At 46.2% G+C, this 144,179-nt stretch overlaps 1 protein-coding gene across 1 annotated transcript; it reads left to right on the top strand.

The window, feature by feature from the left end:
• Window positions 1-31,747: 31,747 nt before the first annotated feature.
• Window positions 31,748-92,773, top strand: TMEM260 (transmembrane protein 260). Its single transcript, XM_081911419.1, has 16 exons — window positions 31,748-31,878; window positions 41,190-41,221; window positions 42,040-42,191; window positions 66,456-66,633; window positions 69,410-69,523; window positions 72,081-72,260; window positions 73,757-73,797; window positions 77,403-77,486; window positions 78,003-78,120; window positions 79,934-80,106; window positions 82,423-82,594; window positions 83,795-83,943; window positions 86,896-87,072; window positions 88,694-88,747; window positions 90,652-90,742; window positions 92,426-92,773. The coding sequence occupies exons 1-16, from the start codon at window positions 31,785-31,787 to the stop codon at window positions 92,726-92,728; spliced, it is 2,112 nt and encodes a 703-aa protein (XP_081767545.1). The 5' UTR covers window positions 31,748-31,784; the 3' UTR covers window positions 92,729-92,773.
• Window positions 92,774-144,179: the final 51,406 nt, after the last annotated feature.

Here is a 144,179-nt window from a genome sequence, read left to right as displayed (position 1 = left end):
ATTTAAAAGAAGTATGATATCTCGCAAAGGACGAATGAGAAGGGGGAGGAAAAAAAAGACAATGTCACAGCCTGGGGGGCAGAGGAGGGCCACTTTGACGTTCTCCGTGGTTTATTAAGATCTTACACTATCTGTAAAGAGTAAATAACAATAGAAGGACAGGGGCGGAATTATAAAGAAAAGCAGAAAGAGGAGGTTGGTCCGATGTGTAGTGCAAAAATACCAGCAAGAAAAAGAGGCTTCTAATTATGGATTGATGTCCCTGTTGTTATTCTCTGGGACCTCTCAGGAATTATCGAAGATTCAACCATCAACATTTGCAACAAATATTGATATTGATGTGCAGTGGCGTAGCGTGGGGGTTGCAGGGGGGGGGGTCGGCTGCACCGGGCGCAACATCTGGGGGTTAGGGTTAGGGGGCGCAAATCCACGGGTTAGGGGGTGCAAATTACTTGCCTTGCCCCGGGTGCTGACAACCCACGCTACACCACTGTTGATGTGTGTGTGTACAGCTAGATAGAGAAAACAGGGAGGATGCTTGTATCATTATAAAACCGTAACACTCATTCCACGTTTTTAAGAAACCAATCTTTTAGTGTGGCAGCTCCCACACTATTGCCTATTGTCATGAGGCTGGCACCTTTACTGTACATTTTTTCGGTGCCTGATTAAGGCATTTTTGTGTCGACGAACCTATCCTGATGTTGTAGAATGTTGTCATGCGTTTTAATCTGTTTTTAGCTTAAAGGTGATTTAATGTTTTCTTGGAATGTTTTAAACTATTATCATTTTTATGCCTTATGCAGAGTCTTATTACAGTGGTACCTCGGGTTACAGACGCTTCAGGTTACAGACTCCGCTAACCCAGAAATAGTACCTCGGGTTAAGAACTTTGCTTCAGGATGAGAACAGAAGTCGTGTGGCGGCGGGAGGCCCCATTATCTAAAGTGGTACCTCAGATTAAGAACAGTTTCAGGTTAAGAACGGACCTCCAGAACGAATTAAGTTCTTAACCCAAGGTACCACTATATTATTATTATTATTATTATTATTATTATTATTATTATTCGCTGCCTTTTCCCCTGATGGGACTCAAGGCGGCTTATAAGCAAAAATAAGAACCACTAAAAACATAGGGGGAAAAACAATAATTACAAATCAATTGAACTATTTAAATATATAAAATCTATTTAAAACATACAAAACGTAATTATAGTAAAAACAGCACGGCACCAGCCCTTTCATTAAAAGCAGTCAGTTCCGAAAAGCCTGTTGGAACAAGAAGGTATTCACCAGCTGGCAGAAGGACAGCAAGGAGGGAGCGAGTCTGGCTTCTCCAGGGATGGCATTCCAGTGTCTGGGAACAGCCACCAAGAAGACCCCGGCACTCAGCTGCACACAGAAGCTGTGTATTAATCTTCCTATATACATAGAAATGTAAGGCTGTCGTCACGCAGCCCCCACTGGAGGATCTGTAGTGCCTCATCACAATCCTGTATTTGCATGAAATCAGAGCGCAGTCCTAATTGAATATATTGAACCTGGGACCTTCTGCTTGCTGAGTGCATGCTCTTCCACAGAGCTACAGCCCTTCCCAACATATCCTCCTAGGTGGGGCAGGTTGTTCCGTGAACCCCCAGAGGATTCAGAAAGTCCATGTTAAATAGAGGAGCATGAGTTACAGATAGGTAGCCGTGTTGGTCTGCCATAGTCAAAACAAAAAAACTTCCTTCCAGTAGCACCTTAAAGACCAACTAAGTTAGTTCTTGGTATGAGCTTTCGTGTGCATGCACACTTCTTCAGATACTTCTTCAGAGGAGCATGAGATATCCCCCACTCAACTTGGCTTTCCCCATTGAGTTCTGGAATGTGCATTAGGAACAACAGAGACTCCATTTCCTCAGGGTCTTGCAAAAGAATAATGTGGTGTAGTGGTTAAGAGCGGTGGACTCATAATCTGGTGAACCGGGTTCGCTTCCCCGCTCCTCCACATGCAGCTGCTGGGTGACCTTGGGCCAGTCACACTTCTCTGAAGTCCCTCAGCCCCACTCACCTCACAGAGTGTTCGTTGTGAGGGAGGAAGGAAAAGGAGAATGTTAGCCACTTTGAGACTCCTTAGAGTAGTGATAAAGCAGGGTATCAAATCCAAACTCCTCCTCCTCCTCCTCCTCCTCCTCCTCCTCTTCTTCTTCTTCTTCTTAAACAACAACTGATGAACTCCTTTTACTGATCCACAATAGAAAGTGTACTTTCATATTGTGTCACAGTGTGGTATGCTGGCCTGACAGTCACGGACAGAAAGTCTCTACAGAGGGTGGTGAATACAGCACATGATATCATGGGCTGTCCCTTGAGTCCGCTAGATGACACCGCAATGGATCGTTGCCTTAGGAGAGAGAGAAAAATTATCAGGGATGACTCACACCCTGGCCAGCACCTCTTTAATCTTCTGCCCTCAGTATAATTGGCCGTACCAACAGGCTAAAAAATAGCTTCTATCCATGGGCTGTTAGGCTGTTGAACGAAAAATAACATAGCGAAATTGACTTGCGAGGTGGTGTGTTGTTTGATAAGAGATCGAGTGTTTTGGGGGGGAGGCTCATTTAATTTCATTGTACACAGGTTGTACAATGACAATAAAGGTATTATTATTATAATTAGGAACGTGGGAACCTAGGAAACTGCCTTATACTGTAGCCATCTCAAGGGCTGTCCTGTGGAAGAAGGAGCAAGCTTGTTTTCTCCTGTCCTGGAGGGTAGGACTCGAACCCATGGCTTCAAGTTGCAAGAAAGGAGATTCCAGCAAAACTTCAGGAAGAACTTTCTGGTGGTGAGAGCTGTTTGACAGTGGAACTGCCTGCATTTTAATGTTTCATTGCCGGCCTCGAGGCAGAAGTGATTGGCATCTGACAACCCCTGGAGGGCCGCAGGCTGCCCATTTCTGTTCTAGAGCCTCCGTCTCTCCTCGCACCTGGACCCCATTAACCCCAAATACAGCCCTCAGCAAAAAACAAAAAGGTGTTTTGCTGGAGCATCTCGGGAAAAGCTCCCTCTTCCAAGTTAGCAGTGCCGAATATAGGATTTATAAAAGGGATGGCAAAGGCGACAAGCTCACATCTCAGAAAAGCAGTGCAGGAGATAGTCACGCTGCGGTCTGACCAGCAGAGGTCGCTGCCGTGCAGCAGGAGGTCCCTGCTGCTCCACCTACCCAATATAGCCCCCAAAGCTCTTAATCAGACTCTCAAGGGAGGCATTCCATTAGGATTACCGCACTGGAAGTTAAGCACACGTTCTGGGGCTTTGCTGAATCAAGGCCTAAGTGCACTCAGTCTTCGCCGCACGCCGGCAATCTGGGAAAACGGCAGCATCTGGAAAACAGACCCTATTTTTAACCACAAGTCTTTCTGGTATCAATATTCCAGATTATATATGGCAGAAATATATACCTTTCTTTCTGTTCCAGTAGGCAGCCAACCTGCGTCACAAGCGCCGGAAGCGGCCGAGGCGACTGGAAGTCCCATGGACTGTCCCCCTTGGCCAGGGCACAGATGATGGAATTTACCTTCTGCAAACTGTTGTTCTACCTAGCTCAGTATGTCCTACAGTGTTGCATGTGTGGTGTAGTGGTTAGAGTGTTGGACTAGGACCGGGGAGACCGGAGGTTCGAATCCCCACGTGGCCATGAAGCTCAACTGGGTGACCCTGGGCCTGTCCTTGCCTCTCCGGCTAACTTGTCTCACAGGGTTCTTGTGAGGATAAGACAGTGGCGTATCATGGGTTGCCAGTTCCCGGGGCCACTCAGAGCAGGGCGGGGAAGGGAACGGATGGAGTACGCATGCGCATTCAATTGCCTAAATGCATCAGCTTCACCCAGGAGGTTGCAGCCACAGAGATAAGGAAATTTCGTTGTCTGGAGAAGTCACTTCCTGGTTCACCATGGAGAAGCCATTTTCAGTGGAGCCCAGAGACAGAAATGTGCCGCTATTTCGAGGCAGTACTGGGTGTATTGCGCCCGGGTCAACCCCCACCCCATGCTATGCCACTGGGATAAAAGGAGGCGTTGGAGAACCATGTGCACCACCTTGAACTCCCTTAGAGGAAGAAGTGGTATATAAATGTAATAACCATATTTTTTGCTCTATAAGACTCACTTTTTCCCTCCTAAAAAGTAAGGGGAAATGTGTGTGCATCTTATGGAGCGAATGCAGGCTGCGCAGCTATCCCAGAAGCCAGAACAGCAAGAGGGATCGCTGCTTTCACTGCACAGCGATCCCTTTTGCTGTTCTGGCTTCTGAGATTCAGAATATTATTTTTCTTGTTTTCCTCCTCCAAAAACTAGGTGTGTCTTGTGGTCTGGTGCGTCTTATAGAGCAAAAAATACAGTAAATACACTGACTGGCAGGAGCATTCCAGGGTTTCAGGCAAGGGAGTCTTTTCCCAGCCCTACTGGGAGATTGTGCTATAGGGTGAACCTGGGAGTGACTGCAGGCAAATCAGGTGTCCACTGCGGAGCTGAAGCCCCTTCCCCACGATTGCAACCCCCTGCCCACTCCCAAAGCTCAGTACAATGAAATCAGTGTTGGAAGTGCTGGGATGCAACTCGGCTTATATTAGGGCTAGTAGATTTGCATGGGGGAAAAGCAGATAGAAGAACTGCCGACCTTCCTAAACTGTCTCACTGCCCCTTGATCTCTGTGCAGACCTCTCAGCAATTGCTAGACGGATATTCTTAATAATAATAATAATAATAATAATAATAATAATAATAATAATAATAATTTATATCCCGCCCATCTGGCTGAGTTTCCCCAGCCACTCTGGGCGGCTTCCAATCGAGTGTTAAAAACAATACAGCATTAAATATTAAAAACTTCCCTAAACAGGGCTGCCTTCAGATGTCTTTTAAAAAGAAGATAGCTGCTTATTTCCTTCACATCTGAAGGGAGGGTGTTCCACAGGGCGGGCGCCACTACCGAGAAGGCCCTCTGCCTGGTTCCCTGTAACCCTGGAACCGCATCTTAGAGATGAGGACCTTACTTCCTGTTCCTTTCCCCAGAGGAGACATCTTCCCCTTGTCTCCTTCTCCTGCAGAAATCAAACAGCAAGCAGGGCCCCCAACTTAGGTTAGTTAGAATAGGAATTCTTTACTACCCAATTTGTATTTCCTGGGGTAAACAGCAGCTTTCTCGTTTTCTTACCTGAAGTCTCAACGTGATCAATTTCAGGTAGAAAGCACGATGATGCAATCAAGGATTCATAGCTCGACTCAAGTTCTGATGTTGCATACAGACTCCATATGCCAACAATTAAAACCACGCCAAGCCCCAAGTAGGAACTTGAAATCACCACTATCTTTAATTTTCAGGCTGGAAATCTAGGAAGCTAACTGATAACCAAGGCAGAAAATTCCCACAGGAACATAGGGAGCTCTTTATATAGAGTTAGACCATGGGTAGGCAAACTAAGGCTCGGGGGCCAAATCCAGCCCAATAGTCTTCTAAATCTGGCCAGTGGACAGTCTGGGAATCAGCATGTTTTTACATGAGTAGAATGTGTCCTTTTATTTAAAGTGCATCTCTGGGTTATTTGTGGGGCACAGGAATTCGTCTATTTTTTGTTTCAAAATATAGTCCGGCCCCCTGCAAGGTCTGTGGGACAGTGGACCGGCACCCTGCTTAAAAAGTTTGCTGACCCCTGAGTTAGACCATTGGTCCATCTATCTCACTATGCCCCACACTGACTGGCAGCAGCACTCCTAGGGCCATTCCCAGCGCTTCTTGGAGATAAACCTGAGATTGAACCTGGGTTCTTCTGCATACAATGCATGTGCTCTGCTCCTGAGCTGCACTCCTTTCCCTGCTTTTCCAGGAAAGGGGTTTGCAAGAAGCTCGATTTGGCAGAGGACTTTCTATCCATCTCTTCCCGGTAGTGAGGCTACAAGTTTTTTAGGGATGCTTCATGCAATGCCTAACCTTCTCCACTAGATGGAACCAGATTGTGACATTTGGCTCAGCAGCAAGCACAGAGTCACAGCGCCAAAAGGAAAAAGAGATTTCTGGGACAAACTGTCTGTCTGTCTGTTTGTTCAACTTGTATACAGCTTTGCATTTCAACATAAATCTCTAAGCCGTTTACATATATCAACAAAAATTGTTGTTGTTTAGTTGTGTCCGACTCTTCGTGACCGCATGGAGCAGAGCACGCCAGGCACTCCTGTCTTCCACTGCCTCCCACAGTTTGGTCAAACTCATGCTGGTAGCTTCGAGAACACTGTCCAACCATCTTGTCCTCTGTCGTCCCCTTCTCCTTGTGCCCTCCATTTTCCCCAACATCAGGGTCTTTTCCAGGGAGTCTTCTCTTCTCACGAGGTGGCCAAAGTCTTGGAGCCTCAGCTTCACGATCTGTCCTTCCAGGGAGCACTCAGGGCTGATTTCCTTCAGAATGGAGAGGTTTGATCTTCTTGCAGTCCATGGGACTCTCAAGAGTCTCCTCCAGCACCATAATTCAAAAGCATCAATTCTTCGGCGATCAGCCTTCTTGATGGTCCAGCTCTCACTTCCATACATCACTACTGGGAAAATCGACAAAAATAAAACAATACAAATTCCGCATTCAGTGTTACTACTAACAATGATGATTCTAAATCATGGAAGGGATCTCAACGGTTATCTAGTCCAAACCTTTGCAATGCAGGAATCTCAACACACGGTCCCCCATCTCATTTGAAACCATACCAGACACTACTTAGCTTTGCAACTGTGCTGTTGGTTTTATTGCTGCACCATTTGGGGGGATAATTATTCCCACATTTTAAGTAACATAATTGCACAACAATAAATCTCGAAACAATGTACAGAAGGACATAAATAAACAAAAGGCACGGAGGCAAATAATACACCAAACATCAAAACACAGCAGCATCAAAATGCAAGGTAATTACAGCATAATCTCATAAATGATGCACCCCCCCATAGGATAGCATGTAATACAGCCAGGAATTCAGAAGCTGTGCTGACACCCACAACTGCTCAACAACCACATTCTCATTGCACCCACCATGTCACTCCCCTCAATTCTCAGTTCTGCAAAACACACAACCAATAATCATGTACAGAAAGATTGGCATCTACAGAAACAGTAACTCCAATAACTGTTAGAGGTTTCGGGACAGATAAAAGAAAGAACTTCTTTAACCATGGCATGGGCAAACTTTATAACTCGCTCCGTGTGTGTCATGATTGTCACACCCAAAACCAGAGCTTTTCCAAACTTTTCACGATGGTGACACACTTTTTAGCCGTGCATCGTTTCGTGACACAGTAATTCAGTTTTACTAGCAAAACAGAGGTTAAACTCTTTTTCTGGAAGATAATCTTTATTGATTTTATGATTACATACTATACATATAGACATTACATTTACATTTACTCCTAAGAGTTGACTTCCCTCCTTCCTCCTTCTGGCTTTTTAATGTCGTCTCTAAGTTTTTCGCATTGTCTTTATCGATTTTGTATATTGTTGTTCTTCTTTCAACTTTATCCGCACCTTAACCTTTGTATAACATAAGGTTTCCCCATTCTTTTTGAAATGTTTCATCGCCCTGTTGTCGAATTTTCCCCATTAATTTGGCTATTTCCGCATATCCCATGACCTTGTACTGCCACTCTTCTGTGTTGGCAATTGTTGTTTCCACACCTGAGCCAGCAGTAATCTCGCCGCTGTCCTTGTGTATAGGAACAATTTCTGACCCTTCTTATCAATATCCTCTCCCATCATTCCCAACAAGAATGCCTCTGGTTTTTTTCAGAAATGTGTACCTAAAGCTCTTGTTTAATTCATTGTATATACTCTCCCTGATGTTGGGAAAGATGGAGGGCACAAGGAGAAGGGGAGGACAGAGGATGAGATGGCTGGACAGTGTTCTCGAAGCAACCAGCATAAGTTTGACCAAACTGCGGTCAGTGGAAGACAGGAGTGCCTGGCGTGCTCTGGTCCATGGGGTCACGAAGAATCAGACACAACTAAATGACTAAACAACAAACAACATATACTTTCCCAAAAAGGTTTTACCTTATCGCATGACCACCACATGTGGAAAAAAACACCTTCTTTCACCCCACACTTGCTTCCTGCAAAACAGAGGTTAAACTAGCCCCTTTCCAGGAAGAGAGTGGGGAACATTTGCACGACACACTGCTGAAGAGATTTCCCCACCCCGGTCCAAAGTTGGAATCTGGCATGCGCATTAGGAATGTGCACAGAGACATAGGATGCTGTCATATACTGTACTAGGGCTGGGTGATAACTGGTTTTCAAAATAGCGATAAATCACCAGCTAAAGGAAGGAACTACATAGAGGTGAACAGGACAATGTCCTGGCAACTGCTACTACTTGAAGATCTAAAACTGAAAAATGATATTATCAATTACCTCATGGTTACTTTCAGCAGCAGGCAAGCCAAAATACATCCCAACAGGACTGTGGGTTAAACCACAGAGCCTAGGGCTTGCCAATCAGAAGGTTGGCGGTTCGAATCCCCGCAACAGGGTGAGCTCCCGTTGCTCGGTCCCTGCTCCTGCCAACCCAGCAGTTCAAAAGCACCTCAAAGTGCAAGTAGATAAATAGGTACTGCTCTGGCGGGAAGGTAAACAGCGTTTTCGTGCGCTGTTCTGGTTCACCAGAAGCAGCTTAGTCATGCTGGCCACATGACCCGGAAGCTGTACGCCAACTCCCTCTGCCAATAAAGCGAGATGAGCACCGCAACCCCAGTGTTGGTCACAACTGGACCTAATGGTCAGGGGTCCCTTTACCTTTACCTTACGTGTATCTCTTTAAAGGCCAGAGCAAATAACTTGACCTAGTTTTACAGCTGTGAAGCAGTACAGCAGGTGCTGTTGTGTTAATTAAGCTGTGTCAGCAAATGGGTATAGTATATAAAGAGCAGCGTGTACCTCTCTCAGTACTCTGGTGAATGGATGGGTCATACTTATAGATTTACAGTGGTACCTCGGGTTAAGTACTTAATTCATTCCGGAGGTCTGTACTTAACCTGAAACTGTTCTTAACCTGAAGCACCACTTTAACTAATGGGGCCTCCTGCTGCCGCTGCGCTGCCGGAGAACGATTTCTGTTCTTATCCTGAAGCAAAGTTCTTAACCTGAAGCACTATTTCTGGGTTAGCGGAGTCTGTAACCTGAACCATATGTAACCCGAGGTACCACTGTAATGTAAGAGGAGTTTTTGGTTTTGTAATTCAAGCCAAGCAAAAGATATTTTTGCGTTTCTTCATTGTTTCCTGAACGTGTGGTCTCCCCGGCAGGCTTTCTGCAGTTCAATTAATCTGCTAAATACGCAACAATATCGCCCAGCCCTAGCATATACTGAGTCAGACATCTTACTCAGTATTGTCTACACTGACTGGCAGCAGCCCTGCCTGGAAATCCCGGGGATTGAACCCGCGACTTTCTGCATGCAAGGCAGACGCTCTCTACCACTGCCCCACAGCCCTTCCCCAGCTTCCTGCCCCCGCCGGCGCAGCTTGAAAAGGCTGCTGTTTCCAGATCAATCTCACAAGCTCCCGTTTCCACAAGTCCAGCCTCAGAGAGAATCCATCTAAATGTAACTGAGCAAATCCTCAAATCTCCAAATAACGAAAACAAGGCGATGCAAGTAATGCAATCTGCCGGAAGTTGGCTGCAAAGTGACTTGGATCTCCGCTGGCTTAGGAGAAAGTGTCCATTAACGAGGGATTAACATGAGTGCGAGGGGAGCACATGGCCAGGCCACTCCAAGTAGGGAAAGAGCTGTTCCGTTTGCCTTTGGGGAGGGTGTAGGGAGGCAATGCTTTAGACGTGTCCCCCCCCCCCCAGGACAGAGAACCATTTCCTGAATTTTGATGGGAGGAGCAGGGAGGTCCAAACTGATCTCTGCCTCTCCCACTGCCATGAAACCATTTGGAAAAGTTGCCAAAGTTCTGCAGTCAAACAGCAGGCCTCTGTAGACGCCCTTCTTAATGTGCATTCATGGTGATTTGTGCTCCTGAAGAAGAGTTTGGATTTGATACGGATCTGATGGTGTTTCCTGCTTGGCAGAGGGTTGGACTCGATGGCCCTTGTGGTCTCTTCCAACTCTATGATTCTATGATATCCTGCCTTTCACCCCCTCAAAGCAGCTAACATTCTCCTTTCCCTTCCTCTCCCACAACAAACACTCTGTGAGGTGAGAGGGGCTGAGAGACTTCAGAGAAGTGTGACTGGCCCAAGGTCACCCAGCAGCTGCATGTGGAGGAGCGGAGACGCGAACCCGGTTCCCTAGATTATGAGACTACTGCAGATGCTCTCCCTCTGAGCTGCGGCCCTTCCACAAATCACAGAAAACTAGTAGAAAGCACCTCGCTGAGATGGAAGGATATTTTGAAAAGGAGGATCCTTTCATTCTGTGTGCCTCCAGGTGCAGTTCAAAGTGCTGCATCACAGACACAGGTTTCCCCACCTCAATGGGAATGAGGCCCTACAGAGAGTTGCTGACATCATCTCTCTCCCCCCCCCCCCGCCATTGCCCCTGGCTTTGCGGTGCCAAAGACGACTTTTGAAAGAGCCTTGAGTTACAGAGAGAGAAAGAAAATATCTGTGGAAGAAAACTGCCTTGAGCTGTTCTTTAAGTTAATTATCACTTCTTTGGGTACCCTGAATGGCTGTTCAATGACAGTGTCAGCGAGTGGAAAGAAGCAAATTACTTTAATTATGGAGTAATTGCACAGAGTGATGGTAATTAAATCTTGATCAGTTTAAGTGAGCGAATTAATTGCTCCAACTTGGAATGCAAATCACAGCGAGAGGAGTTGTTTTGTAGTTTAATTAACACCAGCCACTAAATTCTTATCATATCTAAAATGCAGCCCATTAATGAGTTTGAATCTGGGCTCACCTTAATAGGAACTAGGACAGAATCCCTGCTGTGGAAGGTAAGGCAGGCTGGGTGAAAAGGGATGGGGAACTTAATATTCTTGTCAGTTGTGCAGATATTAGTTGCCCACTCCACTCTGCCTTCCAGTGCAATGTGCAAATAGAAATATTTCCATATAATTAGCTTTTGGACCCCTTTCTTTTCAAAATTCCCTGATCTGCTAAAGAGTATCCGCTTTCAAATATGACGGGGGCCCCCTCCCACCAAGTTTGCAGCAAGATCCCTTCCGTCTTCTATCACTCTTCTGTAACCAAACCCACCCACCCATTTCCTGATACCTGTCTCTCCACTTCTGGAACTTCATGCCGTTGCAGTAAACCTAACAAATTTGATGTTGGCACTGGAAACTCCTGAGACTGAGGGTCTGGTAAGATTGAGGGTCAAGAGACATAGGGTTGTGGGAAGCTGCCCTATAGTGGGACAGACCTGGGGAAGTTGGCAGGAAGAAGATTGGCAAAAGCTGGCAGAGGTCTTTGGGTGATGCTGCCAAGTGTTCCTTGTCTCTGGCTCCCCATACTCTGGATTTCTGAAGTCGGTGAGGTTTTCTGGAGACCATCACTGAACACAATGAAGAGAACTGCCGTGCTTCAGCAATTCAGCTTATATTTCTAAATACAGTGGTACCTCAGGTTACAAACACTTCGGGTTACAAGCACTTCAGGTTACAGTCCTCTAACCTGGAAGTAGTAAGAACTTAAGAACTTTGCTTCAGGATGAGAACAGAAATTGCCCGTTGGCGGCAGCGGGAGGCCCCATTAGCTAAAGTGGTACCTCAGTTAAGAACAGTTTCAGGTTAAGAATGGACCTCCGGAACGAATTAAGTTCTTAACTAGAGGTACCACTGTAAATGGCTTTCTAAATATGTTTAGATAGATAGATAGATTCTTTATTGTCATTACACAAGTGCAACATTGCACAAGTGCAACGAAATTGGATGCCATCCCTTAAAAACAACAAAAGCAAAACAACAACAACAACCAAACAAACCACATTCCAGCCACACCCACACCCACACCCATCAAACTCCCAGGTCACACTATCGAGTTACAGCATTCAAAAAGGCCACAGCTCTTGGATAGAAACTATTTTTCAGTCTAGCTGTAGTGACCATTCTAACTTTTTCTTCAAAGGCAGACCACAGAAGATCAGATACCTGAGTGTTACACTAACACTACTTCTTCTTTGGCAACCACTCATAGCTGAGTAAGATTGTCTTCCATGAACACAGTCTTAACAGTGAGTCTGTAAGTGACTGTGGAGGCCAGTTCTGGATCCACACATCCTTTCACAGTGGGGACATTGGTTTCCAGGCGGGAGTTGATCATAGTGTGGATTTGCCAAACATGCTTTCCTTTTAACACCTTTCGTCCTGAGATCGTGCTTCTTCAAAGTCCATGGTAGAGACTATTTTCCCATTGGAGCTCTCGCATGCCAGTGTTTCCCAATTGCCAGAGTTTATACTACATTCCTTTAAGATTTGCCTGGAGAGAGTCTTTAAACCTCTTTTGTTGACGACCAGCATTACAGTTTCCATTCTTAAGTTTGGAATAGAGTAGTTGCTTTGGAAGACGATCATCAGCTTTGGGTGTACATCTGTTCCACCCCCCAACAAAAAAACAATTATTTAATTTTAAAAAGGTAAGGGAACGTAGTTCCCTCAAGTTCCTGCTCAAAACCCCTCACAGGTATATAGATTTATTATGATTATTATATTTAGGCACTCCTCCATTGACTCCTGAGACAGACAGATGCCGCTAACAACGATTTATATTCCACCTTTTCCCCAGACCGGGACTCAAAGCTGCTTGCAAAAATTAAAGCAACACCGGTAAAATGCAAAAAGCAAAACACTTATAAAAGAGACTCATCAAAAAGTAATTAAACTCTAATAGAATCAAAACAATATAAAAACATATGTATTGAAATACAGATCAAAAGAAAAGCATGGCACTATCAAAGCAAATTTCTTAAGAAAACAGTCAGTTCCCAAAGGGCCTGGCAGAATAAAACAGTCTTCACTTCCTGGCGGGAGGACAATAAGGAACCAGTCTAGCTGTAGATTATGCCAGCGGTTCTTCAAGGTTTTTTTTCCTCTGGGCCACACTTTCAGAATAAAAATTTGCTCATGCCACACCAAATTTTTTATTGATAATAAATACATTGGGAAACAAGAAGAAACAACACCTAGCAGTGCTTGATTTATAACACAGAACACAATTACTTATAGAATCATGGAATCATAGAGTTGGAAGAGACCACAAGGGCCATCGAGTCCAACCCCCTGCCAAGCAGGAAACACCATCAGAGCACTCCTGACATATGGTTGTCAAGCCTCTGCTTAAAGACCTCCAAAGAAAGAGACTCCACCACACTCCTTTGCAGCAAATTCCACTGTCGAACAGCTCTTGCTGTCAGGAAGTTCTTCCTAATGTTTAGGTGGAATTCTCTTGCTCCTTCAACACCCCAAGTAGCATCAGAAATATGCATGTAGTTCCTAAACAGCAACAGCACATGGCAGAATGCAATGCCCACTTTTCTAGGATCAGTAATGGAATAGGATGCCCATCTGTTGTGGATGCTCTAGTTGAAATTCCTGCATTGCATGGAATTGGACTAGATTACTGTCCCATCACCTCCTGGCAAATAGAAGGGGAAGAAATGGAGGCAGTGAGAGATTTTACTTGCTTGGGCTCCATGATCACTGCAGATGGTGACAGCAGTCACGAAATTAAAAGACGCCTGCTTCTTGGGAGAAAAGCAATGACAAACCTAGACAGCATCTTAAAAAGCAGAAACATCACCTTGCCAACAAAGGTCCATATGGTTAAAGCTATGGTTTTCCCAGTAGTGATGTATGGAAGTGAGAGCTGGACCATCAAGAAGGCTGATCGCCGAAGAATGGATGCTTTTGAATTATGGTGCTTTATAATACGATCACAGGATATCCAGAAAGTATAAAGCAGCTACAAGAGAACACCAATCATTTCCAAAATATAATTATAAACGGACCTCTTACATGTGTACTTTAAGTGTGTACACAAACTCAATGAAAGGTGTGAACTTGCTTTTGCCGGGCAATCTCATATCAGATCTAATTTGGGACAAATAAAACTCTCATTTCCTCATCAACACAAAGAAGCCTTTCTCTCTCCTGATCTTTCATATTTGTCAGACTCGAAAAGCGATGCTCACAACAATATGTTGTGGAGAACTGCAGAAGAATAGCCAGCGCTCTCGAAGGGAGGCAGGGATCATGGTTTTGGTGGTACATCCCCCAAAATTATTTTGATGTTATACTACAGTGAGTATAGGGGACGCGGGTGGCGCTGTGGGTTAAACCACAAAGCCTAGGACTTGCTGATCAGAAGGTCGGCGGTTCGAATCCCCGCAACGGGGTGAACTTCCATTGCTCGATCCCAGCTCCTGCCAACCTAGCAGTTCAAAAGCACATCAAAGTTCAAGTAGATAAATAGGTACCACTCCAGTGGGAAGGTAAACGGCATTTCCATGTGCTGCTCTGGTTCTCCAGAAGTGGTTTAGTTATGCTGGAGACATGACCCAGAAGCTGTACGCCGGCTCCCTCGGCCAATAAAGCGAGATGAGAGCCGCAACCCCAGAGTCGGTCACGACTGGACCTAATGGTCAGGGGTCCCTTTACCTTTACCTTTACAGTGAGTATAGAGTATAGAGCCAGTGTGGTGTAGTGGTTAAGAGTGGTAGACTCGTAATCTGGTGAACTGGGTTCGCTTCCCCGCTCCTCCACATGCAGCCGCTGGGTGACCTTGGGCCAGTCACACTTCTCTGAAGTCTCTCAGCCTCACACACCTCACAGAGTGTTTGTTGTGGGGGAGGAAGGGAAAGGAGAATGTTAGCCGCTTTGGGACTCCTTAAAGGGAGTGAAAGGCGGGATATCAAATCCAAACTCCTCCTCCTCCTCTTCTTCTTCTACACTACACTGAAATAATAGAATCATGGAATTGTAGAGTTGGAAGGGACCACGGGGTCATGTAGTCCAACCCACTGCAATGCAGGAATCTTTTGCCCAACGTGGGGCTTGAACCCTGAGATTAAGAGTCTCCTGCCTTGTTTAAACGTTTCCTTGATTGTCCACGAATCTTGCCGCCACACCCTTTCAGAACCAGTGGACAATGCCTACCCCTACGGACCCAGCTCTGGAGTCCAGGTACCCAGCTAGTCTGGGTCTCCTGGCCCTGCCTCTCACCCCCCCCCAGCTCCTGCTGGTCCAGCCTTCCACTCCGCCTGGGCTGTGGCCTCTGGTCATTCTCCCCTCAGGGCTGGCAGAAGAAAACTACAGATGGATGGAAGCCCAGTGCTCTCCCCTCTGCTTTTCATGCATTAGGTGCTGGGTTCAGTCCCCAGTGGCAATGTCTCCTGCATGAAACCCCAGAGAGCTGCTGGCAGTCCGTGTAGGCAATATTGAGCTAGATGGAGAAATGTTGTGATTCACTATAAAGCAGTGTCTGATGTTCAGAGACGATGCAAAGGTTCAGGGACGACGCGCCTGCTCCTGTTCAGAAGTGCTCCAAACACTCAGGACAAAGGGAGCAAGACGTCATCTTGCTCTGGAACCGATCTCATCCTTGGGAAAGTGCCCGTGTTTTGGGGGGGAGGCGGGGGGAGGTGAGTAGGGGGCAGAACATCTGGATCCCCCTCTTCCTTTTATCTGCCCATCTTTGAGAGATTTGGTAGCTTACTTTTTATTTTAGTCTCTTCCAACACATTTCTGCAAAGCTGCTTTGGGCTGAGTGCGTCTTAGTCTCCTTTTCTGTTTCTATTTAAACATATAAAAATGTTTTTAAAAGCACATTTGGGGGGGTGGAGGAGGGGGGGTGGACTGCCTAAGAGTGAACTGGAGACGTGCCCCATTTGAGTCTTGTTTACAACGCAGCTCAGCGGCACAATAAATTGCAATAGATTAAGATTTCCACTAAACTGCATATGTGTGCGTCTATGTGTTGGGGTTATGTTTTTGTTTTTTTGCTTTAACTCTTCTCAAAGTGCAGAATCTATTAGTTCACAACCTTATGTTTCAGTCGGAAGAAAGTAGCTTTGCACTCCATGAAATGTGTTAATGCACGGATAGAACCCCTCTTATCCTTTCGCTTTCGCCAGTTCCAATCAGCAGAATGGATTATGTTTTTAATAATCTGACATTAGTATTAAAAGTGATATTTAAGGCATTAGTCCCTGTAACTGGCACAGAGCGTGAGAGGGCCGCAGCGTCCCCCTTTTCTCTTTGGTGACAAAACATATGTTTACGAAACAATGCATTAGTGAAAGGGGACCAGCCAAATACGTGGAGATCAACGGAGGAGACTAGATTATGCTCCGAACATCACTTCCCTTCTGCTTCCCCCCCTCCTCCAATTAGTGGAGAAAGAAAGATTTGAGAGCCATTATGAAACTGATTGTGGAGAAACGGATTACAGAGACAGTTCATGACTGGTGGGCAGGGAGGCCGTGGCTACGACTGGAGGACCAGAATTTGGCTCGGGGTGGGGAAACCCAAGCGCAGCCCTTTGGGGATCTCCGTTTGGCCCTTGACCAAACCACATCTCCCCTACAGCCAGTTCCCCCCCACTTACCTGTCCTGCTCCTCACCCTCCTTAAGTACCAGGCTAGAATGTATCCTTGAACTCTGATCATACCTCTTGCCTTCCTTGGTAGAGGATAGGGAGGTAGAAGGAGAGTTTGGATTTGATATCCCGCTTTATCACTACCTGAAGGAGTCTCAAAGCGGCTAACATTCTCCTTTCCCTTCCTCCCCCACAACAAACACTCTGTGAGGTGAGTGGGGCTGAGAGACTTCAGAGAAGTGTGACTGGCCCGAGGTCACCCAGCAGCTGCATGTGGAGAAGCGGAGACGCGAACCTGGTTCACCAGATTACGAGTCTACTGCTCTTAACCACTACACCACATTGGCTACATACACACTGGTGTATATGTAGAAACGAACCTGCTTTAGAAAGGTAAAATTAGCACCCGTGGTTTGGCCACCTTTGCCTCTAGCCATGTCCATCACTGGCACGTGGTCCCCAAAATGTTGCCCAAAAAGGAATGGTCAGGTGCAGGTGCCCGGAGAGGATCAGTAATAACTCACATGGCGTCCATGAAGTTAACTCGTTAGTCAAAGAAACAAGACAGCTCAGGAGTTCAGGCCTAGTGAGCACAGCAACTCTTCCCAGATCTTGCCCCAATGAGGCAGTTTCCCACAGCTCCCTATGTCTCCTCCTCTCCCAGGTGCTTTCTAAGCAATCTGAGATTCTGTCTCCCTATCTGTCTCTGCTTTGCCCTCTTCATACCTCTTCTGGTCCTGGGAGACCAGTGGGGAAGGGAACTGGTCACAGCAGGAAGGGAAGAGAACCTGGCTTCCTCACCAGTCTGCTTCATCTCTGCTTCTTGGCCCCCCTCTTCTCCAGCCTCTGCTTCTGCCTCTGAGTCTGGGCTGCTCTCTGTCACAGGCTCTCCCTGCTCACTACAACCTGTTGCCACTTCAGCTTCTGACAACTCCTCCTTCCAGTCTTCTCCCACTGAGCCCAGCTAGTGCCTGCCTCCATTCTTCTTCATCCAGCCAGTGCAGGATAGGAATGTGGACCTTTGGGAATCTTTCCAGCTGCAAATTTCAGCATTGCCCAGTTCCTACTGGCATTTTCGCAGAGATAGCCTTACGAGATGTTGTTGTCAGATGGGAAGAAGATGGGCCTAGGAGCTGACAATGTCACAACCACTCAGGGCATCTTCTCAACTGGAGAGCAAGGCATGTGTGCACCTTCATCTGAGACCAGTGGTTAGTTGGCAGCTAGTGCAATTTTTTTCAGCAGCAGCATAACATGGCAATGATATTCTGCCCTGCTGAGCGGTTGATTTTATATTCCTTTTTCTGTCCTGGCGTCCTCTAAAGAATCCTGGGACTTGTCATTTGACAAAGTACTAAACATTCTCCCGGAACTTCAGACGCTGGGGATTTCAAGCTGAGACCTCATGAAGGGGGGGAAAGAGGCTCCACCAATGAACCCTGGTCCTGTCAAATGCATTCAATAGCTGTGTAAATATAGGCGCTGCTCAGTCACTGTAATGTCAGAGGACAACTTGTGTCACTGAGCAAGCTATCAGAGATTAGAAACCCACAATCTCTCCTGATCAAGCTTGTAATTGACAGTATGGTTCATGGAGAAGGGCGTTATGGGAAGATGGCGGCATAGATCACGTCGGAAGATGAGGGAGAGCTCTGTCAGTAGAGCATGAAACTCTTAATCTCAGGGTCGCAGGTTTGAGTCCCACGTTGGGCAAAAAGATTCTTGCAATGCAAGATTTCTGCATTGTAGGGGGTTGTATTAGATAACCTGTTTGCTGCTTCTCACAGGACCAGTTGGGCCATTGGCCTCATCCAGCGGGTCTCTTCATATGTTCTTATCTCTCCAAATAGAGGACTGCCCTCTGCAGAGTGGAGGACATGGCCACCCTATCTCTTAAGCCAGTTTAAGTGTGTGAATACTGTTTTGTCTTATGATCAGCCTGTTAGTTATTTTTAATGACTCGCCTGTCTCCTGCCCCCCACCCCCACCCCAAAAAGTGCCTCTGAGTGTTTTCCTATTAACCTTATCACCTGATGGGCGAAAGAAAAGGTTTAACGGAAGCTTAGGCCTAATTGGATGGCATTTCTGTATTTTCTTATGTAAAACTGGTTCTGGTCCATTGTTTTTATTTATTTGCAATAACTGTGCTCATTGGAGTTTGTAATGACAATGCCATGGGTGAAGAGAATTTGCTCTAAGTATTATTCTCTCTCCCCTCCGTTATCTCCTGCCTCTCCTCTAAACTAGGCCTCTCAGGAGAGAAGCTGCAACAGACCCCGGCAGGAGAGGCACCTCGCTGAGTACACACAGCTTCGGTTGGTTTTGGAGATGCCTGCTCCAGCTGCGTTTGAGATTGCTTTACAAATATCTTGTTTATTTTCCCGCCTGCTCTCTTTCCACCTTGTGTACTTGCTAATACAGAGCAGGAAGGGGAAAGGAGGCAAAAGAGCGAGCGAGAGAGAGAGTTGGGCATCGTACAGAGAGAGAGAGGCGGTGCCATAAAGCAGGAAGTCCCGGATTCAAATTTTGCCCGTGTGCAATGAACTTTCTAAGGTTTAAGCTAGTCTTCATATCCAGGACCGACATTCCCATACTGTAGGTAAACTCATCCCCGGTGCCTCACACCAGTGCTGGATTTACGTATAAGCTAAACAAGCTATTTTTCGGGGCCCCCAAAAAATGAAAAGGAAAAAGAACAACTGGATGTACATTTTCAAAATATAAGATAAAAAAGCAAATAAAATAAAACCTACACACAGCAACAGTGTTTTGTGTTGTGTAGACTCCTATGATGTAAGTCATGGGCCCCGCCTGCTAGCCTGCTCCCTCAAATATCACTGGTTTGCTCCTTTCTATATAAAGGGTGCCTACATTCTGCATGGACTGTTCGCATGGCAACAAGTGCAAATGGCTTGAGATACATACCTATTAGGTCAGTGATGGCCAAACCTGGCCCTCCAGCTGTTTGGGGACTACAATTCCCATCATCCCTGGTCCTGTTAGCTAGGGATGATGGGAGTTGTAGTCCCCAAAACAGCTGGAGGGCCCATTTTGGCCATCACTGTATTAGCTCCATAAATTACGATATAGCATATATTCAACACAAAAAAACGACGATTTGTTGTTGACAAAGGACAGCTGGACATACAGAGCCCCCCACCCCCATTACCTTCAGTAGCTTAGGGCCTCATCAAACCTAAATCCGGCCCTGCCTCCTACAAGTGTCCCTATTTTCCAGGGACAGTACTGGAGTTGCAGAAAGCGTCCCTGTTTCTGATTTGATCCCGGAATATCCCGCTTTTCCTTAGGACGTCCCTATTTTCATCAGAGAGATGTTGGAGTTATGCAACCCATGATCCAAGGAGATACAGCCTTTAGAAGACATCTGAAGGCAGCCCTGTATAGAGAAATTTGCTGAATGTTTAATGTTTCATTATGTTTTTATATATGTTGGAAGCTGCCCAGAGTGGCTGGGGCAACCCATTCATATGGGTGGGCTGCAATAATAATAATAATAATAATAATAATAATAATAATAATAGGGATGTCCCTATTTTCATCAGAGAAATGTTGGAGGGTATGCTACCCTATGAAATACCCTATTATTCAAAACAGCAGTTTGCATGGCTTGTTAAGGAGCAAAATAACCTCATAAAGTTCAAAACAGTAACAATGAATTGCAGGTTTAACCAAAATCCAGTTAAAACTATTCGGTTTAATTAACCCAGCAAAGCTGATGAACTCAATTCAGTGATGACAGCTTTTCAAAGACTTTTTTTTACACCTCCAGGTCCCCACCCTGCTGCCCCCTTGCCTCTTAGCACAAACTCCGTGATAAGGAAGAACTGTGACTTTAAAGAAGAAGTACAAATGACTTAAAGAAACAACAAAACGAACTGGACTCCTTGGCAGGTTTTGAATAAACAAACACAAATTTATTATTGGTAACATATAGACAGATAATTTAAGGATCTTTACAATTTTATAATATGCAGAGCATAACATGTGCTGAAAAACCAGAGAGAGGAGCTGGCGGAAGTTCTGGCGGGGGTGGGATGATATGTTTTTGATAAATTGTTATGTTGAAATTCTTAATAAAAAATTTTTTTTTAAAAAAGGGGGGAAAAGAAAACGCTTTCCGGCTAACCGATAGCAGCGTGGAAAGGTTTTCTAAATCCATTACACTCCGTTGTGCAATGCGACGTGCATTTGGCATATCACGATTTTGAGTTTATACTGGGCTTCCTTGCTTTCAGGCCCACCTCTTCTCCCCTCGCCACCTCATTTTCTTCCTGCTGTCGCGTTTCCCCATTTCTGATGCTCTCGAGTCCCTTCTTGCATCTCTTGCTGACTTTCTTAAAGATACTTGACTTTTTTTTTTACTTGTTCAGGGTTGTAGCTTTGGCCGTTCCTTAAACTGATCCTTTCCCCCCCAGATTCCTCCAGTTCTGTTTCGCTGACTCTCCACTAGAGTATGCTCAAGTGTCACAAGTTTTAGAGTTACAGCGCAAGGTGAAGTGTTAGAAACTTAAAGCTTAATCTCAGGACTAGCACTATACCTAGAAGCGGAAAGTATTTTCCTGTTTTTTCTTCAGCTTTTTTTTAAAAAACAAAACACGCTTTAATTATAGAAAATTACAGAAAACACCAATCCACACCTACAGCAAAATATATTAATTGAATCAAATAAGGTTAACAAAAAAAGCACACCTCTGAAAATGTCATGTCCATCTCATTTTCCACAAACCCGCTAAATGCAGACTTAAAAGGTAAAGGGACCCCTGACCATTAGGTCCAGTCGTGACCGACTCTGGGGTTGCAGCGCTCATCTCGCTTTATTGGCCGAGGGAGCCGGCATACAGCTTCCGGGTCATGTGGCCAGCATGACTAAGCCACTTCTGGCGAACCAGAGCAGCGCACGGAAATGCCGTTTACCTTCCCACCGGAGCGGTACCTATTTATCTACTTGCATATGATGTGCTTTTGAACTGCTAGGTTGGCAGGAGCAGGGACCGAGCAACGGGAGCTCACCCCATCGCGGGGATTCGAACCGCCAACCTTCTGATCAGCAAGTCCTAGGCTCTGTGGTTTAACCCACAGCGCCACCCGTGTCCAAATGCAGACTTAGGTTTCACTTACTGGGTGTCCTTCAGATCCTTTGGACTCCAACTCCCATCATCCAGTGCAACACTGTGGTGTTGGGGCTGATGGGAATTGTAGTCCAAAATCTCCTGGAGGTCGCCAGTTTCACAGGCACTGATTATTTGTAAGGCAAAAAATTTGGTACTGTATAATAAATCATAGACTAGAGCAGAATGCTAGTGGATCTAGCCAGATCGCTTCTGTTTCACTCCTCCCCAGTGGTGTCTGTGCACATGTATGTCTTACATTTCCCAGAATGAAAGATTTTTCAGAAAAACTTGTAGTGCTTATTTTTCCACATAAAAATGTCCCTTTCGTAAGACTGTTAGTAATAATGAATGGATGCAAGTTGCAAATACAATACTGGTCAAGCTTGACATTTTCAAAGTTTCTAACTTTGTTTATCCTTTCATAAAGTTTTCTGATGATAACCCTGAAGATTGTCACAAAAGACTCTCACAAAATTTATTAATCTGATCTGTTCAATGGGTGGGTGGGGGAGAAGGAATTACTGTAAATGTATCTGTTTCCATGTTAGATACTGAAAGTGAATAAACATTTGTTACCCCCCCCCCCAAAAAAAGTTTCTACCATCGTTTCCTAAATGCAAGGAAAACACGGTAAATTAGATCACTCTCATCAGAATTCCTTTTGCAAACTGTCAATTACCCCATGCAAATGACCTGACTTGCACTGAAAATTGTTCAAGTCCAACATTTCCTTGAAAACACAAATCATTGACCATCCAGCTTGAATGACCCCCCCCCCCCGCCAGCACTTCCATTCATTTCAATGGAGGGAGCAACATTTGTTGTTGTTTAGTTGTTTAGTCGTGTCCGACTCTTCGTGACCCCCTGGACCAGAGCATGCCAGGCACTCCTGTCTTCCACTGCCTCCCGCAGTTTTGTCAGACTCATGCTGGGAGCTTCGAGAACACTGTCCCACCATCTCGTCCTCTGTCTTCCCCTTCTCCTTGTGCCCTCCATCTTTCCCAACATCAGGGTCTTTTCCAGGGAGTCTTCTCTTCTCATGAGGTGGCCAAAGTCTTGGAGCCTCAGCTTCAGGATCTGTCCTTCCAGTGAGCACTCAGGGCTGATTTCCTTCAGAAGGGAGAGGTTTGATCTTCTTGCAGTCCATGGGACTCTCAAGAGTCTCCTCCAGCACCACAATTCAAAAGCATCAATTCTTCGGCGATCAGCCTTCTTTATGGTCCAGCTCTCACTTCCACACATCACTACTGGGAAAACCATGGCTTTAACTATACGGAGCAACATTATGTGCATTGAAAAGGTGTGGGGGGGAGGGGGACACACACGAGCACCTGGGCACACCCAGACCTCTGAACCGGGGTGGCTACCTTAGATGGTCCACGATCGCCCACCTGCTCAGAATTTGATACGCAACATTTCAATCAAGCCATCCCTTAAGCTCCTCTCTTTTCCCACTCCCCCCTTTCCTTAAAAAAAAATTAAATGAAATGCAAACCTAATTTCCCAAACGTCTCTGCTTAGATTTAATCCACATGACTGTTCTATCATCCCGGTTATGTGCTCCGCTATATCTCTCAAGCCCCCGCCCCTCTCCATTTGTATTCAAAACCCTTTCTTTAATCTCCTCCAGTACTCCAGGTACAGCTTCTCTAGTCTTTTGTTACAATCCCATAATGATTTCTGTGAATGTGTGTTTTATTCTTCTATCAATACTTCCCTGTACTCTATTTGCTTTCTAAACTACTGCCACACTTTGAACTACTGTTTTTTTAAAAAATAAAATAATATCCTTTACTACAATCCTCGGCCAGATTTGCCTCTCTCTCTCTCTCTCTGTGTTTTTTCTTGGGATATCCTTCTGTTTTGCATACAAACATCCTCCATACAATTTCCAGTGTCTGAAAATGGGAATTCAGGTGAGACAAAGACACACATACAGCCCCCCCAACAGTTTTTACACACAAATCGCATGCATATGTTGTCCTTGGAGCAGGGGCTTAGCTGCAGGACAATTCTGCAAGAAGTAGAAGCTGGTCCATTACAGAAAATGAAGCAGTGTCTCACTGACTTTAGTCCAAAGAACCTAAGGACTATTGGCAAAACCTGTTGGTGTTTCGCAACTTTCTGACTAGTTGCAGGACCTTAGCCAGACCTAGCAGGGAAAACACAGAGTTAGGTGTTTATCATATACAGTGGACTATTTACAGGAACAGAACAGAACATGGATCTTTGACTAACTTTCTCTCACAAAACTCACAACTGCTACGGCCTCGGTCCAGTATATCTGAAGGAGCGCCTCCACCCCCATCGTTCTACCTGGACACTGAGGTCCAGCACCGAGGGCCTTCTGCTGGTTCCCTCACTGCGAGAAGCCAAGTTACAGGAAACTAGGCAGAGGGCCTTTTCAGTAGTGGCACCCTCCCTGTGGAACGCCCTCCCACCAGATGTCAAAGAGAACAACAACTACCAGACTTTTAGAAGACATCTGAAGGCAGCCCTGTTTAGGGAAGCTTTTAATGTTTGATGTATTACAGTATTTTAATATTTTTTTGGAAGCTGCCCAGAGTGGGCAGGGTATAAATAATAATAATTATTATTATAAATTATTATTATAAATAATAATTATTATTATTACACTGAACTGACACTCAAAGTCGTACATTCCAGTTAGTAGGCCATTAATCATTATTCCCGTGAGAGAGCTTGACCAATCATGGAGCTGTCTCCATGCCTCTGTATCAGCAGGCAGACTTACTCCTTCACATTGCCTTGGCTGTCGGCCAAACCCTAATTCACTCTGTGTGGGTAGCTGCACGTATTCAGATTCCCAACAGCCTGTTGGATGAGGCCAATGGCCCATCTAAGTCTAGCATCCTGTTCTCACTGGGGTCAATCACATGCTCCATGGGGAAGCTTGAAGGCAGGACCCAAGCACAGGAGCCATCGCTCTTCCTGCAGTTTCCACTGACTGGTTTTTAGAAACATCTGTAGAGGCAGAGCACAGCCACCATGGCTAGCATGTCAGGAGTTCAGCCTACACTCGAGTAGGACCCTGGCAGAGACGCATGCCCAACTGGCATGTTCCCTCCCTCCTGGTCGATCGTTCAGGAGCTTCAAAAGCTTTCTTCTGCCTGAACATCACAGCGACCGATGCCAACAGACATCGGCACACTTAGGGATCCACAGAGTCTTCGCATCATTGCGCGACAGACCTCAGGAACTCAGCATTTTGGCTAATCTACTTTATTTACATATAAACACACACGGAGCACTGCAACATGGCTCCCTTTCTCTAGCATCAAAGAGAAAGAACAAAGGACAAAAGTCCCACTTCACAGAACTTTGCCAGAATTTACTTCCTGCTGAATTTACCTTTTTAGCATTATTCTGTATCGTGGCAGCTATTTCAGCTATGCAACAAAACTGGTTGACAAAGGGAAGGGGTAGGTGGGGGACTGTGCACTTTCAAGGTTTGTTAATTCTCCCAGAAGAAGTCATAACTGTATTATTATTATTATTTTAATGTTCCCTTCCAAGCAATCCTTCACAAATTCCAGCTGCTGCATCGTGAGTGTTTGGAGTGTAAGGCCTCTCCCTCCTCAGGCCAATTCCATCTGGCCTAGGGGGCGGGGCCCAGGCTCACCTTTGCCACGGCTTCAAGAGGCCTCATTGAGGCCAGGGACATCGCTGCTGCTGCTGCATCCATAAAAGACTCCAAGGAGGCCTGGGACACTGCTGCTGCCGCTCTGCCGGTGAGTCTTGGGGAGGACCGCTCCCCCTGCAAGCCCATTCTCCATCTTGGGCCTGGGGGCGGGCCCCAGACTCCACCTCAGGAGGCCTCGGAACATTGCTGCTGCCGCTTTGCCGTGCGTTTGGGGGGAGGGCTCCTCCCCCTGCAGGCCCACTCTCCATCAGGCCAGGGGGCGGGGCCCACGCTCACCACTGCCGCAGCTTTTGAGGACACTAGTGCTGCTGCAGCGGTTGTTTGAAGTGTTTTCATATGTTTTAAACTGTTTTTATTTTTTGATTTGTTGTACCACCATAAGCGGTGGTTTTTATCTATGTATTTTTATTTTGTTTTGGTTTATTTTGGGTTGGGTTGGGGTGATTGTGGAGTGGGGTGGGGATTGGTTTGTTTCCGTGTAATTGTTTTTGTTTGTTTGCTTTTATATTCTGTAAATGGAGGCGAATATGAGGCTTGGGATTCCTACTGTGGAGGGGCGAGGGAGGTATGGCGGTGGGGGCAGATGTCATAGGCGAAGGGGATCGAGATACGGATATGCTCGTACCCCTTCCAATCTGCGCCCCATCCCGAGAGACGAGGGTAGGGTGAGCAAAGATTACTCACCTCCGTCACTGGTGTTGTGCAATGCCAGGTCTATAGGCAACAAAACCGCCACCCTGCGAGATTTCTTCATCTCGCAGGGGGTCGACCTGGCTTGTGTGACGGAGACCTGGGTGCGCGAAGGGGATACTGTTACTTTACGAGAGATGGCGCCCCCGGGTTTCTCCGTCCTCCACCAGTTGCGGACTGTGGGCCGGGGGGGAGGGGTGGCATTATTAATCCGGGAAGATTGTTCTTTCAGGGCTCTACCATCGCCATCGATCCCCGGCATTGAATGTGTTGGCCTAGTGTGGGGCTCCAAGGTGAGCTTGGCTGTCTGGCTGGTGTACCGGCCACCTAGCGCACCAGCAGCCACCCTGTCAGGCCTGCTGGAGGCGGTGGCCGGCTGGGCCTTGGAGTTCCCTAACCTATTGGTATTGGGGGACTTCAACATCCATGCTGATGCCACTCCCTCCTCACAGGCTCTGGACCTGGTGTCTTCCATGGCGACACTAGGGCTCTCCCAGTTTGTTTCGGGCCCCACACATCAAGCAGGCCACACGCTGGATTTGATCTTTGGCGCTGGTATAGAGGTGATCATGTTTCCTTCGATGAAGGTGCCATGGTCTGATCACTACGCTCTGAAAGCCAGGATTGACGTTCCACCCCCACCCTGCTTAGGTGGCGAGCCGATTTGGGCTCGCCCGCAGAGGCTGATGGACCCTGATAGATTCCGTCAAGCCTTGCGGGACCTTTCTCCCCCTGGCGACTCATTGACTGAGCTTGTTGAGGGCTGGAATACCCATCTCCTGGCAGCCATCAATGAGATCGCACCTAAGCGCCCTCTGCGACCCCGCAGAAACCGGGCTCCCTGGTTTACCGAGGAGCTCCGGAAAATGAAGCGGGACCTCAGACGGCTAGAGCGAGTATGGCGGCGTGCCTGTGACGGAGCTTCAAGAACATCTTATAGGGTTTTTATGAAAACCTACAAGATGGCTGTGAAGGCCGCTAAGAAGTCCTACTTCTCGGCCTCCATTGCATCCGCTAGCTCTCGCCCGGCGCAATTATTTAGTATAATTCGGTCTTTAACGTCCCTCGAAGGACAGCCAAATTTAAATAACAATTTGACACACAGCTGTGAGGCATTTGCGAGCTTTTTTGCGGAGAAGGTCTTGTTGCTCCGCCATGACCTCCCTGCCAATTTGGATACAATAAAGGAACTGGAGGCCCCTCGACTGTCCTCGGGTCCAGTATTGGACCACTTCGACCGGATATCCCCAGCCGATGTGGACAGACTCCTCCGAGCTGGAAAGCCCACCACCTGTCCTCTTGACCCGTGCCCGTCTTGGCTGATTAGAGCGTGTCCAGACGAGGTGCGCCCCCCCCCCCCGGGGGATATCATCAATTTGTCCCTTGGCACGGGGACATTCCCAGGGGAACTGAAGGAGGCAGTGGTGCGCCCGCTCTTAAAGAAAACATCATTAGATCCTTTAGATCTATCCAATTACCGCCCGGTTTCGAATCTTCCGTTCCTGGGTAAGGTGATTGAGAGAGCGGTTGCTGAACAGCTTGGTGGGTTTCTGGATGAAACATCGGCTCTGGATCCATTCCAGTCCGGCTTCCGCGCTGGTCATGGGACCAAGACGGCTCTGGTTGCCCTAACAGATGATCTTCGTAGACAGCTGGATCGAGGCGGGTCGGGGCTGCTGATTCTTCTAGATTTGTCAGCAGCTTTTGACATGGTCGATCACGAACTTCTGGACCACTGCCTTGCTGACGTGGGGATCCAGGGCACAGTCCTTCAATGGCTGCGCTCGTTTCTCTCCGGTCGGGGACAGAGGGTGGCGCTTGGGAGGGAATTGTCATCACGCCACTCCTTGGTGTGTGGAGTGCCTCAGGGTGCGATTCTCTCCCCGATGCTTTTTAACATCTTTATGCGCCCCCTCGCCCAGCTTGTCCGGAGTTTTGGGCTGGGCTGCCATCAGTATGCTGATGACACCCAACTCTATCTGTTGATGGATGGCCATCCTGACTCGGCCCCAGACACACTGATCAGATGCTTGGAAGCTGTGGCTGGATGGTTACGTGGGAGCCGGTTGAAGTTAAATCCTTCGAAGACAGAGGTCCTCTGGCTGGGACGGGATGATATGGGACTGAGGGGGCAACTCCCATCTCTTGCGGGGGTGCAATTAGTGCCAGCACCGTCCGTTAAGAGTTTGGGTGTAATCTTCGATACCTCCCTCTCCATGGAGGCGCAGATTGCAGCTATTACAAAGGCGGCATTTTTTCATCTCCGCCAAGCTAAGCAGTTGGCTCCTTACCTCTCTCGCCCTGACCTAGCTACTGTGATCCACGCGACGGTCACCTCCAGACTGGATTATTGTAACTCGCTCTACGTGGGGCTGCCCTTGAGACTGACCCAAAAACTCCAGCGGGTGCAGAATGCCGCAGCGAGACTCCTTACGGGGTCTTCGCTGCGAGATCACATTCATCCGGTGCTATACCAGCTGCACTGGCTCCCGGTGGAGTACAGGATCAGGTTTAAGGTGCTGGTTTTAACCTTCAAAGCCCTATACGGCCTAGGACCCTCGTACCTACGGGACCGCCTCTCCTGGTATGCCCCACAGAGGAACTTACGGTCTTCAAACAAAAACACCTTGAAGGTCCCAGGCCATAGAGAGGTTAGGCTGGCCTCAACTAGAGCCAGGGCCTTTTCGGCTGCGGCTCCAACCTGGTGGAATGCTCTGTCACAAGAGACAAGGGCCCTGCAGGACTCAACATCTTTCCGTAGGGCCTGCAAGACAGAGCTGTTCCGCCAGGCCTTTGGTTAGGGTGCAGCCTGACTCCCTCCTTTGGCAACCTTTACAAAACTTTATGGCTGCCATCAATCTTGATTTTAATTAATTTTTATAATGTTTTTATAATGTCGCACTATTTTGGTGTTGTTAGCCGCCCTGAGTCCGGCTTCGGCTGGGGAGGGCGGGATATAAATAAAATTTATTATTATTATTATTACTTGTTTGCACTGAGAAGTCACATTAGATCTGCTCTTGGGTGCTTAGCACAAGTCTTGTGTTTTGAATCTCATCTGTGCTATGAACTCAAAAGGGGGACTTAGGCAAGTCAGTCTCTCAGCCTCAGTCCTCCCCTCTGCCAAATGGGTATAATACCATATTGTCGTTTACAGTGATGAGGGGAGTTGTAGTTCAGCAAACCCTGGAGAGCATCACATTGAACTAGACAACACATGTGAATTGTTTTGCGATACTTGAAATGCTCATTAATATTACTTGGGGAGTATTACCTGAGATTTTCCACCAACTCCATCCCTGATGCAACTCAGGTAAATATAGAAAGCTGATTTTCAGTAGATTGGGCACAAGAAGAGAAAATTGTGCATGTGGAATACCGGTAAGTAGCTGGAGAGACGTTTTTTCTCCCTCTCTCATAAATAGTAGAACTCGGGCCTATTCAAGGAAGATGAATGTCTGAACACAAAAAGAGGTGCGCTGGATCAGGCCAGTGGCCCGTCTAGTCCAGCATCCTGTTCTCACAGTGGCCACTCAGAGATCTATGGGAAGCTGGCAAAGGGCCTGAGTGCAAGAGCAATCTCCCCTGCCATAAAAGAGAATTGGTGCAGATGCGTGTACACACATGCATTCTCTCCCCACGTTACATGCGCGCTGCATGAATTCGCGGCGAAAATACAGGCCGGCTGAGGACCTGAAATCAGGGTGTGGTGGTATAAACCATTGCTAGAAATGCGCAACATCAAAAAATGAAGATAATGGGCACTGTTCCCCTCACCTCCTGGCAAACAGAAGGGGAAGAAATGGAGGCAGTGAGAGATTTTACTTTCTTGGGCTCCATGGTCACTGCAGATGGTGACAGCAGCCACGAAATTAAAAGACGCCTGCTCCTTGGGAGAAAGGCGATGGCAAACCTAGACAGCATCTTAAAAAGCAGAGACGTCACCTTACCAACAAAGGTCCGTATAGTTAAAGCCATGGTTTCCCCAGTAGTGATGTCTGGAAGTGAGAGTTGGACCATAAAGAAGGCTGATCACCGAAGAATTGATGCTTTTGAATTGTGGTGCTGGAGGAGACTCTTGAGTGTCTCATGGACTGCAAGAAGATCCAACCTCTCCATTCTGGAGGGAATCAGCCCTGAGGGCTCACTGGAAGGACAGATCCTGAAGCTGAGGCTCCAATACTTTGGCCACCTCATGAGAAGAGAAGTCTCCCTGGCAAAGACCCTGATGTTGGGAAAGATGGAGGGCACAAGGAGAAGGGGACGACAGAGGACGAGATGGTTGGACAGTGTTCTCAAACCTACGAACATGAGTTTGACCAAACTGTGGGAAGCAGTGGAAGACAGGAATGCCTGGTGTGCTCTGGTCCAGGGGGTCACGAAGAGTCGGACACGACTAAACGACTAAACAACAACAGAATGTGACTTGGCTGTCCTGCCATTAGTGTAGTGCTTGCGTCCCTCTGGAGGCAGGAATGGCCACCAATTTGGATGGCTTCCAATAATGGAGGATAAGGCTGCCAATGCCTACTTAACCATGATGTCTGTGCTGTGTCTCCAGATTTGCTTCTGAATACTGTACTAGTGGCTGGAAATTTTAGGAAGTGAGAGGGTTCTTGTGCTCATGTCTGAGCTTGCAAGCTTCCCCCAGTAGTCAGCCACTGTGAGAAAAGAACTAGATAGGATACTGGCCTGATCCAGAAGAGCGCTTCTTGTGTTCTCTTGCTCTTACAGACACCGGCTGCTCTGCTGTGACTTTTGACCCTGGATGTCAAAGAGGAGCAGCTGCACTGAATGTGGAATTTAAGTAATATCTGTTGGTTTTTGTTGAGGTATGCAGCAAAAGGTATAAAGCAGGATACAAGATAGAGAGATGGTGATATAGATAGATGATAGATTGATAGATGATTGACAGATGATAGATAGAGATCATTCAGCGGTTCTCAACCTGTGGGTCCCCAGATGTTGTTGGACTACAACTCCCATCATCCCTGAGTTCTGGCCTTGCTAGCTAGGGGTGATGGGAGTTGTAGTTCAACAACATCTGGGGACCCACAGGTTGAGAAATAGATGATGATGATAGATAGATAGATATAGATATAGATGATAGATAGATAGATCTGTATGACAAATAAGGAACATGGTGTCATGGACGCAGAGGGATGGTGGGAGGAACCAGCTGGGGAACTCCTAAGGTAAGAAGGTTCAGAGCCTGGGGAATGGTGGTGGGACAATGATGAGTGGTCAGAGGCACAAGAACTACAACTACAACAACAGCAACAGAACTGCGCACCAGGCGCAATTGGGAGCTTCCTTTGCGCGTTCTCAGTAGTAAAGTGAGGCTTGCCCCGGCGTGGCACGCGGGAAGGAGGTGCAAAGAAGGAGGAGTGCCCTCCATGCGGCGATCTGGGGCCTCAAGGAACCCCTCAAGGAACTACACGCCTCCGCAAAGACTCCCCATCTTAGCGACCTCGTTTCGCCGCAATCTCCCGGGTCCTCTTGTGCCTGCAGTACCGCTGCCCGCCGGGCGGGGGAGCGCGTCGCCGCAGCCAGGCCAGGCAAGCCGAGAGCGCTCCGGCGTGGGCGCAACCACCGCGAAGGGGGTGCAGGAAGCTTCCCTCCTCCGCGCCTTGGGGGAATGGAACGGGCCGGCGTTGGCCGCGCCCACAACCCGGAAGCCAGCAGGCGAGCGGGCGGCGAGAGCGGCTGGGCGCGCGCATGCGCGGCTCCGATCCATGGGGCCGCTGAGTGGGGCCGGCGCGGTGGGCGCGGGGGTGGCGGCCTTGTACGTGGCGGCCCTGCCCCTCTCCGTGCCCGGGGGAGACTCTGGTAACGTACCCGTCCCCCTCCTCTCATCCCCATGATGCACCGCGGGGCGAGGGGCGGGACCCTTTTGACAAAATCTGCATATATTTGCATATTCTAATTTATGTTAATATGGCGCCTCCTTGGTTTCTGCGGGTTGGCCCCCCCTCCTTTCTCCTTCTCCCTCTATTTATTATGTATTGCATATTTTATTATATATTTATTGGTTTCATAAAATTTATGCACCTCAACTTTGGAACTCCCTGCCTATTGAGGGCGTCAGCTAAAAATATTCCTCTTCAGACAAGCCTTGCTGTTTAAGTGCTTTAGCTTTTGCACTTTTAAGAGTAGGGTTGTGATTTCCCCCACCCCACTCTGAACTCACTTATTGCTGTTTTACCTTTCAGTAACCCCCTTTTAAAAAAACCACACAAAAACGCAGCGTATAAATTTTATGAAATAAAAATATGAAAATTTTAGGTGGGGGGGGGAATACGCGCCTCAGAGCGGTTTTACAAAAATCTAAAGCAATAAAAGTATCACACAAAACCAACAAATTAAATTCAATTAAAATGTAGAAAGTTAAAACTGCAATAGAATAGACTAAAAACTCATACACCTGGCACCGCTAAGTGGAGCTTTGCTTTTGCTGGGCAATGGTGGATGCTCTCTCTTTCTATATATAACTGCATGGTTATTATTTTTATTATTTTAAGAAGAAACTTTTGGGTTATTTCTTGCGACGATCCCTTCCAATTCTACAATTCTATGATTCCGAGGTTCAAAAGAGCAACAATGGCGCTGTTGCTTAAGCGTTGGATATGGATTGGTGTTGACCCTGCCAGTTCAAAAACCCACCCTCTCTCTTCTTCTCAGCCTAGCCTGCCTCAGAGGGTTGTTGTTGTGAGGACTTCAAATGTTTCTTTGCACTTCAATAGTTGGCAGTTGGCAGTGAGAGCTGGACCATAAAGAAGGCTGTTCGCCTTCTTCTTGATGCTTTTGCATTCTGGTGCTGGAGGAGACTCTTGAGAGTCCCACGGACTGCAAGAAGATCAAACCTCTCAATTCTGAAAGAAATCAGCCCTGAGTGCTCACTGGAAGGACGGATCCTGAAGCTGAGGCTCCAAGACTTTGGCCATCTCATGAGAACAGAAGACTCCCTGGAAAAGACCCTGATGTTGGGAAAGATGGAGGGCACAAGGAGAAGGGGACGACAGAGGACGAGATGGTGGGACAGTGTTCTCGAAGCTACTAGCATGAGTTTGACCAAACTGCGGGAGGCAGTGGAAGACAGGAGGGCCTGGCGTGCTCTGGTCCAGGGGGTCACGAAGAGTTCAAATATAGCCATGTTCAAATATATAAAAGGATGTCACATAGAGGAGGGAGAAAGGTTGTTTTCTGCTGCTCCAGAGAAGCGGACACGGAGCAATGGATCCAAACTACAAGAAAGAAGATTCCACCTAAACATTAAGAAGAACGTCCTGACAGTAAGAGCTGTTTGACAGTGGAATTTGCTGCCAAGGAGTGTGGTGGAGTCTCCTTCTTTGGAGGTCTTTAAGCAGAGGCTTGACAACCATATGTCAGGAGTGCTCTGATGGTGTTTCCTGCTTGGCAGGGGGTTGGACTCGATGGCCCTTGAGGTCTCTTCCAACTCTATGATTCAGACACAACTAGAAGAGTCAGACTAAATAACACAACAACATTTGGCAGTTGAACGTGTGTAATGGTAGCTCCTCCTCTGAAAAGCGTTGAGCTAAGCCGAGGTGAGTCGGCCATGGGCCACATTGTACACCCATCTCTAGATGTTGCAGCCGTCATGCGCAGGGCATGCATGTTCAAAGCAGGCAGATTGCGCTGGCAAAGACTATAGCAAGTGACTGCGATGGGTTGAAGCTTTGACTTCTTGGACAGCAAGACAGGATGGCAGAATGCTGCCTATTCAAACATTTTGAAAAACAGTCAAATACATGGGTTTTTCTTTACTTTCATAAAATTTATACATCGCTTGATTGTAAAAAACAATAACCCCTCCAAAGCGTTTTACGAAAAGATAAAACGATTAAATCAAGAATTCTCAACCCTACTTTAAAGTGTTTTAGGGACGTCACTATAACTCCCCATTCGGTAGGTTCAAAACTCACATCCACTGCATACATTTAAAGCACTTATTATTATTATTATTATTGTTATTGTTATTATTGTTATTGTTATTATCATCATCATCATCACCAGACCTCCAGCTCTCAGAGTTTTTGTTGTTGTTGTTGTTATTATTATTATTATTCTCTCCTGACCTCCTGCTCTCAGAGTTGCAAGAACTAAAACATCATGTTAAAAACACTTTCAAACAGCTTAGAGTCATGGAAATAGGGTTCTAAAATTATACACCTCACGTGTCAAAAGCCAGGGTGAATTTATAAGGAAAGTGCCAGAAGCACGTCTGTGGGGAGGGAGTGCCGCAACTTTGGGGCTACCACAGAGAAGGCCCCGCGAGCTTCTAAAGGGCAGAGGAAACCCACTCCTCAAGAAAGTCTCCCTGTGTAGCGCAGTGCCTGATGGAAGTTTACAAAATTTGCATGGCGTGGAGAAATTGGATAGACAAAAGTTTTTCTCCTTTCATAGCACTAGAAGTTCTGGGCTTTCAACGAAGCTGGATGTTGAAAGATTAAGGGCAGATGAGAGAAAGCCCTTCATGCAGGACATAGTTGAACTGTGGAACTCCTTTCCACAGTAGTGGGGCCACCAACTCAGATGGCTTGGATGATTAGCAGGGGGCCGGTCCACCGTCCCTCAGACCTTGTGGGGGGCCGGACTGTATTTTGGGGGGAAAAGAAGAACAAATTCCTATGGCCCACAAATAACCCAGAGATGCATTTTAAATAAAAGGACACATTCGACTCATGTAAAAACACCAGGCAGGCCTCACTAATTATTATTATTATTATTATTATTATTATTATTATTATTATTATTATTATTTTATTATTTATACCCTGCCTTCCCCAGCCAAGACCGGGCTCAGGGCAGCTAACACCAGATATAAAACAATTGATTGAAATACAACTTGAAAAACAAGATTAAAATACAACATTAAAATACAGCCTCATTTCAGCAGAAACTCAAAAACTTTTAGGAGGGTGAAAATGTCAAGTCTTCACCAAGGCTAACTATCCAGACTGGTCCTATGTGGGCCAGAAAAAAAGCCCGGCAATTCCCCAAGTGGGAGTTCCCAGAGATGCATTTTAAATAAAAGGACACTTTCTACTCATGTAAAAACACTCTGACTCCCGGACTGTCCATGGGCCGGATTAAAAAGGTGATTGGGCTGGATCCGGCCCCCGGGCCCTTAGTTTGCCTACCCATGGCACGGATGATTAGACCTTCAGGGAGGAGAGAGCTTTCCACGACTCCTAACCATGAAGACTATGCTCTGCTTTCACTGTTGGAGATAGCAATGCTTCTGGAATACCAGTCAATGGAAACCGCTCCTGTGTTCAAATCCTGCTTTCGGTGGTCGGCCACTGTGAGCCTGCTGGAGTAGATGGGCCACTGGCCTGATTCGGCAGGTTCTTTCTTACGCCTTTATGGCTGCTTCTCATTGGGCTGTTGGGGGAGTTCCCCCTGAAAGTATTTTGTGCTTCTGTTCAAACGCGGGTGGAGTTGTGGTCTAAAGCACAGAGCCTAGGACTTGCCGATCAGAAGGTCGGCAGTTCGAATCCCCGCAACGGGGTGAGCTCCCATTGTTTGGTCCCAGCTCCTGCCAGCCTAGCAGTTCGAAAGCACGTCAAAGCTTGCCGTTTGGCCTTCGTCGGTCAGGGTCCATGGTGCTAACACTTGGGGACTCCCTGTGGGAGTTATGAAGCTAGGCTAAGCTAGCTTGGCAGCTGAAGGAAATCTGTTCTGAAAGACAGTTCAGTGTGCACCATCCCTGGGAGCCAAAGATGCCCATCCGGCCTCAGGCTAAGGAGTAAAAACCACATGGAGAAACACAGGGAACTGCCTCATAGCAAGCTAGACTCTTAGTCGGTCTAGCTCAATATAGTCTACATTGACAGACTGCCATTGACACCAGCAGTGGGTTTCCAGGACAGGGGTCTTCCCCATCCCTTCCTGGGCATGTTGGGGATTGAACCCGTGACCTTCTGCATGCAGAGCAGGTGCTCTGTCACTAAGCTCTATCGCCAGATTCCTAGGGATCTTCTGCTACCACTCTCAGGACTCCTCTTCACTTCTGCTTGTCCATTCTTTGTAGGCACAGATGAGAGCGGTTTTCTGTTTGCCCCACTGTTTCCCGTGGGAAAACTCATTCTTTAGTCGGAGCAAACATCTATCTGTGGAAAACCTGGTTGACGTTTGTGCCAATTCAGCGGTAAAGATTGGGTTTTCTGGGGGTGGGGAAGCAGTGGGACAATCAGAAGTCTGCATGAGCCCTTGGTGTTTGCCCCTGCAGCCTCTTATCCCTCACCAGGCCCACTTCAATGTAACAGGATGACATCCTCTTATATGGAGGAGCTCTGTGGGTTAAACCACTGAGCCTAGGACTTGCTGATCAGAAGGTCGGCGGTTCGAATCCCTGCGACGGGGTGAGGTCCCGTTGCTCGGTCCCTGCTCCTGCCAACCTAGCAGTTCGAAAGCATGTCAAAGTGCAAGTAGATAAATAGGTATCACTCCAGCAGAAAGCTAAACAGTGTTTCCGTGCGCTGCTCTGGTTCTCCAGAAGCGGCTTAGTCATGCTGGCCACATGACCCGGAAGCTGTCTGCGGACAAACGCCGGCTCCCTTGGCCTATAGAGCGAGATGAGCGCCATGACCCCAGAGTCGTCCGTGACTAGAGATGAGCACGCAACCCCAGAGTCATCCGTGGTCAGGGGTCCCTTTACCTTTACCTTAAATTTGACCTTGGGATTCAAGTAAGCCGGCTGATACCCACTCCTTTGCATCAATACTGACCTTGCATGCCATGGGATGGGAGAAGTGGGTCTTGGAAAAATGGAGGCGCTCTCTGTTTTGTGCATTCTGCACCTCACTGCGGCATTGCCAAGTGTGGATTTCCTGGAAAAGTTTGAATCAGATTCTCTCTCTCTCCCGCCCCCCGTACATCAGAAATTTTTCAGTTTGCACCAGGAAAATTTCCCGCTGCATCGGAGAGTGGTAACAGTTTAGCATGTTTGCTTGGCTCATGCTTACTAAACAAAGACATTTTGAAACTGCTCAGATTGACTAATGCTATATTTGCAAGTGCCAGCCATTCATCTGTCAGGGTCGTTACTGGGACTGTGCAAACGTCAGTCTCCCTTAGTAGAGCTTTGCTCCTCCCTGCCATGCCGTGCTAAACTAAACCAAGGTTTGTCTCAGGGTGTCATCCGAACCAGGATTTATGGTTTGGCTGTCTACTCCCTAACCAGATAACAAGCTTATAGGTTCACTGGTGCCTTTATAGGATTGCAGTTTAGGCTGCTGAGATAGTTTAGCGTTACGTCGCTGTTGCAGAGTGTGGATTCGGCAAATACCGAAAAGATAATTTGCAATTGTTTTTCTCAGTTCAGTCCCGCCCTGAAAATGCAGTTGCGCTCTACAGTAGCAACGTTTTGTGATTTGGACGTACAGTACAGTACAACCAAGATGGAGCGGTATTTTAAGCAAATTGTCCCCCAAGTGTAGAAACGTATGACAGCCAAAAGTCTCTCAGGTGGTCTTGCCTGGTATATACTGGGAAGCCAGTAGGATCAAGAAAGTAGTCCTAGGAGAGATTGTTGCTTGGCCCCATGGCGTTTGAGTTGTGGGGTCCTGAAAATTAGTCCATTCTGCCCCCTATGCTGTTCAACATCTATAGGAACCCCTTGGGAGCTGTCATTTGGGGATTTGGAGCATGGTGTCATCTGTATGCTGTGGACAAGCAGCTGTTATCTCTCCATTCCCTCTGAATCAGGAGAGGCTGTGAAGGCCTTAGACCAGTCCCTGGAAGCAGTGGGGAGCTGTGGGTGTCTGATTCCTGGAAATAAAGTATTAGGTGTGTTCATAGAATCATAGAATCATAGAGTTGGAAGAGACCACAAGGGCCATCGAGTCCAACCCCCTGCCAAGCAGGAAACACCGTCAGAGCACTCCTGACATATGGTTGTCAAGCCTCTGCTTAAAGACCTCCAAAGAAGGAGACTCCACCACACTCCTTGGCAGCAAATTCCACTGTCAAACAGCTCTTACTGTCAGGAGGTTCTTCCTAATGTTTCGGTGGAATCTTCTTTCTTGTAGTTTGGATCCATTGCTCTGTGTCCGCTTCTCTGGAGCAGCAGAAAACAACCTTTCTCCCTCCTCTATGTGACATCCTTTTATATATTTGAACATGGCTATCATATCACCCCTTAACCTCCTCTTCTCCAGGCTAAACATGCCCAGCTCCCTAAGCCGTTCCTCATAAGGCATCGTTTCCAGGCCTTTGAGCATTTTGGTGGCCCTCCTCTGGACACGTTCCAGTTTGTCAGTGTCCTTCTTGAACTGTGGTGCCCAGAACTGGACACAGTACTCCAGGTGAGGTCTGACCAGAGCAGAATACAGTGGCACTATTACTTCCCTTCATCTAGATGCTATACTCCTATTGATGCAGCCCAGAATTGCATTGGCTTTTTTAGCTGCCGCGTCACACTGTTGGCTCATGTCAAGTTTGTGGTCAACCAAGACTCCTAGATCCTTTTCACATGTACTGCTCTCAAGCCAGGTGTCACCCATCTTGTATTTGTGCCTCTCATTTTTTTTGCCCAACTCCAAGTGTTCTGGGATGGGCTGCACAGATCTGGGAGTATTGTGCACCAGACACTCTCATGTCTCGCCAGAGTGGTGCATGCTCTGGTTATCTCCCGCTTGGACTACTGCAATGCACTCTACGTGGGGCTACCTTTGAAGGTGATTGGGAAACTACAGCTAATCCAGAATGCGGCAGCTAGACTGGTGACTGGGGGCGGCCGCCGAGACCACATAACACCGGTCCTGAAAGACCTACATTGACTCTCAGTACGTTTCCGAGCACAATTCAAAGTGTTGGTGCTGACCTTTAAAGCCCTAAACGGCCTCAGCCCAGTATACCCGAAGGAGCATCTCCACCCACATCTTTCTTCCCGGGGGCCTTCTGGCGGTTCCCTCGCTGTGAGAAAGGAAGTTCCAGGGAAAACGGATGGAGGGCTTTCTCGGTAGTGGCGCCCGCCCTGTGGAACTCCCTCCCACCAGATGTCAAGCAAATACTGTAAACAACTATCTGACTTTTAGAAGATATCTGAAGGTAGCCCTCTTTTAGGAAGTTTGTAATGTTTGATGTTTTATTGTATTTTTAGTATTTTGCTGCCCAGAGTGACTGGGGAAACCCAGCCAGATGGGTGGGATATTAATAATAATAATAATAATAATAATAATAATAATAATAATAATAATTTATTTATTTATTTATTTATTATTTGGTGTCTCTGTCCAGGAGTATTTATGCCCAGCTTAGGCCGGTTTGCCAGCTGTGGATGCCCCTGGACTGGGATAGCGTGACCTCAGTTGCCCATGCCGCAGTGACCTCCCACTTAGACTACTGCAGTGTGCTCTTTATGGGGCTGCCCTTGAAGCTGGTCCAGACGCTGCAGCTACTCAGTGAGCTACTGAGCCCAAGGTGTCAGTGCTAGAGTAAAAAGCCCTAAATAGTGCGAGACTCAAGTACCTAAAATAGCGACTTTCCCAGTAACAACCATCTTGGGCCCTACAGTTGGCCAGGGGAGACCCAGTGGTGATTTTGCCTCCTGCTACTGCCCAGTTGGCATTGACCCATGACAGGGCCTTCTTGGTGGTGGCTCCATGTTTGTTCCCTGCCCTCCCCAGTGTGCTGCATCTGTCTCCCTCATTATTGGCTCCCAGAGGAAATTTATAAAGGCATCCTTGCCTACCCAGGCATTTGATGGCTGGTAGATACTGGCCCTGGCAACCTTGAAATAGCTGGCTTGATTCCCTACAGATACTGTTGGACTCCAGGGGTTTCATTCAACGTAGCATGAAGCAAAAATTCCATCAGGATTGGTATCCATTTCACAGCCAGTTAGCTCGATAAGTAGATACAGTGGTGCCTCGCAAGACGAATGCCTCGCTAGACGAAAGGGTTTTTCGTTTTTTGCGTTGCTTCGCAAGACGAAAACGTCTTGCGAGTTTGCTTCCTTTTTCTTAAAGCCGCTAATACCCAGCGAATCCGCGCTCCGCAAGACGAAAAAATCGCAAAGCGAAACAACTTGCGGAACGAATTAATTTCGTCTTGCGAGGCACCACTGTAATCTGATTTCTTGCCGCTCTTCCCAGTAAGGTCCCAGGGCGGTTTTCAACATTTTTTTTTTTTAAAAAGTTAAGATTGGTTTACAACAAGTGACAGTCGAGAGACCCCAGAGTTGGTCCTAAAACGTATTTCATGTTTCAGAAGCCATGGTACAGGTGTGTCTTCAGGCATATGATGAAAACCACCTAAATAATATGTCAGGTGCACCTCCAAATATTTCTTGGTGCTGGGCCGATGGGAATGCCTTGCTTTGGGCTCTCGTGTTTAATTCAGACCTGCCCAAAAGTACTATCCTTCTTACAGTAATGTGAAACAGATTTGGCTAATGCCATCTGACATATCTTACAGTGCATCTGATCCCATGTACAGTGCTTTGAAGATGCCGCCGGCCGAACGAACATTCTTGACACCACTCTTCTCTTTCGTTTTTTAAAAAGAAATTGCAAAAAAGGTGGAAAAATAATTCGGAACAGGGCTTTTCGTACACAATAAACTGAGGCCAAATATAATGGCAACGCAGCAGAGAATTCACAAGTCCCTTGGGAATACACTGCCACAGGTATATGGCCATGTTAGGGCAGTCCCCCTGCTTCAAAATGCGAAGCTGCAGATATTTTGGGAGACAAGGAACAATATCGGCAAATCAGTATAGAGCCGAGCTGCTGTGGAAATGGAAGTTTGCATGGTTATTTCACATCCCTTTCTGCAATACTGTTTGCGTCACCTGAATAGTTCTTCTATTATTATTATTATTATTATTATTATTATTATTATTATTATTATTATTGCAATGCAACTTCATTTATCTGCTGATAGAAGTGCCGAGAAAAAAACACACACAACAAAATATATTTTGTGCAACGACATCAGTGGGGGAAGAAAATATTCTTGGAAAAATTTCATGCTGTTAAATCTCTACAGATTTACACTTTTATCCAGTCAAATTAATGCAAAACCCCCAACGCAAGGGTTTGGATTTTCAAAACTTGGGAGGAGTGTCGTTCCCTAATAGTAATTATTGGTTTTACATTATTTTTTCACAGGGGAGCTGATCACAGCCGCCTATGAGCTTGGAGTAAGTATTAGTTTTATTGTTTAATCAATGCTCTCATTAACAGTTTTAGGAATTAAGGAAGTTTAATTAAGCATGGAGTTAAAGTAGATTAATTTATTTTCAAACCACAGTTTTTGCTAACTTATAAGTACAGCACGCGACAATTTACTCCCAAGTTTTAAATCCAATTAAACTAAATTATAAAGCAAAGGCTTTACTGTATATACAGTAGTTGGCTTATTATCAACCCAAATTTTGTATAAGCTGGGGAGAATAAAATAAATCGGGTTAACAATTTTAATAAGTTTTGTTATTTAATAAACTTTTATTACGGCGTGTGATCCCCTTTAGGCGAGACCTTAGGACTGTCATCGCGGTGGTAATCCGATAGCAGTGTGGTCTTTCAGCTTGCTAACCAATAAAATAGTTCAGAATCTGTTCTTTCTCTCTATTTTGGTCGAATCGTATATGCGCATGTATATATATTTGGAATCCCAGCCTTTTGAATGACCCTAATATATTATGAACCCAAACTTCAAGCCATTTAAAGGACAATGGCGACGAGTCCCACCGCATCTCTTAAGTGGTGCATTCATCTCCTTGATGAGTGTAGCAAATCCACTACGGCAAATATTTCTGTAAAGTTTAGAATCGGCACTTCAGAGAGACAAGATGAGATGAGAAGGGGTGGGGGGAGAAAAATCTGTTTTTTTAAAAAAGGGACTGTGCTCTGACTTGCGTGTTTATTATGAGGCAGATAAAGCACTTATTTCTTCATCAGACAGCCCTTGTATGACATCTTCACTGCAAAGCCGTCTCTGTTTGTTTTTCCCTCCTAGGTTGCTCACCCCCCAGGCTATCCTCTTTTCACTCTTTTGGCTAAACTGGCAATTGAACTGCTCCCTTTCGGCTCGGTCGCTTTCCGCGTGAACCTGCTCTGCGCTGTGCTCGGAGCCGCCGCAGCGCCGTTTTTCTTTTACACCGTGGCCAGGTAAAGTAGATGCTGCTGGTATATATTTCCCCCCTGCTTTTCCGGGATCTGCAGTTACTGGGTAGGATCTTTTAATTGCGGAGATGAGCTTCTCCCCGACACAAAAGCAGCGGCGGCGGCGGCAGTGGCTGCTGTCCGTGGCAGTCTGTGCATGCAGAACCGAACAAAATGCATAATTTTCCGGGCGAAGGCAGGCCTTGACAGGACATGACTCTAGCTCTGTGTGAGTCCAAGGGAGGACCCCTCACCCCCCCACACCTCGCCTCACTTGCTTCTGGAACACCGAAGGAGTTTCAAGAACAGTTTATAACATGGGTGTTTTGGGGATTCGGTTTTGGGAAAGCGGCGGGGACAGGGGACGTCGAAAATTGTGCAGGGCTAGCGCAGGTCCCTTGCATGAGTCTAAGCTGGCCTTTGGATCCCAAGCTCAGTAGATTGTGGAAAGAACTACAGAGCATCAGAGAACTAACTTCGCTCTGCCCTTATGCATCTCGGCTCTCGGCTCCATTCCAGAAGCGGAAGCTGGCGGATGCTCCCTCGTGGAAGCTGGCCGCTTGGGGTTACGGAACAAACCAGACACTTTGGGAAATGGAAATCCACTGTATCAGTAGGGCTGGGCAATCTATTGACACAGAGCTTTCCAAACGATACGTCGCGACACGTTCGTGTGTCGGCTGCAGTGTGTAGCTGTGTCGTGCTGTGTCCCTGCGCTCCCCCAGGGCTGGAAAGGGAGTGAGCAGCCCGGTGGTTTGCTAGCAAGACTGAATTGCTGTGCCACGAAAGGGCGCGTGTCTAAAAAGTGCGTCACCAGCACGCAAGGTTTGGGAAGCGCTGTATTGATATATCGTCCCCAAACCGGTTTTTGAAGTCCGTATCATGATAGAGGTTTCATCGTTCTGGACCTGGCAAGATATTGCGAATCGTGATGGGCATTCATTTTTGACCTGGCAGTATATTGTGAACCGTGGTGTGTGGGTGTGTCTGCCACGCAGAAATCACAATGTAGGAAAAACCGTGACGCCAGCCGATGTCTCTGCGTAGCTCCATCCTTATTTCAGACACTGTGATATATCGCGGTGTTTAGCTGGTGATATATCGCGATGTTGGAAACTGGATATCGCCCAGCCCATGTATCAGCAGGGCAAAGTGTGCCATGCAGATTGTACAGCTTTTGCACTCATCCTGGTTGCCACTCTCGCCTGTGGGGAAATGGGGTATACTAGGCAGAGGACCCATTGCCTGAATTTGGAGTCCCTGCACTCGGACTGCTTCTCCGTGGCGTGTTCCATTTGCCTAAGCAGAGCTGGCACTGCCTGCCTATGAAGGAGGGGAGTCTTTGGGGGCCGGCAGAGCTCAGCATGCGCCCTGGATGTGCATTTAGCCGAGGCATGTGCATGTGCTGGCCCCGCAAATCCCCAAGTATAAAGCATTTCGTTTTCAAACATCCCTGCAAGAGCGTACCCCGGACTGAATTTCTGGGGGCGTTGGGGCATGATCTTAGGAACATAGGCTGCTGCCTTCTGCTGAGTCCATTTAGCTTAGTATTGTCAACACTGGCTGGCAGCAGCTCTCCAGCATTTCAGGCAGGGAGTCTCTGCCAGTCCTACCTGTAGAAGCCTGGGAATGAACCTGGGACCTTCTGAATGCAAAGCTACAGCCCTTCCCCCCGATTTTAGAAGTAAGCAGCTGATCTAGTTATTAATCTTGTATCCCCTTCCTTTCCCCTCTCAATTTCCTACTTGTTTCTGCCTCCCTCCCTTCTATACCCATTTCTTCTTTCTCTTAACCTTATTGTAGTTCATAGTCATAACCTTAGTGGGAAAACGCCATTCATAAATTGCCTTCTAAAACAATAATAATATCTGCAATCAATCTAAATTAATTGGGATACATTCCGTGAACTGTTTTGCTTTAAACAAACGGTGCACACAAGGAAATATCTGCTATATACTAAAAGCCCTTCCCTCCTTTGGTTTAGCAGTACAACTCTGCATTAAAGTCAAAAACAACATTCAGCTGAATCGTCACGGCTGCCGAATTTTCAGTTTCCACCCCAGCGCTTGCTGCAAACTGCTAATTGATTCATCTGGCTACAGTTTATATAATTTAAATTTTGTATCGGGCCTTGGAGTCTTCACAAAAGTTAAAAACACACGCACAGGCAACACACACAAACCCCCCGGCCGGAAAAAACACAACTAATTTATTTCAAAAGAGTGGCAACATTGTTCAGTCTCGTTGATGCTGATCAGGTTTATCTAACCAGAAGTAACAATGTTTGTCATTACAAAAAGACACAGATGTCTTTTTTTTAATAAGTTAACAATACATGCATCAACTGTACTGACAAACTTTTAATTGCTGGCGTTACGAAGGGGAGGCAGCTGCCTGCTGATGGCTTCATTGCGTTATTCCACCTGTGTGTACAGTACATTGACTTGGAATACTGTACTGACCAAATAATATTGAGATGCAGCTTGGATTGGCAGGGGCCGCAGTGGAAATGGGAGATCATCAGTTGGTAGTGTGTGTGTGTGTGTCGTGAAATTTTCAGGTTATACTGACTTGCAAGAAAATATGAACAATCTTTCCCTTTTCTTGTTTTTGCATTGCAGGATTCTCTGCTTCTAACCATTTACAGAAGAGAAAGCATTTTGGGGTGGCCTGCCTTGGTTATTCATTAAATTTATACCCCTGTCCTCCCTTCCAAAGGAGCCCAGGGTGGCAGCTGCTACAGTAATTCAAAAATACATTTAAATAATGGTACTACATTAGCTCCCCCCCATCTTTCTGTATCCTAACTCACAGGTGAGAAGTGGTATTTTGGACCATTTCTTTTTGGGCCGGCTTTGGCCAGCCCAGCGTCCTCCAGAGAGTTCGGACTGTGCTGGCTGTGCTGTCAGGGGCTCACAGGAGTTTATATTAATTGTTTCAGTCTCAGGGGGACTCAAGAAGATAACATACAAACTGATAAAATCGCCGAGAATCCAGAAGTGTGACCAACGACGTACAATGCACAATTCTCCAAATTCTCAGCCAACAACACAGTAAGGACAAGCCTTACCTGGCTCTGCTCAAAGATAACCACAGCCGTAGAGGCTAGCTCAGGGGTAGGCAACCTAAGGCCCCTGGGCCGGATGCGGCCCAATCGCCTTCTAAATCCGGCCTGCGGATGGTCTGGGAATCAGCATGTTTTTCCATGAGTAGAATGTGTCCTTTTATTTAAAATGCATCTCTGGGTTATTTGTGGGGCCTGCCTGGTGTTTTTACAGGAGTAGAATGTGTCCTTTTATTTAAAATGCATCTCTGGGTTATTTGTGGGGCCTGCCTGGTGTTTTTACAGGAGTAGAATGTGTGCTTTTATTGAAAATGCATCTCTGGGTTATTTGTGGGGCATAGGAATTCATTCCCGCCCCCCCCCAATATAGTCCGGCCCCCCACATGGTCTGAGGGATGGTGGACCGGCCAACAGCTGAAAAAGGTTGCTGACCCCTGGGCTAGCTTAACCATAGAAGGCCTGGGTGGATGGAAGTTTTGTGCCTGGCATCTAAAAGCTGTCACAGGTGATGCCAGCTATGTTCTGCTGGAGAGGATTCCAGAATCTGGTGGACACCTGAATTGGTGCCGGCTACCTGAGGCCCTCTTCACCCTCGTTTCCAGCAGGGTGGGAGACTGCCCCCTTCTCCCTCCCTACAGTGATCCCAGGCAATTGTGATATATTTAGGGAGGGCAGCCATGTGGGTCTTTCCCAAATGACCGGCGTAAGACTGCGAGTGGCCCCTGTTACATACGCTGGTGAGGCTGATAACAAATTGCCGCTGCAGCAAAATGTTGCAGCGTGGTGGATGCTTATACAGTCATACCTTGGGATAAATAATAATAATAATAATAATAATAATAATAATAATAATAATAATAATAATAATAATAATATCTTCATTGTCATTGCCCCCTCTCAGGGACCACGAAATTACTTGGCTGCTCCATCCACCCAGGTAGGGCACTCCACACAAAATCAAAACAACTATAGAAACACTAGTTAAAACAATACAGTATGTTTCTGGTTGAGCGCTTTTGGGTTGTGCTCCGCGGCGACCCGGAAGTAACGGAGCGCATTACTTCAAGGTTTCGCCGCTCGCACATGCGCAGAAGGTCAAAATGATGTCATGTGCGGAAGCGGCGAAACACGACCCGCACACACGCAGACGCGTTGTCGCATCTTGCGGTCTGTTCGGGATGCGAACGGGGCTCCAGAATGGATCCCATTCGCATCCCAAGGTACCACTGTATCTCCCGCCTTACTCGGTTTCCCTTTCTAATCTTATTATCATCTTGTTATTACAATTAATACCATTTTTTCAAGTGCTCAAAGCGCTTTGAGTGCACTATCTACTTATAAGTCTTCCAGCAACCCTGTAAGATAAGTCAACATCGCCCATTCTACAGGTGGAAGGACTGAGAGGTATCTGTCTATTTTTCTATCTAAGGGCATGCTTGTTTAAGGCCACCTGTTGAGTTAATGAGAGGATTCGAACTGGTGACTTCCCGATTTGTAGCTGCAATATGCAACCACGCTGGCCACAGTGTTAGGGCCCAAGGCCAGTCGTATCAGTCTTTCCTATCACCCTCTCTCAGTTGGGCATCAGCTGGGTGGCGAAAACCCAAATGATAGGCCTCACCCACCTGGGCGGTCACATGCATAAAGTAGACACAGGATTGTATCATAGGAGAAGCAGCATCCACACCTCTGTGGCTTCTTGTGGGAGGATTGTTCTGTTTGACAAGGGTCAGAGAAATAGGGCTTACAGTGGTACCTCGCAAGACGAATGCCTCGCAAGACAAAAAACTCGCTAGACGAAAGGTTTTTCCGTTTTCGATTTGCCTCGCAAGACGAATTTCCCCTATGGGCTTGCTTCGCAAGACGAAAACGTCTCGCGACGTCTAAAAACAAAGACATGTTTTGTTTATAAAGTTAATTTATTTTCCCTTCAGTTTTTGAACTGCTCTTTACAGTATGTGTGACTTTAAAGAGCAGTTAATAAACTGTTGTTGTACCAAATTTGGCTTTGTTTAGACCTTTTTTGACCATAGGAACGCATTAATTGATTTTCAATGCATTCCTATGGGATTTCGTGCTTCGCAAGACGAAAAATTCGCTAGACGACAAAAATTGCGGAACGAATTAATTTCGTCTTGCGGGGCACCACTGTATTTAATGACTTGGGGATAACAGTATAAGGGAGATAAATGCTGCAAAGGAGAGCATTTCAACAAACAATATACAGGCCAGTGATATACTGGCACACTGCAAAGTCATACCAAACTAGATCACCAAAGCAACTACTCTAGAGTAAGGACTGTGGACAAGCAAACAAATAAATCACAGAAAGAAATCACATTTATTTCTGCGATTTATTTGTTTGCTTGTCCACATGCCTAGCATTTTGTATTAGTCCTGCCTAGCCACTTAACAATAGTATGTTTCCTGCCAACAAACCACGCCCTGAAACCATGGTTTGTTGTTGGCACAGTGATTTTTTGTGTGCCAATGAACTTTGGTTTGTTCTAACTGTGGGTTGGCTGCTGTGTGGAACCCCAGAACTTTCCTTAACCACTGCTCATTTTTCCACCTCATCCCTCACCGATGCAAGAGCAGCTGGGAAACAAACCAGATTTTTGGAGAAACCAGCGTTCGTTTGTTTGATCATCTGTGGGACGTGATTTCTTAAACAAACCATGGGTTAGTGTTACATGCAAACAAGACCAGCGTCAAGGCAATTGTTAAGAAACCCTGTCATGGTACTGTGCCAAATCGGCAAAGGCTGTCTCACCCACATCAAAATGCAGTTTTTGTTTTGGCTATAACCGATAGCACTCTGCCAAGAGAGGTTTCTTGGACTGGTATGGGTGTGCAGTTAAACCAATCATTTTTCCAACTGAAACTGAAGGTTTATGAGTATTTCTGTACAGGGGCTGTTTCGAAGATACTTCAAATAAAGCTTAGCATTCTCTCCCTGCTCCCCAACCCTATCATGCTAGCAAATTATTTAGTTTGATGGCAATGCGTTGGCCTTACCCAACTGCCCGTGGGAGTGATTCATTATTAACCATTCCTATATTGCTTTCAAAGCTCAGGAGTGCTTCGACAATCCTTATTCCGTTCATTTTTCGGGGGCGGACACCACCCACCCTTAATAATCCCGTTTAATGGGCGTGGAACTGAGGCCAACCGATACCAAGTTGCCCCCGGGATATTCAGTGAAAAATTTCATGGCTGGGTGATGCGTTGAACCCAAGCCGCCCACATCCAAATGCCAGCAGTGTAGCCATGCTCGTTTTTATGGCTCTGGGGCTTTCCTAGGGAAATGCCAAACGCCGCTTTCTGCAGACGACTTGTTTTGGAGGCAGACCGGCCACCTTAGATCAGCCACCCTTTAATTCCTTACGAGTGAAATTTCAAGGGAAAGGGAACTTTGCGGGGCTTGTGCGTGAACAGCCGCCTGCAAGCGGAGAAGGGAGCAGCCAGCCTCTTTTGAAGATCCTCATTACACATTTTCTTTTCTACCAAATAAGAATTAACATTGCTTGAAACCCAGACCTGCTCCGCCAAGCACTCCTGCCGGGCTTCCTTGAAAGAGATGCAAGGCTGTTCAGGGAAAAGTGCCTGGTGGACTCGACGCTCTCGCTCGCTCGCTGGCTGCTTCTAGGCTGTGATAAATGTTTTACATACTGTGTGCCTTCCGGCAGAGCCTTATTTGCTTAAGTACACCTCTCTAATATTTCATGAATAGGGGCTTCCCCTATCAGATAATTCATCCTTAACTAATTTTCAGCGTCGTTAAAGGAGTAGGGTTAATAGCAATAATATGGGGAAAGGGCCCCAAAGCTTTTCGGAGGGAAATATATAAAGGGCGCATTCTCAAGGCAAAGAGTGCTTTTGTCATATCGGCTGGGAGCAGCGTTGAGCCTAATGTTGGAGAAGAATAAATAATAATACTCCCAAGTTCCATTAGTGGTGGCGCAGGGGGGCGAGGGGGCAGAAATCCCCTCGTCTATACATTTTATTTTATATTAATCTCTAATGCATTCCTAGTAATGCCTCTCTTTGTAAGGATACGTCCTCATCCTCTGTTTATTCTAAACATCGCAGGATGGAACCTTACGAAGGAATTACATTTGCGTGCGGGTTTTTTGTGGTTCTTGTTGTCCTACAGCAGAAAGAGAAAAATAATAAACAGGTAAATTGAAAATAAAATCGCAATGGCAAGCTAATTTTGGGAGGTTTTTTTTTTAAAAAAACACATCTTTTTTAGGGCATTAACAATTCATACCTCAGACGCCAGGCATTTGAAACTCTGTATAATATTAGGGGATGTATTTACTGGAAAAGAGTGGCCAAATGTGTCATTCAAACATCTTGAAGACCGTTTTTTTGTTTTACACACCACATCCACAAACCCAGTCTTATAGGAACATGTCAATAAGGCTCTTTTAACTGTCCTTTTTAGTGTGCATTCATGATGATTTCTGCTTATGACGGTATTTGGGGCAATCACTGTTTCGTTAAAACGTTTTGGGGCAGACAAACTGTTTCGTTTCCTTTTTTAAAAATACAATTTTTATTAATTTCTTTTTAACACAATATTTCAACATACCGATAACAAAGCAAATAAATTCTTTGCTCTACTGAGCTCGTGACTTCCCTCCATCCCTTCAACAGGTTTTTTTTTTTCCAAGTCTTTGTATCGCACTTTATATCCTCCACCTCTGACCTTTATATCCTTATAGTCAACTCTGTCTCTTTGGTCAAAAGGTTTTAGAATTTACGATTTTTCGTCGCAGAGTTAATATCAGTCCTGCTAGTGTCCTCACATTTTTACAATAATTATTCATATACCCCATAAATCCAAGTGTTTCGTTTCCAATCCGTGTGTGTCCTGTAGTTGCCTGCAGAATGAACCATGAATGTTCCAGGTTTTTAATTTTTTTTTACCTTCCTGCCGGAGTGGTACCTATTTATCTACTTGCACTTTGACGTGCTTTCGAACTGCTAGGTTGGCAGGAGCAGGGACCGAGCAATGGGAGCTCACCCCATCATGGGGATTCGAACCGCCGACCTTCTGATTGGCAAGCCCTAGGCTCTGTGGTTTAACCCACAGCGCCACCCGCGCTTGGGAAGCATTACAGAACAACTATTAACTCAGAAGGGTACTTGGACTGTCTACTATAAAACCCACCGGTGATGCATTTTTATTGCATCAGCGATAACGTTGCAGAACACACCCACGGAACAGCAGTGGAGGGGTGCAGTCGCAACTTCTTATACATCACCCACTCTGTCCCAGCTCGCTGCAGCTAGTAGGCCTTCTCAGGAGTTTTGCAGTTTGAGGACAGCGCTTTCCTGCCACATTAATGGGCCTTGCACACCAAAAGCAGACACAGATCGCAACCTCCAGCGCGGAACATTTGTACAGCCAGCTCTGACAATAAGCCACAGAAGTGTTGCACTCCAGCAATGTTTGCAGGATGTTGTACGCTGTGATGTCGCGCTGTCACACTGGGTTGCAGACCACACGTACCTCAGCTGTCGTTTACATGCATTCGCTCACCCCGTGATAAACTCTCTTTTTTTTTTTTTTTTAGTGAAATTAAGTCTAAATGACACTCTGTAGAACAGCCACAGGAATGCTTGAAGTCCCTTTGGGACAGTCTTGCTTTTTAAATTTATTTTAAGTGCCTAAAGAGTTTGCATTTTGCTCCTCTACCCAAAGAGATTCAGGAAATAGTTACAGCAGCTTTTCCTGACCTGGCACCTTGCAGATGTTTTGGAATGCAACTCCCATCAGTCCCAAACATCTGGCCGTGCCCCAGGTTGCAGAATTCCAAGGTATATCATTTCAGGGTAGTGGGTGCCACTGAGTTCTAGATGCCCCACGAGGAGTTTCCAAATGCGATATCAACCCCCTATATTTGCATAGGGTAGAGTGACCTTTAAAAAAGTCTTCCGGGATTTCTTTTGGGTGGTGGGGCTCAGAAACAAGAAAAATATATCTCTCAAATACCTTCTGTAACCCAATTGGTGCTTGCAAATATACGAAAAGTCTGTCGCTTTTCTTTTTGCTTTCTAAGGCAGCAAATAATTAATGAAGTGCAGATCCTCGGGGGAACAGCGGCAGTTCAAGTGGCAAATCTGTTTCCCCCCTCAGACAATAGGCACCCTTCAGAAAGGAGCAGACCATCTCTATGGTAATCTGGAGCCGAGAGCGGCCTATTGATTTGGCAGAAGAAGACATTATACAGTGTCAGTTGGGGTTGTTAAGTTGCCTGACCTGAACTTAACCTTCTGGAAACCTTTTTCCTTCCGTGTGCATATAAGCGCACGGAGGCTGTTTGCAGCGCTGACAGTTGAGTACAGTAAAGAATCGTCGCTTGGCTTCTCGCTTCTTCTTTTTGTTTATTTTGTGTGTGTTGTTTTAATTTGGTTCTGTTGTTTTATAACCAACCAACCATCTCCCCCCCCCCCATCACTTTCCACAATTTCCTCTCTATATATGCTATGTAAATCAGTTCTTTTAACAGATTCTGGTCCTTTGTCCAGCGTTGTGTTTTGAGGCATCTTCCCCAAGTTTTCCTCTTCGTTTTCGGGTCAAGATAGTTTCATTTTAATGCTTAATTGAAGGAGGCTTTTTGATTCGTACAATAGTTTCATTCATTCCCACTTAAGAGGACATTGTTCTACATGCAGGATTAGTGTTAACTGTATTCTGACACTTTGTTCTTCTAATCATGGTTTGAATTCTGCCAGGTATTTAGGACTCCCTCCCCCCCTTTTTATGTGAACGGAAAAAACAACCGCCTTCCAGTTTCCATCTATACTTCTTGCCTGAAATAGGAATTCCCTCCCAGAAAAATCTCTTTTAGTCATCTCCTTAATTTTTATCACTTCGATTTCTGCGTGAACAGATTTGATATTAAAACCTCTGTTTTTAACAGCTGTTACTGATTAGGTTTAAAACGACTCAGCTCCTGAATTTTCCATCTTTTAACTTTTTGGTGTTTTTTTTTAATGCCAGTTTAATTTTTTTAAGATACCCTTTTGACAGAATTGGTTTGCGTGGGTGTGCTGGTTCCCCACCCCCTTTTCCTTTTGAGGAGGGGGCAACTTTTTATGTTTTGTATGCTAACGTTTCAGCCCTTTCAAAACAAACGTTGCAAAGGTTGCTCAATACAATCCATATGCATTCATTCTCTTGCTTATTTTACTTATTTATTAAAAAATATTTTTATTTATTTGTCAGGAAGTGCAAACAACGAAAATAAAGTAAGCGAGGAATCAGAAACGTAAAACATAAAGTGGAAGGGGAAAAGTACAAAATAATAGCACATCTCCAAAAGAATAATTAAAGTATTGACACATACCAGGATTCCCTTTGCAAATAATGAAGAAGTGGAAAAACAAAAGTGTTATCTACTTGTGAGTTCCGACATCATTGAAAGCAAAAGTTCTATAGAATCTTAGATGAGCCATAATATTTGCTTATTCTTCCTCCTAAGTGAAATTCTCGCATTCTTTCCGTTAAGCAGGGATGGAGTTATAGGGTGCTTAGCAATACTCATTTTAGCACTTGTGAAATGTGCTGCATTGCACATGGAGGAAAGAAGGGAAAAAAGCAGAAATCTGCAGACCTGGGATGTAATTCTTTTACAAAATGCCTCTTCCTAAGGTTTTGCAACTGTACTGGAGAATGTTGCGTTCTCCCAAGACTGCCGAAAAGAAATAAATTCATATTAACCAGCATTCCCAAAGTGGAAAGTTATAATTCATTCCATCCATATTTGAAAGGATGGGTGTTAGGCTATAAGGCCACGCTCATGTTTGTTTTGCCTGTGTGTGTATTCAGAGAAAAACAGGAGAGGACAAGAGCATAAATTAAAAGCAAACGTTAACATTTGCTTGTGTGTGTGAAGGGGAAAGCACTACAGAATTCTCTCTTGTTTATATTATGGCAGGAGACGTTTACATTTTTTCCTGGGTAGAAATACATTAATTTATTTTTTAGCTTTCATTCTTGGCGTGTGGGAACTCTTGAAGCGGAAGCCACGACATATTGGCTCATCTAAAATAAAACCAAGGCGTCCACAGGGCAGCTGACAAACCACATCGATTTGCCTGCCTGTTTGCACCCGCAGCCGAAAGTCGCAGAACAGCACTGACATTCCCTCCCCCCCTTACCCTGAAGTGAAAGGAATCTTAAATATGCTGTGGAGGGGGCGAGGGGGGGGGGAGAGAAAGTGGCTTCTCCAAAGTTAAGCCAGAACTGTGGAAATCAAAAGGTAAATTTGGTTTCAAGTCACAGTCTGCTAAAGCGAAAGGCTAGCTCTTTGCTGCGCGTTTGCAATGCACCCATTTTGCAGCTCTCAAATGCTGAGTTTAAACGGGACGAGTTGACTCCCAGTTTGGATTTATATTCCCTTTCCCACCTGCCTCTCGATCTTTTAGAAACTTGTGGCTCGTTTGAGGAATTGTTCGTCTTTCTTCGCCGAATTTGAGGGTGCTTGCCTTTGTTTGACCATGTAGTTTTGACTCCTTCCTTTTATGGCCTGGTGGTGAGGCCGCTGTATCAATTCCCCCCCCCCAATCCCGAAAGAATCCTTACCTGCCTACTGTCAGGCAAATTAATTGATCAGATTTTCCACCTGCGCGGGTGTCTCCCTTGCCAGCCTGGAGCAAATGGAGACTTTACTCTTTAAGCCCAGAGCTTATTCTCTTCAAACATTGTATCTCTGACCATCATTCCATTCAGCGACGAGCAGAAAATTAAAACGCCGCGCTTTGAAAAGGGAGTGCGGAATCTTCCGATTTAAGGTATATTTGGGTACATTTCTCCCAGATTAGACTATTCCCCTTTGTCTGCGGTTCTTGCAAGGCTCTTTATAATTTCGGGAGCAGCTAATACTTAAGTAACAAGTAGCTTCTAAGTTTTAGCAAAGTGGGGGTGTGGAATAATAGGCTGTGGAAAGCTCTTGTATTAATTTCCCTTTTAGGAGACTATCTACCATGACCCCTTGGCTAATTGATCTCTCTCTCTCTCTCTCTCTCTCTCTCTCTCTCTCTCTCTCACACACACACACACACACGGAGAGATATTCCCCCCCCCTCTCACTTGCAGCAAAGTTGCATTGAATTAGATTTTATAGGGACCTTAACCGATTTCCCTCATTTGCATTTGCTTAAAAAAATTTTTTTAGCAGATGCTGGGGTTTGTTTTTTTTTTGGTTAGACTCAAGGATCCATGCTTCATTTTTGGGAGCCGGGAGGGGGGTGTTGGAAAGAAAAAAGCAGGCCAGCGCACCCCCTCCCACCCTTAATTTTCTCCCCCCCCCAAAAAAGGGAGTCTTTCGTGACAGCTAGTCAGAGTTAGAATTAGTTCAAGGAAATGTTAATAAAGCGCTGCCTCGCCTAATCCTCTTGATATCGCCAGGTATCCTCCTGTTCACGGGTTAATTGCTTTAAAAGCGGAGGCAGTATTCTGAACGGTGGGCTGCTTCACCTTTTCACAGCTGTTCCCATTGAGTGACAACTAAATCCCATGTGTAAGATGGGGAAGAGCTCAATCTCCAATTGGGAGAAAATTTATGTAAACCGCAATCCCTTCAGAATGTGCGGAAGTCATAGACTTTCTTGATTTACTCTGCTTTTCCAAGAAAGCTCCATTGTCCCCGTCCCTAAGTCCCATCAACCCTTTGTAGCCGAATATCACAGCCGAGGCAGATAGCTTGAAATATATAAATGCTATCATAGCTCTGATTAATAGCACCGCTTATGAGTCAGGTCTGATAACGCGGCTGCTCTCCACTCAATTTCAGATACCGCTAATGGAATCTGTCTTCTGCAATTGTAATGTTAGAAGGTCTAATTTGCTATGGAGCTTGGATCTGTCACCAGTAGGGGATTGCGGGGTCAGAAGGGAGCTGGCAGGTTTTTGCCCTGAAGCTTGTATCTCTCACTTTGAAAGGCGCAGCCCCCCGCCTGTTAGTGAGCTGATAGGCCCCTCTGTGGGGTTTATGCCACTTCACACAATAGAGGAGGGCTTCCTAGCCTGCCTTCATAATTGTGAAGCGAGCTCATATTTCCACAGCCCTCTCTGCTGCATAATTTCTAATAAGTGGGCTCTTTTTTTTTTTTTTAACAAATGTCAGATTATGAAAAGTTTCCTCAATTACAAAAAAAACTTATAAAACATTTAAATTGCTTAAATCTGTTTCCTGCAGAGTTTCCTCTTTTATTTTCCTTCCTCCCCCCCCCCCAGCCTCCCCCCTTCCTACCCCATACCCCTAACTTTCCGTTCCACCACTTGGCATCCGGGCATCTCTGGTTAAACTACAACAGTTGAAGCTGTAATAAAGTGCAGGTTGGTTTTTTATTTATTTAAAAAAAAGTATGTATATAGAGAGATTTTTTGGAAAAAAGCGTGATTGGGTCGTAACGTCAGCCCTGGCTGCATTAAGGAGATAGCTGCCTGCCGTAGAGTTAGGAGCAACTTCTGATGACACCATTTTGCAACTTCCGGGGGAAAATGCCCTTTGGAGTGTGTTTGCCCTGTGTGGCTGCTTTCACGTAATACTTCTCACGCGAGAGAAATCGTAGGAGCTCCGCCGTCTTCAAACTTTCTGCAGAACCGTCACTTCAAAGCAAGTGTTTTCTAATCACTGGACCTGCCGAACTTTCGCCAGGTTTCATTGGTAGAATTGGAAAAGAGGGAGAGACTTGACCTGTTCTAAATAGGATGGAGCCTTTGATTGAGCACCAGAAATTCTCCTTTGTAACCCGCCCAAACCTAGACAGCATCTTAAAAAGCAGAGACATCACCTTGCCAACAAAGGTTCGTATAGTTAAAGCTATGGTTTTCCCAGTAGTGATGTATGAAAGTTAGAGCTGGACCATAAAGAAGGCTGATCGCCGAAGAATTGATGCTTTTGAATTCTGGTGCTGGAGGAGACTCTTGAGAGTCCCATGGGCTGCAAGAAGAACAAACCTCTCCAATCTGAAGGAGATCAGCCCTGAGTGCTCACTGGAAGGACAGATCCTGAAGCTGAGGCTCCAAGACTTTGGCCACCTCATGAGAAGAGAAGACTCCCTGGAAAAGACCCTGATGCTGGGAAAGATGGAGGGCACAAGGAGAAGGGGACGGCAGAGGACGGGATGGTGGGACAGTCTTCTCGAAGGTACCAGCATGAGTTTGACCAAACTGCGGGAGGCAGTGGAAGACAGGAGTGCCTGGCGTGCTCTGGTCCATGGGGTCACGAAGATTCGGACACGACTAAACGACTAAACAACAACCCATTACTTCCCCATGTAAGTGGGTGAGGCTGTGGAGACGGCAACTGCCCACAATTCTCAGCCAAGTTTCCATAGTTAGCACAAGAGCTTGGATGGTCATCTATCATGGATTCTTTGGTTGAAATTCCTGCATTCCAGGGAGTTGGACTGCAGGACCCTCAGGGTCCCTTCCAGCTCTATAAAGCTGCGATTCTGTAAGCTTCTGGATCGTGTCCTCATTCAGTTAGCCTTTGTCAGGTAATGCATTAATTAAGTTAGTATTGCAGTGCGCACGCGCACGCGCACACACACACAAACACACACTCTGGCCTGCCTCTGAAGATGGTTTGGAAACTTCAACTGGTGCAGAATTCAGTGGCCTGGTTGCTCACCAACACAAGATGGCTTGAGCACTAAACCTGGCCCGACTGCTCTGGCTGCTAGTTAATTTCTGGGCCCAATACAAAGTTCTGTTTCTGACCTATAAAGCCTTAAACAGCTCAGAACTCCAGGGACCACCTCTCCCCGTATGAACATACCCAGACTCTGCAGTCATCACCTGAGGCCCTTCTTTGTGTGCCTCCTCCGTGAGAGGCCTGGAGGGTGGCAGCATGAGAACGGGGCCTTTTCTGCAGTGGCTCCCCGTTTGTGGAACACTCCCCCAGGGAGACTCACCTGGTGCTTCCATTACATATCTTTAGGTGCCAGGCAAAAACGTCCCTCTGTAAGCATGCCTTTGGTCTTTAACTATCTGTGGCCTTTTAGAAGTGGGTGGGATATTTAGACCTCTTGGTCTAATGCAGGGTTCCCCAAACTCCAGTAGTTTTTGGACTACTTCCCATCATCCCTGACCACTGCTTCTGCTAGCTAGGCATCTTAAAGGGGCTAGATCCCAAGATCTGACCTAAAGTTTCAGGTTTTCAGTTGCCTTAGGGCAGCCTTTCTCAACCTGTGGGTCCCCAGACGTTGTTGAACTACAACTCCCATCACCCCTAGCTAGCAAGGCCAGAGCTCAGGGATGATGGGAGTTGTAGTCCAACAACATCTGGGGACCCACAGGCTGAGAACCGCTGCCTTAGGGTCTCCAAAGGGAGGAGTTGAAAACCCAGGTGAGGAATCACTAATGGGAAGGAAGGCTGCTTTCCCTCAGGGATAATTCCCAGACTTATTTCTTATTCTGAAATGTAAATTGCCCTCTGACATGCTGTCACCAGTGAACGATCAGTGCTTGGGTGACCAGTTCACCAGCAGCCTTCTCCTCCTGCCCCCGGTGCCCCAATCCAAAAGGGTTCTAAGCTGTTCCTACGTATAGTGGACAGGAGGCATATTTTGGCCTGTCACACACCGTGCATTTAAAATGCACTTAAAGCACATTGCTCCCCCTCCCAAGAATCCTGGGAACTGTAGTTTCTTACAGCTGCTGGGGATTGTAGCGCTGTGAGGAGCAAGCAACAGTTCCCAGCAATCTCGGGGCCGAGGACAGGTGCTTTTAAGTGTATGGCGTGTACAAGGCTTTTTGAGGAAGCAAAATCTGGCAGGGAAAACCTCGCAGAGGAGTATTGCATCATTGCCCTGTCATCCCAGTCGCCCCTTTTGGGTAAGGTCAAAGTTCCGTAGGTGAAGTGCTCCTCCTCTTCCTCCTCCATCTTCCTGCCAGGCTTGCCATCACCAAGGCAGCATCAGGTGTGGTTTTGCAACTTTCTGACACCAGTCGTCAGTACAGTCACACCTCGGGTTACAGCCGCTTCAGGTTGTGTTTTTTCAGGTTACGGACTGGCAAAACCCGGAAGTACCGGAATAGGTTACTTCCAGGTTTCGGCGGTCGCGCATGCGCAGAATATTAATTATAATTTATTATTATACCCTGCCCATCTAGCTGTGCTTCCCAGCCACTCTGGGCAGCTTCCAGCAGAATATTAAAATACCGTAATACATCAGACATGCGCAGATGCGCCGAATCGCAACCCACACGTGCACAGACACGCCACTGCGGGTTGTGAACGCTGCGGGTTGTGAACGTGCATCCTGCACGGATCACGTTCACAACCCGAGCATCCACTATATACCATGGAGGGACTGTAGTGCAGCGGCAGAGGACACATGCCTGGCATTCAGAAGGCCCCCGGCATCTCCAGGTGAAAGGCTCCAGTAGCACACCTCTGGTGAAACCCTGGGGAGCTGCTGCTGGAGAGCTGCAGGCTTTACTGAGCTAAATAGTCTGACTCAGTGTGCATCAGTGTCCTGAGGTCCTTCTCAGCCCTATAAGCAATAAAACAATAAAGGTTTTGCTCATTTGCCTTCAAGCCACACCTTGGGATTTACCACGAGGGGGCCTGTTTGAGAATCGTAGAATTGTAGCATTGGAAGGGACCTCCTGCAAAGTGGGAATCACAGCTAAAGAAGCCCTGAGAGATGGCCGTCCACCCTCTGCTTAGAAACCTCCAAGGAAGGAGAGTCCACCACCTTCCACTGTTGGACAGCTCTCTCCGTCAGAAAGTTCATCCTGATGTTGAGTCAGCATCTCCTTCCTTGTCATTTGAATCCATTGGCTTGAGTCCTACATTCTTCCAGAGCAGGAGAAAACACCTTCCATGTGGCGTTGCTGTTTGCATCTATCTGTCTCGAGAGACAGCGGAGTTCACCAGTGAGAGCCAGTGCGGTGTAGTGGTTAAGAGTGGTAGACTCGTAATCTGGTGAACCGGGTTCGCTTCCCCACTCCTCCACCTGCAGCTGCTGGGTGATCTTGGGCCAGTCACACTTCTCTGAAGTCTCTCGGCCCCACTCACCTCACAGAGTGTTTGTTGTGGGGGAGGAAGGGAAAGGAGAATGTTAGCCGCTTTGAGACTCCTTAGGGTAGTGATAAAGCGGGATATCAAATCCAAACTCCTCTTCTTCACCTCCAGGGCTGAAGTCACACTGCTGGAGAATATAGCACCTGCTGTGGTTGAAGTAACTCATAACTGCTGCCTCCTGCATTGTATCCGCTGTGGTAGCAGGACTGAAGTGACCTCCCCATGGCACAAGCCTAGGCAGTGTGTATGGAGGTCCTGGGCTTCCCCCAGGTGACAAGACCCCCCGCTCCCGTGGTCCAAAGGAGAGCAGAGCAAGATGCTTGGCACCAGCTTGGCTGCAGGAATTGCTGGAAGGAGACATACTAAGTGCCACATGCAACTGCTTTAGGGAGTCCACTCCAGATTTGCGTAGGGTTTACTCCTTAGCCCATGGGTAGGCAAATGAAGCCCTGGGGGCCGCCCCCGGCCCAAACGCCTTCTCAATCCGGCCCGCGGATGGTCTGAGGATCAGTGTGAATAATAATAATAATAATAATAATAATAATAATAATAATAATTTATTTAAACCCCGCCCATCTGGCTGGGCTGCCCCAGCCACTCTGGGCAGCTTCCAATAGAATATTAAAATGCAATAATCTATTAAACATTAAAAGCTTCCCTAAACAGGGCTGCCTTCAGATGTCTTCTAAAAGTCTGGTAGTTGTTTATCTCTTTGACATCTGGTGAGAGGGCGTTCCACAGGGCGGGTGCCACTACCGAGAAGACCCACTGCCTGGTTCCCTGTAACTTGGCTTCTCGCAGTGAGGGAATTGCCAGAAGGCCCTTGGCGCTGGACCTCAAGGTCCAGGCAGAACTATGGGGGTGGAGACGCTCCTTCAGGTATACTGGACAGAGGCCATTTAGGGCTTTAAAGGTCAGCACCAACACTTTGAATTGTGCTCGGAAACATACTGGGAGCCAGTGTAGATCTTTCAAGACAGTGTTATGTGGTCCCGGCGGCCGCTCCCAGTCACCAGTCTAGCTGCTGCATTCTGGATTAGTTGTAGTTTCCGGGTCTCCTTCAAAGGTAGCCCCACGTAGAGCGCATTGCAGTAATCCAAGCGAGAGATAACCAGAGCATGCACCACTCTGGCGAGACAGTCTGCGGGCAGGTAGGGTAGAATGTGTGCTTTTATTTAAAATGCATCTCTGGGTTATTTGTGGGTCATAGGAATTCATTCATCCCCCCCCAATATAGTCCGGCCCCCCACAAGGTCTGGGGGACAGTGGACTGGCCCGCTGCTGAAAAAGTCTGCTGACCCCTGCCTTAGCCTTTTCTTCTCCCAAAGATGTCCTGCAAGACATCCATGTAACAGCCCTTCAAATAGTCCTTCTGAAGTCCAGAGATGTCCACCTGTTAGCCCATCAGAGGGCCCATAACTTTACAGTAGAGCACGTGTTGTGAATGCGTGTTTCTACCCACACAGCACCTCCATTTTTAAAGGGATCTCAGATGACAAGATGGGTGACACCTGGCTTGAGAGCAGTACATGTGAAAAGGATCTAGGAGTCTTGGTTGAGTACAAACTTGACATGAGCCAACAGTGTGACGCGGCAGCTAAAAAAGCCAATGCAATTCTGGGCTGCATCAATAGGAGTATAGCATCTAGATCAAGGGAAGTAATAGTGCCACTGTATTCTGCTCTGGTCAGACCTCACCTGGAGTACTGTGTCCAGTTCTGGGCACCACAGTTCAAGAAGGACACTGACAAACTGGAACGTGTCCAGAGGAGGGCAACCAAAATGGTCAAAGGCCTGGAAACGATGCCCTATGAGGAACGGCTAAGGGAGCTGGGCATGTTTAGCCTGGAGAAGAGGAGGTTAAGGGGTGATATGATAGCCATGTTCAAATATATAAAAGGATGTCACATAGAGGAGAGAGAAAGGTTGTTTTCTGCTGCTCCAGAGAAGCGGACACGGAGCAATGGATCCAAACTACAAGAAAGAAGATTCCACCTAAACATTAGGAAGAACTTCCTGACAGTAAGAGCTGTTCGACAGTGGAATTTGCTGCCAAGGAGTGTGGTGGAGTCTCCTTCTTTGGAGGTCTTTAAGCAGAGGCTTGACAACCATATGTCAGGAGTGCTCTGATGGTGTTTCCTGCTTGGCAGGGGGTTGGACTCGATGGCCCTTGTGGTCTCTTCCAACTCTAGGATTCTATGATTCTATGACAGGTGCCTGGGGAGACTTTTCTGTGTCAGAGACCCTGGGGAGTTGTCGCCTGTCAGAGTGGGTGACATTGGCCGATGTTGACCTGTGGTCCAACTCAGTATGAAGTAGCTTCCTGTCCTCACTGCGCAGATGCAAGAGCCCCCAAGGGAATTTTACCTGATAGCCCACCAAATTTTAAAGGTTGCGGCCCAATTCAAGAAGTGAGAAAATGCAACATGCAAAGGGGAGACATCGGCTCGAATCTTTACTTGGCTATGAAGCTTACTGGGTCAGTCATACTTACCCTAACTCACCTCTCAGGGTAGTTGTGAGTTCTCCTGAAAACTTTTGTTATTGGGCAGGATATAAATATATAGAATAAATAAATTAGTAATACATTAAATCAATGGTTCCTGATTGCTGGTCAGCAGGGGGGGTCCATAGCACCGTTCACATAACAGAAACAACCAAACAGATATCAAAATTTTCAAAAGTAGGGGGTCCGTGGCTTGGCTTTTGAAAAACAGTACTTAGTTAATTGGGAACAGCTGTATTAAATAAATGGTGTCAGCTTTGCAAATAGCGATAAACATTTTATTTCAGCATGCTTGCCCAGGCGTGCAATTTTAGGCACCCATATTTATTTTAACCAATTTCTACCAATTTTTACCTGTGTCTTTTCACGATAATTATTTTTGCATGTAGGTTTCACCTGTGTTTGATCTGCAGTTTTCTTCTCTGTGTGGCTACTTCGAAAGTTTTTTGATTGAGTGGTTGAATAAATCTTCCAAAACAAAACGAATAAATAAACGTGTTTCTGGAGCCATCTCACACATTGGCCCACGGCGCTTCGTAGCTCTTGAGAAAATGTTTCCTGGCTCACTTTTCTAGCTACTGCTCATTTTAGACTTCTGAAAGAATTTCTTTTAAATAGCGGGAGAGTCCCCAATTCTTGTTGGTTTGTTTGTTTATTCGTAGAGCTGCTACTAATGGTTCACTTCAGGTGAAAAGGAAAGAGACCCTCTCTTTCAGGACAGATAACAAAAAGGACTTCATCGCACCTAGTTAAACTGTGGAATGAACTCACGCCCTCCAACCTAGATGGCTTTAAAAGAGGATTAGACAAATTCATGGAGAAGGAGAAGCCATTGATGGCTTTTTCCCAGGATGGCTAGACTCTGTCCTCCCCAGTTGGTGTCAGCAATGCTTTCCAATACCAGATGCTGGAAACTTCAGGAGGGGAGAAGGCTCTTGTGTTCGAATCCTGATTGTGGGTTTGCCACACAAATCTGGTTTCCCGCTGTGAGAACAGGAGGCTGGACCAGAAGGACCATTGGCCTGATGCAGCAGCGTGTCTTCATCATCTTCATTTTTTATTTGTATACCGTCTTTCTATCTTACAATACTCAAGGCAGTTTACAAGCTGAAGAAACAAAAAATGTACATCTAACGCAATACAAAAATGTGATAATAAAACGAAACTGTAAAATAAGCAACCTACATCAAATAAAGTAACATTCAACAATCATTAAAGGTAAAAAGGGACCCCTGACCATTAGGTCCAGTCGTGGCTGACTCTGGGGTGGCAGCGCTCATCTCACTTTATTGGCCGAGGGAGCCGGCGTACAGCTTCCGGGTCATGTGGCCAGCATGACTAAGCCGCTTCCGGCAAACCAGAGCAGCGCACGGAAACGCCGTTTACCTTCCCACCGGAGTGGTACCTATTTATCTACTTGTACGTTGACGTGCTTTCGAACTGCTAGGTTGGCAGGAGCTGGGACCGAGCAACGGGAACTCACCCCGTCGTGGGGATTCGAACCGCTTCTGATCGGCAAGCCCTAGGCTCTGTGGTTTAACCCACAGTTCCACCCGCGTCCCTCTAATGATTAGAACAGTTACTAGAATAGTACAAAGTAATAATATCAACATATTAAAGAGAAATCCACTCAACAGTTACAATAAATACTTTCTAAACTATAATCAATAAAACAACGGCAAACCACAGTACATAAAATAATGCAATACAAATTGAGAAGCAGAGATCAGAGGGTGGAGCAAGGCAGGTGGAAAAAGGCCTTGCCTGATGGAGTCTCTCCCCTCACAGTGTCCTTATTGGTAACTGATTGTAAGACTTTCCTGGATCAGGCTAGAATTGGTGTCTGATCTAGGGGGATGTTCTCTGTGCATAGGGCATTTGTGTTTTTTAGGGATCAGGGCAGAAGGCGCCACTGGCGTGTTGTAGTGGCTATAATGTTGGAACGTGATTTTGAATTTTTTCAACGTGTGCTTATTACATATAGACATTGTTGTAAACCGCTTCGATATATTTTATGATATAGCGATGTGCAAATATTTTTATAAATAAGACCTTGAGCTGGCTCCCTGGATAGAGCGCAGAAAAATTACAACCTATTACATTGCTTTATCGCATATTTCAATGCTGTTTTACTGTGTATTTTTAATTACATATTTTGATTACAGGTCTTTTATATTTTAATGCCTCTGTTTGCATACTTTAAAACTGCTTAGAAGTCCTTTTTTGCCATGAAGTGGTATATAAATTAGGTAGTTGACTAAATGAAGCAAAATGAAGTAAGCATTGCCCACCAACCTTCCTTATTTTTCTCCATCCCAGATGTGGAGGCGGACTGACTGGACTTAACCGTCCAGAGGTCCTTTACCTTTCCTTACCTACCTGTCCCAAAGTCCATTAAACTGAGCCTCCCGGTCAGATATCTGTGGTTGTTGTTGTTGTTTGTGCTGTTGTGTAGTCCAGGCCTTAAAAAGGGTTATTGTGGGAGTCAACACAGTCTCATAGCTGACCCCCATATTTTTGGAACAGCAGCATTAATGTGTGCCTGGGTCAAAAGTTTTGGGGTTGCTTTTCTTTAAGAAGCAAAACCTTTGGCAAATATTTGGGGGGGAGGAAGTGTGGTACAAGAACCCAAACCCCTTGCTTCACGTCATTTTTTTGTGCAGGGAGGGGGCAGAGAGCAACAATCACCAACATTTCAGCAGTTAGCTGCCATTTTGGAACGCTCCAGAAGGAAGCCCCATGTGGACACGCTATCAACTGGGTCCCTGTTGGTGTGGCGGTCCGCCATTTTGTTTCTCTCAGAATATTCCTCAGGAAGAAGCTGCGTTAGCGTAGCCGGGAGGGGTCAGTGAATTTCATCCTCGGAAAGCACCGAAACATTACACCTGACAGCCTGCGAACAGGACCACAGGGATTTGGGGCTGGTTTTTGGCGCATAGCCAGCCTGCGCATGGCGGAAAAACAACCCCAAGACCCTGTTCTCTCATATAAAAATACCAATAAACTGTCATTAACATTTTGTGCAGGCCTGTCAAGTCATGTTTGAACGCAACCTTAAGGTAAAATAAAAATAAGACCTTGCATTGGGAGGGCCTGAGTTGGAGCAAGATCGTGGTGAGAGCACTTTAAACTTAAAAAAAAAAAAAATTCCCCCCAAAGATCTTTATTGAAACTTAACATATATGCATAATAACCAAAATTCCCAATGATTCCCTCACATAAAATATAATATCTAAATCACAACAGCTGCATAATTATACACTTAATTATAAAACCCACCACCCCCTACTTCCCTTCCACGCATGAAGTATAAACTATTAACAGATAAAAGGGAGAGAGGAGGACTGGCATTACCAAATCTAAAATTATACTATGAAGCAGAATGTCTGGCGTGGCTAAAAGAATGGATTATATTGGAAAACACTAGTACAGTGGTGCTCCGCAAGACGAAATTAATTCGTTCCGCAATTTTTGTCGTCTAGCGAATTTTTCGTCTTGCGAAGCACGAAATCCCATAGGAATGCATTGAAAATCAATTAATGCGTTCCTATGGTCAAAAAAGGTCTAAACAAAGCCAAATTTGGTACAACAACAGTTTATTAACTGCTCTTTAAAGTCACACATACTGTAAAGAGCAGTTCAAAAACTGAAGGGAAAATAAATTAACTTTATAAACAAAACATGTCTTTGTTTTTAGACGTCGCGAGACGTTTTCGTCTTGCGAAGCAAGCCCATAGGGGAAATTCGTCTTGCGAGGCAAATCGAAAACGGAAAAACCTTTCGTCTAGCGAGTTTTTTGTCTTGCGAGGCATTCGTCTTGCGAGGTACCACTGTATTTTAAATCTAGAAAGTTTTGACAATAGGTACCTACCTAGCGTACGAGAAGGTTAAGGTACATAATGGCTTCAAAAATCATATACTCTGAAAGCACTTTAAACCTTTGTCCGCTCAGCAGTCCTGGTGGAAATTGAGGACCCTGTGTTTATGGTATTCAACCGTTCCAATGGGAGATTCCCCCCCCCCATCACCACCACCACAGTTCGTATCTGAAGAATTGTGCATGCAGAACAAACTTAGCTGGTCTCTATGGTGCTACTGGACAATTTTTTAATTTATTTCGATTGCGTCAGACCAACACGGCTACCTACCTGAATCTAGAACCGCAGTCCAGTTTCATCCTCGGTCCCCTCAACCACACTTTTGCTGAACCCGGGGCTGCTGCAGGATGCTTGGAAACTGATGTGAAAGCTATTGCAACGGGTGTTTTTGTGTGTGCGTGAGAGAGAGAGAGCACTCCTGTGCATGCACAGAGTCTCCAGTCCTCACTAGCTCTCTCTGAACTCTCAACCAATGGATCTTGCTTCCCCCAAGCATTTCAGAGCTGAACGCTTGTAATCAAGAACTGATCCAGAAGTCCAGATTAAGGCATGTTTTCAAAAAGACCCCAAACAAGGGTCTTGCAGTGGGTGCGTCCCCCCAGAAAGGTATATTTTGCTGCTGCTGTTTTGGGTTTCCAGGTGGGTGGGGGCGTCAGCCCAGAAGGACAACGAAGGCTCCTTCAATTTTGTTTTTCCGTGTGAGGGGTGGGTTGTGTACGAAGAGTTGTTGGAGGAGATGGTACATTTTCTTGTTATCTGTGTTTGCAGGCTTTCTGGCAAGCATGCTGCAGGAATCTTTGCTGTGGGGATGTTTTCGTTTTCTCGCCTCACATGGCAGTGGTCCATCACGGCAGAGGTTTTCAGCTTAAACAATCTGTTTGTGGGGCTGCTAATGGCTCTCTGCGTGCGCTTCCGGGAGGCTGCGACCGCCAAGGAGAGATCAAAGGTAGACCGCTCGGGATCAAAAGCCATCACGATAGATTATTTCCCTCCCCACCTACACCATTAATGGAAGCAACCCGAGCCTATAATAATAATAATAATAATAATAATAATAATAATAATAATAATAATAATAATAATAATAATTTATTTATACCCCGCCCATCTGGCTGGGCTTCCCCAGCCACTCTGGGCGGCTTCCCAAAAAAATATTAAAATACTGTAATACATCAAACATTAAAAGCTTCCCTAAAGAGGGCTGCCTTCAGATGTCTTCTAAAAGTCTGGTAGTTGTTGTTCCCTTTGACATCTGTTGGGAGGGCGTTCCATAGGGCGGGTGCCACTACCGAGAAGGCCCTCTGCCTGGTTCCCTGTAACTTGGCTTCTCGCAGGGAGGGAACCGCCAGAAGGCCCTCGGAGCGGGACCTCAGTGTCCAGGCAGAATGATGGGGGTGGAGACGCTCCTTCAGATATACTGGACCGAGGCTGTTTAGGGCTTTCAAGGTCAGCACCAACACTTTGAGTTGTGCTGAGAAACGTACTGGGAGCCAATGTAGGTCTTTCAAGACTGGTGTTATAAGGTCTCGGCGGCCGCTCCCAGTCACCAGTCTGGCTGCCGCATTCTGGATTTCAGCCTTCCCAGATGTTTGGACTACAGACCTCATCAGTGCATGGCCGTGAAGGCTGGGGGTGATGGGAGTTGTAGTCCGAAACATCTGGAAGAAGCTGAGTCTGGGAAGGTTTATCTCGGGCCGAACAGCACATGATGCTTTAAGACACCTGGAACAGACCAAACTGTCTGCTACTGAGTCAGACCATTGGACATCTAGCTCAATAGTGCCTGCCCTGACTGGCAGCAGCACTCCTGAGGTTCAGATTGACCTACCTGGAGGTGCTGCCAAGTTTTGAACCTGGGCCCTTCTGCATTTAAAACAGATGCTCTTCCACTAAACCCGGATTTGTTCCTGTAGGAACGCGGGAAACCTCTTCCTACTGCCTAAGACTGCTTGTCCATCTAGCCCAGTATAGTCTGCTCGGGCAGGCAACAACTCCTGTGAACATGAGAAGAGCTCGGCTGCCGGATCAGGCCAAAAGCCCATCTATCCCATCATCCCTGCTCTTATTCCCAGAGACTTCCACAACACCTGCTACCTGAGCCTCTTTCTAAACCCAGAGATGGCTGGAAGGTGGCACCAGTGCTGTAGAATTCCCTCCCTGCTGAAATATGAGAGACTCCCATCAGTGTCGGCATTCCGCCGGCTCCTGAAGACGCAAGCCTTCCCTTGAGCAGAATTTCTTGTTTTATTGTTTCAGCTGTTATTTTCACTTGTTTTACTTGTTATGCGTTTTGTTTTTAAAAATAATTCATTGTTTATTTTAAGTATCTTTTTAATGTTGTGTGTTTTAAATATGAATTTATTTTATAGCTGTAAACAGTGTAGAAGCCATTTTTGCATATAAACGGTATATAAATTAATAAACGATAATATATGTGCTGCACCAATGAGAGGCATTCTCTCTCTCTCTTTCTAATTAATTTCTCTGATTATGAGAGAAAATGAGGTGGTGGGATTTTCATTTTTTTAATGAAAAATGTGGTGCATGAGTTGAGATGATACTGCCCCAACAGTTTATCTCTGTAGCCTGTCTGAAAGGTGGTGCTTTGTCCTGGATCTTAGGCAAGTCAATCAAAAAATTACATATTTTTTTTGTATTTTTGTAACAACTTTCAGGCTGTCCTCGTTTTTAATTTTTGAAACATTCACACCAAAGGCCCATTTAGTCTTATTTCCTTCAGTGGCCAACCGGTAAAAACAACAGTCTTCTCCCTGTTAATCCCATTTAACCTCAGTCCCTGGTTATTAGGGATGGGGGCAAATTTCAATTCAGTTCACCTCTGAAAAGCGATTTTACCTAATTCACACTTTCAGAAACACTATGGCAGGGCTGTCCAACCGATCGACCGCGATCGACTGGTCGATTCCCGGGATGTTAGAGTCGATCACAGTCGATCGCGGGCTCTTTTTCCTTTGCGGGGGAAAAAGAGGATCCAGCCCCGCTGCCTTGCGCTGTCCTCCATTCGCGCACGATCGGAAGATGGAGTTTTCACTCCGAGGCTGTTTGTTTCCTGATTGATAGTTTGGTGAGAGTTTTTTTTTCCCTTTCCCCCCTAAAGAAAGCTCAACATTTTATACCTGCCCCTGTAAAAAAGGCGAACAACATTGACTTTCCTCCCCACAGAAAGTTCAACAACTTTGACTTTCGTCCCCCAAAAAACTCAACAACTTTGACCAAATCTCAACAACTCTGATCACTGCCATATTTTTTTTCTGTGAGTAGATCGCAGTCCCTTGGGAGTTGGACGTCCCCGGACTCTGGTAACCGAAACACAGTGATTCTTTGAAATTTGCACTTCTCTGAAATGTGCAATGCAATTCTCCAGCAAAGCATAGCGTGCACAAAAATGCATATATTGGACTGAAGTGTGTATAAAAATTCACAGATTAGTGAGGGGGAGGGGAATTAGGAATGCATTGTATTAGGAAAATGTCTTTTCAGAAATAGTAATAACAATACTGCTACTAATAAGAATACAGCAATTTATTTATAGCCCATCCATCTGACTATTATATTTCTATATAAAATTTTCCCACAAGCATCTGGTTGGCCACCGTGGGAGCAGGAAATTGGACTAGCCAGATCCAGCATGTTCTTCTTACGTTCTGAAAAAACAATTTTAAAAGCCACGATTAGATGCTCCTTTTGTTTCCTTTTTGCAGATCTGCAAAGCGGGCGCCTTCTGCTGCGGCCTCAGTTTGTGCAACCAGCACACCATCGTCGTCTATGTGATTTGTGTCGCGCTATGGGTTTTCTCCTGCTTGCTCAGGGAGAGGGTGAGTACCCACAATGCACTTTGGAAAGAAGACTTGGGTGGCTGAGAGAGTCTAGGGATGAGCGTGGCCAGACACTCTTCGCAGTCTTCTCCCTGTGGCGCTGTGGTCTAAACCACTGAGCCCCTTGGGCTTGCCGATCGGAAAGTCGGTGGTTCAAATTTCCACGACGGAGTGAGCTCCTGCTGCTCTGTCCCAGCTCCTGCCAACCTAGCACTTCGAAAGCATGTCAGTGTGCAAGTAGATAAATAGGTACCGCTCCAGCGGGAAGGTAAACAGCATTTCCGTGCGCTCTGGTTTCCGTCAGTGTTTCATTGTGCCAGAGGTGGTTTAGTCCTACCGGCCACATGGCCCAGAAAAACTGTCTGCGGACAAACGCCGGCTCCCTCGGCCTGTAAAGCGAGATGAGCGCCGCAACCCCAGAGTCTTCTCAGACGCAGGCAAACTCTTGGTCGGCATTCTTCTCAAACGTGAGAGGAACACAGCCCTCTTTCCTGCCTCCCCCAGGCAGGGGAAAGAGATAGACAGAAGCGTATTTACATGCTTTTATTTCTGTCTTTGCAGCGTTACAAAAAACGTGACTGCTCTCTCCATATTCCAGCAGTGTTGTGACTAACACTTCCTGTACTTCCTAGTACAGCTCATATTACACTGTGAGGTAATTCCGGTGCTGCGCACTGTGAAATGACTGCCCCTCTGTTCCCACAGCAGTCCCAACATTCCCATCATGTTTACACTTCACGCTAGGACTTTGCAGCTGCATTGCTTCATTATCGTAACAACCTTTGACTGGACTTAACTGTCCTGGGGTCCTTTGCCTTTTACCTGGGCATGCAGAAAGGGGCAGAGCTTGCCACCCAAAGTTGCAGGAGGGAGATTCTAATAGCTTAGAGGAGGTAACTTGGAACTGGTCCCGTGCAGTGCAACTGAGCGAGTGCAAAATGGAAGACATCTCTGGCTGTTCTGAGGAAGTGCTATTCCCCTTGGGACCTGCCCATAAAAGCAAGCCTACATTGAAGGGTCAGGGGGTTTGCAGTTGGTTCCAGGAACCCCCATTATTGTGAGGGTGGTTTTGTGATTTTTTTCCCTGTCCTGGGAGAGAGCCAAAGTAGATGCGTGGAGTGCTGGGTGAGAGCCAGGAAGCTGGCAGGTGTCTCAGAAGGAGAAAGAACTGGGAATAGTCCGTATTCGTTAGTATTAATGGTTTTATTCTGTGTTTTTGTAACATTATTTGTTGTTTTAGTTTTCTATACGCTGCTTGGAAAGGTTTTTTTTAACATATTAAAACCATATATAAAAATACAGCCCTTATGTTTTTATATCTGTTGGAAGCTGTCCAGAGTGGCTGGGACAACCCAGTCAGATGGACAGGGGACAAATAATAAAATCATCATCATCATCATCATCCCCATTATCATTTCAGACAGCAAAAAATTGGTCTCTGTTCCCAAGGACCTTACAATCTAGAATGGGTTGCTTGTATTAAAGTGCAGTTTTTTAAAAAACAAAACAAAACAACAACAAGCATGCAACCAGTTTTCAAAGGTTCGTTGCCCCTGAACATGGAGGTTCTGCTTTGCTAATAGTTATTGATAAGCATCTTCCTTCAAGAGCTTGTCTAACTTTAGCCTCAGAAAGAATGCAATAATCCTTTCAGTTGCCCTGTTAGCTGCGTTTTCCTGTCACAGTAAACTGTGGTTTGCCAATGTTAGGCTTAGTGGGATGTCTGAACCATGGATTGTGAGTTCTTCTGCTCCCAAAAAAGCCGTAATGTGAAGCCAAGATTTGTTCTTTACTTACTAATTATGGTGTGAGCAAAAGAAATGATAGTCAGTGCTTCAGACTAAACGCTAAGCTGCAGGCCATGGTTTGTGGTTCCGCTCACCCAGTGGAGAGGACAATCTGTAAACTGTTAACCATGGTTTACTGTGACATGCAAACAGAACTGTTGTCTTTTACAGTTAGACATACACCCATTCTCTTCTGAATCCTTCTGTGCTGCTGTGTCCTGGCACTCCAGAGCTAGAAAAATAAATGGGATCAAGCTATTGACGAAGAGCATGTTGTGTGTGTGTGGGTGGAGGACAAGCCTTAGCTATTTAATTTAATTATGGGCAAAGGGGGTTGCAGGTGGAAAACCAGCCAACTCTGATCATCGCAAAGTGGTTTATCTCCGCATTGCAGCGTTTCCCGCCACCCATGGCACAGTTTCAGTGGCGAAACGCGCCACAAACATGATCTTTTGGGGAGCCTCTAATATTATTCGCTTCACTTTAAAAATTCATCCTGTCATGCAGAAGAGATCAGAGCGATGTCATTTCCCCCGAGTAATCCACGGAGATGGTGCCATTTTCAACATCCCCTTTTCGCGGGGACTTAACGTGCAAATTGAGAGATCAGTTCTGTGTGTGTCAATATATATATATATATATATATCTCCATATGTTTCCTTTGCCTTTCCTCCCCAACCCTTGATGTCCGATGGCAAAGTTCCGGCACGACCCCACCAAAATAATCACCATTGTGCAATTTGACATTTTATTTTATTCTTTTGGTGCAGGAATTAACCCCAGGCCACATGCTAAAGTTGACTTTCTGCTTCCTGGCTGGCTGCCTGCCGTATCTCTACCTACCTGCCTCTTCCTACCTCAACAAAGCGCGCTGGACCTGGGGAGACCAGACAACCCTTAAGGGATTTACGACCCATCTTCTCAGGGAAGAATATGGAACCTTCAATTTGGTAAACCGGGGGTTGGGGGGAGAGGGGCTCTCTTCCGGAGAACAAGATTTCTCTTCTGTATCTTGAGTCCGCGTGGCTCCGAATCTTTTAGCCGCACAGCCTGGGATCCTAGTGGCAGAAGAGCTTTAAAAATTGTTATTTCTCAAATAGCGGTTTCGTAGCCCCTGTGCTGCTTCTTCGGGGTGGCTAAATCGCTTGATAGCTAGAGAAATAAATGTGATCTCCCTCGTGCCGTTTAATCGTAGTTATTTTGTTCCGAAGGGAAAATGAGCAGGCCGGTGAGGCCGTCACAGCTGTGGTGTGACACTCTGCTCTGCTCATGTCAATGGAAGGGGAAGGCTGAACATATGCAATGAATTGGAGGCATAGCTGTCAACCGTCCCGTATTTAGTGGGAAAGTCCCTTATCCCAGCGCCGTGTCCCGCTGCTGTCCCTTATTGATGATGTCCCTTAAATTTCCCGGGTTTCAAAGGAAGCAGCTCCTCTCCCTCCCTTCTTGCCGGCCAGGGAGGAGGGAGGCTCCAACTGTGTTGCTTGGCTGCGTTGCTCACCCAATAAGGAGTCTAAGAACGACTGGGGGGTGGAGCTTGCATGCCTTGTGCCGATCAAATCGGCCGCGTTGCTGGGGACTCGCCTTTGCTCAGCACTTCCCAGCAGAGAGGTGACGGTGGTTTCCCCTGCTGCATCCCCTTTGCTGGGTTGCTGTGCTGTGGGAACCACCGCTTGAAGCTTCGTTTGGCTGCTGGCTGGGCTTTCTGCCTTTGGCTCGGAGGGGCTCAGAAGTTGAACATACAAAATCCCTTATTTTGGCTGCTGATCCCTTATTTTCGAGGCTGCTGGTCCCTTATTTTCAAATCTGTAAGTTGACAGCTATGATTGGAGGTGCCCTGGGCAGGGGGTGTCCAACAGATATCCAGCTGCTAGCAGTTTCCAAAAAGGTAGTGGATTCGGTCCAGAAAATGAGGATAAATCTATCAAGGGCTACGAGCCAAGATGGCTCGGCTCTGCCTCCACGGTTGAAGGCAGCAGTGCTTCTGAGCATTGTCTGGAAACAGCAGGAGGGGAGAGGGCTCCTGTGTTCGAATCCTGCTCCCTGGTTTCCTACAGGCATCTGGTTGGCCACTGTGAGAACAGGATGCTGGACTAGATGGGCCGTTGGCCTGATCCTGTAGGATCTCCTCACGTTAGTTGGGTCAGCACCAAGTGACTCTGAGGAAAGTCCGCGATAAGGGAGGACCTGGCAGTGGCGCAAAAATTTATGTGTGGAGAAAGTGCATGGGGATTTTTTTCCCTCTCTCCTTTTCTAGAACTTGGGACCCTCCGATAAAGCTGAATGTTGGCAAATTCAGGACAGGGAAAATAAAGTGTACTTCTGCCCATGGCGTTGGCTCTGACAATATGTAGCAATGGACTCCATTCAAAATCCTGGGGTTAACCTCTGGAAAAAGGGGGCAGAAACCTATTGCAGCATTTGTTGTTTTTTCTTTTCTGTGTAGGCAAAATTAGAGAATGGATCGAGTATGGCTGATATATTGCTGTAAGTGGATCATTTAATTTCTTTCTTGGTCTGGGAGGGCTCATAACAAAATCCTACATTGGTGACTTCTTTTTTTTCTTCTTGGTCAAAGAGACAAACGACTTCCAGACTTTTAGAAGGCAGCCCTGTTTAGGGAAGCTTTTAATGTTTAATAGGTTATTGTATTTTAATATTCTGTTGGAAGCTGCCCAGAGTGGCTGGGGAAACCCAGCCTGATAGGCGGGGTATAAATAATAAATTATTATTAGTAGTAGTATTATATGTATATCCTTTTTTACTGCTAGGGACTCAAGACAATTGATAAAAACAGGAGCTGCTAAAACATAGGGAAAATCATTTAAAATCCAATTAAACATTGATAAAATTATATACACACACACATCATACAAATAATTTTAATAAAAGCAGCATGGCACACCAACCCTTTCATGAAAAATGGTCCGTTCCCCAAAGCACATTGGAATAAAAAGGTCTCCATCTGCCGGCAGAAGGATAACAAGGAGGGAGCCAGGCTGGCTTCTCTAGGGAGGAGTTCCAAATTTTTGGAGCAGCCACACAGAAGGCCCTGGGGATTATTTGGCTGCAGCAGGCAGCAGCAATTTGACTTCCCACAATACCGCTGGTGTAATAACATTGTTCCAGGGCAGGGATGCTCAGGATGGTGGATCTCCGTGAATTCTCACACAGTTGACTGGCTTCATACCTCCTGGAACCAACGTGCAGATTGGAACTTCATTATCCACTGGTCTCTTCACTTCCCAAACATTTTGACATGTCAGATGTATCGGAATGTACAGTCATACCTCGGGTTACAGACACTTCAGGTTGCGTTTTTTTGGGTTATGGACCCGCCAAAACCCGGAAGTACTGAATTGGGTTATGTTAAGTTGTGGGTGAACATATCAGACGACACAGCGATTCTTCAAACAGCTCTTGTTTATTCACAGGCCAGAACAGAACTGAACTGAAGGGTTCAGTCAGCCTGCTTATATAGAGCTCCAGTACAACGTAACTGTAACAATTTTCTAAAACTATCCAATCACTGAATGTCACTTTCAATCCCTTATTTGCATAACTATCTACAGTATCCCCCTGCTGGACCAGGGTGAGAACTTCAGTACATAACAGGTTACTTCTGGGTTTCGGAGGTCATGCATGCACAGAAGTGCTAAATCATTCTTTGTGTATGCGCAGAAGCGCCGAATCGCAACCCTTGCAGACACACCACTGTGGGTTGCAAACGCTGCAGGTTGCGAACATGCACCCCGCACGGATCATGTTGGCAACCCGAGCGTCCACTGTATTTAAAAATGAAAATACTGATGTAACGTTGGACATGCATGTTTTGAAAGAAGATGAGTTTAACAATCTTTAAACACATTTTTGAGAGGAATAATGTGCAGATGGGGACACGGGTGGCGCTGTGGGTTAAACCACAGAGTCTAGGACTTGCCGATCAGAAGGTTGGCGGTTTGAATCCCAGCGACAGGGTGAGCTCCTGTTGCTCGGTCCCTGCTCCTGCCCACCTAGCAGTTTGAAAGCACGTCAAAGTGCAAGTAGATAAATAGGTACCGCTCCAGCGGGAAGATAAACAGCGTTTCTGTGCGCTGCTCTGGTTCGCCAGAAGCGGCTTAGTCCTCCTGGCCACATGACCTGGAAGCTGTATGCCAGCTCCCTCAGCCACTAAAGCGAGATGAGCGCCGCAACCCCAGAGTTGGTCATGACTGGACCTAATGGTCAAGGGTCCCTTTACCTTTAATGTGCAGATGAATATGGCAATTGGACGGTGTAGATGTCTGGGAAACCACAGTTGAATTTGATGCAGGCTGCGTCACTTCACCCTGAAACACCGTGGGAACCAGCGGCCAAATATTCATTGGAACCTCGGGCAAAATACGTCTTTAAAGGGTGGCCCAGGGCAGGTGTCAACTGTGGGCCAGGCAGGGTCCCAGCAACTGCCCAAGCCTGCCTTGTTGCAAAACCTTGTTGTTGTTTAGTCGTTTAGTCGTGTCCGACTCTTCGTGACCCCATGGACCAGAGAACGCCAGGCACCTCTGTCCTCCACTGCCTCCCGCAGTTTGGTCAAACTCATGCTGGTAACCTTGAAAACACTACCCAACCATCTCGTCCTCTGCCGTCCCCTTCTCCTTGTGCCCTCCATCTTTCCCAACATCAGGGTCTTCTCCAGGGAGTCTTCTCTTCTCATGAGGTGGCCAAAGTACTGGAGCCTCAGCTTCACAATCTGTCCTTCCAGTGAGCACTCAGGGTTGATTTCCTTCAGTATGGAGAGGTTTGATCTTCTTGCAGTCCATGGGACTCTCAAGAGTCTCCTCCAGCACCATAATTCAAAAGCATCAATTCTTCGGCGATCAGCCTTCTTTATGGTCCAGCTCTCACTTCCATACATCACTACTGGGAAAACCATAGCTTTAACTATACGAACCTTTGTTGGCAAGGTGATGTCTCTACTTCTCAAGATGCTGTCTAGGCCTGTCATTGCCCTTCTCCCAAGAAGCAGGCGTCTTTTAATTTCGTGGCTGCTGTCACCATCTGCAGTGATCACTGAGCCCAAGAAAGTAAAATCACTCACTACCTCCATTTCTTCCCCTTCTATTTGCCAAGAGGTGATGGGACCAGTGGCCATGATCTTCGTTTTTTTGATGTTGAGCTTCAGACCATATTTTGCGCTCACCTCTTTCACCCTCATTAAAAGGTTCTTTAATTCCTCCTCACTTTCTGCCATCAAGGTTGTGTCATCTGCATATCTGAGGTTGTTGATATTTCTTCCGGCAATCTTAATTCCGGCTAGGGATTCATCCAGCCCAGCCTTTTGCATGATGAATTCTGCATATAAGTTAAATAAGCAGGGAGACAAAATACAGCCTTGTCGTACACCTTTCCCAATTTTGAACCAATCAGTTGTTCCATATCCAGTTCTAACTGTAGCTTCTTGTCCCACATAGAGATTTCTCAGGAGACAGATGAGGTGATCTGGCACTCCCATTTCTTTAAGAACTTGCCATAGTTTGCTGTGGTCGACACAGTCAAAGGCTTTTGCATAGTCAATGAAGCAGAAATAGATGTCTTTCTGGAACTCTCTAGTGTTCTCCATAATCCAGCGCATGTTTGCAATTTGGTCTCTGGTTCCTCTGCCTCTTCTAAATCCAGCTTGCACTTCTGGGAGTTCTCGGTCCACATACTGCTTGAGCCTTCCTTGTAGAATTTTAAGCATAACCTTGCTAGCGTGTGAAATGAGTGCAATTGTGCGGTAGTTGGAGCATTCTTTGGCACAGCCCTTCTTTGGGATTGGGATGTAGACTGATCTTCTCCAATCTTCTGGCCACTGCTGAGTTTTCCAAACTTGCTGGCATATTGAGTGTAGCACCTTAACAGCATCATCTTTTAAAATTTTAAATAGTTCAGCTAGTCTTCCCAATTGTCAGAATAGGACATCATGACTTCCACTCCATGGCTCCTGAGACCCCGTGATTTTTCTGCCAGCGGTTGTACTGCCATGATTTATGGATGCATTGATTTGACAGCTGTTGCAACACCTGCTTTTAGCTATTGCACTACTAATATTTTGACTTTTGATGCCTTTGCAGTTTCCAAGTGTCTGACATGAGGACGGAGCTCTCCGCCATCACCCAAGCCCTTGCGATCATCGCGTGTTTGTGTGCAGCAGTGAGGTAGCGGCAGGTTTTTGTGGGTTTACTCTTCAAAAAGTTGTGGGCTGTATTCTCCTCGGTTGCGCGTTGCTACAACCCAGGCCTTTGTGGGGCGTTTGGACCGCTCCCTTATTGTACCGATTAGTGATTTTATGGCTGTGTAGCTGATTTATTGACCAAGTTGTTAGCCGCCCTGAGCCCGGCTTCGGCTGGGGAGGGCGGGATATAAATAAAATTTATTATTATTATTATTATTTATTATTATTTTATTTCACTGCAGTCTTTGTATTCCACCCTGGGAACCTTGTTTGAAGCGTACTTTTAACGATCACATTAAAAATAATGATTTAAGCCAACGGCAACCACCTTTCGCCTGGCTGTCTTTGGAATCACATCTCTGATGCACCTTTCGTGATGTTAGTTGTGTGTGCTGCATCTTCTGCTGTTCTTCCATTAAAACACAGCTTTGTCTTTTGCATTTTTCCACCTCAATCACTCTCCTAATCGCAGTCTCTCTCCCCTCTCCTCCTCCTCTAGGCCCAAGATGGAGAAGCCACAGTTAGTCTGGCTGTTCACTTCAATGCTCTTCGCCTATTCATTTTTCTTTGCTTGGAGAGCAAATCTGGATATTTCAAAGCCGCTGTTTAAAGGAGTGGTATGTTTGCTTTCAAGGTTGCTGTTTATGTTGTTGTTTTTTAAAAAAACAAAATACATGGTTTTAATTTAAAGCTTATTTCAGGATTTAGCAAATGCTCTGTGATATCTGAGCAGAGAGATGAATGCCTGGGGGAGGGAGAGAAAAGTTCAGGAAAAAGAAGTATTTTTCCATTCCCCCCCAAAGCCCATTTCTTGGGGGGGGGGCGAGTCTGGAAAAGAATGAAAAAAGCAAAGCACTGTGACATGTGAAAGGCTGTAGAAGTTTGTTTCAATCTGGGCAAACTTTCAGCTTTTAGAAAGTCTGTAATAGATAGGGTGACAAATACGAAGAAGCAAAAAGAGAAACTGATAGTGATATCTCAGATAATGAGACTGATTAAATTTATAATATTCATCAACTCTTGGGTCCTTCCCTTTTTCGCAGAAAACATGTTATGGACCTGAGTGCTGTATCTCTGCTTGACTTTGTTGAGGACTGGAGAAAACCTAATAATTTTCAGCATACATTATACTTTTCTCTTTTTTCTATAATGTTGATGTGTTCCCTTGTTTTTATTGTTTTATGCCTGTTCCTTATAAACTTGCAAAATGAAAAAAGATGCCAGGCTATAACTAAAATTACATGCAACTAAAATTTAAACCTGAAAATTCCACCTATCCCAGGCAGAGATTACCTTCTTTGCTGGTGATGCTAGGGATTGGACCTCGGGCTTTCTGCATATGCTTTTCCAGTGAGCTGTGGCCCTTCCTCTAGATTTCGGAAAATCGAAAGACCATCTCCTAGGTCTATATTCACCAAAGCTGAACTCCATGCAGCGTTTTGCAAACATACATTATGTGGGAGATTTGCAGTCAAACCTAACAGTGCTAGTTAGTATGTGAAGGGGTTAAGGACCACAGAGTTCTCAATTACTAGAGTAGCCTCTACAAAAAAAAATTCCTTCTAGTAGCACCTTAAAGACCAACTAAGTTAGTTCTTGGTATGAGCTTTCGTGTGCATGCACACTTCTTCAGATACCTGCATGCACACGAAAGCTCATACCAAGAACTAACTTAGTTGGTCTTTAAGGTGCTACTGGAAGGAATTTTTTTGTTTTGTTTTGACTATGGCAGACCAACACGGCTACCTATCTGTAACTAGAGTAGCCTCTGTAATGTCGCATCCCTTCTGCTCCAAGGAGGGAGGAAGTAAGCCTTGTTTCCTGTTCCTTTCTCTGTCTATCACGCTGCAAGCAAGGAAGCAGAAATACATCAACTTTGTTCTTCCTCTCATATGTATCTGAGGCTGCTTTGCTGTATATATTTCAGCTAAGCACATTTACCTGCATTTTATTGTTGCTGCTAAGGAAAATTCAACTCTGAGACCTAGCGACTGTAAGTAAAACATTTTAAACTTACCTTGCAGTCTGTGGTCTTAAGGCCAGGTGCCTTAAGAGCTGGGATGTATTAAAAAGGTTTAAAAACCTATTCTTAGGCGTCAGTAAATCTGCCTAAAAGTGAGATTTAAACTCCACTACTGGGTCTCTTTAGGTGCAAGCCCTGCATTTTAAAAACAGGCACAAGCCATTTTGTGTTAATCCAAACACGTGGGTCTCTAGAGAATCAGTTATAATTAATATATCCTTACTATAATACCTAGGATAGCTCAGTTGGTGGAGCATGAGCCCCACGTTGGGCAAAAGATTCCTGCATTTCAGGGGGTTGGACTAGATCACCCCTGTAGTCCCCTTCCAACTCTGCGTTTCTATGAGTCTAATACCCATCACATTTCTACGCAGTTGGGGAAACACTGTCTGTCTGTCCTTTTGCAGGTCGAGCGATTCTGGATGCAGAGCAATGCGGTGGTTGCTGTTCTAGCCGGCCTCGGTTTCTCCTCGCTTTTCGCTTTTGCAGAGGGGTTAGCTGGAAACAGGCGAGTGCTTCACTGCCTGGAATGGCTTCTTGCTGCCGTTCTGGTTACCGGGCAAATCTACTCTAATTACAGGTAACTGCAAGAAAGAGCAGAGTGCCTTCAGCTTTGCAGAGTGTGCTTAAAAGTCCAATTAGCGTCGTGTTCATTCCCCACTGTTCCCTCAAGTGGTTCAGGGCAGCCACACCTGCTTCTCGCTTCCTTATTTAGCCACGCAACTCGTGTTGTAAGACGCCATCGTCTTCTGTTCTGCCTTGTATCCATCGCACGCAGTGCCGCTTCCGTTCCACTGCAGTTCTCCTTTCGCCAAATGCTACGTTATTCATCTCGCTGCCTCGCTGTCACATCCCATTCCACCCTGGGCAAAGGAAAGGGAATGCAAACAGGGAGGGGGGCATAATCAGTTACATATCAGAAGGAGCAGGAACAACATATCCTGAACTGGTTTGATTTCCATTCTGGACATGTGACATGTAAGCAAACATCAGCCATTTCCCCTTCTGTTTCCATTTCCATTGAAATTGTCTGATGTCCCTACTCACAAAACCTTGCCAGATAGGTTAGGCTGAAAGATAGCAATTGGCCTATTTATTACTATTACTATTACTACTATTACTATTATTACTATTACTACTACTATTACTACTACTACTACTACTACTATACTATAGTGGTACCTCAGGTTACATACGCTTCAGGTTACAGACGCCGCTAACCCAGAAATAGTGCTTCAGGTTAAGAACTTTGCTTCAGGATGAGAACAGAAATCGTGCTCTGGCAGCGCAGCAGCAGGAGGCCCCATTAGCTAAAGTGGTGCTTCAGGTTAAGAACAGTTTCAGGTTAAGAATGGACCTCCGGAACGAATTAAGTACTTAACCTGAGGTACAACTGTACTACTACTACAGGTTTTTTTATTCTTTTATTCGTACCCAGCCAATCTAGGCAGCTCCCAACAAAATACAGTGGTACTTCAGGTTAAGTACTTAATTCGTTCCGGAGGTCTGTTCTTAACCTGAAACGGTTCTTAACCAGAAGCACCACTTTAGCTAATGGGGCCTCCCACTGCCACCGCGCCGCCGGAGCACGATTTCTGTTCTCATCGTGAAGCAAGGTTCTTAACCTGAGGTACCATTTCTGGGTTAGTGGAGTCTGTAACCTGAAGTGTATGTAACCTGAAGCGAATGTAACACGAGGTACCACCGTATTCACAATGAAACATCAACCATTAAAAACTTCCCTATACTGTACAGAGAGCTGCCTTCAGATGTCTTCTAAAAGTCATATAGTTGTTTATCTGTTTGACATCTGACGGGAGGGCGTTCCACAGGGTGGGTGCCACTACTGAGAAGGCCCTCTGCCTGGTTCCCAGTAGCTTCACATCTCGCAGGGAGGGAACCACCAGAAGGCCCTTGGAGCTGGACCTCAGTGTCCAGGCTGAACGATGAATGTGGAGACGCTCCTTCAGGTATACAGGGCCTAGCGTGGATCTGAACCCAGGTCTCCCTTCTTGTAGTCCAATCATCTTGCTACGCTAGCTCTTGCTTAGAACCCTTTAAGACTTCGCACTGCTTGGGCAGGATGGGAGCGTCTTCTAAAAACGTGCCACCTGGGATCTTAGCAAAAACGCTGCATCAGGGCAGTGCCGGATTTACTTATACGCTAAACAAGCTATAGCTTAGGGCCCCACTCTCTTGGGGCCCCCCAAAAAATTATGAGTCTTTGTAAATTGTGTTTCTAAAGGAACTTTTGTTATTGCCAAATGCCAATGTATTTGCATTGTTAAGTTTGCTATGAATAAAAAATCATTTTAAGTTAGAGCTTAATAATTAATTTACTATTAATATACAGGGTGAGGCCCTGTGGATACAGAATACACATGTTCCACGGGGCCTCTTTTAAAAGACTCACCCTGTACTTCTTCTTAATTGTATTTCACTATTAATATAAAAAGGTAAAGGGACCGCTGACCATTAAGTCCAGTCACGGACGACTCTGGGGTTGCGGTGCTCATCTCACTTTACTGGCCGAGGGAGCCGGCGTACAGCTTCCGGGTCATGCGGCCAGCATGACTAAGCCGCTTCTGGCGAACCAGAGCAGCGCACAGAAACGCGGTTTACCTTCCCGCCGGAGCGGTACCTATTTATCTACACAGCGCCACCCGCATCCATCCACTATTAATAATAGAGAATGTCAGGTCCTTAATAAACAAACACTACGCTGCCCGGTGGCCTGTCATTGCTCTTGGAAGGGTTTGCAAATGCTACAAATCCTGGGATTCAAAGCCGCGCTGTGTCTCTTACTCCTATTTATCGAGCTGAGCTACTTAGGGATGGACTAAAAGCAACACAAAACAGCTTTCCCTTTTCTTTCCCATTATCTCTTTCCGCCCAGCGTCTGCGACCAAAGCCGCAACAACGTCGTCGACCGCTTTGCGAGGAACCTTTTGTCCTCCATGCCTCCGGATGCCATCGTCCTGCTGAGAGGGGACTTGCCCGGCAATTCTCTCCGTTACCTCCATTATTGTGAGGGAGTGAGACCTGACGTTACCTTGGTGGACCAAGAAGTAGGTGGAAAGCGAGGTTCCTTGCAAGGCATGGGAAAACGAGAAGCTGCTGTGCTGGCCAGACGTTGGTCCATGTAGCTCAGTCTTGCTGGTGCCGAGAGCAGTTTAAACCAGTTTCAGGTCAGGCAGGTGACACTCCTGGCCGGGGCCGGATTTAGGTTTGATGAGGCCCTCAGCTACTGTAGGTAATGGGGCCCTTTATATGTCCAGCTGTCCTTTGTCAACAACAAATTGCCACTGGTTTTTGTGTTGAATATATGCTATATGGTAATATATGCTATATATTTTGTGTTGAATATATGCTATATGGTAATTCGTGGACCTAATAGGCATCTAAAGCCATTTGGACATAACAAAAAAGTGTATATTGTTGAACTGAAATACAATTAAGAAGAAGTATATTAATAGTGAAATATAATGTTCTAGGGGTTGTTTTTAGAAGTCTGCAACGGATTAATCCATTTTGCATTACTTTCTATGGGAAAGCACTCCTTGGTTTTGGAACGCTTTGGTTTTGGAACAGACTTCTGGAATGGATTAAGTTGAGAACCAAGCTACCTCTGTATATAGAAATGAGCAAACCAGTGATGTTTGAGGGAGCAGGCTAGCAGGTGGGACCCATGACTTACATCATAGGAGCCTACACAACACAAAACACTGTTCCTGTATGTAGGTTTTATTTTATTGGGTTTTTTATCTTATATTTTGGAAATGTACATCCAGTTTTTTCTCCTTTAAATATTTTCTCTCCTGGCCTGGAGGCAAGGACTCCTCCTGCGGGAACTTAGTTCCCTCCGCCTCTCTGCCCTGAGCCTCTGCAGCTCAGGAGAGGCTGGAGGGTCACCGGACCCAGAGGCAACCTCCGCTTCCCCTGACGGGGCTGAGAGTGGAGCACCTGCAGGCAATGGGTCCTCCATCACCTCAGGAGCCAGAGCAGACTCAGCTGGTGTCTGCACCTGAGGATCCAGCACAGGTGAGGACCCTTCAGGCTCAAGCCCCAGCCCCGGCTCAGCTGGTTCTGGAGGCGGGGAATCCTGTGCAGGCTGGGATCCCTCCGGTTCAGCATCCGAGTCCGAATCCCAGGCCATCACAGCAGCCTTAGTGTCAGGTTTTAGGTATGTTTATTTACATCGATGGTGCTTCGGGTCGGAGAAGCCCACAGGCCTCGTCTTTAATTTCATCTCGTCTTGCCTGTGCTAGATGATGACTTATCACTGGTACTTACTGAAGATGTCAAAACATTTGCCTGGTGTTATTTTTCCTGGGAACCGGTGGAATCCTCTGGAAGGGACGCTGCCCGATGGGACGACCACATTTAATCTCCATCACTTTCTCAAAGTAAATAAACAGTAAGCATTCCTGTTCACATCATGGCATTCCTTTTTCCCATAAAAATTGCATCAGTTGCATTCTCAAATTGCTCTGTGTTAGGGGAGGCTAATCTCCCACCTAGGGCCCTGATTGGGATCGTCTAAGCGTTTTTCTGTGTCCCCAAAAACTACTCACCCGCCCCAAGTTTGATAGCAGCAGCAAAAAAAATTTTAAAATACAAAGTAGACTTCTGGTGTCACCACACATAAAGCTCTGATTCTTCCTGGGCTCATTAAAAAATAAAGTTAACCACCCTTGCTTTCTATAGCATATGAACCTGCAATCCAAAGTACAGTTTTCCTCCTGAACAGTCAAGTTTACATCAAGAATGGGTAAAGGTGTGTGTTGTGTGTATGTATATATGTTGAGCACACGCATGTTTTTGTTGTGATTATAATTCATCACCTACCTTCACCCTAATGATGTCCCAGGGTGGGTTACAGCAAAACTATTGAAATAACAACAACAACAACAACAATAATAATAATAATAATAATAATAATAATAATAATTTATTTCTACTTGGCCCATCCATCTGGGTCTCCCCAGCCACTCTGGGCAGCTTCCAACAGAAGGTTAAAATTACATTAAAACATCAGTTATTAAAAACTTCCCAAAACAGGGCTGCCTTCAGATGTCTTCTAAATGTCAGGTGGTTGTTTATTTCCTTGACATCTGATGGGAGGGTGTTCCACAGGGCAGGCGCCACTACTGAGAAGGCCCTCTGCCTGGTTCCCTGTAACTTCGCTTCTCGCAATGAGAGAACCTCCAGAAGGCCCTCAGTGCTGGATCTCAGTGTCTGGGCAGAACGATGAGGGTGGAGACGCTCCTTCAGGTCTACTGGGCCGAGGCCGTTTAGGGCTTTAAAGGTCAGCACCAACACTTTGAATTGTGCTCGGAAATGCACTGGGAGTATTAAAAACAGTTTAAAAATAAATATTTCAGAAATAAGATGGGTCCTTAAAAATAATGAGTTGGTGGTACTTCGCACAAATTCTTTTGTTGGCGTAATGTATTTCTGGCCATGTTTTCTAAGTGTGTTGTCAGTCGCTTGGAGACATTTGCATAACAAAGAACTAAGAAGTCTTAACAGAATCATAGAGTTGGAAGGGAACCCCAAAGGTCATCCAGTCTAACCCCCATCAAACAGCTCTTGCTGTCAGAAAGTTCTTCCGTATGTTTAGTCTGTTAATAAGAATAGCTATATCCTTGCAATTATTGGTTTTCTGTGGAGGGCTGTGTACATATTGGTTACCAGTCTTTTTCTGAGCTCAGTTCAAAGTGTTGAGTTTTGGCCGTTAAAGCCAGGATGTGACCCGAGTACCTTGCAAATCGTCTCTCTACCCTCTCCTCATTCCCCAATGATCCTGAGATGGTACACCTTTTTATTGCACAGCAGAAGGCAAAATATATGTTCTGTGTTGCTCCAGAGTGACCGTAGGTTACAGGAAGGTGTGTGCCAGTTGTGTTCAGTGTTGGAACACATGACCTGCAAGGTCCTCTGAGTCTTTAATTTTATGGTGAGAGCAGACTAAAGATTTCTCTAGTCCAGCAATGTCTTCTCCACAGATTCTAAATTGCTGTGGGAAGCCTAGCCTAATTAATCGCTCTCTGAACAGTTTTAATTGTTAAAAACTGCCTTCTGCATGTGGTGGTTTCTTTGTTACCCAGAACCAAGTTACATTGTTGACATACGAGAGGCCTCCATCAGTATTGGCATTCTGCCGGCTCTTAAAGCACCCATGTTTAGACGAGCGACCCCCTGCTCTCTTAACTTTAACTCCCTGTTGTGAATGTTTAAATTGCTGCTTTAACAGAGTGCATTGCAGTAAATCCAATCTTGAATGTAAATTAAATAATAATAATAATAATAATAATAATAATAATAATAATAATAATTTATTATTTATACCCCGCCCATTTGGCTGAGTTTCCCCAGCCACTCTTGGCAGCTCCCAATCAAATGTTAAAAACAGTACAGCATTAAATATTAAAAACTTCCCTGAACAGGGCTGCCTTCAGATGTCTTTTAAAGATACGATAGCTGCTTATTTCCTTCACATCTGAAGGGAGAGTGTTCCACAGGGTGGGCGCCACTACCGAGAAGTCCCTCTGTCTGGTTCCCTGTAACCTCACTTCTTGCAATGAGGGAACTGCCAGGAGGCCCTCGGCGCTGGATCTCAGTGTCCGGGCTGAATGATGGGGGTGGAGACGCTCCTTCAGGTACACAGGACTGAGGCCGTTTAGGGCTTTAAAGGTCAGCACCAACACTTTGAATTGTGCTCGGAAACGTACTGGGAGCCAATGCAGATCTCTCAGGACCGGTGTTATGTGGTCCCGGTGGCCACTCCCAGTCACGAGCTGCCGCATTCTGGATTAATTGCAGCTTCCGGGTCACCTTCAAAGGTAGCCCCATGTAGAGCGCATTGCACTAGTCCAAGCGGAAGATAACTAGAGCATGCACCACTCTGGCGAGACAGTCGGCGGGCAGGTAGGGTCTCAGCCTGCATACCAGGTGGAGCTGGTAGACAGCCTCCCTGGACACAGAATTAACCTGCACCTCCATGGACAGCTGTGAGTCCAAAATGACTCCCAGGCTGCGCACCTGGTCCTTCAGGGGCACAGTTACCCCATTCAGGACCAGGGAATCCCCCACACCCGCCCGTCCCCTGTCCACCCAAAAACAGTACTTCTGTCTTGTCAGGATTCAACCTCAATCCGTTAGGGGCCAGCCATTCTCCAACCGCCTCCAGGCACTCACACAGGACCTTCACCACCTTCACTAGTTTTGATTTAAAGGAGAGGTAGAGCTGGATGTCATCTGCATACTGATGATATTGATAATATTGGTGGTGATGATTTCTTTTGCACCTCTGGTTCCCCATTTGTATTTTGTTTTTTTGTTTTTGTGTGTGGCTTGTTTGCAACAGCAAAGAAACCTTTGTCTGCATTGGGCTGCACGAAGGTGACCCCACCTGGAAGAAAAGCCACTCCCTTTGGCCGTGGGGCTGTTGCGAGCAGCTGGTGCCTTCGGAAACCCCCTTCGACCCCAGAGAGTGGATCGAGAGAACCAGAAATCTCTATAACTGGAGTGAAGAATATGGGAGGTGAGAACAGCAGAACTGGTGGCAGGGTTTGAAAGTTCGCAAACCTGGATGAGGAACTTAGGTGCAGTTAAATCTGGCCTAGTTGCCCCCAATCTTCCTTGGCAACCTTAGCTCTTGAGCCATGGTGTTGGCCTCAGAAGTGAGGGGTGGGGTGGCTTATACCGTATTTTTCGCTCCATAAGACACACTTTTTTTCTCCTAAAAAGGGGAAATGTCTGTGTGTCTTATGGAGTGAGTGTGTGGTTGGTCGCTGGCTCCCTTTCCGGCCCTGAACCCTTGCCCAGGCCTCCACTGTTGAATGTTCTGCAGAAGGAGGCTGTTTGTTTCCCCAGCGACATGTGACTGGCTGCTTAGATTATCTGTCTGGAAACTGTAGAAACGGCTCCCTTTCCTTTCCTAAAGAAGCTGCAGAACTGTGAGTTGAACTATTGGCAAAACCTATTGGTGTTTCGCAACTTTCCGACTAGTTGCAGGACTTTAGCCAGACCCAGCAGAGTAAACGCAGAATCCACGGAAGCAATTGGCGACTTGGCTGCAGACAGGATAGACGAAGCAGGAACAAGGAACTTGTAGTTAGGTGTTTATTATATACAGTGGACTATTTACAGGAACAGAATCTTTAGCTAGCTCTCTCTGACAAAACTCTCAACTCCTACACTGAACAACACAGAACTCTGAACCTCTAAACTATGAACACTGAACTAACACATTCCAGTTAGTAGGTCATTAATTATCACTCCCTTGAGAGAGCTTGACCAATCAGGGAGCTGTCTCCGTGTCTCTGTTATCACCAAGCAAACTTACTCCTTCAGATTGCCTTCTGGCTATCTGCCAAACCTTAACTGACTCTGTGTGAGTAGCTGCACGTATACAGTTTCCCAACAACTCGTAAACACAGGATTTTTTCCCTTTGCAGAGTAAGCTCAACAACTTTGAGCTGATCCTCAAAAAACAAAACAAAACAGGGCTTTTCCCCTTTGCAAAAGAAGCTGCACAACTGTGAGCAGATCTCCCCAAAATGGGGCTTTCCCCCTTTCCTCCTCTAAAAACTAGGTGCCTCTTAGGGTCAGGTGCGTCTTATGGAGCGAAAAATACAGTACGTTACACCAGACTTCCCTGGGAGCTTTGGACTACAATTCCCATCAGCCCCAGCGAGCATGGTCCAGTGGTCAAAGGTGATGGAAATTGTAACCCAGCAACATCCACATGGTTATGTTGGGTCAAAACATTAAAGGCATTTTTAAAAATCAAGCTTCTAGTCCTTCTGATTGTGAAGATATGCCCGTGGGGACGTGGATTGTGCTTGCTGAAATCTCAGGAGCTGGAGTGGCAACTAAATAAGAATTAGAGGGAGGGGAGTTTTTTGTTGTTGTCTTGTGCTGCTCTTTGCTCTTCCATCATAACCAGAATGCTTTGCAGAATGAGACATGGTGTGCAAATGCGCTCGACATCCCACGATTCAGGCCCCCCACAGAATTCTGCTGTCCCCGACGCAGAATGGCTTTGAGCGCCAAATTCCAGTGTTTGTACAGTGTGACCCTGTTTAATACTCTCAGTCTCTTTGTGGCCTTTTCATGTCTGATGAGCCAGTTAATCAGCTCCTGTTGTTAACTTCTTAAAGGTTCGATTCATCTTCATGGGAGTTGGTGGCAAACGAAGAGATGTGGCAAGCCAGGTGAGAGCCCCCCAACCCAAACCCCCATTTCCTCTTCTGAATGGGTTCTAAAGGGAAGGGAGACCCCATGGTGTCCACATGGGCCTTCATTTGGGAAACGACTATCTTCTTATTCTTCTTTGGCAATCACTTGTAGCCGAGTAAGATTGTCTTGCAAAACAGGGTTTTAGCAGTGAGTCCATAAGTGACTGTGGAGGCCAATTCTAGATCCACACCTCCTTCCACAGTGGGGACATGGGTTTCCAGGTGGGAGTTGATCATGGTGAGGGTTTGCCAAGCGTGCCTTCCTCTTAGCATGTTTCTCCCTTGTGTCCTGAGTTCCAGTGTCTTCAAAGCCCATGACACCTTTGGCAAAGGCTGTTCTCCAGTTGCAGCCAGTGTTTCCCAGTTGTCGGTGCTTATACCACATTTTTAATTAGATTTGCCTTGAGAGAGTCTTTAAACCTCTTTTGTTGATCACCAACATTACGCTTTCCATTTTTAAGTAGTTTTTAAGTAGTCCATTTTTAAGCAGAGTACAGTGGATGCTCGGGTTGCAAACGTGATCCGTGCTGGATGCACGTTCGCAACCCGCAGCATTCACAACCTGCAGCAGCGTGTCTGCGCACGCACGGGTTGCAATTCAGTGCTTCTGCACATGCACAAAGTGCGATTTAGCGCTTCTGCACAAGCGTGACCCCCGAAACGCGGAAGTAATTTTTTTTCTTCATTTCCCCCCCTAAAAACTAGGTGTGCCCTATGGTCCAGTGCGCCCTATGGAGTGAAAAATACGGTACTTAGGCGTTTGCAAAGCTAAGCAGTGTCCGGTATGGTTTCAAATTGGATGGGGGAACTGCGTGTTGAGATTCCAGTAATGCAGGGGTTGGACTAGATGGCCATAGGGGTCCCCTCCAACTCTGCAATTCTGTAATTAATAAGCAGGTGATACAATGAAGGCATTGGAGAAATAAAGGAAGCAGCATTTGGTGACCTGCAGCCAGATGCAAATAGTGTCGGCGTGAACCTTTGTGAACGCAAATAATCCTTTCAAGCAGTATTTCACAACCTGTTTTTGGACTACAACTCCCATCATCCCTGACCACTGGTCCTGCTAGCTAGGGATGATGGGAGTTGTAGTCCAACACCGTCAAGTAGAGGAAGGCTGCTTGGAAGCCTCCTTTGTTTAGCCCCAACCCAGCAATAATACAGCAGTACAACTGCTAGCCTATTTGCAAAGCTAAGCAGGGTCCTGTATGGTTTCAAATTAGATGGGGCCCTCTGCATGTTGAGGTTCCAGCATTGCAACGGGTTGGACTAGATAACCCTGGGAGTTCCCTTCCAACTCTAGAATTCTTTACTGCCACCATCTTGGGCACCACACCTCTGGCATAGTTTCTCTAGCTTTGTGTGCTCAGCCAACCCTGGTTCAGGGGCACCAGCTGGTATTTAAAGAACCCTTAACCCTAGCAGTAATGTGCTTGTGTTAGAATTCCTGCTCCGTGATTGCAGTCATGGGATTGTTGTCTATCACATGATGGTATACGTTTTAACTCCACAGAGTGGGAAATGACGGAGACAGGATGTTTGTGTTACTGTGTTCCGTGAAGTGGGACTATTGTCCTTTGTTCTTTCTCTTTGCTGTCTGATGCTAGAGAGAGAGGGAGCCATGTTGCAGTGCTCCGTGTGTATTTATAAATAAATGCTGAGTTGCTGAGGTCTGTTACACATGATGCACAAACTCTGCAGATCCCTGAGTGTGCCGGTGTCTGTTGGCATTGGTCGTTGTGATGTTCGGGCTGAAGAAAGCTTTTGAAGCTCCCGAACAATCGACCAGGAGAGAGAGAACATGCCAGTCGGGCATGTGTCTCTACCAGGGTCCTACTCGAGTGTAAGATGAGCTCCTAACAGCTTCCACTTTTTTGCAGGATGAAGACAGCCTTCTTCATTTTTGACATAGCGGAAACAGCTCGTGTGTCTATGGATGTAAAAGCCCAGCTTTATACATACGCTTACAAGGTAGGCACCTTGTATTCTTTAACTTAAAAAATATTTCTAAGGATAGTTTTCTATTTAAGTTACATTATTGTCCAAAGGCTATTCATCAGGAAATAAGAATTTGTTTTAAGTTTTTCATGTGTGCTAAAACTCAGTCTAAGTTTTTTTATTAAAAAAAGTTTGACCACATTAGTCAACAAACATGCATACATATGCTATAATGTTATTGTTTTAGTTAAATAAGTTGTTTAAATTGTTATTAAGGAAATGATTATTTTTCTCCTTCCAATAAAGTGCAGCGCAAAAGTTGTCCAAATATAAACAGTTACTGTATATACTCGCGCATAAGCCGACCCGAATATAAGCCGAGGCACCTAATTTTAGCACAAAAAAACTGGGAAAACTTATTGACTCGAGTATAAGCCGGTTGACCACACCACAAACCTGGTGGTGACATAGCTGTCAACTTTTCCCCTTTTCTTGCGAGGAGTCCTATTCGGAATAAGGGAATTTCCCTTCAAAAAAGGAAAACGTTGACAGCTATGGGTGGTGGCGGCAACGGTTGGAAGGGTCGCAGCGCAGCAGCAGTCACCCGCCTCACTTGAGTATAAGCCGAGGGGGGCTTTTTCAGAAAAAAAAATGTGCTGAAAAAGTCGGCTTATACTCGAGTATACAGTGGTACCTTGGGTTAAGCACTTAATTCGTTCCGGAGGTCCGTTCTTTTTTCTTTTTTATATATTATTATTATTATTTATTTATACAACAAGAAAAACACACACAAAAAAAACAGAAATACCAAATTACACACAAATTACAAAAATAACCATAGACACATAATTTTCTTGGCAAACAATAAAACATCTATTGGTCTTAACACTAAAGACCCAACTTCCCGTCTATTCCATATTTCAAATTCATATTACTTATTGCCAATACACATTTTTTTCATAATTAAACTTATTCTTAATAAGTCTAATTTCTTCTATCTACCTAGCAACTATTACTGAAGTCCGGAGGTCCGTTCTTAACCTGAAACTGTTCTTAACCTGAAGCACCACTTTAGCTAATGCGGCCTCCCGCTGCCGCCGCACCACCGCCGCACAATTTCTGTTCTCATCCTGAAGCAAAGTTCTTAACCTGAAGCACTATTTCTGGGTTAGCGGAGTGTGTAACCTGAAGCGTATGTAACCTGAAGTGTAGGTAACCCGAGGTACCACTGTCTACGGTAACTTACTAAACCTCACAATAATTTCATAATGATCATTCTATGTATTTCTAAAAGTATAACCCAATCAGTAATTTTTGATATACAGTGGTACCTCGGGTTACAGACGCTTCACGTTACAGACTCCCCTAACCCAGAAATAGTACCTCAGGTTGAGAACTTTGCTTCAGGATGAGAACAGAAATCGCGCGGCGGTGGCAGCAGGAGGCCCCATTAGCTAAAGTGGTACCTCAGGTTAAGAACAGTTTCAGGTTAAGAACGGACCTCCGGGACGAATTACGGTAAGTACGTAACCAGAGGTACCACTGTAACTGTAAAAACTACTCTGAAAATTTATTATTCCCAAAATGAAACCTTCATCTGGTTGTAAATATTTGACTGGTGATTTAAATCAATTTGGTTTAAATCAGAACCAATTTGGTTTAAATCTCCCTGTTTGGAAGAGCCTTCAAAACTGAGTTCTCCCCCAATGTCCCTAGCTGTACAGGGAGATTGTCAGCACCCACAAAGTGCACCCGGTCAACTGGCACAAGAACTATGCGATTGCCTGCGAGAGGATGTTGCACCTTCAGCCAGAAAGGGAAGACCCGGAACTGCTGTTGTCAGAAGCCATCAAGCACTTCCTCCTTTACACAGAGAAAGCGGAAGACGAGCCCCAGAAGGGCAGCATTTTGCAAGCCGTAAAACACCTGAAGAAGGAACTTCGGGGGTTGAGACAAATGAAAAAGGGTCGGGAGACTTTTCACAAGGCACAAAGTGAAGGAGCTGTGGACAACACATAGAAAATAACTCTTGGGGAAATAATGAACTGTAAGAAGAAAATGTAAGTTGAACAGTCTATGGGTGGAAGCGAAGTCAACCTCTTGGTTGCTTAAAAAAAATGGGGGGAGGGCAGGCCAGAACGTGTTAAAGAAGGACAGAACATTTTTTATGTATGCTACAACGGCGGCAAGGATACTTATTGCTAAGAGCTGGAAAACCCAAGATCTACCCACACTGGAAGAATGGCAGATGCAGCTGATGGACTATATGCAACTAGCTGAGATGACTGGCAGAATCCGCGACCTGGGAGAGGAGAGGGTTGAAGAAGACTGGAAGAAATTTAAGATTTATTTACAAAAGTACTGTAATTTGGTTGAATCCTAACAAGGAAGCCAGAGCAGAAATAACTGTCTACCATTAAATTATAATTTTTTATTTGAGTTTAACCTAAATACTGCACTTAAGAGCATAAACAAGACGATAATTTGCTTGGAAAAATTCGTTTTTAATGATGAAAGTGGAAGCGGGAGACGTGAGGGAGTCCGCAATAGAATGAAAGGATGTTATGAAACCTATTCTGTTTGTTAAATATGTATCTGTAAAAAATCTTAATAAAAATTTTTATAAAAAAAAAAATAATGATCAGGCCCTAAGCTATTGAAGCTAATGAGGCCTTTGAGATGTCCAGCTGTCCTTTGTCAACAACAAATGGCCGCTGTTGTTTTGTGTTGAATATTTGCTATATGGTAATTGATGGAGCTAACAGGTATCTAAAGCCATTTGCACACTTCAAAATATGTGTTTTATCAATGTAATTGATACAGAAATGAGCAAACCAGTGATATTTTAGGGACCAGACTAGCAGGAGGGGCCCGTGACTTACATCATAGGAGCCTACACAATACAAAGCACTGCTGCTGTATGTAGGTTTTATTTTATTGGTTTTTTATCTTACATTTTGGAAATGTACATCCAGTTTTTTCCCCTTCGAATTTTTTTGGGGGGCCCCCAAGAGAGTGGGGCCCTAAGCTATAGCTTGTTTGTAGGTAAAGGGACCCCAGTCCAGTCGCAGACGACTCTGGGGTTGCGACGTTCATCTCGCTTTATTGGCCGAGGGAGCCGGCGTACAGCTTCCGGGTCATGTGGAACCAGAGCAGCGCATAGAAACGCCGTTTACCTTCCCGCTGGAGCAGTACCTATTTATCTACTTGCACTTTGACGTGCTTTCGAACTGCTAGCTTATACATAAATCTGGCACTGGGGGAGGGTCTAAGAAAGGGGTGAAATGATAGAGGTTTTATGAAATGACATCAAACAAACAAACCAAAACAATGTGTAAGCCGGGAAAGTAGACAGAGAAGCATTTCTCTCTTTGCCAATAGTACTGGTAGCGCTGTGGGTTAAACCACAGATTCTAGGGCTTGCAGATCAAATCCCCGGCGGTTCAAATCCCCGCAATGGGGTGAGCTCCCGTTGCTCGTTCCCAGCTCCTGCCAACCTAGCAGTTTGAAAGCATGTCAAAGTGCAAGTAGATAAATAGGTACCACTCTGGCGGGAAGGTAAACGGCATTTCTGTGCGCTGCTCTGGTTCATCAGAAGCGGCTTAGTCATGCTGGCCACATGACCTGGAAGCTGTACGCCGGCTCCCTCGGCTAGTAAAGCGAGATGAGCGCCGCAACCCCAGAGTCGGCCATGACTGGACCTAATGATCAGGGGTCCCTTTACCTTTACCTTACTGAAACCTTTAGTCCTCCAATGCTCTCAGTAGTTTGTGCACAAATGGAACGGCAGGTGTTTAAAACGGATGAAAGTTTTCTGCGGCCCAAGTGCAACAAATCCATTTTCAGAAAGGAACAGACTTTTTGCAGTCAGAAAAGCAACAGGAAAATGCATTGAGAATTGAAGTGAAGGAGAGACTTGACAGGAAGATGTGCCAACACCCCTCGGCCAGATCAGGAGCGATTGGAGAAGCCGTGCTCATTGCCAAATATGTCCCCTGCAAACGAGTTGATGCAAACTTTCAACGGAATCTCTTGCGGGCCACTAAATCCAGCCCGTTATTTGGAGAGCCCAGCAGCCTCATCGGCACAGCGCTCCTTTCCGTGCGCCATTTGCAGCCTCTGAACAAAAGTTACAAATTTTCTGGTGGCATCCCAGGATTGTTCTAATTATCCAAAGGGGTCGGACCATAAATCAAGCGGTTGAGCGTCCACTTTGCATGCAAAAGGTCCCAGGTTTAATCCCCAGCACCCGTCGGTTGGGCTGGGAATGCCCCCTGCCTGAAACCCTGGCGAGCTGCTGCCAGTCAGTGCAGACAATACTGAACTAGATGGACCATTGGCCTGCCATGGTATAAAGCAGCTTATATCTTCCTGTGAATTCTGGCATTCGGTCTTAATCAGGATTACTCACCATCAATACAAAATTCATTATCCTTATGATGATGGCTACTGCCAGCCAGAGAAGGCAGTACTGGGCTAGATGAACAAATAATCTAACTCTGTATAAGACAGCTTCATAAGCTCATAATGCACTGAATGTAGAGCTGTTGTTGAGTTTGGAAACTGTGGTTAGTACAAAACGCACCCGCTAGGTTGCTAACTGGGACTGGGTGCATTTCGGCTGTTTTAAGACAGCTGTACTAGCTCCCCATCTCTTTTGGGTTGGTGGGTAAGTGGGCTAATTCAGGGTGCTGTTTTTGACTCTTAAACACCCCCAACCTGCCTGGCTTGTCTCTTACATCCATCTCCAGTGCCTGTTAGCTTCCTCCTCCTTAATCTCAGAGTTGCCCTTGTAGAACTCAGCAGGGAGGAGGATGGAGACAAAAACTAGAATTAGTTGAACCCGGTGCTATTTTTCCAGAAAAAGAGGTGCTGGATCTCACTGTGAACACCTCCCTCATTCTTTTGGAAGGGCAATTTTCTAATGCTCCTCTACATTTGCTTTTTTTATGTGTATATTGCCATTTTGTTTTCGTTTTTCATTGTGTTAGCTGCTCTGGGAGGTGTTTTTCTTAACCTGTGGGTGCACGATCGTTCATCGAATAAACAGATAAATTACCCTGTTTTCCTGCCTGTTTTGTAGCATCCTCTTGCCGCTGCAAAATCGCTTAGAGTGAATAGACAGTTGCAGTGCCTGCAAACAGTCAGGTTGTTTATCCATAGCATCGACCAGAGGAGGAATGACCGCCATCTTTGTCCCTGCCTGTTGCCCATGCATGCTGGAGCTGATGCGAGTTGGGACTCCAGGGACAATTCTGGTGCAAGGACAAAAGGACCACCTGAACAGCCCCTCGCCCTCTTACCCACACCTGGAAACTCCATACTTGGGGCAAAGTGTCCTGCTCCCAAAACACTGCCTGCAGGGAAAGGGCCAGAGTCTCTTGAAACAGGGTTAATAATAATAATAATAATAATAATAATAATAATAATAATATGCCCCCCTTATGACTGGGTTGCCCCAGTCACTCTGGGCAGCTCCCAACAAAATCTTAAAACCACATTGAAACACCAGCCATTAAAAACTTCCTTGAGCAGGGCTGCCTTCAGATGTCTCCTAAAAGTCAAATACAGTGGACGCTCAGGTTGCAAACATGATCTGTGTGGCATGCACTTTCGCAACCCGCAGCAATGCGTCTGCACACGCACAGGTTGCGATTCGGCATGTATTCGCAAAGCACGATTTAGCGCTTCTGTGCATGCGCGGCTGCTGAAACCCGGAAGTAACCCATTCCGATACTTCTGGGTTTCGGCGGTCCGTAACCCGAAAAAATGCAGCATGAAGCATTTGTGACCCGAAGTATGACTGTAGTTGTTTATCTGTTTGATATCTGACAGAAGGGTGTTCTGCAAGGCAGGTGCCACTACCGAGAAGACCCTCTGTCTGGTACCCGTAGAATGTCACCAGGTGCCTGAGTCTCCCAGTAACCCCAACCCTTATTTCATTACCGAACTGATTGCCCGACCCTGGTTGCCCTCTGGAAAGCAAAGCTCCGCTTGCCACCAAACATCCACCCAGCGCGTCCAGAGTGAGGCCTCCTCATTCCTTGCAGCGGCCGCGGTGCTCGAAGGAAGCCAATGGGCAGAAGTTTAATTCCGGCGGTCCTCCTGGGGCCACCGGCCTCCCCGAGTTTCTCAAACAACCAGGGGCCGTCCTTGTTCCCTTCGTCTCAGTTGCACAAACCGGTTGCCAAGTAAACACATTTCTGCATTTTCCTAATTACTTTCCTATTTGCGTTTTGCCTCCCCTGTTTGTTCCTTTTGCAGATCTGGTCCTTGTAATTAGCTGCCGGTCCTGCTGCTCACATGTTGAAAAGGAGAATTTGTGGAAAGCGAATAGGGGGAGAGTGTTTTTCTTTTCACCCTCTTTTTTTCTCTCTCTCTCTTGTGTGCGTGTGCTGGGTTTTTCTTAAACCCTTCCCCCCCTAATTTTATTTTATTTTTTGTTAAAAGAATCTCCCCCCACTCCACGCACCGCCTCCTCGCTTGCGGACTAAAAGGGGACGGCGTTAAGAAATGCAAATAATGGCTCTTTATTTGATTATGACAGTTAATTAATAGCAACCTGTTTTAATGAATTAAGTCACTCAGGGCCCTTCAGCACTTGGGTAAGTAGTAGCCAGAATCTGTAGGGATTCTCAGCCCCCCTGCACCCTGCTCCAATTGTGTAGCCGCTAGACTCCAGAGCACTTACGCAGGCCCCTGTATAGAAATGTCCGCTTAATGAAGAGGGAAGGTTTTAGGAGCTCGCTTGGCATTCAAAGATCACTGGCGAGCTATTCAGGGGCGGAGGGGGGGAGAGAGCCCCCACACCCCCACCCCACCCCGACTATTCCTCCTTACGAGGAATAGTCACAGTTCCGCACCATTGTTCTAGCCAAGGTCCTTGATCAAAAAGGCCTCCTGGTGAACTCGACTGGGCTCCCTTTCAGACGACGGCCATAATTAAAACCACTAATTCTCTTTTAAAAGTGCTACAGGATGCTATTGCGGGCCCCTGTTTTGGAGTGTCCTTTGTGATGTCATAAGCCGTTGAGGGCAGGGAGTTGGGCTTGTATGATGGGACGGGGAGCTCTTTTTTTCTTGAGACCAAGAGGTGCCCGTCACCAAGTTTGCTCTGCAACAAGGGTTCCTGTGACAGCCGTTGACGAGGTCTTGACTACTGCACAATCCCCAAACCCTCCATCTGCCTCCTTGTCCGCTGCAGCCAGGAAATAAATCTCAAAGGGAGATGGATGAGAGGGGAGGCGGGCGGGCTGGGAGAGGGTGGTGGCAGTGGGGCTAATGGTGGGGGCTGGAGTTTCGTTGACTGATCGGCCAGGGCTTTATTGGTCTTGGCGTGACACCAAGGGAGACAATCCTGCGCTCCCTTTCTCCGGCGGTTTGAAGATGCCCACTGGAGCCTGCCGGGCTCAGAGCACGGCCTTTTGAACAGCATCAATGGACGCAACAGTTCAGCTGTTAGGGGGACAAATAAACGAAGGAGGGCTCATTAAGACCTTTTTTTGGCTGTCTCGGTGCCTTTTGCCCTTTTATCACACGGCCTTATTAGTCTCCTACTCATCTTGAACCGGGAGGGGATGAATAGGAGTTGTCGAGCGCTAATTGGCAAAGACTTTTAATCATAGGCTAAGGACTTTCGCTGACTTGAAAGTAACTTCTCCATGGGAAGGGGCCAAGAAGAAATCACAAGTCGTTCCTCTTCCCCACCCCTTCGCTCTTGTCTACAAAAGCATTATCGGAGGGGGAGAGAGAGAGAAAGAAAGAAAGAGAGAGAAAGAGAAAGAGAGCGCGCTAGCTTAGTACTTGGTAATAAAAAAATGGAAAAAAATGTGAAGTTAAGCAACCGTTTGTTCGCCTTTAAAGGCACCTACTTTTAAAAGGCAGCGGTGCTGCTCCACAGCATTCACAGTTGCTCAGTCCCAAGGAGTTTGGGCAGACCTGCTCGCGAGTAAGCATGCTGGGGTGGCCATTTTAGGACCCAATATTGCTTCAGAAGATAAAAACGGGTGCCCTTCTTTTATGGAAATAGAACACAAATAAATCTGGCACCAAGAGAAGTATGTTCATTTCCCTCCTGCCAAAATGTCTTGCGCTTTTCTCGAGTACAATTAAGAACCACCAATCTCTGTGATTTTTCAGGATGCTGTGAAAATCTGCTCTACGTAAAAGTACTGTTGTCACATTTTCCAATACTCAGCATATAAGCACACCGCTGGGCAAGCTGTTAGATTATTTTGCTCATTTGTCTTTGTAATAGAATACTATTCTAAAACATGTTATAGTATATAATGTAAACATCTGCGTAAAAAAGTCTCATCAACTTTATTATCTTGTTAAACTAATTAGACCATATAAGGGGCCTGCCGTATAAAACACTATTTTCAAATGTTTAAAAACTATTTTACATTGAGAGTATAAATATATAATATAATTCACACAATGTCTTAATAGTTGATCCTTAGCGTACATAATTATGACAGTACAGTCACAATTCTGGCATCTAGATTGTAAGTGTGTGTGTGTAAAAAAAGTATTTGCACTTAAATCCTCACTGATCTTTCTATTTAAGATATTTCTCAACTGCTTATCGAACCCAAGTAAAATCTCCAGCGACGGCATTTGAAAAGCAGACTGCTTGATAGATTAAAGTATGCCTTAGGAGAAAGGTTTACACCTGCCTCCTGCTAAATCAACGCGATGTGACAGAGGTGTGTAAAATTATTATTCATGGTGTGTGGGGAAAAGTGAACAGAGAAAAGTTGTTCTTCCTGTCTCTAATATCAGAACTCGGGGGGAATCCAGGGAAGCTGAATGTTGGAAGACTCACCATGACTATGGAATGGTCACCAACTTGGATGACTTTAGAAGAGGAGAAGATCCTTGGAGGAGAATGAGGCCAGCACTGGCTGGCAGCCACAATGTATATGTTCTGCCAGCACTATCTGAGACTGGACAAGACTGAATACCAGTTGCTAGAAATAGGAGGGAGGGGAGAGGGCTGTTGCGTTCAGCTCCAACTTAAGAGCTTCCCACGAGCACCTGGTTGGCATCTGATGGGCAGCAGGTTCTTCTTATGTACTTGGTTGGGCAATGTCTAAAAGGAAAAGGGCCAACTCTTATAAGGCAGCTTCCTTTATCCAGTGGGTAGAGATCCTTCATTAGCAAATCAGGATCTGCACAGGAGTGTCAGGCCTAATCAACGCTTCAACTCAGGTCTTGACCCTACGAAGCAGTTGCCAAGACTAAAGGTCCACTGCCTAAGCCTCCTGCTCCACCTGGTCCTTCCCAAGCAATCTGAGACTCCTCCGACGTTTCTCTGCTCTCTTCATGCCTTTTCTGGTCCTGGGGAGACCGGGGACGGGGAGCCTGTCACAGCAGGAGCGAGAGACACCTGTGCCTCTTCACCAGCCTGACTCATCTCTGCCTCTTGGCCTCCCTCCTCTCCTGCTTCAGCTTCTACCTCTGATTCTGAACTTCTCTCTGCCATGGATTCTCCTTGCTCACTAAGCCCTGTTACATCTTCTGCTTCTGACTCCTCCTCTTCCCAGTCTTCTCCTTCTAACCGTTCATCATTGTCCCACCACCACACTAAGCCATCTTTCCTTTTGGGTTCTCCAGCTGGTTCCTCCCACCATTCCTCTACACCCAACCAGTCCATGACACGGATGGGGGCAAAGCTAGAAATAGCTGACTCAGCCTGCCATTGGCTCTGGCGCCCCCTGCTGTTGGGCTCCCAGCTTCCTGCCCTACCAGTTCCCCTGGGTGCCAGCCAACATGGAGGAGATCACTGGTTTGTTCCCCAGTGTCTCCAGGTGGAAAGATCTTGAATAGCAGGACCTGGAAATAATATCTGCTTGGAGAAATTTATGCAACATCAAAGTAGACTGACTGGCAGCTACAGTCTTTCCCCACAGGGCTCTTTAGACTGTAGCATTTATCCATTTGCCATGAGCTAGACCCAAACTTTCTTGAACTATGGACTTTTTACAATGGGACAGGTCAGTCGTGAATCAACCTCAGTCCCCATTGATTTCAGTGGGACCTCAGTGGAAGCAACGTACAGTGCGATTCTACTCAGAAGTAAGCTTTATTCAATTCAATAGGGCTTCCTCCACAGTAAGTGGGGCTAGGTTTGCAGCCTTTGTCTGGATCCTACCCAATATCTTCCCCATGGCTCAAAGCAGTGAGCAACCACGTGCTCAAAGAACAACCAGGCAAATGCTCAATAGCTGGAGACCATCAGATGTGGGTTGAACACAATGTGAAAAAGGATATAGGAGGGTGTCTTAGCAGATCACAAGCTTAACTCGAGTCAACAGTGTGATGCAGTAGCAAAAGAAAGCTAATGCTCTTCTAGGCAGCATCAACAGAAGTATAGTGTCCCCATCAAGGGAACTAATAGTACCACGTGGGTGGCGCTGTGGTCTAAACCACAGAGCCTAGGGCTTGCCGATCAGAAGGTCGGCTGTTTGAATCCCCACGACAGAGTGAGCTCCCGTTACTCTGTCCCTGCTCCTGCCAACCTTGCAGTTCGAAAGCACGTCAAAGTGCAAGTAGATATATAGGTACCGCTCCGGCAAGAAGGTAAACGGCATTTCCGTGCGCTGCTCTGGTTCGCCAGAAGCGGCTTAGTCATGCTGGCCACATGACCCGGAAGCTGTACGCCGGCTCCCTCGGCCAATAAAGCGAGATGAGCGCACAACCCCAGAGTCGTCCACGACTGGACCTAATGGTCAGGGGTACCTTTACCTTTTTATTCTGCCTTGGTCAGACCACACCTGGAAAGCTGTGTCCAGTTCTGGGTGCCACAATTTAAGAAGGATGTTGACAAGCTGGAACATGTGCAGAGGAGGGTGAGCAAGATGATCAAGGGTCTGGAAACCAAGCCATATGAGGAGCGGTTGAAGCAGCTGGGCATGTTTAGCCTGGAAAAGAGGAGCTGTGATAGCTGTCTTCAAATATCTGAAGAACACGGGGGATGGAGCAAGCTTGTTTTCAACTGCTGCAGAGAGAAGGACCTGAATCAAAGGATTCAAATGACAAGAAAAGAGATTAGGAAGATCTTTCTGACAGCAAGAGCAGTTTGACAGTGGAACGGATCACCTCGGAAGGTGGTGGACTCTCCTCCGCTGGAGTTTCCTAAACAGAAACTGGATGGCCACCTAGCTGTGATCCCTGCACTGCAGAGGGTTGGACTAAATGGCCTTTGGGGGTCCCTTCCAACTATCTACAATTCTATGACTCCAAGAATGTTTTGATCAAACCTGGGCCGCCGTGCTAGCTGCATATTACCGCTGTCAGGTTGACCCTCTCTGTAGGAGATCAGTGCAAACCTCACCCCCCACACCCTGCCAAGATACCATAATTATTTCTCAAGTTATATATTTTTTGTTTCTTTTCTCTTTTCCCCCCTAATGTGCCATCAGCGGTTTCCTGATAAGAGCCCACATTTTAAGTAGTATTATGCTAAGTAATTATTTGTACCGGATGGGAAATTAAACAAATTTTTGCACAGCCATGAAATTATGCCTGCCACGTATTTACTTTGGTGACAGATTTTTTTTTTTTAGTTTGGACAGGCTGGGTGGCAGGGGAACAAAAAAGCAAAAAACAAAAAAACCGCAGAGAACCAAGAATAATAACTCCCCCCTCGCCCCCCCCCACAAAAAACCCCTACCATAGGTAAGTCCTTGTAGCAAAATTTATTTGGCTGGATCAAATATTAAACCTGCTACTCCAAATTTCACGCTTTGGATTCCTAAAGCAGATGCGAGCGGAAGCTGCCAAATTTTAATTGGAGGCAGCGTGGCCTGTGCTTGCGGCTTCTCTCCAGCAGAGGGCAGGCCAGAGAAGACAAGGGGAGCATCTTTCTCCATTTGCAAAAAATAAAAGGGGGGGGGCATCTTTGACAGAGGCAGCCTTGCAATTGTTTCCTTCAAAATATGTAGCCGCATGCTTGCGTGTGCGTATTTACATTTTGGAATGTGTTTCAGAATGCGGGCGTCAGATTTAAAACTTCCCTTCTCCTCGCCGGCACGGTGGAGACGCCTTTGGAGGCGCGCTCTCCTCTGTTTACAGATGCAAGTTGCTAAATGGTTGGATTTAATTGTCACACTAGAATGAGCCCTTGCATCTCCTTCCTCTTCTTCTTCAAATGACTTTTCTTTTTCTTTTTCTAATGGTAAGAAGGGGGAAAAGGAAATATGCCACCTTTTAAAGACCCAGGGAGGAGAGGGGAAGCAGAAATGTCAATACACACAGAAAGACATGCCAGTAGTTCCTTTGTTGTTATTGTTGTTTAGTTGTTTAGTTGTGTCCGCCTCTTTGTGACCCCCTGGACCAGAGCACGCCAGGCACTCCTGTCTTCCACTGCCTCCCGCAGTTTGGTCAGACTCATGCTGGTCCCTTCGAGAACACTGTCCCACCATCTCGTCCTCTGTCGTGCCCTTCTCCTTGTGCCCTCCATCTTTCCCAACATCAGGGTCTTTTCCAGGGAGTCTTCTCTTCTCCTGAGGTGGCCAAAGTCTTGGAGCCTCAGCTTCAGGATCTGTCCTTCCATTATGCACTCAGGGCTGATTTCCTTCAGAATGGACAGGTTGGTTCTTCTTGCAGTCCATGGGACTCTCAAGGTAGTTCCTTGGTTTTTATCAAATACCCAACTCAGTGCTGGATTTACGTATAAGCTAAAACAAGCTAAAGCTTAAGGCCCCACTCTCTTAGGGGCTCCCAAAAAATTTAAAGGGGAAAAACTGGATGTACATTTCCAAAATATAAGATAAAAAACCAAACAAAATAAAACCTACATACAGCAACAGTGTTTTTGGTGTTGTGTAGACTCCGATGAAGGGACATGGGTGGTGCTGTGGGTTAAACCACAGAGCCTAGGACTTGCTGATCAGAAGGTTGGCGGTTCGAATCCCCACGACGGGGTGAGCTCCCGTTGCTCGGTCCCTGCTCCTGCCAACCTAGCAGTTTGAAAGCACGTCAAAATGCAAGTAGATAAATAGGTACCGCTCCAGTGGGAAGGTGTTTCCGTGCGCTGCTCTGGTTCGCCAGAAGCGGCGTAATCATGCTGGCCACATGACCCAGAAGCTGTACGCCGGCTCCCTCGGCCAATAAAGCGAGATGAGCGCCACAACCCCAGAGTCGGCCATGACTGGACCTAATGTTCAGGGGTCCCTTTACCTTTTCCTAGGCTCCTATGATGTAAGTCAAGGTCCCCGCCTGCTAGCCTGCTCCCTAAAATATCCCTGGTTTGCTCCTTTCTATATATAGGGTGCCTACATTCTGCATGGACTGTTTGCATGGCAACAAGTGCAAATGGCTTTAGATACATAACTGTTAGGTCAGTGATGGCCAAACTTCACCCTCCAGCTGTTTTGGGACTACAATTCCCATCATCCCTGGCTAACGGGACCAGTGGTCAGGGATGATGGGAATTGTAGTCCCAAAACAGCTGGAGGGCCAAGTTTTGCCATCACTGTATTAGGTCCATAAATTACCATATAGCATATATTCAACACACACAAAAGCGACGATTTGTTGTTGACAAAGGACAGCTGGACATATCAAGGGCCCCAATACCTTCAGTAGCTTAGGGCCTCATCCAACCTAAATCCGGCCCTGACCCAACTAGATATATGAGCAGTGAAACTTGGCATTTAGATTTTATGCATTTATTTATGACTGCAGTTATTTCCCCTGCTTTTCTCCAAGTTATTATTTCTTTTATTTTAATTGTTGCTGTTCTATTTAATGGTTGCTGTCCTCCAGCCCATCATGGCTCATAGAATCGTAGAGTTGCAAAGTTTCCCAGGGGTCATCTAGTCCAACCCCCTGCAAGGCAGGAATCTCACCTAAAGCATCCATGACTGATGGCCCTCCAACCTCTGCTTAGAAACCTCCAAGGAAGGAGAGTCCACCACCTCTCATGGGAGACTCTTCCACTGTCAAACAGCTCTTACTGTCAGAAAGCTATTCCTGAAGTTTTGCTGGAATCTCCTTTCCTGTAACTTGAAGCCATGGGTTCGAGTCCTACCCTCCAAAAGTTTTTCTGCTCAGTGGGTCGGTGCATCTGGCTATTAAGCAGAAGGTTGGTGGTTCAAGCCCACCCAGAGACGGCTGTGGGCAAGATTCCTGCATTGTTGGGGGTTGGACTTGATGACCCTTGGGGTCCCTTCCAACTAGGATTCTGTGATATGATATGCCACCTTTCTCCTCCTTTCGCCAGGGTGGTGTAGTGGTTAAGAGCGGTGGACTCGTAATCTGGTGAACCGGGTTCGCTTCCCCGCTCCTCCACATGCAGCTGCTGGGTGACCTTGGGCCAGTCACACTTCTTTTACGTCTCTCAGCCTCACTCACCTCACAGAGTGTTTGCTATGGGGGAGGAAGGGAAAGGAGAATGTTAGCCGCTTTGAGACTCCTTAAAGGGAGTGAAAGGCGGGATATCAAATCCAAACTCTTCTTCTTCCTCTTCTTGTATGTGATGCCAATAACAGGTTTGATGATGATAATGAATAAACCGTGAGACAATCAATCAAACCATGTACCTCGAATTCCCAATCCACAGAGCCACTCCAGGAGGATACAATTGCCGATGGTATCTAAAGCTATTGAAAGACCAGGGAGGATCAACAATGGCCACATCCTAACCTGACCTACCTCACAGGGTTGTTGTGGCCTGTGGAGAAGGGGTTTGGCTGGGGAGAGTTCCAGGGTCCAGGCTGAGAGGCCCAGGAGGCTGAGTTCAGCTGCTAGGAATGAGGTTCGTCACCGTTGCATTAAGTATTAATATTTCATTAAGTGAATTCCATTCATAAAAGAGGGGTGGGGTGGGGTGGGAGAGAGAGAACAAAAGAAAAAAAAGTGAGTGAGAATGACAAAAAGGGGGGAGGACACCCCCTTACCATACATGTGTATATTCTGATTATCCTAATAATACACATATAATTGCCAATAACCTAATGTGTAAACTCATTCCAAATATCATTGCATTTATCCAAAGAAAGTCTGGGTCTATAAGCTGTTGCCAATGTTGCCATGTTGTCAAGCCATCAATGAAGGGGAATCAATCATCTCTCTATTCTTCCAGTTCATCAGTTTCAGCCTCAGCACACAGAATCCATTTTCACTGCCCTGTTGTCAATTTCCATACAATGGGTATACAGTGGTACCTCGGGTTAAGTACTTAATTCATTCCAGAGGTCCGTACTTAACTTGAAACTGTTCTTAACCTGAAGCACCGCTTTAGCTAATGGGGCCTCCTGCTGCTTCCGCGCCGCCAGAGCACGATTTCTGTTCTCATCCTGAAGCAAAGTTCTTAACCTGAAGCACTATTTCTGCGTTAGCAGAGTCTGTAACCTGAAGCGCATGTAACCTGAAGCGTATGTAACCCGAGGTACCACTGTATAGTTCAAGAGCATATTCACCTCTGAAAATCTTAATTTTTCCCTATAAAAAGGTAAAGGGACCCCTGACCGTTAGGTCCAGTCGTGGCCGACTCTGGGGTTGCTGCACTCATCTCACTTTATTGGCCGAGGGAGCCGGCGTACAGCTTCCGGGTCATGTGGCCAGCAGGACTAAGCCGCTTCTGGCGAAGCAGAGCAGTGCACGGAAACGCCATTTTCCTTCCTGCCGGAGCGGTACCTATTTATCTACTTGCACTTTGACGTGCTTTCGAACTGCTAGGTTGGCAGGAGCAGGGACCGAGCAACGGGAGCTCACCCCGTCGCGGGGATTTGAACCGCCGACCTTCTGATCGGCAAGTCCTAGGCTCTGTGGTTTAACCCACAGCGCCACCCGCACCCCCTTTACCTTTTAAGGGGGTCCAATGGATTCTTAATAGCAGTTTCTGTTGTATAAGTCTTGGTGTAAGATCTTAAACTTAAACCCCTGCAGCTGGGGTGGCACTGGGGTAACGGCAACAGCCTCTGTGATGATCCTCCTGAGAAGCAGAGCTTTGTGTGCTGGTCTTACTTTCCCTGCTGCCCTCAGTTGTGCTGGTGGGCATGCTGTCCTGTCCAGCAGTGCTGAAGTTAACTTGGACTGCCAGAGCAGTCAGTTTCTCTTACCTGTGATGGCTCCTTCTGGACAGGGCTACCATAGGCTATAAGCCCCCATAGCTATGACCAGTGCCGGATTCACGTATAAGCTAAACAAGCTATAGCTCAGGGCCCCACTCTCTTGGGGCCCCCAAAAAAAATTAAAGGAGAAAGAACTGGATGTACATTTCCAAAATATAAGATAAAAAACAAATAAAATGAAACCTACATACAGCAACAGTGTTTTGTGTTGCATAGGCTCCTATGAGGTAAGTCATGGGCCCCGCCTGCTAGCCTGCTCCCTCAAATATCTCTGGTTTGCTCCTTTCTATATATAGGGTGCCTACATTCTGCATGGATGGGTTCCATGGCAACATGTGCAAATGGCTTTAGATACCTATTAGGTCCATCAATTACTGTATACCATATATTCAGCACACACAAAAGTGACAATTTGTTGTTGACCAAGGACAGCTGGACATATAAAGGGCCCCATTACCTTCAGTAGCTTAGGGCCTCATAAAACCTAAATCCAGCCCTGGCTATGTCCCACTTTCACTATCAGATGCAGAATGCTTCTGAATGCCAGCCACTGGTGATCACAGGTTAATAATAATAATAATAATAATTTATTTATTTGTACCCCACTGATCTGGCTGGGCTTCTCCAGCCACTCTGGGCGGCTTCCAACAAAATATTAAAATACCATAATACATCAAACATTAAAAGCTTCTTTAAACAGGGCTGCCTTCAGATGTCTTCTAAAAGTCTGGTAGTTGTTGTTCTCTTTGACATCTGGTGGGAGGGCTCTAGATACCTATTAGGTCCATCAATGACCTTATAGCATATAGTCAACACAAAAAACATTGACAAGTGGGCACAATCTTCTCCTTGGCCTGAACCAGCTAGATGTCTGGGTCCAGCCTTGACCACAGTTCCTGCAGAGACATCTAAGGCAGGTGGAGGCAGGAATGCCAACTTTGAATTTTGGAAGTGCAGGCTCCCTGTCAGATAACAGCAAACAAACAAACAAACAAAAAACCTTGCATAGACAAAGAATGAAGGGGGTTCCATTTGATGTCAAGGCGCTGATTTCACAGGCCTTCTCCAAAATGTGGCAGTGATGCTCACAGGACAGTTTTTCTAGCAACAGAAGGGCAATCGGGATGAAAGATGCAGTGGTCCTCTGCAAACGACATGCCTTGATGAGAAAACCACCTCTCAACAAATGTAGAGAGGAATTTGTTTTTCTTTCTCTTTTTAGGTAAAGAGACCACTGACCATTAGGTCCGGTCGTGGCCGACTCTGGGGTTGCAGCGCTCATCTCGCTTTACTGGCTGAGGGAGCCAGTGTACAGCTTTCGGGTCATGTGGCCAGCATGACTAAGCCGCTTCTGGCGAACCGGAGCAGAGCATGGAAACTCCGTTTACCTTCCTGCCGGAGCAGTACCTACTTATCTACTTGCATTTTGTGCTTTCGAACTTCTAGGTTGGCAGGAGCAGGGACTGAGCAACGGGAGCTCACCCCGTGCATGGGGATTCGAACTGCCGACCTTCTGATCGGCAAGTCTTAGGCTCTGTGGTTTAACCCACAGCGCCACCTGCGCCCCTTTCTCTTTTTAGTTATATTTTATTAAAGTTCAGAAGTTTCACATATACACTCCAATCCGCAATAACTTTTTCTTTCGTTTTGTTGACTTTCCACCCCGTTTTCCATGGTATTTTTTCATTTCTCCCCCTTTGCTGCACCGTATCTTCTGTCTCTTAAAGGTAAAGGGACCCGTGACCATTAGGTCCAGTCATGGCCAACTCTGGGGTTGCGGCAATCATCTCACTTTATTGGCCAAGGGAGCTGGCGTACAGCTTCCGGGTCACGTGGCCAGCATGACTAACTAAGCCGCTTCTGGTGAACCAGAGCAGTGCACAGAAAAACACCATTTACCTTCCCACTGGAGTGGTACCTATTTATCTCCTTGCACCTTCTGAATCGCAAGCCCAAGAGCACCACCCGCATCCCTCTGTCTCTTACACCATTACAATAATCTCTAATTCCTTCTGCTGCTCATAGTTCAAATCCTGCTTGCGAATTCATCATACTGTAGTTATTTCTTTAAGTCATCCGAATGAGTCCTTCTGTCTTCCTCAAGCCCAGGGAGTCAACCGAGTGGAAATGCTACTTCCATCCTTAATCAACAGATGAAATTAAAGTTGTTGAAAGATGCCTGTGAAACCAGGATCTTTCCACCCTTCCACAAAACTATCATCATTTAGGTTCGCTAACTTTGCCAATTCTTTGTTTATCCATTCTTCTTCGGTGGAAAAATCTTCTTCCTTCTACTTTTGTGCATAATGAATCTGCTTTTCCCTTTTCATCTCAGTCCTCTGTCCCACCTGCCCCAAACCAACTCCATCCCAGTTTCTCATGAGAATAAGCCAGCGCTCTGAAGATTCACTGCTTAGGAGATAACATTTGCCACGTGGGACTACATAACACCGGTCCTGAGAGATCTGTGTTGGCTCCCAGTACATTTCCGAGCGCAATTCAAAGTGTCAGTGCTGACCTTTAAAGCCCTAAATGGCCTCGGTCCTGTATACCTGAAGGAGCATCTCCACCCCCATCGTTCTGCCCGGACACTGAGATCCAGCACTGAGGGCCTTCTGGCGGTTCCCTCATTGCAAGAAGTGAGGTTACAGGGAACCAGGCAGAGGACCTTCTTGGTAGTGGCGCCCGCCCTGTGGAACACCCTCCCTTCAGATGTGAAGGAAATAAGCAGCTATCTTCTCTTTAAAAGATATCTGAAGGCAGTCCTGTTTAGGGAAGTTTCTAATATTTAATGCTGTATTGTTTTTAACACTCGATTGGGAGCCGCCCACAGAGGCTGGGGAAACTCAGCCAGATGGGTGGCGTATAAATTATTATTATTATTATTATTATTATTATTATTATTATTATTATTATTATTCATTCTCCCCTTCTTGGTTGAAAGGAGATTGCAGGCAGACCTTGGTGCCAAAGATAGCTAAAAGGCGTCTTGCTTGCCTGGTGTATATGTGACTTCCTCCTGCTGCAGACTGCAATGTCCCTTCCAGTTCTGTCATCTTTTTCCGCTGCTGGGGACCTGGGATCTCCTCTAACCGCATGGAAACGCCGCTCTGACTTCCTTGGCTCCGCACAAACGTCACGGATTGTCAAGCCTCCTTCATTAACACTCCTTTCTCTTTTCCTTTTTCTTTGCGCCGAAGAAACCTTTAAACCTCTAAATCTCCCTCCTGCGAGCCAACCTGCGCGTCTCATGCTCGCCGTGCGTCTGCAAGCATGCGCTTAGCAACGATCCCAGATATAATTGGAAATTTAATAAAGCTGCTAAAATATTTGGTGGGTTTCAGCTTTTCTTCTGCTCTCAGCAAGAAGCGAGGCCTTCCTGGTTTCACAGGCATCTTTCAACAACTTTAATTTCATTTGTCGATTAAGGATGGAAGTAGCATTTCCACTCGGTTGACTTAACTGGGCTTGAGGAAGACAAAAGGACTCATTGTTTGAAACGTTCGGGAGTGGTTTGATAGTCTCTCCCCCCCCCATCCCCACTCTGACTCTCTCTCTCTCTCTCTTTCAGTTGTATTTTCTAAAGCCAGACATTAAGCCGTAGGTGGCATTCTTTACATCTGACGTCGAAGCGCTTTTGTCAGGTGTTGAGTTGACAGGATTTACCAGAAGCTCATTTTAGATGCGAGGAGCACTGAAAGAGAAGAGGAGGAGGAGGAAAATGCTCCTCTCGTAGACTGGGATGTGCTAGTATGGTTGAACATCCCTAGCTGGCTAACTGTTGCTTACCACACAGAGCACTGGCAGATGTTCAAGGGAAATTACTTGATGTTCAAGGCAAATTATAGCCCCAGGGCAAAGGCCATTTCCTCATTCTTGACGGGTGGACTTTCTCAACTCACTTATCAAGGAACTGATAAAAGGTAAAGGGACCCCTGACCATTAGGTCCAGTTGTGACTGACTCTGGGGTTGCGGCGCTCATTTCGCTTTATTGGCCGAGGGAGCGTACAGCTTCCAGGTCGTGTGGCCAGCAGGACTAAGCCGCTTCTGGCGAACCAGAGCAGCACACAGAAACGCCATTTACCTTCCCACCAGAGTGGTACCTATTTATCTACTTGCACTTTGACATGCTTTCGAACTGCTAGGTTGGCAAGAGCAGGGACCGAGCAACGGGAGCTCACCCCGTCATGGGGATTCGAACCACCGACCTTCTGATCGGCAAGCCCTAGGCTCTGTGGTTTAGACCACAGCGCCACCCGCGTGGCAGAATACAGTGGTACTATTACTTCCCTTGATGGGGACACTATAATACTGACCGGTCTTGTGCATATGACGTCACTCCTGCAATTTTTGTAGTTTAGGCACCAGAACTTTTCCTCAATATTCAGAGACCAACTGCTAAGTTCAGCAGCTTTTAATCACTCTCGTGTGAGGTGAGCATTGCCTCTATTATTATTATTATTATTATTATTATTATTATTATTATTATTATTATTATTATTATTATTTCAACTTATACACCGCCCTATACCCGGAGGTCTCAGGGCGGTTGACAACATATAAAATCAAACCAAAAGCAATAACCCAATAACCTTCTCCCCAAAGCCACATTCTAAAAGGGTGTTGGATGTGAATAAGATCAACCAAAGGCCTGGTTAAAAAGGAACCTAAAGGTGTATAATGAAGGCACCAGGCGAACTTCCCTGGGGAGAGCATTCCACAGACAGGGAGCCACTGCAGAGAAGGCCCCGTTCTTGTGTCTCCACCTTCTGGACCCCTTGAGGAAGAGGCAAACGAAGGAGGGCCTCAGAAGGACATTCCCCTCAGAAGCGACTGTGATGCACAGAAGTTGCACAAGAGAAGTTCTCCTTCCTTGGAGGTTTTTAAGCAGAGGTTGGATGGCCATCTGTCGTGGATGCTTTAGCTGAGATTCCTGCATTGGAGAGGGTCAGACTAGATGACTCTTGGGGCTCCCTCGCAACTCTGTGATTCTGTAATTCTGTGAGATGTCTGGAGATTTCTTTTATTATTATTATTATTAATATTCTTTATTGATTAAAAAAATTGCATGTCTATACAAACATTATGTACTATCTCTTAACAGGTTTAAAAAAAGAAAACTCTATAAAATAGAAAATTTATAAAAAAATAAAAAAATAAAGAAGTAGCAAAGATAAGAAACAAAGAAATAAAAAAAGACAAAATTATTTCCATAGTAAAAGTACTCATTGACACAATCCTTCTCATCCTTCTCATTATTCTTTTTTACACAGGTTTACATTATATAATATCATTTCTTTCTGCTTTGTATACATTCCTTTGATCTTTTTCTTTCCAAATATCACACAATTTCTGCTAATGTGGAGTTATTTGTGCAATAAAGTTTTGCGTAATTCTTAAATATTATCCATTCTCTAGTTGCTTTTCGTTTCGATATTCCTCTAACTGATCCCGTCAGTTTTGCTAATTGTAGATATTCTAACATGAGTATCTGCTGATCTGTAATCTCTGGGAGCGTTCCTTTTTTCCAACGGAGATTTCTTATCACATACTGTTTTTCACCTGTAACGGTTCTCAAAGAGTAACAAAAGCCATTTTGAAAGATGATATCAGAAGAACAGATTCAGAATACCAGGTGCTATCAATGGTTTCAAACCGTGATGTTTTCCAGGGCCGGCCCTACCATTAGTTTGAGTGTAGCAGTGGCCTGAGCTGAGTCAGGAGGTCCCAGGAAATGGGGGGCTTGGAGGGAGCTCAGGAAAAGTCCTGGAAGAACAAAGGGTGTGTGTGATGCTAAGCTCAGGCACTGGGGTGCCCATAAGAAGGAGGGTGGTGTCAAAAACTTCTGGGAAACGATTTCTAATGAGATGAAAAAGATGTTGAAATATACATTTTTTAAAAAACCAGAAAGGATATTAAGAGACAAGATGTTAAATTATTTCTATATGCAACAACAGCAGCAAGAGTATTTTTAGCCCAAAAATGGAAACAAGAAGAAATACCGACGAAAGAAGAATGGCAGACAAAACTAATGGACCAAGCAGAATTGGATAAAATGGCAGGAAGGATTCGAAACCTGCGGGACCAGAGATTTATAGAAGATTGGAAGAAATATACGAATTATTTGAAGAGCAACTGTAATCAACAAATTAGGCTAGTAGGACTACAATACGTTTTGTAAGGAGGAATATATGAAACCTTGCAAAGTAGAGAAAAAGAGAGATATTAGTTATGAGACTTAAATGTAATAGTGAAAGTAAGAAATGTAAATTAAGTGAAAAGATTGGAAAATTTTCAGATGTGATTGATGGAAGTCATTAAAAAATTGTATACGATATAAAAGTATGTTTAATTATTCTTGAAAATGATATGTTAAAAAAACTAATAAAAATATTTTAAAAAAGAAGGAGGGTGGTGTCAGGTGCTACCATGTGGAGGCTGTTTGCCTGTACATACCAACTCTTAAATATTAGCATTTCAAAGCCTACTTTGTCCCAACCACATCTGTGTGTAAGCCCCTGACAACCTTCAAAAACCTAACAACAAAGGGAAATGGTAAAGGGATGGTATCCGCAATATACAAAATACTACAAAATACTACTCCAAAATCCCACAAACCCTCTATATGCAATCAAAAAACAATGGGAGAATGACATAGGCTGGTCAATGGACCAGAATGTGGTCTACCCCCCCCTTTAAATCCATATCAATGAAAAGAAAAGAACTCACTCTGAAACTCACCTACAGGTGGTACCTAACACCAAGAAAACTAGCGCTAAAACACCCAGGAACCTCACCAAAATGCTGGAGACGGTGCACCTCCACAGGCACATACCTCCACATGTGGTGGGAGTGCCCCAAAATCCAACTATTCTGGACAACAGCCACACGAGAAATATGTAAAATAACTAAGCAAGTATTAGACATCACCCCAGAATTGGCCCTGCTAAGCATCTTCCAAGACAACAATGCCCATTTACACCACAAAGAACTCATAACCCACCTACTTTCAGCAGCCAGAAACACCATAACCAGACACTGGAGAGACCTGTCAGGCGTAAGCATGGACCAATGGTACCAAATAGCATGGGAAACAGCCCTACTAGAAAAATTAACCAATAAACTGAAACTGATACATGGGGGCAAACAGAAGAAGACGCCTTCGCCCCGGTATGGCTCCCTTTTATCACATACACAGCCCAACAAGACAATGACAACAATCCACAAACAGCATACAAATCAATATGGCTAACCTGATCCAAAACACCCACCCACCCCACTCACAGACGAAAACAAAGATCACCACAGCCAAAAAAAGTAGAAGAAATATTGTGCATGATGCTCTCTTTCCAAAGTAGTCCCCCCCCCCAGCTTTGATGTCATAAAGGGAATAGGGTGGGTTGACATACCGTATTTTTCGCCCTATAGGACGCACCGGCCCATAGGGCGCTCCTAGTTTTTTTGGGGGGGAAATCAAGGGAAAAATTTTTATTTCCCTTCCAGGTTTGCGCAGCCATCCCCAAGTTAGAAGAGGGAGACGGAGCGCTCCATCTCCCTCTTCTGCCTTCAGGGACAGCCTCCCTAGCCTCTGTGGGCCAGCGGCTTGCCCCGCTGTCCCCCGAGCTTGTGGGGCTGCCGATGGGGAGAAGCAAGCTTGCTTCTCCCCCCCCCCCGCCAGCCTCCAGACCAGGTCCGGGAATAGCGGGGTGGCGGGGAAAAAGTGTGTCCTATAGGGCGAAAAATACGGTATATATATTTAATGATGCAACTTACAAGTTGAATATCTATTTAGAATTCCAGCACAGCTAATCCTCCCTCGCCCACAAAATAAACATTTTTTTTTTTAAAGTTCATTGCACAATACTGCCCATTTGAGTGTCTGTTATCTCCACCTCGAAAGCCAATACAACTCAGCTTTCAAGACAAAACGAGGATGATTTGGCTTGAAAGCAGGGCTGGGTTCATTGGTGGCCAGCAACAATGTTTTTGCAATTCGCCAAAGTCCGATAATGAAGGCAATCAAGCCCCTTTGCTTCAGGGGGTAAACCGATGCTCCCAGTGAGAGACCTCATCACTGGGCGCTGTTATTGGGAAACGAATGTGCTTAAAGTATCAGGTATTGGTTAGTGCTTCAGGGCAAGACTCCAGGTTTGATTACCCAGTTTTCTGACTCAGTGAGCAGGAAAGCTCTACCTGCGCTGAACCAGAGGAGAAAAGCACAAAGGTTTGGGAAAAAAGAAAACATCACTTTGACGATGCCGCCGCATGCCCAACAAATAAGTAGCTTGAACACGAAGAGCTCCTTTAGAGTGTTTTCTTTGTTTTATATAATTTTCCCTCTGAAAAAAGGGACAACACGGGAAATGTGTTGATGGAAGAGAACAAAAACACACTTGGGCAGTTAATTCCACCGCCCCTTTTGTTGTTCCGCCATCCAGAGGAGTGGCATTTGCTATCGCGGGCTCTTGGCCAAAGCCATTGGTAAACCCCATTTTCCTCCGGATAAAATCATTTCAGATTAGCAGCCCCTGCGGTGGCGGCAAAACTGTAAAACGAAGCCCATCTTGTGTGTTATTGCTTAAACTATTCAGGTATTCTCTTTCTTGCATGTACTGCGAAGGTGCTCGCGGCAGAAATTCAATCTCTTTTCTAATTATTATTTATTTGCAGAAGTAGCCGCAACGGAAAGGACTTGGTCGCTTTCCAGATATTCATGAAGAGGCCATCGTTCCACATAGGCTTAGGTGGCTCGGGATTTATTTGTTTAGATTGGTAGCCCTCCCACCCCCCAAAGGCTTGGGGTGGGTAACGGAAGCCAGAATCAACAAAATGCAGCAGTAAGTCTTTCGATTTGTCCATGCATACTGCATTGGCCACAATAGGCAATACTGGTGTCTTCTAGATGCTGTAAGTATCCCATTCCCATCACCTGCAGCCAAGATGCCCAATGACTGGGATTGATGGGAGTTATAGTTCAAGAATATATGGAGTGCACCAGGTTGGACACAATCTGACCCAGGGGGATCTGGGCCTGCCTCAACCTGATCTGGCCAAATCCTGAGTCGATCTGAAAATGCAGTGCATGATTTAGGTCAGTGCGGGCGGTTCTGCCACACGGGGTGCCAAGCTGAGGGGGTGAAACATTGAGAAGATCCATAACTGATAAGACCTAATTTTTTGCCTTGCCATGCAGGGTGCCATGTTATGAAATATTACCCAAATCCGCCCCTGAGTGCAGGATCCGACCATATCTGGGACACAGCCCTAATGTTTAGTCTCTTGGTTGGTTTTTATTGTGGCAGAAGGAAGCCAAACTGATGTGACGGGGATGGTGGTTAGGGTGATTTTTCTGTGCATCTGCAGGTTTGTCCTATATTCCACTTTACTGAGGACTGTTCTCTATATGAAGTGCTGCCTGGTCCAAGTCTGATATATATGCCCCACAGAAGACCTTAAGGTCCATGAATAACCATAGTTTAGAGGTCCCGGGCCCTAAGGAAGTCAGACTATCCTCCACCAGGGCCAGGGCCTTCTCAGTGATGGCTCCGACCCGGTGGAATGCTCTGTCCCATGAGACCAGGGCCCTGCAGGATTTAACCGCCTTCCGTCAGGCCTGCAAGACAGAGCTATTCCGCTTGGCCTTTAATTTTAATTCAGCCTGATCTTTTATTTCCCTTCTCTTCCCTCCCCCTCCCCTTTTATGAAGATCACCCGCTCTGAGACCCCACAGCTAATTCTCCCGTGGCCTCCTCGCTGGGCCAACTGGGACCAATTCAGCCAGCTAGCCCTGAGGATTATCTAATGCTTATTTCCCCTAAACTGATTTATGAATGTTGAATTTTATTGCTATTCATGTTTTTATACTGTATTTTATGCTGCTTTTACAATTAAGTGTTTTAAATTTGTTGTTAGCTGCCCTGAGCCCGGTTTTTGAACCGGGAAGGGCAGGGTATAAATAAAAAATTATTATTATTATTATAATGGGAGACCCGCAGGAGCTATTAAAGTTGCCGATCAACATGTGAGCACCTGAACTACAGGCTGAGAAGGCACACACAGATCACCTGGGCAGAGTCTTGCTCCCCAGTAGGGTGAGATCCCCACCCAGTTAAATTACAGAAATCAGTTTGCAGAAATTAGCATATCTAAATGTTTTGAAAATGTGCCTTGCCTTTGTTTTGGGTGATGCATACATAGTCACCCTAACTGGGCTACAGGTCTCTACTTATCATATCAACCTACCTGAAGCATTTTAATTCATTTCCTCTGCACCCAAACACATTCCCAGTTCAGCAACTCCCGCCTAGCATCAAGTGGATTGTTTAGCAAATCATTTCATTTCCTTGCCATTGTCCAAAAAGTTAATCAAGTATATTGCATACAATAGTTTTCTGTAGGAAGGAAGCCAGCCCCCTCCATCTCATTTCTATTCATATAAATTTCATATATATGACTTCCCAAGCATTTATAAATATTAATACAGAATGCTCAGCAAGAACAATACATAACAATAATGAGAATTGCAAAATCCCATCCTATTGATTCTGGTGTCTCAGCAGCTTTAAGGATTAGCAGGTGAACTTTGGAGTTAAAATATTGCTTTGGGGGGGAAAACAAAAAAACAGTGATAAAGTCGAAATGTTAAAAGAGGGAAATGAGGCCCCCCGAGTTGAATTCCCTGTGGCCTGGAATCAGGTATTCCACCACGGCTAGGAATTGCTGGTGCTGAGAGATCAGAACCTACCCATGCTATTTCCCTAGAGGGTCTCCTGACCTTCTCCAACCCCTGCCCTGCCCCCAGCCCCCACCTCCAGCCCCCAGACAAGGTACACAACCCTTCAATGCAAGAGAAGAACCCTAGCTCAGTGACAGAGCACCCCTGCTTTGCATGCAGAAGACTCCATGTTCTATTATTATTATTATTATTATTATTATTATTATTATTATTATTATTTGTATACCATACCATCCTATGCCCGCAGGTCTCAGGGTGGTTCACAGATAGTAAGCTAGATAGACCCAGCTGTCACAGGAGCTTGCCAGTCCAAAGATGGAGTTCACTCTTTATTAGTGGGGTGTTGTTTTTTTACGGTACATTTGTCTCTCTTCTCTTTTTGGTGATTACTCGTGGCCGAGTAAGATTGTCTTCCATAAACATAGTCTTAACAGTGAGTCCGTAAGTGACTGTGGAGGACAATTCTGGACCCACATATCCTTCCACAGTGGGGACATTGGTTTTGGGGCAGGAGTTGATCACCGTGTGGATTTGCCAAGCGTGCCTTCCTCTTAGCACGTTTCTCCCTTGCGTCCTGAGTTCGAGTGTCTTCAAAGCCCATGACACCTTTGGTAAAGGCTGTTCTCCAGTTGGAGTGCTCGCAGGGAAGTGTTTCCCAATTGTTGGTGTTTATACTACAATTTTTAAAGATTTGCCTTGAGAGAGTCTTTAAACTCTTTTGTTGACCACCAGCCTTACACTTTCCATTTTTAAGTTTGGAATAGAGTAGTTGCTTTGGAAGACAATAATCAGGCATGCACACAACATGACCAGTCCAGCGAAGTTGATGTTGAAGAATCATTGCTTCGACACTGGTGAATCTCCTTGAGTTACAAAGTACACAAAGGGAGATTTGAGCATATGTAAATAAGCAAATAGGGACGTGGGTGGCGCCGTGGGTTAAACCACAGAGCCTAGGACTTGCTGATCAGAAGGTCGGTGGTTCAAATCCCCGCAACAGGGTGAGCTCCCGTTGCTCAGTCCCTGCTCCTGCCAACCTAGCAGTTTGAAAGCATGTCAAAAGTGCAAGTAGATAAATAGGTACTGCTCCGGCGGGAAGGTAAACGGCGTTTCTGTGCACTGCTCTGGTTCACCAGAAGCGGCTTAGTCCTGCTGGCCACATGACCTGAAAGCTATACACCGGCTCCCTCGGCCAATAAAGCGAGATGAGCGCCGCAACTCCAGAGTCGGTCACGACTAGACCTAATGGTCAGGGGCCCCTTTACCTTTACAGTGGTACCTCGGGTTAAGTACTTAATTCATTCCGGAGGTCCGTTCTTAACCCGAAACTGTTCTTAACCTGAAGCACCACTTTAGCTAATGGGGCCTCCTGCTGCTGCCGTGCTGCCGGAGCACGATTTCTGTTCCCATCCTGAAGCAAAGTTCTTAACTTGAAGCACTGTTTCTGGGTTAGCAGAGTTTGTAACCTGAAGCGTATGTAACCTGAAGTGTATGTAACCTGAGGTACCACTGTACCTTTAAATAAGCAAATAGATTTATTCCCCCCCCCCCAAAAAAAATCAACCCATTCATCACAGTTGCAACCAGGCTTCACAAATTGGCTGGGCACCCATGGCCAAACCACCTTGAGCGCCGCCACCAAACTGTGGGTCAGGACAGAACCCTGGGCAGCCGAGTCAATGGGTGGCAAATAAGACTGGCGTTGAAATGGTAGGGGGAGCAGACCCCCTCTCCCTCGGCCGAGTTCCTCCCATGGTTGAGGACACACCAGAGGTCAGCGGGGTTAGACAGCAATAACAGCTGGAATGGCAGCCCTAAAGAATGGGGAGGGGACGAGACAAGAGTCGGGATGAATAGCAGCCTGCAGGCCTTTTCATCCCTCCATTGAGAAAATGATGCTCTGGGTGGGACGCCTCCTCTTCCTGCCTCCCCTGCCTGCCCATCAAGTGTTCCTCCCGCCCCGACAGCCCATTCATAAAGGGAGAGTGACGGGAAACAGGAGTCTTGTATTCCCCGCTGGCTCTGGTAATGAGAGGGGAGTGTCTCGGGCCGGCAGCCGGCCCCAGATGTCACAGGGATGAGTTCGGAGATGTGAGCTCCAGGCCTTGACAGAAAGTGGGCCAGGGGCAGGTGGCTCTGGCTGGGGAATTGATGCTGGACCCAAAGGAAGATGGGTGGGTTTTTTTAAAAATAAAATAATCCCGGGAGTGGCAGTTGCCCTTTTTATCTACTTCTGTACTTGCACAGTCGCCTGTCTATCTGAATGTGGCCGTCAGCAACGGTTTCACACACAAGAAACACAATAATATAAAACGGGAAGCAGCCAGTGTACTTTTTATCGCGGGACAAAACAGTTCTTTTCTCGGAGGCTTTGCTAACCCCCCCAAAAAGGGGGGGCAATTGGTAATAAACCACACAAAACATGAAGATAACTGAAAATGCAATATCAAAACTGTTCCCATTTCAATCTCATATACAGTGGTACCTCGGGTTAAGTACTTAATTTGTTCCAGGTGTCCGTTCTTAACCTGAAACTGTTCTTAACCTGAAGCACCACTTTAGCTAAGGGGGCCTCCTGCTGCCGCCGCACGGTTTCTGTTCTCATCCTGAGGCAAAGTTCTTAACCTGAGGTACTATTTCTGGGTTAGCGGAGTCTGTAACCTGAAGTACCTGTAACCTGAAGCGTCTGTAACCCGAGGTTTTGTTGTTTAGTCGTTTAGTCATGTCCGACTCTTCGTGACCCCATGGACCAGAGCATGCCAGGCCCTCCTGTCTTCCACTGCCTCCCTCAGTTTGGTCAGACTCATGTTTGTAGCTTCGAAGATACTATCCAACCATCTCGTCCTCTGTCGTCCCCTTCTCCTTGTGCCCTCCATCTTTCCCAGCATCAGGGTCTTTTCCAGGGAGTCTTCTCTTCTCATGAGGTGGCCAAAGTATTGGAGCCTCAGCTTCAGGATCTGTCCTTCCAGTGAGCACTCAGGGCTGGTTTCCTTCAGAATGGATCGTACAGGTACCACTGTATATCAAATTTAGGGGAAGGTGGGAGAGCACCTGCTTTGTGTGCAGAGAGTGGTGGCGCCAGTAATGGTGTGGATGGCACACAATCACAGAATCGTAGCATTGCAGAGCTGGGATGGACCCTGAGGATCATCTCGTCCAACCCCCTGCAATGCTGGAATATGCAGCTCTACCATATGGGGATGGAACCTAAGGGGCAAAATATATTTCTAGGCAGGTGAGATGTGGCCCACATGCTAAGAATGCTGAAGGGAAAAGAGCAGTATAGGTTAATGACAGGAATCCTGCAGTGGGGAAGGGCAATGGGGGGAGATCCTTGCTTTTGGGTGTGTGTTTTTGTCGTCGTCCCCCCGGAACCCCTTACTTGAAAAATGTCCCCAGTTCAGTCCTCAGCATCTCCATGAAAGGCTGAGGACAACTCCCTTTCTGGAGAGCCACAGCCAGTTCCAAATCACCCTGAAAACATATATAAACCGTAAAACACGACCTCGGGGGTCACATATCATAAAATAGAATGCAATCACAATTTTAAAAATAATTAAAACTAAAGATACAACAATAATGTCAATAACAGCAACAGCTCTCTCAACTCCACGTCTGGTGTGTCCTCAGTGGAGCTCAGCAGGAGGAGTGCAGTGGCCATGATCCCTTCTCTGGGAGTCTGGAGGCTCACACATTTATGCTAAGCCGTGTGTGTCCATGGGTGCACGCATGTGTAAGAGGGGCTGGGTTTTCATGCCTTCCTTGGGGCCTTCCTGAAGGCATCTCCAAAACTGGGCATAAAACCCTGATTGAAATGGATCCAGAAAACCCATTTCTTCCCAAAGTGACTGGATCTGGTCTGCAACCACTCGCAGGCCAGACTTGGATAGATTCAGAAGTGTTTCTGGATACAGTCATACCTCGGGTTACAGCCGCTTCAGGTTGCGTTTTTTTGGGTTATGGACCGCCAAAACCCAGAAGTACCGGAACGGGTTACTTCCGGGTTTCGGCAGCCGCACATGCGCGGAAGCACCGAATCACAACCCGCGCATGCACAGATGTGGGTTGCAAACACTGCAGGTTGCAAACGTGCATCCCGCACGGATCACGTTCTCAACCTGAGCGTCCACTGTATTCCTGTATTGGCCTGCATCCCAAGTACAGATATTGGAGAATTCCAACAAAAACAGGAATGGGGGCAGAAATGGCTGTGTTTGCTAATCTGTCCACTGTACAGAATGGAAGTCAGTGGGCAGTTGCTGTTCCTTTCAGTCCACAAATTATACTTTATTGATTATGTCCCCTCCCCACTCAATTTGCATTGCATTCAGTTTGCATTGAAATGGATGGGGTGCAATAATGTAACAACAATGTAATTTCTCTAATTAATTGTGTTAGGTGAAGGTAAAGATAAAGGGACCCCTGACTGTTAGTTCCAGTCGTGGCCGACTCTGGGGTTGCGGCGCTCATCTCGCTTTACTCAACTAGCCCTCAACTAGAGCCAGGGCTTTTTCGGCTGTGGCTCTGACCTGGTGGAACACTCTGTCACAAGAGACTAGGGCCCTGCGGGACTTGACATCTTTCCGCAGGGCCTGCAAGACAGAGCTGTTCCGCCAGGCCTTTGGCCAGGGCGCAGCCTGACTCCCTCCCTTGGCAACCTTCGCGGAGCTCTAGCCCAATGGTGGCCAGTGGCTTGAATTTAATTAATTTTATAATGAATGATTTTAGAGTGTTGTTTGTGCTGTACTTTTGTACTACTTTATTGTTGTTAGCCGCCCTGAGCCCGGCTTTGGCTGGGGAGGGCGGGATATAAATAATTTTTTTTATTATTATTACTGGCCAAGGGAGCTGGCGTAAAGCTTCTGGGTCATGAGGCCAGCATGACTAAGCTGCTTCTGATTAACCAGAGCAGCGCACGGAAACGCCGTTTACCTTCCCGCCAGAGTGGTACCTATTTATCTACTTGCACTGGCATGCTTTCGAACTGCTAGGTTGGCAGGAGCAGGGACCGAGCAAGGGGAGCTCACCCCGTCGCGGGGATTCGAACCACCAACCTTCCAATCAGCAAGCCCTAGGCTCTGTGGTTTAACCCACAGCGCCACCCGCGTCCTAATTAATTGGGTTAGTTATTTTATTTTGCCGCAGCAGACAGCGAGACGAATTATGTGGTTTTCAGTGGAAGGATGAAATGCATCAGAATGGAAACACTCCTGCATGCGATGGATACTGGGCAGAATGGGGAAGGACGCCGTTTTACAGCCCTAATCCCAAGAAAGACTGCCTCTCTTTCTCTCTTCAGTCACAAGGATCCCTTTTCTGCCTTTCTGTCAACGCTTTCTTAATGTGCTCTTCCCACCGTGAGCTAGGCCTGCTCTGTCTGCAGCCTGCCCCCTTTCTTAAAATGTGACAAATGTGCTGGTCTCATCTTGAAGTACTGGAGTAAAATGGCAGCTGGGACTCAGAAGTGCCAAGACATATTTACTCTCCGTGTACATGTTGAACGATTGGTGTGTGTGTGTGGGGGGGGGGGAATTGCACCTCCCCTCCTCCCCGATTAAAATTCATACCCTTTAACCCGCCGAGATCTCTATCATTAAGGCTGATTCCGCGTGGTGCCTTGATATTCTCAATTATTTGTATGCCCGGGAATCCCAAATAAACATTTGTGAAATTCATTTCGAAAGACGTTAACACTTGTGAAACCTGCGTGCCCCAGAGGGATTAGATAAATTTCCATGTCAAATATTTGAAGCCGGAGCACTTCTACAGAAACAGTGGGCTCCCCCTCCCTTACTTTTTTTTTGGCCCTGTGTTTTGATGCCTTTCATTTCCATAAACTAGATTACTTTCTGAAATTACTTTCACACAGAGAACAGTTTCTATTGAATTCCAGTCAGTGAGCTCCTGGGAGTGTGAGGTGAATAAAAATATCAGTCGGCCAAGAGTCACTTCCAAGATTCACATGCATTTGAGTCTCATGAAGAGGGCAGCACGACTTTCAGATTTATATCTTGAAGAGAGTTCAAGATACGCTAAGAAGGCTGATTGTCTTAGAATAATTGCTAAACAGCTCCCTGCTTTACTGACTGCCTCTCTCTCTCTCTCTCTCTCCTCTTCTTGTGCCTAGCTAATAAGGACTTGAACTGTGTATTTAAGGAGAGATTTTGCCAGCACACAGAAGCGATTTCCCCAGGACACATGATCACTGCTGAGAAATGGCAGGGAATGTACAGGCCCAGTCAAAAGCCTGACTTTCCACTGCTCCTGCCACAACAAACTTCATCCAGTGCTTGGAAGACAGCAATGGGCTAGATGCAGTTCAATTAACTGCAGCCAATTCATTGAAGTTTCCCAGTAGTGATGTATCGAAGTGAGAGCTGGATCATAAAGAAGGCTGATCACCGAAGAATTGATGCTTTTGAATTATGGTGCTGGAGGAGACTCTTGAGAGTCCCATGGACTGCAAGAAGATCCAACCTCTCCATTCTGAAGGAAATCAGCCCTGAGTGCTCACTGGAAGGACAGATCCTGAAGCTGAGGCTCCAAGACTTTGGCCACCTCATGAGAAGAGAAGACTCCCTGGAAAAGACCCTGATGTCGGGGAAGATGAAGGGCACAAGGAGAAGGGGACGACAGAGGACGAGATGGTTGGACAGTGTTCTCGAAGAGACCAGCATGAGTTTGACCAAACTGCGGGAGGCAGTGGAAGACAGGAGTGCCTGGCGTTCTCTGGTCCATGGAGTCTCGAAGAGTCGGACACGATTAAACAACAACAAGCTTTCTCTATTCCATTCTACCAGGCCCTGACATAATGCTGGTACAAAAGGACCATTCATTTCTTTGCTTTCTTCTTCTTCTTTTTCTTTGGCGATCACTCGTAGCTGAGTAAAATTTTCTTCCATAAACATGGTTTTAACAATGAGTCCATAAGTGACTGTGGAGGCCAATTCTGGATCCACACGTCCTTCCACAGTGGGGACATGGGTTTCCGGGCAGGAGTTGATAATGGTGTGGATTTGCCAAGCATGCCTTCCTCTTAGCCCGTTTCTCCCTTGCGTCCTGAGTTCAAGTGTCTTCAACTTCCACTGTACTCAAGTGGACATCCCTTGCTTCAATGTCCAGTTATGAGATGGAACTTTATCTACCTTGCTTCTCTCTTTTTTTCCAGCTGCAAAAACAGAAGGGTGAGGCCATTTCAGGTGACAAGTCTTCCTTCTTTCTGGGACAGTCAACCAGATAAAAGGTTGGGTTGTTCCACCCCCTCCCCCTCCCCTGCCCGGTTGGATGTCATTTTCTGCCTGGCTTAGAACCGATCAATTGATTCATCAACTGATTAACCATAATATTACAGTATCTCAATAGAAGGTTTGGGATCATTTAATTAAATGTCTCAGCGAAATAGCATCCCAGACACAAGTGACTTATTGTGAATAAAATCAGCTGACCTCCCTGCCTGAATAAAGAGGTGGGTGTAGAATGTCTACAACAATGCTATCAGTGCTGAACACTTCCTTTTATTTACAGGGCACAATTCTGATTAATTTCTGATTAGTGTATTCAGCCCACAGTTTTGCTCCTTCCTCCATCCCTCCTGACCTCCATTCCTGGCTCTCTCCTTCCTCCCTTCAAATATGCTGCAGTTCCACACACATAACAGCAGCCATGGGGCATAACCAGTAATATAAAATGTGGGGAGGGAATCTACCCCTGAAAGATCGATGAATTGTACAAACTGAAACAGCCGCGTCTGAGAACTAGAAATTTAACTTGGTTCACTAGACTCACTTTGGGCTCTTGTGAGATGTTCCCATCTGTCTTTTAGCATCTGTCTCGTTTTGCTTTTTCAATTAGATTTCTGTAGGTTTTCCGAATAGGGTTTTACCAGTATTAATTTATTTCGACAACTTAACGTGCTGCTTAACGCTGCTGGTTTCTAAGCAGCGCACAATGAGGCTACAGAAGAGATGCACAAGAGAAAACAATTTGAACAAGAAATGCCAACTTAAAATCCCTGCTGAATTGTTCTTAAACGGGGTGCCTGAAGTTCAACGGTGAACCGGCACCAGCGCAGCACACGGAAACGCCATTTACCTTCCCGCTGTAAAGCGGTACCTATTTATCTACTTGCACTTAGGGGTGCTTTCGAACTGCTAGGTGGGCAGGAGCTGGGACCGAAAGATGGGAGCTCACCCCGCCGCGGGGATTCGAACCACCGACCATGCGATCGGCAAGCCCTAGGCGCTGAGGTTTTACCCACAGCGCCACCCGTGTCCCCCTAATAATAATAATAATAATACCCATCTAACTGGGCTGACCCAACCGCCACTCTAGGTGGCTTCCATAATAAAACATTGAACACTAAAAAGTTTCCCTATACAGAGTTGCCTTCAGATGTCTTCTAAAAGTCATATACCTGTTTATTTACTTGACATCTGATGGGAGGGCGTTCCGCAGGGCAGGCGCCACTACCGAGAAGGCCCTCTGCCTGGTTCCCTGTAACCTCACTTCTCGCAGGGAGGGAACCTCCAGAAGGCCCTCAGAGCTGGATCTCAGTGTCTGGGCTGACCAATGGAGGTGGAGATGCTCCTTTGGGTATACTGGGCTGAGGCAGTTTAGGGCTTTAAAGGTCAGCACCAACACTTTGAATTATGCTTGGGAATGTACTGGAAGCCAGTGTAGATCCTTTAGGTCTGCTGTTATGTGGTCTCGGCGGCCGCTCCCAGTCACCAGTCCAGCAGACGCATCCTGGATTAGTTGTAGTTTCCGAGTCACCTTCAAAGGTAGCCCCACGGAGAGTGCATTGCAGTAGTTCAAGCAGGAGAAAACCAGAGTTTGTACTGGAAGGACTGATAGGAACTGAACGCTGATGGGGATGTTGCAAATCTTGGAATCAGCTTTAGAACTTCTGTCTAAGCTTCAAGTTGACGCAGAGCGGAACGCAAGTCAGAGCAAACGTAGGAAACAATAACTGAACATGATTTGGGGGCTGGTGAACTCTCTCATCCCCACTGCAGACTACAAAGCACACGCAAGGATTGCTTTGCCAGGTTAGGAAAGATTTCGTTTCCAGCCCTCCAGATCTCTTAAAACACCAGAGATGCAAATTTGGCTCGGGGTAGTCCACTCCATTCTAGTTCCCGGGCCTTTAAACGTTGTTGGGGATTCATAAACAGAGGCTTCCAACTTCATTTTCTCTGATCTCCATCCCTTCTGCCCAAACTGGCTGCCTTCACTTACATTTGATCTTTACCCCCTGTGGACGGTGTGCTCAATATAATCTTCTGATAAAGAAGCACTTACTGGAAGAGGATGAAGTTGGCCCGTTCAACGCTGAGTGGAGCTCTAATTAAGAATTAAAAACAAAACAAAAAAAGGGTTCCTGGTGCTTGCCGCTAATGATATGTTTGGTAAACTTGTTTAAAACAATGCAGCATGTGTCCCTCCCCCCATATGCAAATTGGCAGTTCAGCGGCGCGTCTCCCGTCGAACAGCAATTAGACATAATTTGGTCCTGAGATTTCGACATTTGTCTTTATGTCACCAAGTTTACGATTAAAAACCCTTCATGTTGATTCAGGGCGTGACTTAGATCCTTAAGCCTTCCGCAGGCAATCAAGCCATTCAGAGGCGCAGCGGCGCCGAGACGCACCCGATCAAAACATTGCAAGCGTTCCCTGGTTAGCCCCTTAATGGCCCAATCCAAGGCCTTGCTGCGCCAGAACATTTTGTAAAAGAAGAAGAAGACAGGGGAAAATAAATGAGATGGAGGATCTCCTATGCAACTGGAAGGGCAGGTTCTAAGTGCGGTCCTGTCCCATCTCAATCGGGACAGGTAACCATTTGCGACATGAAAAGGAACAGCAACTACAGGTTAACCGGGTTATTGATGGCTTCATATCTGTGAGTTAGTTTGTTGTTATTAATATTATTTTATTTATTTGTATCCCGCCTTTTTCCAGGCCTGGACTCAAGGCAGCTTACGCAGATAAAATACCTAAAAGCTAAAACTCATATAAAAGATAATTGTTAAAAGGTAATTTCTCTTGGGAGAAAAGCACTGTCAAACCTAGGCAGCATCCTAAAAAGCAGAGACATCACCTTGCCAACAAAGGTCCGTCTAGTACAATCTATGGTTTTCCCAGTAGTGATGTATGGAAGTGAGAGCTGGACCATAAAGAAGGCTGATCGCCGAAAAATTGATGCTTTTGAATTATGGTGCTGGAGGAGACTCTTGAGAGTCCCATGGACTGCAAGAAGATCAAGCCTATCCATTCTGAAGGAAATCAGCCCTGAGTGCTCACTGGAAGGACAGATCCTGAAGCTGAGGCTCCAAGACTTTGGCCACCTCATGAGAAGAGAAGACTCCCTGGAAAAGACCCTGATGTTTGGAAAGATGGAAGGCACAAGGAGAAGGGGACGACAGAGGACAAGATGGTGGGACAGTGTTCTTGAAGCTACCAGCATGAGTTTGACCAAACTGCAGGAGGCAGTGGAAGACAGGAGTGCCTGGCGTGCTCTGGTCCAGGGGGTCACGAAGAGGCGGACACGACTAAACAACTAAACAACAACAACATGATGGAAACATCTATGCTTCTGAATGTGATGGCCTGGGTCTCGGGCTCGGACTCAGAACCAGAGGAGTCTTAGTCCACACCGGATCCTTTGCCTCAATCGATCCTTAATCGATTGATTGCTTGTTTTTATGCATATTGTATTATTTATATGATGTTAGCTGCTCTGAGCCCAGGTCCAGCTGGGGAGGGCATGGTATAAATAAATTATTATTATTATTATTATTATTATTATTATTATTATTATTATTAGGGAAGCCTGCAAAGTGAAGCAGAGAGAGAAAATTAGAGTAAAGGGAAGAAAGCCAGCAAACTGATGCATCTCTTATGTTTTGTAGCCAACCTCCTCAACTTCCCATGCTTCAATTAAAGCTCAAGGGAAGACGTCATTGTGGGACTTTAGTACCGTTTAACCAACAATTCTTGCTTTGCCAGATGGGCACATGAAGGGACTGAAGCTCACAGAGCTTTCCTGTAAAAATTCCTAGAGAGAACTCTGTGAGATCACTTCCTTTGTCTGCCTTGGCACGACATACTTCTTTCAAGAGGCACCCGGTTGGCCACTGTGAGAACAGGACCCTGGGCTAGACGGGCATCTCACTAGATGGAGAGTTCTTCTTGTGTTTTTATGGAAAGCTTGAGCGGTCATAGATATGTTCTGCTTGCAAAAATTTAGATTTGAGTTGCAGTGGCGTAGCGTGGGTTGTCAGCACCCGGGGCAAGGCAAATAATTTGCACCCCCTAACCCGTGGATTTGCGCCCCCTAATCCTAACCCCCAGATGTTGCGCCCGGTGCAGCCGGCCCCCCTGCACCCCCCACGCTACGCCACTGTTGAGTTGCACAACAACACACCAGACTCTTCGTTGTTGTACAGTTGTCTCCATCTTTTCACACTCTTTTCAGAAGCGTGTGGGAAACATGCAGTTTTTCAAAATCCGTCTTCAACTCTTATAAATATGTGATCTGAAAGGTGTTCAGTTGTCCTAAGGGATTGTATTTTCCACACATTATGAAATGAGCATGAGAATAGCTAAGCAATGTACCAGATTCTATAGATGCCTCTGAAATCAAGCTTTCCAGGCATTCTATTTCACCCCATCAAATCTGGGTGGTTTTTCCCATTTTCAGGCAAATGTCAATGTCAGAGCATTAAGCTCTTGAGGTTGGGGAAGGCTTGATTATGCTAATAATTTATAGTCGAATGATCTGTTTCCAGCATTAGGCGAGAGCATTAATAATTTCCAATCACTGCATCCCAAACACCAAAATTAAATTAGGTATTGTTTAAAGTGACAATACCACACATTTGCTTGAAAGGAATTTAGTGTCAGCTCATTGTTTGGAGTGCAATGGGTGGAAATATGAGCCAGGCAAGAAGTGTCAATATCTGCCTCTATTAATTGTATTGAAGCAGTAGATAGAGTTACACGGACCGTTTCTCTGTGTGTTTGGTTAATGTTTTTGCGGGAAATTGGTGTTAGCTTCGACTTAGGCAAACTTACACTTGCTTCACAAAGGGTGGCGCAGGGAGGGGAGAAATCAGTTGAACAACTCAATAACTGGTCAACCTCAATCAGTCTTGGATTCACCCCTTAAGCTACACCGACCGCTGAAAGAGCTGTATTGACTCTGCAAAATTAGACGCCGGGATATTCTCAGCTCTGCCCGAGAAAAGCTCCGTCCTGTGGCTTGTATAAATCAAGCAAATGACGAGAAGCTAGGCATTTGTTGTTTGCATAATTCCCTTCTGTGGGTTTGTACAGCTTTGCCGTACCACAGCATTCTTGTGGTCATAGTGGAAGCAGTGGCGTAGCGTGGGGGGTGCAGGGGGGGCCGGCCGCACCGGGCGCAACATCTGGGGGTTAGGGTTAGGGGGCGCAAATCCACGGGTTAGGGGGTGCAAATTACTTGCCTTGCCCCGGGTGCTGACAACCCACGCTACGCCACTGAGTGGAAGGAGAGGACTTCTGCCCTGGTCCAAGGGCAGGGCCTGAAGGCACAGAAAGCAAGCAGCTTGCTGAAACAAAGGAAATTTGGGTCTGGGCAGTGCCTGGATCGTGGACCTCTTACAGCAAGAGCGAGGAACCTCAAATGGGGCCCTTGGGGCCTATATTCCTGGCCCTTGGCTCTCCTCAGGCCACACCTTTCACTGACCCTGCTCTGCACCATCTTGGAGTGTTTTTGCCTGATGAATTATTATTATTATTATTATTATTATTATTATTATTATTATTATTATTATTCACATTCTAAACAACTGCCTCAGCTGTCATGCAACCCAAAGGGGCTTACATAGTCTTCCCAGGTGGCTTTTCATCCAGGCACTCAATGCTAAACTGTGTTTTTATATCAAATTTCCTTTTCTGCGTATACTGTAATACAGAAGAAATATAGAAGTAAACAAATAGCCATCACCTGTATGTTATTCTCAATGCTACGCACATCTTGAAGACCACTTAGAGGTTTCTGAAATGCTAAGTCACAGATAAATGATTTTAAATATATGAAATACACAAAAAAGTAAACACACTTTACCTCAGTGTACCCTAGTACAGTGTTTTTCAACCACTGTTCCGCGGCACACTAGTGTGCCACGAGATGTTGCCTGGTGTGCCGTGGGAAAAATTGAAAAATTCAAAACATTTAAAATAAAGTATTTTATAATTTTTCATATTTCTGTTTACTTACTATTTCATAATAAAGTAATTATAAAATACTTTCTTTGTGTTTATTTGATTGCTGTTCAAGAGAATTACTTTATATATACAGTGGTGCCTCGGAAGACGAAATTAATTAAGTCTTTTCGTCTTGCGAGTTTTTCGTCTTGCGAAGCACGGTTTCCCATAGGAATGCATTAAAAATCAATTAATGCGTTCCTGTGGAAACCGCCTTCAGACCAGGTCCGGGGACAGTCTGTCCCCCGACCTCTTCTGAAGGCTGGCGGGGGGGCGAAAGTCTTTGCTCCCCCCCCGCCTGCCTTCCCGGGACAGCGGAGACTTTTCCGCTGTCCCGGGGCGATCTTAAAATGCTGGCGGGCGGCAACGAAGGCTTCGCTGCCGTCACCCAGCATTTTAAAAGCCCCCGGGACAGCGAAGCCTTCGCTGCCGCCCGCCAGCATTTTAAAATCGCCCCGGGACAGCGGAGGAATTCTCCGCTGTCCCGGGGCGATTTAAAAGCCCCCGGGAAGGCAGGCAGGGGGACAAAGACTTTTGCCGCCCGCCCGCCTTCAGAAGAGGTCCAGGACCTCTTCTGAAGGCTGGCGGGGGGCAAAAGTCTTTGCTCCCCCCCGCCTGCCTTCAAAAGCCGTCCGGGGGCTTTTAAATCGCCCCGGACAGTCCCGGGGCGATTTAAAAGCCCCCGGTTAGGCAGGCAGGGGGGCCCCCGCCCGCCTTCGGAAGAGGTCCTGGACCTCTTCCGAAGGCGGGCGGGGGACAAAAGTCTTTGTCCCCCCTGCCTGCCTTTCCGGGAGAGCGGGAAGGCAGCGCTTTCGCCCCCGCCGGCCTTCCTGGACCTCTTCTGAAGTCCGGAGGGGGGGGGGAAAGGCTTTGCTCCCCACCGCCAGCATTTAAAAGAGGTCCCCGAGATTTCCCTATGGGCTTTCATCTTGCGATGCAAGCCCATAGGGAAAATCGTCTAGCGAAGCGTCGCAAAAACCGAAAAACCCTTTCGTCTTGCGGGTTTTTCGTCTTGCGAGGCATTCGTCTTGCGGGGCACCACTGTAGTCAATATAGACACAGAGTTAAATTTTTTAACATTTTCTAATGGTGGTGTGCCTCGTGATTTTTTTTCATGAAACAAGTGTGCCTTTGGCCAAAAAAGGTTGAAAAACACTGCCCTAGTATATGAATTTTATACATGTTACTTGGCATTGGAAAATTCAGAGAAGTGTGAACTTCAAAAGATGGTTGTGTTTTGGTTTCCATATTTTTTCAGGATGTGTGAATTAGGAAAGTCCAGCTATAACTGTGAAATGAATAAAATTCTTTCTGCATCCCACATTTTGGAGGTAGCTTTTTCTGACTTAAATAGATTAGTTTTTCCTTGCTCATTTTGCTACTCAGGACCAAGAGTAGGAATGTTTCAGCTTGACTTGGGAAGTGTTTGGGGTGGAATAATTGCACTGGACGGAGCATTTCCATAATGTTTATGTAACCCTGTTCAAAGGCGTTCAAAGGAGAGAAGTGCGAAGATTCAGAATCCAAGGTCATGTCAGGAATGGAGCGTCCAAGTCGCTTGTCAGAAGATGGATGTGATGGATGTGTTTTTGCAATGTTTCCATTTAGTGTGACTGTCAGCGGGGTCCTCACCTGCTAATCTGAAAGCAAACATTATGCCCAATCCCTGGCAAGACTTCACAGGTCAACTGAATTCTATTAGGGATCCCCTCCCCAACAAAAAGATCAAATTTCCTTTATTTATCAACAGTGCTCTTTTCTTGGTGCTTTGAAGTTCTGATTTCACACTGAAGAGTAGAACTATGGAACTCTCTCCTGCAGGAGGCAATGATGGCCAACAACTTGGATGGCTCTAAAAGAGGATTAGACAAAAATAAATAAATTGGGGGGTGGTGGATTGCTACTAGCTATGATGGAGGCATGATCACTGCAGATGGTGACAGCAGCCACAAAATTAAAAGTCGCCTGCTTCTTGGGAGAAAAGCAATGACAAACCTAGACAGCATCTTAACAAGCAGAGACATCACCTTGCCAACAAAGGTCCGTAAAGTTAAAGCTATGGTTTTCCCAGTAGTGATGTATGGAAGTGAGAGCTGGACCATAGAGAAGGCTGATTGCCAAAGAATGGATGCTTTTGAATTATGGTGCTGGAGGAAACTCTTGAGAGTCCTGTGGACTGCAAGAAGATCAAACCTATCCATTCTGAGGGAAATCAGCCCTGAGTGCTCACTGGTGGAACAGATCCTGAAGCTGAGACTCCAAGACTTTGGCCACCTCATGAGAAGAGAAGACTCCCTGGAAAAGACCCTGATGTTGGGAAAGATGGAGGGCACAAGGAGAAGGGGACGACAGGGGACGACAGGGGACGAGATGGTTGGACAGTGTTCTCGAAGCTACGAACATGAGTTTGACCAAACTGCAGGAGGCAGTGGAAGACAGGAGTGTCTGGCGTGCTCTGGTCCAGGGGGTCACGAAAAGTCGGACACGACTAAACAACTAAACAACAACAATATGATGGAGGCAGCAATGCTTCTGAATGTGATGGCCTGGGACTTGGGCTCGGACTCGGAACCAGAGGCGTCTCAGTGCACACCGGATCCTTTGCCTCAGGTGGCATCTGAACCAAGTCTGGGGCCTGATCCTGAAGAGTCCCAGTCTGCCCAGGTGCCCCTGCAACAAGCACCAGCTGCGCCGAATCAGGGGCCTGAGCCTGCCCTGGCTCCAGATGCGGGGATGACCTTGTTGCCTCCAGCTGGGCCATCACTTACAGCTGCTCCTCTACCAGTTGGGTCAGGAGAGGCTGAGGCAGCCTCTGGGTCTAGTAACCCGCCAACATTTCCTGAGCTGCAGAGACTGAGGTCTGAGAGAAGGAGGGACCTGAGTACTCGCAGGAGGAGTGCTCACTTTCAGGCGAGACAGGGAGGTGAGTCGCTGGGGGATCAGGACCAGCCGTTACCCCGACAAAGATAAAAGGCTGTCGGACCCCGCCCCAGGTTGCGGGAGCAATATTGCTATTTGCTAGAACTTGCCTGAGACCCTGTGCCTGACCTAGCCTGGTTTCCTGCCTTGTATCCTGCCTTGACCCTGTCGGTCTGACTCCTCCTCACAGAATCCTTGGATCCTGGAACGGACCTGGACTGCTCTGCTTGGGTTAACCCCCGGTCCCAACACGCAGAACACCGTTGCTGGAAACCACAGGACGAGAAGAATGCTCTTGTGTTCAAATCCTGCTTGCTGGTTTCCCAAAGGCATCTGATTGGCTCCTTTGAGAACAGGATGCTGGACTGGGTGGGCCATTGGCCTGATCCAGCAGCCCTTATGTTATTTTGAATCCATGCAAATAAGGGCTGGGCCACCCAGTAAGGGCTGGGCCACTCTGCTGGGTGGGCTTGCAGCACAAAACATCCTGGTTGCTGTCAAGCTTACTGGTGCACCCTTGCAGCTCCAATTGCCCAGCGGCATCAGGGCAGGTGGTCAAAGTGTGCTTGGCCTTCCAGACAAGAGTGACTGATAGAAAGGTTAGAGGGCCCATAACCAGTCCCTGGTAAGGTAAAGGACATGGGTGGCGCTGGGGTCTAAACCATTGAGCCTCTTGGGCTTGCTGATCGGAAGGTCAGCGGTTCAAATCCCCACGGCGGGGTGAGCTCCCATTACTCTGTCCCTGCTCCTGCCAACCTAGCAGTTCGAAAGCACACCAGTGCAAGTAGATAAATAGGTACCACTGCAACAGGAAGGTAAACGGGGTTTCCGTACGCTCTGGCTTCCGTCACAGTGTCCCGTTGCGCCAGAAGTGGTTTAGTCCTGCTGGCCACATGACCAGGAAAGCTATCTGTGGACAAATGCTGGCTCCCTCGGCCTGAAAGCGAGATGAGTGCCGCAACCCCATAGTTGCCCTTGAATGGACTTAATCATCCAGAGGTCCTTTACTTTTAGCTTTTCACCTTTTTAACCAGCACCTGGGTCTGGGGTAGTACTGGGCAAACCTGTTAGTTTTGGTTTCTCTTGATTTATCATTTTCCCAGTTTCATATTCAGTTATAAGCACTTTTACATCAATTTAAATTGTTATTGTTTTTGAAGATTCACCCCCATTTCCCCCTAAAACAGGACCATCATTTATTTGTATGCCACCTTTCCAAAGTTAAAGCCATGCCCAAGGTGGCTTGCAAGAAGAACAGATTTACATAATTACAAAAATATAACAAAAGCAGTCACAAGCGATAAATAATAACATATCCAAATGCACACAATGAAATTAAACAATCCCTCCGCAAGTCATGATAAGATCTAAAAATAGAGATAGCAATTTTTAATACAGATAACAGCAAAATTAACACCTCCAAAATAAAATACCTGTGTTTTATGTTATTTTGCCGAACTTACTGTTTTGTAAAGCACTTTTCCTTAATATTATGCCCTTTTGTATTTTCACTGATAAATTATATGCATTTTTTGTGAACATGACTTGGACGGACCATTGTGTTGCAGAATCCGGAGAATTTCAGAGAAACACAAATTTTGAAGGACGACTGTGTTTCTGTTCATGCATTGCTTTGGAAAGTGAAAATTCAGTAAGTTCTCATTTGAAAGTGAACTGAATCAAATTTCTCCCCATCCGTACACCAGGCTTCAGAATCACAGCAAACAACTTCATACTGCGCCAAACCATTGGGCCATCTAACTTAGCATTGCTTGCACTGACTGGCAGCTGCTTTCCAAGGCTTCAGATAGGGAGTCCCTCCCACCCCCTTAGTGGAGATGCCAGCGATTGTAACTTTAACTTGGGGCTTCAGATCAGGGTGTTCCTTGAAATTGGAAATCTAGCTCTTCATTTATTTGCAGGACTGGCCACCCCTCCCCCACTTGCTCCACTGTATTTACTCCCTCTGTGAATTAATCTAGAGTGTCCGGCTGTAAGCTTTCCTGAAGACTCGGTTAATTATGCTCTCGGCTGTCCCCATCTGTCTAGTTGTGGCCATGCTGGCTGCTGTTTGCAGAAACTGATGGCTTTAAAACTTTCCATAAAGCGTGGATTCAGTAGACGCACAGAGAAAGACATAAGAAGATATAAAAGAGCCTACTGGATCAGACCACTGGTCCATCATTTGGAATCATTTATTGCTTCGAACCATGGAGGCAAAGTTTATCCACGATGGCTAGTCGACATGAATAGCCTTCTTCTCCATGAATTTGTCCAGCCACCTTTAAAAGACTTCCAAGTTGATGGTCTTCACTCCTGTTGGAGTTAATTCCATCGTTTAACTATGTGTGCTTTCATTTGTCTTTCCAGAATCTTGGGTGTCCAAGTATTCTAGTTTTATGCGAGAGGGAGGAAAGTTTTCTCTAGCCACTTTCTCCATGCAGGTAGGTAGCCATGTTGGTCTGCCGTAGTCAAAACAGAATAAAAAAAAATTCCTTCCAGTAGCACCTTAGAGACCAACTAAGTTTGTTATTGGTATGAGCTTTCGTGTGCATGCACACTTCTTCAGATACACCGAAACAGAAGTCACCTTATATATAGTGAGAGGGTGGGGAGGGGTATTACTCAGAAGGGTGGTGGGAATGGGTGATTGGCTGATAGGTGTGGTAAACCTGTTGACGACTGTTAATGGCCGCAATTTGTCTTACAGGAAAAAGCAAGGGGTGAGATGGCTAAAAATAGCTTTATCGTGTATAATGAGCTAAGAATCCAATGTCTCTATTCAGACCTGGTCTCTCCATGGTTTTAAGTTTGGTAATAAGTCTCGAAGCTACAAAGATGAGTCTGACCAAACTGCGGGAGGCAGTGGAAGACAGGAGTGCCTGGCGTGCTCTGGTCCATGGGGTCACAAAGAGTCGGACACGACTAAACAACAACAACAACAATAAGTTGCAATTCAGCAACTTCCCTTTCCAGTCTATTTCTGAAATTCTTTTGTAATAAGACAGCTACTTTGAGATCTTGTATAGAATGTCCTGGGAGGTTGAAGTGTTCTCCTACTGGTTTCTCTGTCTTGTGATTCCTGATGTCAGATTTATGTTCATTTATCCTTTGGCATAGGGTTTGGCAAACAGGGTCTGGTGACTTCTGTTTCAGTGTATCCGAAAGAGTGCATACACACAAAAGCTCATACCAATAACAAACGTAGTTGGTCTCTAGGGTGCTACTGGAAGGAATTTTTTCACCTTCTCCATGACATCCATAAATTTATAAATTTGTATCATGTTATTTCCCCCCCTTAAACTTAGAATTTCCCAACACTGTAACATTCCCTCATAGAAGAGTTCCTCCACCCCTTTGATCATTTTGGTCAGTTGCAATTAGGAATCATTCTGTAGAACTCCAGTCTTGAGGTTACCGACACATAGACAATGGTGGTCATGCTTTGTTTCAAAATTGTGGTGTGTGTATGTGTGTTATTGCCAGCAGAGTTACATTTCCCACTCGCTGGATCATCACCTTGTCGTGCTGAGCAGGCCTGCATGTTCCTATGACCCTTGTGAGCGAAGCCATCGGGAATCTCAAACTCCCAGCAAGGTCACCCAAGGCATTAACAGGGAAACCAAAATGCTTGTTTACAAAGCTATGGTACTACCAACCTTACTATATGCTTGTGAAACATGGACCACTTATAAACACCATCTCCAACTCCTCAAAAGATTCCATCAACCGTGTCTCCGAAAAAAATTACACATCACTTGGGAAGACAGGCGAACTAAGATCAGTGTACTGGAAGAAGCAAAGATCACCAGTGTCGAAGCAATGATTCTTCAACATCAACTTCGTTCCCTGGTCATGTTGTGCGCATGCCTGATGATCGTCTTCCAAAGCAACTACTCTACTCCAAACTTAAAAATGGAAGGCATAATGTTGGTGGTCAACAAAAGAGGTTTAAAGACTGTCTCAAGGCAAATCTTTAAAAATGTAGTATAAACACTGGCAACTGGGAAACACTGGCCTGCGAGCGCTCCAGTTGGAGAACAGCCTTTACCAAAGGTGTCATGGGCTTTGAAGACACTCAAACTCAGGACGCAAGGGAGAAACGTGCTAAGAGGAAGGCACGCTTGGCAAATCCACACCATGATCAACTCCTGCCTGGAAACCCATGTCCCCACTGTGGAAGGACGTGTGGATCCAGAATTGGCCTGCACAGTCACTTACGGACTCGTTGTTTATGGAAGACAATCTTACTCGGCTACAAGGGATCACCAAAGAAGAAGAGTTACACTTTAAGGAGGGATTTAGAAGGAGAAAAGGAGGCACCAGGCTGTTCTTCTGAGAGGACGTTGCGGGCATCAGAGACAGGAAAGGAGAATGGGCTGAACCATTTAAGAAAACATCTGAGGGTGGCAGAGTTGGAAGGCAAACACTTTCTCTTCAACTTCAATATAATCGCACAAATGTAGCTTTATTGGTCCACAAACAAATTTATGCCAAACAGGTCCTGTTTCTCCAGGATATGATCTAGTAGGGTTGCCATATTTCAGAAAGTAAAAACCAGGACACCCCGGAAGTTGTTGAGCTGTTTTCCCCCCAAAAATGCCAAACAGTCCCCCCCCCCCATGATTTTCTGATTGATCCAGGACAAAGCACTGCCTTTTGGAAATCCCCCCTGAACATCAATTCCGCCTTTGAAATCCCGGTAATGTCCGGGAAAACCTGGACGTATGGCAGCCCTATAATCTAGATCATGGGTTGGCAACCTAAGGCCCGGGGGCCAGATCGGGCCCAATCGCCTTCTAAATCCAGCCCGCGGCTGGATTTTTACATGAGTAGAATATGTGCTTTTATTTAAAATGCATCTCTGGGTTATTTGTGGGGCATAGGAATTTGTTCATTCCCCCCCCAAAAAAAAATTTAGTCCAGCCCCCCACAAGTTCTGAGGGACAGTGGACCAGCCCCCTGCTGAAAAAGTTTGCTGACCCCTGATCTAGATCTACTGAGCTGAGCTCCAAGGTTTCACAAGTTCTTCACTGCTGCAGCAGAAAATCTAGACCATGTGTGACTTATTTTTTTTTTAAAAAAGGTCTTTGCACAGGTGAGGTGTGTACATCCTTAACCCACTTCCATCCCCTCCAACCCTGCCCTAGATTTTTAAGGTCAAGGCATCTGTAGCACTTTGTGAAATGCGTGTGACTCGACTTCATTGTTTACCTCAGGTTATTGGATGCCACAGGTGGAGCGCTGGCCTTGTACACCTCCCTTTGCGCACACACAGACACACAGACACACACAGGTTGCATGCTTGTTTTATTTTTAGGAGCAATCTCATTTCGACACAAAAGTGACCCCGCCCTCCACTCTCAAGAAATGACACAATCAAAAGCGATTTCTTCCTCAGAGTAATTTCCAGCAACCTCCAGAGCAGGTTTTTTTTTTTTTTTAATTAAATAAACTTCATCCCGTCTAGCTTTGTGGTCAGCATTTTGAACCCCCTGCAGATGGGTCTAGAGGATTAACCGCAAATCCTCCTCGACCCCAGCTCTAGCAGATGGGAGGCATGTGTCTGATAAATACTAGAACAAGGTCTCCTTCCTCCTGTTCATGACAGATAGAGCGTATACCCTGCAAATTACATTTTTAAAAAATGGTGGCCCTTTCACCCTTTAGAATGGGGGTGGGGGAAGGACACAAATGAGATGCATTTCGGATGACCGCCATATTGTCAAGACACAATGCTCAAATCCAGTCTCACCTGTTGGGACAATGGGACCTCTGGCGATGGAACTTGGAAGGCTCGTGTCTTGCTCAAAGGGATGCCATGGATAGTGTGTCTGTGCGTGCGTGTGTGGCTCAGACTCACCACATTAGAGCGTTTCCCATTCCCATTGAGTTCAAGGGGAGAGGCATTAGCAAGTGCCTCTTAGGGAAACGAGTCGAACATGCTGAACTCTGGCGGGATTGTGAACAAGCTGGCAAGGAGGAAGGGCCTTAGCTCATTGGCAGAGCGCATGCCTTGCAGGTTCAAACCCCGGGTACGGTTGGGAAAGACTCCTGCCTGAAATCTTGGAGTTCTGCTGCCAGTCCGTGTGGACAGTGTTGAACTAGGTGGACCAATGGCCTGACTTGGAACATTCCTAATCATTTCCGGTTTGGGGGGAACCTTTGCTTGACAGAAGAAGACAATGAGACCTCTGAGCATAAGGTGGTATATAAATTCAAAGAAGGAGGAGGAGGAGAAGATGAAAGCAGCTCCTTATCCTCCTCACAACCACTATTATTTGCTCGCTCAGCCTCTCCGGCCTAGAGCAAGTGTACAAGCTGGTTACCATGGCGAAGAAGTGGGGCTGGCTCTACCATTAGGTGGAATGAAGCGGCTGCCTCAGGCGGCAGACACTGAGAAGCGGGAGCAAGGTGCTGAACAGCAGAGCTATGTGTGCCATGACAGGGAATAATAATAATAATAATAATAATAATAATAATAATAATAATAATGTATTGTTTAAACTCCACCCATCTGGCAGGGTTCCCCTAGCCACTTTGGGCGGCTCCCAACAGAATTAAAAGCACAATAAAATATCAGACATTAAAAAATTCCCTAAAAAGGGCTGCCTTCAGGTGTCTTCTAAAAGTCAGATAGTTGTTTATCTCCTTGACATCTGAAGGGAGGGCGTTCCACAGGGCGGGCGCCACCACCGAGAAGGCCCTCTGCCTGGTTCCCTGTAACCTCACTTCTGGCAGGGAGGGAACCGCCAGAAGGTCCTCAGAGCTGGACCTCAGTGTCCAGGCTGAACGATGGGGGTGGAGACGCTTCTTCAGTTATACTGGGAGGATGTTGACTCAACACCAGTGTTGAAATAAGATCCAATCGCTGCTCAAGTTAGGTATTGTATCTGGAATGGGAAGGCGGATGGTATCTTGTCTTGGGCTGGCTCCAGGAGAAGGAGCAGGTCCAAGGGACTCTTCACTGAGGTGTGGCCACTTGCCAGGTGCCCAATCACACCAACCCTTGGCCCTAGTGCTATTTTAAATTTAAAAATATGAGCTGCTATTCATGTTCATTACTACTGGGAATGAAATTTAGGGCCAAATCCATACAGTAGTGATGTATGGAAGTGAGAGCTGGACCATAAAGAAGGCCGAAGAATTGATGCTTTTGAATTATGGTGCTGGAGGAGACTCTTGAGAGTCCCATGGACTGCAAGAAGATCCAACCGATCCATTCTGAAGGAAATCAGCCCTGAGTGCTCACTGGAAGGACAGATCGTGAAGCTGAGGCTCCAAGACTTTGGGCACCTCATGAGAAGAGAAGACTCCCTGGAAAAGACCCTGATGTTGGGAAAGATGGAGGGCACAAGGAGAAGGGGACGACAGAGGACGAGATGGTGGGACAGTGTTCTCGAAGCTACCAGCATGAGTTTGACCAAACTGCGGGAGGCAGTGGAAGACAGAAGTGCCTGGCATGCTCTGGTCCATGGGGTCACAAAGAGTCGGACACGACTAAACGACTAAACAACAACAACAACAAATTCACATTCATAGGTACTCTTCTTCCTGGGTACCAGTAAGGCTGTACTTCCCAAACACAGGACAAATCTTGTAAACTTGTGCTGTCCGAAATAATTCATTGGGGCATTTCTGCTCTTCGATCCAATCGCTTTGAACTTTCCGTTTGCTGCCAAAGATTGTCCACCTGTAAGCGCAACATACTGGAAACATAATCTGCTATGGTTATGTGGGGGCAGGGGCACTTAGGGGCCTAACTATGCATCTCCATGGCAACAGGGATGCAGCGACAGCTCCCTCCATCTTTCACCTGAGCATCATTGCCCTAGAGAGAACCACACCTGCAGAGCCTAAGCCAACAGCTGCAGCTAATAGCATACTGGACAACGCTGTAATTAGTGTGATTGCAAAAAGGCTTGCATTTACAGGGTGTTTCAAGGGAAAGGAGGAGGGTGGGGGACTGCACAATTATAACTGGAATATCCAAATATACTACGGTATTCCAATTGATTCCCAAGTTTTCTTGCCTAATCTGGTTTGGAGATCGGCTTAGGTGCCAACCCGCAAAGCAAAGAAAAAATGTAAACCCAACTAGCTTAGAGTATTTCTGAACCAGGCTTCAAATATCGAAAGTTGACTTGAGTTCCTTGAAGGCAATGGTGAGATGGGCTTAAGCTTCCTTGGAAGGTGGTGGAGTCTCCAGGTGCGCAGCCTGGGAGTCATTTGGGACTCACAGCTGTCGATGGAGGCGCAGGTCTATTCTGTGTCCAAGGCGCCTGTCTACCAGCTCCACCTGGTACGCAGGCTGAGACCCTACCTGCCCGCAGACTGTCTTGCCAGAGTGGTGCATGCTCTAGTTATCTCCTGCTTGGATTACTGCAATGCGCTCTGTGTGGGGCTACCTTTGAAGGTGACCCAGAAACTGCAATTAATCTAGAATGCGGCAGCTAGACTGGTGACTGGAACTGGCCGTCGGGACCTCAAAGCACTGGTCCTGAGAGATCTGCATTGGCTCCCGTACGTTTCCGAGCACAATTCAAAATGTTGGTGCTGACCTTAAAGCCCTAAACGGCCTCGGTCCTGTAAACCTGAAGGAGCGTCTCCACCCCTATCGTTCAGCCCGGACACTGAGATCCAGTGCCAAAGGCCTTCTGGCGGTTCCCTCCCTGCGAGAAGTGAGGTTACAGGGAACCAGGCCGAGGGCCTTCTGGGTAGTGGCACCTGCCCTGTGGAATGCCCTCCCTTCAGATGTGAAGGAAATAAGCAGCTATCTGAAGGCAGCCCTGTTTAGGGAAGTTTTTAATGTCTGATGTTCTATTGTGCTTTTAATTCTGTTGGGAGCCGCCCAGAGTGGCTGGGGAAACTCAGCCAGATGGGCTGGGTATAAATAAATTATTATTATTATTATTATTATTATTATTATTATTATTATTAAAGCAGAGGTTGAGTGTCAGGGCTTCTTTAGCTGTGATTCCTGAATCCCTTCCAACTCTGCAATTCTATTATTTTATGATGACCGCACATGTATAATGTTTGCCCATATGTATATCTTTTCTGCAAATAAAATGTAGACCTCGGAAAGGCCAGGATCTGATTGGTCAAGGGAGAGGGGCCATTCACAAAGGGATGATGATGCTAATGAACAAGGGAAGCCCGTCGCTAACATGTGATCAAAACAGGCCTCTCAGCACCATGACAGGGCCTGATGCCATAGGACGATGACAGCTGGCGCTTTACACCTTGTATTCCTATTGGTCGGCCAGAGGGAAGCCACCTCAAATCGACACAACACACTGGGGGATTTTGAACATGGGCCTATACATCATGAGGACAACACCTGCTGTGGCTTCTGAAAGACCAGGTATACTGTAAGGACGAGACATTTAGCTACATGAGGCAAAGGACAAGATGGCGCCCTCTCCAGAGACACATGCAGAAGCCAATTGGGCTTGCAGTTGAATCTTACACCGGTACTGGTGAAAGGACCGTATCCTCCATTGCGCTTGAAGGCAGAAGGCTAGCATAGGGGATACGGGGAAGGCCACATGCTCTGTCCTCTCGCCATACCTCAGCATCTGCCGCCTGAGGCGGCTGCCTCACTCTGTCTCATTAGAGAGCCGGTCATGGTTCTAAGACACCAAAAAGTTGGAAAGGTTCCATTGTGGAAGCAGAAGTCATTCCACTCACACAATGACTTCATTGGACACAACCTGCCAAAAACTTTTCTGCCCCGATCAGACCTATGCAGGTAATTAAGAGCACATTGCCAACAGTGGTCTATTGATGTTTTGTTTTGTTTTAAATCTTTTGCTTTTAACTTACTTTTCACTTTTTAAGATTTTACTGTATTTATATTTGCGGTAAAATGCTGTGATATATTTTTATGATACAGTGGTGCGTGTGTGTGTGTGTGTGTGTGTGTGTGTATGGGACGCGGGTGGTGCTGTGGTCTAAACCACAGAGCCTAGTTCAAATCCCCGCGACGGGGTGAGCTCCCATTGTTCGATCCCTGTTTCTGGCAACCTAGCAGTTCAAAAGCACGTCAAAGTAGATAAATAGGTACCACTCTGGAGGGAATGTAAATGACGTTTGCGTGCGCTGCTCTGGTTCGCCAGAAGCAGCTTAGTCATGCTGGCTCCTTCGGCTAATAAAGTGAGATGAGCGCCGCAACCCCAGAGTCATCCACGACTGGACCTAAGGTCAGGGGTCCCTTTACATACATACATACATATATATATATATATATATATATATATATATATATATATATATGTGTGTGTGTGTGTGTGTGTGTGTGTGTGTGTGTGTGTGTGTGTACATATATATATATATGCCTGAAGAACTAGTGGCCAGCTTTGCTTTTCTCCTCTTCTCCCTCCTAACTCCCTTTCCTTTTGTGCCACGTCTTCTAAATTGTACGTTTGAGGGCAGGGATGGTCTTACTGATATCTATAAGCTGGTCTGATAGTTCTTCTTTTTC

Source organism: Podarcis melisellensis (assembly GCF_964234715.1).
Source record: "Podarcis melisellensis genome assembly, chromosome: 1".
NCBI classification, from domain to species: Eukaryota; Metazoa; Chordata; class Lepidosauria; order Squamata; family Lacertidae; genus Podarcis; species Podarcis melisellensis.
The sequence above is the reverse complement of the archived record's forward strand: the minus strand, read 5'-3'. Positions and strand labels throughout refer to the sequence as shown.

Excerpts from the sequence above, each read along its gene's own strand:
- TMEM260 (XM_081911419.1), top strand. The coding sequence starts at position 31,785 with ATGGGGCCGCTGAGTGGGGCCGGCGCGGTGGGCGCGGGGGTGGCGGCC. Across the intron at positions 87,073-88,693 it reads TGGAGTGAAGAATATGGGAG|GTTCGATTCATCTTCATGGG; the intron begins GTGAGAACAGCA and ends AACTTCTTAAAG. Across the intron at positions 88,748-90,651 it reads GAAGAGATGTGGCAAGCCAG|GATGAAGACAGCCTTCTTCA; the intron begins GTGAGAGCCCCC and ends ACTTTTTTGCAG.